The 140,356-nt window shown below is 53.0% G+C and overlaps 4 protein-coding genes and 1 long non-coding RNA gene across 12 annotated transcripts; 1 reads left to right on the top strand and 4 right to left on the bottom strand.

Moving 5' to 3' along the window:
* Positions 1–33,198: 33,198 nt before the first annotated feature.
* On the top strand, positions 33,199–50,955 carry GALNT5 (polypeptide N-acetylgalactosaminyltransferase 5). Its single transcript, XM_054830790.1, has 10 exons — positions 33,199–34,580; positions 38,689–38,855; positions 41,080–41,199; positions 41,646–41,781; positions 42,156–42,275; positions 42,760–42,877; positions 43,078–43,401; positions 46,582–46,662; positions 47,423–47,584; positions 48,524–50,955. Exons 1-10 carry the CDS (start codon positions 33,337–33,339, stop codon positions 48,662–48,664), a joined length of 2,613 nt encoding a protein of 870 aa, XP_054686765.1. The 5' UTR covers positions 33,199–33,336; the 3' UTR covers positions 48,665–50,955.
* Positions 50,956–53,779: 2,824 nt separating this feature from the next.
* ERMN (ermin) lies at positions 53,780–58,144 on the bottom strand. Its single transcript, XM_054829813.1, has 3 exons — positions 57,645–58,144; positions 57,228–57,314; positions 53,780–54,913 (listed from the first exon to the last, which is right to left on the bottom strand). The coding sequence occupies exons 1-3, from the start codon at positions 57,889–57,891 to the stop codon at positions 54,513–54,515; spliced, it is 735 nt and encodes a 244-aa protein (XP_054685788.1). The 5' UTR covers positions 57,892–58,144; the 3' UTR covers positions 53,780–54,512.
* Positions 58,145–67,050: 8,906 nt separating this feature from the next.
* CYTIP (cytohesin 1 interacting protein) lies at positions 67,051–88,436 on the bottom strand. Of its 3 annotated transcripts, XM_054829810.1 has the most exons (9): positions 78,512–78,832; positions 76,218–76,331; positions 75,226–75,275; positions 74,838–74,892; positions 72,030–72,132; positions 71,803–71,896; positions 71,258–71,327; positions 68,435–68,501; positions 67,051–67,900 (listed from the first exon to the last, which is right to left on the bottom strand). In XM_054829810.1, the coding sequence occupies exons 1-9, from the start codon at positions 78,674–78,676 to the stop codon at positions 67,428–67,430; spliced, it is 1,191 nt and encodes a 396-aa protein (XP_054685785.1). In that variant the 5' UTR covers positions 78,677–78,832; the 3' UTR covers positions 67,051–67,427. The 3 variants fall into 3 exon arrangements, with proteins under 3 accessions (XP_054685785.1, XP_054685787.1, XP_054685786.1); XM_054829812.1 differs by lacking the exons at positions 76,218–76,331; positions 78,512–78,832 and adding an exon at positions 87,876–88,436; XM_054829811.1 differs by lacking the exon at positions 76,218–76,331 and having other exon boundaries at positions 78,512–78,774.
* Positions 88,437–89,616: 1,180 nt separating this feature from the next.
* Positions 89,617–125,002, bottom strand: ACVR1C (activin A receptor type 1C). 6 transcript variants are annotated; one of them, XM_054829806.1, is made up of 11 exons: positions 124,863–124,980; positions 124,263–124,599; positions 122,622–124,173; positions 112,285–112,515; positions 100,823–101,068; positions 99,207–99,437; positions 98,811–98,978; positions 98,133–98,289; positions 97,387–97,511; positions 97,024–97,154; positions 89,617–96,697 (listed from the first exon to the last, which is right to left on the bottom strand). In XM_054829806.1, exons 4-11 carry the CDS (start codon positions 112,436–112,438, stop codon positions 96,572–96,574), a joined length of 1,338 nt encoding a protein of 445 aa, XP_054685781.1. In that variant the 5' UTR covers positions 112,439–112,515; positions 122,622–124,173; positions 124,263–124,599; positions 124,863–124,980; the 3' UTR covers positions 89,617–96,571. The 6 variants fall into 6 exon arrangements, with proteins under 6 accessions (XP_054685781.1, XP_054685782.1, XP_054685783.1 ...); XM_054829807.1 differs by lacking the exon at positions 124,263–124,599 and having other exon boundaries at positions 122,622–123,920; positions 124,863–124,992; XM_054829808.1 differs by lacking the exon at positions 124,263–124,599 and having other exon boundaries at positions 122,622–123,680; positions 124,863–124,982.
* Positions 120,787–122,628, bottom strand: LOC129207946 (uncharacterized). The gene is made up of 2 exons (XR_008577622.1): positions 122,388–122,628; positions 120,787–121,937 (listed from the first exon to the last, which is right to left on the bottom strand). It is a non-coding gene; the product is annotated as an uncharacterized LOC129207946 (long non-coding RNA).
* Positions 125,003–140,356: the final 15,354 nt, after the last annotated feature.

Below are 140,356 nucleotides of genomic sequence, written 5' to 3'. Positions count from 1 at the left end.
TGTTTAAGGACCAAGCTGCTATTTGCAGCACTTGCAGAACTGCAGCACACCACCTTCTGTGGACACCTGAGGATGCCTGGACTGCACCAGGTGGGGAAGAGGAGAAGTTGCCTCCAACCCATCCTGTTCCCAAACCCTCCCAAGGTCTGTGAGAAAGACCTCACCCCACTCCTCAGACATGGGTGATGTTTTTTGCACTTTTGATTCCTGCAGGACTGGCTTCCAACAAAGACACCTGGGCAAACCCTGTTATCACCAGGGCTTGATTCCTGACGGTGGCATAGCTCTTCCTGGTGCTGCGGCTCCCGACTGGCAGGCCTTCCACAGCAGCAGCAGATGGTGACCTGGAGCAGGGCTCCAGTTTGGTCTCACCTTCTCCTGTGCCTGGTCATCTTCATACACTACACCCTGCTGGTACTGCACTTGCTTCACAGGAGTGGAAGATGCCCTCTAACAAATACGGCCATGATGGCACGCTGGCAAGGTGGATTCATCTTCATATCTCTGCTGCGTGCGCGGTGTCTTGCTGTGCCTAGCACTCCCGGTACAACACGCACCGCTACAGTCTGAGCTGGAACATTTCTGAAGAGGCTGGCAGAGCCGCACAGCCTGCTCCCTCCTGGCAGCACGCTTTCTTGGACATGACCTCGTGCGACTGAAAAGACATTGCAGTAGGAACACCTCTCCCTTCTCTCCCGCTCATCATCAGCGCGTATGCAATACAACACAACAGTGACACATGCTCACAACGTAAGACAAGTGTCAGAAACAGCGAGCTCTGACTGCTCTGATGAACATGTAAAAATATCACCAAGAGCCACAGAGGAAAATGGACCAGAAATAAGAATACGTATTCTGAAATAGCACACCATCTGCTGCATAAAAGAATCTTATGCAACCACAGCCAACCCATTGGTACGTGGTGTGTGGAGACAGATCTCCCCTTCCCAAACTTCTTCTGCAGTCTATTCTTATGAACCTGGAGGGAAGCCACATCTCCTGCCAGAGCAGGAGACCCAGCAGAGGGTCCTCCCATACACGTTGCCTTCCTTCAGTTGAGCCCTGTTGTTCATCCGACAGCGACCACGCTGTCATCCCACCACAGCAGCGGCACGCAAACTATTGACTTAGTGGAGGTGAAACCCTGGCCCTGTCCAAATCCCAGGAAAAATCCCATTTATGAGGCTATGAGTTTGAGGGCGGTATGTAAAGCTGCACGTTGAGGGTTACACAGCTGCTGTGCTGACGGAACTGTTTTGCCTGTGATCACCCCGTTATTTTGTGACATTAGTTCATCCGATCCCTTCATGCTTGTATGTGCATTTAGTTCTCGCAACTTCAGGATCAGTTTTCTAAATATCTATATAAATGTATGCATAAATAGCTGTACTATCTATTTTGCCTGCTTAGTGCTTTAAGGACTCCAGACGTTGCTCTAAATGACTTGTCAGACACCTACGAAATATGCCTTAACATCATAGCTAGTTTGATGAGCTGCAGTTTGATAGCTCGCTTCTGATGAAAGCCCCCGCCACTGCAAATACAGGAAATTACAGTATTACAGAATGCGCAGCCCCTGCGTGGCTGTGCTGTAATTATACAACTTCTAACAATTAAGTGCTTACTGATTATGTGTTGAAAGGAAGCTGAACACCATCAGATCACATCATTGCTGATTTATTGAGTTATTATTGGCCACATCCTGAAGCTCTGACTGTCCTTCCTTGATCAAAACCCCTCATTTACCTGAACAAAGATGAAGAATTTTGCCCTGTAGTATTTCGGGCACTAGTGTGTAATCGCAAAACCTTTTCAAATGCTATTTATAATCCTGAAGCATATAGTTTTATGCTTGTTGAGTTTTATAAACAACTATTCTTCCTGCAAGGATAAAAATAAAGTCAACCAATGGCTTCTGCATTTAAGTCAGGTCACCGCAAAGTGCAATAGGCAGGATTTTAAAAGGTCTGGTTTTACAATTTATTGAAGATGAAAGAAAGACTCTTGAAAGCTTCCCAATATTGTGTGCGCTACAGTATGTTATGTATAAAATAAGGTCATATATGCGTTATCTTTCTGCTAGACATTAGGCATGAAATGAAACAAAGCTGACAAGCAGTTTGCATGTTTTGTGTTAATATCACGAACTTAATTCAGCCGCGAGAAGACGCTTTGCATAGCGCGTGTCATTGACAAAAAGGTACTAGACAATCGTAAAGAGAACAAGGTAAGTGATCTTCATCATTATTATTATTATTTATTCCATCTCTTCCCTTTTCCCCCATTAAGCATTTCATTTGGAAATTCACTGGGGAAAAAGAATGGGAGGAAACGCGTTCTGCTTTCCCATCTGAATATCCTTAAGTCACATATGTTATAATATATTTGCATTTTTAAATAAATACCCCTCACAAAAACAAATTAGAAATGGTTATTTATGTCTTATGAAGCTCTGTTACCCTGCAGGGCTGTCAAAAGGTCAACCATTGCCTCTAACTTTGCTGTGCACACAATGACCTGGAAGTACCATCGATAATGACCCTATGGCTGCAAGTCTTGAAGACTTAATCATCTGACATACAAGGAGCCCTACGGCGTTCGTACTTGGCATTTGCCTTATTGAAATGTACACAGACAATATGCATTTTAAACAATTCCAAGCTGCGTGCCTAAAATAGTCATCGGGCCACAGATCCCTTCCTGAAACAGGCTTCTCGCTATTTCAGCTCTCTCGCCTTGATGAGCAAGTCAGCTAACGAAACAATCTGATGCATCTGGAGCTAGAAACTAGCTGCATTTATTATTGGCATTTGCTCCATATTGCAAGGGAAAGTTATCATCTGCGTCATCTGGAACTTAATTACTATCTGCCACCAGCCAAATTTGATTTTAAGCCTCTCTTACAGAGAGTTCATAAAACACAACAACAAAAAGGAGGGGGAAATTCTGCATTAAAAAAGAAACCCATACAAAACTGAGTTCCCCTGCAAAAGCAGCTGCACCTGGAAGCCCTGCGTAGCTTTGGTGCTCGGTCAGCGGGGTCTGCCTGCTCCAGGTCTTAAAGTGGTCCAAAAAAGCCAATTGCTGCAAATCTTCCTTCGGTCTGGCAGAGCAAACCCAAACCTATAAGGAGGGAGATGACACCTCCCTTGAGCAGGAAAGCCAAAGTCAACGTTAACTATTGCGATCACGCAGTACGTTATTTAACGATCCCCTGCTTAAGAACACTTTTGCAAGACCACCATATGTTGCTGAGTGAAACAGGCCTAGCAGGAGCGATTTCTGAGGTACAGCCATCGGCGGGCTCTGCAGAGCAGATGCTCTCACCTTGAGCGTCTGCGGACACGCGGATCAGAAGCGCCTGCTCACCTGTTGCTGTGCTGCTCACGCTCCTTCCAGCTAATTAAAAGCTTCTCTTGCAGAAGTCAAAGCCCCAGAGAGGGACCCGCGGAGGTCTCAGGGTCATGGTGAACCTCTGGGTCCGGCAGTCGTCTGGTAACACCCGTACGATCCTCCTGAGACGGTGCCCTGTGCCGTCCAGCCCGGCGAGGGCGGGTGGTGCGGTGGGCAGGGATGGACGTTCCCCCCAAGGTCTGGCCGAGGGGCTGGGAACGGCCACGCACCGGCTCTGCCCGCTCCGCCGGAGAGAGGGGCTGCTCCAAGGGAGGATTTCTGAGGGGGCTGAGGATTTTGGGAGATTTGGGGGGATTTTTTTTTGAGCACTCGCTGCCGAGCGGGCAGAAGAGGCAGATGGTTTTGAGATGGCATCCAGCTGGTGATGGGTAGGTCGGACAAGGTGGGGTGTCACCACATCGCCTGGAGTGACCCCCATTGATGGGAGAAGCCCGTGCGAGGGCTGCGGGTACCTGTGGATCCCCCCAATGTGCTTCAGCAGCTCCGTAGGGGTTTGCTGCGTGTCCCACCCGGCGGTGCACACCGACATTTCACGTGGGCAATAAAGACCGTACCAAGGGCAGAAGCTGGAGGCGCCCAGGCCCCGGGGCGATGCCGGGGTGTTGCGGTGCCGGCAGCCAGACCCACCCCCAGCAGCCCCTGCCCGGACCCTCGGTCCCAACGCTGCCGCAGGAGAGCGTGGAGACGCGGTGGCTGCCTGGGACAAGAGGCGGCATACGTTGGTGGAGACGTAGCTGTTTTCTCTTGCGTGTTTACCCTCCTACGTATCTTCTCGGAGGCTTGAAGGAATTATGCTTGATACAGAAAAAAGAAAAAAAACTCAGAAAAAAAACCTTCCCTTTACTACCCACCCTTGAAAAATATGCCCAAGTGATGTCTCTTTCTGGTATTTCACATCGCTGGGAGTCAGGAAAACTAGCCCGTGCACTTTCCGTGTCTTCTGTTTTAATAAACTGCACATTAGTTTCATTCAGCAGCTCCAGCCTCTGGCTATCCGTTGCGCTGTATATTAGTTTTAAATACACATTGCTTGCAATAACACTGGAGCGGGAAGCTGTGCCTCAAGTTAAGAAATGGTTAGGATTGCTTTACATTTGCAGTCTCATTGAAAACATTTATTCAATCAAAGGGAAAAATAAATGTGGTCCCTCCGCTCTGTCAAGTATAAACTGTTATTGATCCCCTAAATGAAATTTGTCCATGCTGATCGATCAAACACATTATCTTTTTTCCCCAGTCTATTACCAGCAATTGGAAACTCTCAAGCATCAATAGCAGCTTGACCACACGCAACTGTAAATTTAGCCTATCGGCTCCCAAAATCTGAATTATTCCAGTCCCCCTCCTTTCTCTGCAAACAGCGGGATCTCTGCATTATGACTATATTTTTCCTGAGATGAAGGTTAGAAAAAGTTACATTTCATGAAGTGCTGGGAATCATTTGTGTCGTGTTAAACTCCCTCGGCGTGGTAATGGCCGTGTGACAGCGCGGGGACGGCACCAGCGCCCATCCAGGCTCTCCGGCGGGTCCTGGGGACGTGCCTGCACGCCAGCCCGCAGCTTCCCAGCTGGCCACGTCCACCGGCGCAAACCAATGGATTTTAGTGTCTCCTAGTATTTTGTTTTTGACAAAACCGACATTTATCATGAACACTCCCGGCGTATAAGCTGCCTTGCGTGTTCCCCGCTGCGGGCTGGCCCGATGACGCCAAGCCACAAGCCCGAGCGAGGCGTCCCTCTGCTCGGCAGCACCGCTGGCTCTCCTCATTCCCTAATTCATCGTGCCTTCCTGGGCGCTGCCCCGCTTCAGCACAGCCCTGGCCCCCGCTCAGTCCCGGCAGGATCTGGCCGTTCTGCCCCATCCCTGCCCTCGCGCCAGCCTCTTAGAGAGACGCGTCTGCGGAAAGAGAGGGGCAAGCGCAGCGCGTCCCGGCTGGAAACGCAGGCAGCACAGAGCGCACGCGGGGCTCTGATGGGTCGGCGTGTTACCCGCCGGTCCTCTCTGCTGTCCTCATCTTCACCAAGTAGCGAGAGCCCGGGGAGAGGGGAAGGGTTGCACATCCTGTTCTCGCTGTCGTGGAAATGCCGTGCCACGTGAACCTGGCTAATGAGGATGCTCCAGGGAGAGGACAGCGTACCGGGGTGCTGCGGGCGACCCGGCGCTTCCTGTGGGAGCAGGAGCGGGGGGTCCTGCGGGGTCTCCGCCTGCCCGAGGACACAGCCTAAGCGCGCCCTTGCAAACCCGCCCGCCTCACGGACACGCCGAGCGTGTCTGCTGTGAGCTCCCAGGGCTCAGCGCAGCACCGATCCTCAAAAAGAACTTAATTTCAGGTAGGCTGTGGAAAAAAAGGTAACGCTTGTCTCTTAATAGCCATCATGAGGGGCTTACTCTCCGCTGCTGCCAATAGCTCATATGTTTGTCTTCTGTCTTGCTGATAGGTAATAATTTTCCAAGCAAGCTTAGGGAGCAGTGACTCTTTATTAAAACTAATAAGGGAGGGAGTCACGGGTTTTTAAAAATCACTCAGGAAATTATTACTGACAACTCTTTCTTGCCTCGCTCCGTGGAAGGAAAGCAATGAGGAGTTAAGATGCCTTGCATGATGTCAGCTCGTGGGTCTGCTGCCACATACACTCAGGACACACAGGCTTTAGAATGCAACGTCTTGCAACGGCGGCTTACGCTGCAAATCAAACAGTCCTGAAACTTCACCTGGAGTAATAGAAGCTTCAAGTGTAAGTTGTTAGAAACGCCTAATTTTGGCTAAATGTGGCAGAAATTACATTTTAACTAACTGTGAAACATTTTGGGTGCTTTTCAGCGCCTGCTCAGGTACCGAAAATTCAAATCCCGAGAAAAAGTAGTGAAGGGCAGCACCGACCCCGTGAAGGAGGAAGAGCCAGGCACTGGCCTCGCTCACCGGCACGTCACCCCGGGGCTCCGCATGCAGGGTCCGTCCTCTGCCCCGGGGCGAGACAAGGGCAAAGCACAGCAAAGTAAAGCTGAGCCCTCTGCCCGGCTCAGCTGGGGCAAACCCTTCCCGGCCTGGCCCTGTCCTGTGCACCGCACAGGACAGATCCCGACGTCTGCAGCCCCGAGCCGTCAGCAGGCTCCTGGGTTTTAAGGGACCGTGATACAACATAGCCAGAGCTTTTCTGCAACCACACCAAAAACTTCCCCCATCCATATCAAGACTGTATCTCCTGTCTCACATCTCTCTCTAAAAAACCCCTTATCGTGGCATAGCACAGAATCAACCCCTTCCCTAGACGCACTGTTCTGACGGGTCATTGCCTGCACAGATCTGGACCATTTTTCATTCTGAATTAATCCAGCTTCCGCTTCCCGCTGCTGCTCTTCATGCCGCCTTCCCTTCCCGGAGCTGCGGAGCACAGCGGGTTCGCCTGGATTAATGAGACCAACTTTCTAAGCACCGTGCTTGAGGCAGGTCTGCTGCATCTCTGGTTACTCTCCCGGCTTTTCTGGACACTTCCCGACCTCTACATCTCCTTCCCGAGGAGCAGACAGCAGACCTGGATGCAGCATTCCTGGGAAGCTCCCGCGGGCCCTGCAGCGCTCCCTTCTCCCCTCCCGGCCGCTTCTCCTTCCCTTCTAGACACCCCGCGGTTTTCCCCCACCCTGGCTTTGGCACGGCATCGGAGCCTGCCAGCATATTGCCGCCAGCAAACTTGTTTGCCTCATTATTTAATATTTTCCATCGCTTTACCCACAGCATTTGTGGGGGTTGTGTGACACCCTTCCCCTCCCAAGCCCCAGCGTGGCATTTCCCCTGCCCCATCCCACCGGGCTGGCCAGGTCCGAGCCCCCTCCCGAGCCCCCGCTCCCCAGGTGGGAACCGCCACGCTGCGCACTCCTTTGGGGCGATATTGAGCCCAAAGTTTGCTGCTTCTGTTTCAGACCTCAAGAACACGCGCGCCCAAAGCCGTGTCCGTTTTGCAGCCACTCAAGCAGGTCTGATAGCAGCGATGACCTCTGCCCGTGCTCCAGCCGAGAATGTGATCCCGATGAAGTTACTTTTATCCATCACGCTTTTAACCTAATAAAAAGATGACGGGGGAAATGACATAAAGACCAGTTTCTTGGCAATATTGTTGCATTTCATACTATTACAACAATCTTCTGTGAAAAAAAGAACGTGACCATGTGTGGCCACATCCATTTCCGTCTTGAGAAACGCCGGCAGAAACGCTGCCTTATTGCCCCGCGGGAACTGCCGCGCCGCGGGGAGCGATCCTTCTCCCTGCCCGGCGGGGCTTTGCCTGCAGAGCAACTCCTGATATTCTCTGCCGTGGGGTTTTGCCCCTGTGCTGTTTTCACAGCTGGACTACCATGAAGATAGCGACATGACTCCTACTTCGTCACCCACAAAAAGGGAAAGGTAGAGTCATTTTTTCTGGAGAATTTTGCACTATTGCCGGTGGTGGTGGAACAGCAGGAGGTCAGAAACTGGCCGTGGCTGAGGCGCGGTGCAGGCATCACCGAGAAGCGGTGCCACCGGCCAGGGCCCCCGCCGGTGCCCCCTCCCAGCGCTGCCGCCACATGTGCAGAGCCCCCCGAGCCCCTCCTGCCCGCCGGACGTGGTGCGGGTGTGTGCGCTGCGGAGCCAGCGACCTGCCGGTGCCGTCGCGGTGTATGAGTAGCACCAGCCCCAGAATACTCGGAGAGTTTTGCATTAGTTTCCCACTCGTTCGCTGCCTGCCTCATGTGTGTAATTTCCAGGCCATGGGAACGTAAGTCCCGGGGCCAGAGCGAGTGTGGAAGGGGAGAGGTGGGGAGCGGGGCGAGCGCGGGGGTTTCCCACGCTGGGACCCTGCAGGCGGGGCGGGGGGAGCCGGGGTCCGGCGAGCAGAGGAGCAGGCAGAGGAGGGGTCCCACCACAGGCACCGGCTGCACGGACGGCGGTAACCCCGGCAATCCCTCTGCATTCATTTGATACCAAAACAAAGTCACTTTTTTTGCAAAGCAATCTGAGTTTTGAGGTTCAAAATTAACGGTGATTGAAAAATTGCAGTTTCTAAGTGTGAAATGATATAGGATTGGTGGGGAGGGTGGTTTCTGCCGCTCTCCCACAGGGCTCTGAGGGCGAAGGAACACGCTCTGCAGTCTGGGATGGGCACGGATATTTGGGATGGGACCCCCCGGCTGGGTTTGGTTCCAGGTAGGTTTGGGGGCACCTTGTAACAAAGCCCTCTGAGTCCTCAGGGTGGCCTGGGCTTCCACAAACACAACTAAAAGGAAAGCAGAACCCAGAGAACAAAGTGGCACAAAGCGCCCTTGGTGTGAGACCTGCCAGTGCCCTGTGGGCTGCACTGCAAGGAGGAAGGCTCCCCCGGTGATGGTGACCGCGGTCACAAGAGGGTCCCGAGCCCCGACCTGCCTCAGGGTGTGCGGCGTCACCGCCGTGACACGAGTTGCAGCAGGTCTCAGCCTGCCTCCCAGCGGGATGGCAATTGGCTGTGTTCTTAATTACCAAAGCCAAAGTGGCATCAACAGATAGAATAGAATAGAATAGAATAGAATAGAATAGAATAGAATAGAATAGAATAGAATAGAATAGAATAGAACAGAATAGAACAGAACAGAACAGAACAGAATAATAGAATCTAAGAAATAGAGTGAAAACTAAGAAATAGAATAGAACTAAGGACTCTTAGTCCTGAACTTAGACTTAAAACCGAAAAGTTAACTTTTAATATGTCTCTTTTTTCTTCCGGTTTGTCCATCTAGATAAACCCAACTGATTTAACTGTGCTCCGGTGCCTATTCTCCCATGACCCCTTTGGCTCTTGAACAAATCGTATCAAAATGTGGATGTTCTTCCCCAAAAAATCCCTTTTCTCCTTTACTTGCATTTTTTTGGCCGTGTGCCTATTCCATTTTCTGTGTGAGTGATAAATTCTCTCACTCTGACGAACCGGACGGGAAAAGCAATCCACTTTACGGGAGGCTTTCTGCTTCAGCAGCAGAGACGCCTCTGCATCCCCTGCCAGCGCTCGGCCCCAGCCGGCCGAGGGGGCGAAGGGCTGGCAGCGCCGCTGGCACCGGCAGGCTGACGGCAAAGCGCTCGCACGGCCCGTCAGGCCTTGAAATTTTATCGATTCTGTGGTCCTAGTCCATGGAGGAAATAGGTTTGATTTTTTTTTTTTTTTAATTTTAAGCGTGGAGAAATACGGAGCGCGCCACGAACTCCCGTAACGCTGCTGGTGTCACCGTGGACCACGCACTAACGGCGTGAGACACGCCAACTTTCTGTGTGCTCCTGCCTGCCCTTCCTCTGACACCTTGGGCACAGCAAAAGCCTCAGAGCATTGGAAAACAAAATGCACCCCAAAGAGACGGAGCTTTACCAGGCTCCCAGCATCTCCCAGTTCGATAAGTTATAATTACACAAGCTGATTTTTCTCTTTAATCATGGGGTGAGCTTTTAAAAGGAAAACAGCCAAGTCAGTCAGGTTCTCTATACGATATTTGCTGGTAGATAATTCAATTATTGTAGAAAATTATTTTAAACATTAAGATACACAAAGTTCAGTTTTTCCCCATTTCTGCTACTATCACAGAAGCTATTGATAAGATGTCTAAATTTATTGCAGAATAATTCTGCAGGAAAAGAGATAAAAGGTTCCTGAATAAAATATGAGGCAAGAGCTGTAAATTGTAGCAATGCATATCATTTCATTCAAATGTAGGAAGCAATTACCATCTGCTATACTCATCAGTTCCCTCCTTTATGACTTAATTATATGTTTAATGCTATCAGATCAAGGAAAGGGCACAATAGATGAATGAGTGAAAGAAATAGAAAAGATTCAGCAACAAGACAAAAGGCAGATGAAAAGTAACCCAAGAACAGAATTGATTTCATTTGTTGGGAGAGAAGTTAATTTAAATAGTATATTCTATCATCTCCTGTGCTGTGCTGAGATAATATAAATCATGTGTTTGTGAATTTGCTTCATACAATTTTAACAAAAGCATTCAAGTTTCTGAAAACCTAGGGTCTGCAGGTTTTGATTTATTTATGAAACGAGTAACATTTACAAAGAAAGAGCAGTGACTGACAACCAAAGCATTTAAATTATTATTAACAGTACTTTGCTGTACAAGTACGAGATGATAGAAGGAAAGCTGACGAGCTCTTCTTGCTCCCCTCCTATCTGGGTTCCAAGATCTGCCGAGATCACCTCCCGGCGGACGCGGCCTCAGCCGAAAGTGTGGGGTGGCGAAGGGACAGGGAGGATGCTCTGGGCTGGCAGCCCGGGGACCACTCGGCATCCCTCCGTGGGATGGAAGTCACCGTCCCACCACCCGCCCCGGGTTTGCTGGCTCTGGCCATGGCCTGGCAGGGCTGCCCATACCCTGCACCCTTGCACCCTGCACCCTGCATCCTGCACCCCTGCACCCTCCACCCTGCACCCTGCATCCTGCACCCCTGTATCCCTGCACGCTGCACCCTGCATCCTGCATCCCTGTATCCCTGCACCCTTGCACCCTGCATCCTGCACCCCTGCACCCTGCACCCTGCATCCCTGCCCCCTGCACCCTGCATCCTGCACCCCTGTATCCCTGCACGCTGCACCCTGCATCCTGTATCCCTGCACCCTGCACCCTGCATCCTGCACCTTGCACCCCACACCCTGCACCCCCAGCCCTGGAGCTGGCTGTGCCTGCTTCCCTCACAAGAACAAAAGTTGGAGAAGTGTCTGTCTGATATTACGGTCTGTGTCCGGCCTGTCCTTCCCTTCGAGCCGCTCCCCTGCGCCCTTGTGCTGTGCCACGGTCCCGCTTTCCTCAGTCCGAGAGAGATCGCACCCCTTACGTTAGCAGTGAAATAACAACTCACATGTTGCCGAAACCCGTAGCGCCAAATATTTTCCTACGTTTGAAGGTCCTGCTGCCTTAAAATATTTATCAGTTGTTTGACAACACACCTGCCTGCTAAATACTGGGTTTATATTGAGCAGGCTGTACACTCCCGTGCAGCCTGGCTCCAAACAGAGAGGTCCCTCCTCGGCCTCGGGGGGGCTGGCAGGGGTGGTGAGGCAAGCAGAGGTGAGCGGGGACCCTGCCGACACGGCCCAGGTCACACGTTCCCTCAGAAAACCAAAACTGCCTTTTCTTGACATTTAGAAAGGATAAGCGTTCGATTTAAACTAATCCACTTTAGCTAGCCCTTGTTTGTCGGGGATTGTTTTGACAAAACAGTGCAACACCCACCAAAACTCTGGGAAACCGGTGCAAAAGGGAGTAGCTGGCTGCGAGCCCACCCCGCCTGCCTTCGCTGGAGCATCCCGGGAAATGAGAACCAGGATTTGCGCCCAGGCTGCACGGGGAGGCAGTGGCCGGTGGTGAGCCCGCGGAGGCGCAGACCCAGACCTGCCGTTCCCAGCCGGGCGGCAGCTGGTGGAGCTGCCCAGGGCATCGGGAGCGGGGAACTGAGCGGCTGCAGGCAGTGATGCTCGGGAGGGAGCCTGATCTGTGCTGATGGGCTCGAGACAGCTCCGTGGCTTCCAGCTGCCGCAGGAGCCCTTTTGCTGAAGTGTGCACGGAGAACGAGCAGAGGAACTGAGACTCAACAGCTTTCCAGGGCAGCCCCGTCAGAGGGGCCGTAGCCACCCCCTGCGAGAGCGGTTTGGGACCGCTGAACCCAGCCAGGGACCTGTGTGACGTGGCAGGTGAGACAGGCGCTGCCCGCCCGGTTTCCCCGAGCCTGGGACAGAGAGCAGGAACAGCTCCACGGCCCCAGCGGGGCTCCCACGGGCGATGCCGGCCACGCGCCGTGCTCCACACTAGCCTCGAGGGCAGCAGTGCAGCTACCTGTCTGAAATGCATCGCCTCCGCGGAGCGCTCCGATGGAAAAGGCTACGGCACGGCCCCAGCGCACGGGCAGGCGTCCAGCGAGCGAGGGTGGTCCTCCTGCTCTGCGCCATCGGAAAGGCCACGGCCAGGCTGCGGTGACCGACGGAGCCATGGCATTTTGGGAAAGACGTGGGCAGGCAGAAAGGGGATCACAGCGGTGCGACGAGCCGTGGCGCAAGACGCCTGCCTGCACAGGGGAATCACCGCGGCGGCCGCACCGCGAGGGGCGACGGCGGGGCCGGGGGAGAGCGCAGCCTGCGCGGCGGCTGGGGCCGTGGCACACGCCGCACAACGGGCCAGTACGGGGGCTGCACCGCGGAAAATACTTTTGGACGGTGGGGAAGTCTGGCAGTGGAAGAGGCACGGCGGGGAGGAGGGAGCTGCCTTAGGTGGGACCCTGAAGAGCAGGTTAAACACATACCTGCCGAGAAGGAGACGGGGCCGCCCGGGGAGCAGGTGGTCTCTGGGGGTCCCACCAAGCCTGTCCGTCAGGGGCTGTGTGATACCCAGCCCCAGGGCAGGTACTGCCGGTCCACAGCGAGATCGGGGTTGTAACCTGAAAATCGCAGTCAGCAAATAACCACAAAGTCCTGCTTTCATTCCTAGCATCCAGAAAACTGGTCTTCGTTTTCAGACACCCAGTCGCTGGAGGCTTCCCACAGCTGACAGAGCAGCGGCCACAAAGACAAAGGCATTGCTTGCTGTGGATAACCAACTAGCAAATAAGAAACCCCAGAATAACCCTGGCAGCAAACATCCATAGTTCATCCCAGGGCTCAGACTTTCTTAACTCGCTTAGCTGTTTATTTTCTCCTTCCACTTTTCTTCCCTCCCCATCCCCTGGGGCTCCCGGCACGGTCAGTCATGGGACGGAGCTCAGGATGTCCGTACGGCACCGCGGACAAGCCAGGACCGCGCCGAGCTGTGGACAGTGGGGCTGGGACCTCCGAGCGGAGCCAAGCGGAGTCGCCATGAAGAGTCTCCACGTGATGTTGGAGATAAATCGTGAACTGAACCTGCTGCAGAGCCGAGGGCTGGGCCGGGGGAGCGGTGCCTGGAGCGGCAGTCGGGGTCCTGCGGCCACGCTGGCCGGCGGCACAGGGGCACCTCGTGCTCGGGGGTGGTGAAGGCGAGCTCCGGCTGCCTCTTCCGGGGCTAGCAGGGTTGCAAAGGGAAGAGGGGAACGCTGCTGCCATAACCACCGGCTGTACCTCCTCACCGCCGGCCCTGCCCTTGCCCAGCACGCCGGCCAGGCTCTGGGTGCCCCGGACGAGCTGCGGTGGGACGAGCACCTGCCACTCACACGTGTCCCCATCGCCCAGAGAGGCCACCACGTCCGCAGCGCACACGGGGAATAACAGGGCACCGGCACTCCGGGCGCTTCGCACGTGTTCTGCGGCCTGGCACGTTAACGTCAGCAGAAGCTGATTTCTTCACAAATCAGGTCTGTTGCCTTGCCCCAGCGCGGGGGCAGAGCCAGGGACTGTTTGAGATACTGAGAGGGGTGGGAACACGCAAACCCGTGGGAAAGCCGAGCCCAAGCCATCCCTGCTGCCTGGGTGAAGGCTGCGGCACGGATCCTGCCGGGAACGCCCGAGGTCAGCACACAGGTCTGATGCTCTCCCTGTGTGGCACTGCTCCTAATAGAAGAGAGGCCGCTCCCTGCCCTAACTTCATTTCCCGAATGGTTTTAAGGTGTAGCCCCATGTCGAGTCTATTGCGTTAATCTGTCCTTAATGGCGTTGCGCATGCAGCACTTCATTAAGCGCCTCCCGTTACCCGTGTGCTCTCACCGACGTGGATGGGTCTGAAAACTCGCCGTTGGTTTCAGTGGGAACTGCCTGGTCCTCTCCATGTGAAACGCAGCCTATTTTCCAGCAGCTATCGAAAGTGAAAATTAAGGCACAGGCTCTCCCTTCCCACGCTTCTCAGCGTTTACAGAGCTGGGCTGGGTTCAGCAGCGAGCTCGGTGCCGGAGGGGATGTGTGTGGCGGGGGGGTGGATTCTCGGGGGGCAGGAGCGAGGGGGTGAGCAGGGAGGGTGCAGGGCTAAGGGCGGTGGGGTGGCCTGGGCTGTCGTGGGGCCGGGGAAGCTGCGTGCGGCTCAGCCGCAGCCTCCGCCAGCCCATCCCCTCCCGGGGTTTGCTCTGCAGCCGCAGCCACGGCTCTCCATCGCGTCCAGCCCCACGGCTGGCACCCCCGGGGTCCCGCAGCCGAGCTCTGCGCTGGAGCAAGCGGGGGCTTGTGCAGCACCGCAACCTTCCCCACCGCACGTGTCCGCAGGGGAAAGTGATAATGGAATAATGCAATTTGCTTAAATATCACACGGTGGGGTTAGAACACAAAAAAGTATGTCACCTTTTAACGTACCTTCTGACGCTTTTAATTTCCCCTACTGGTTTCAGTAATGTGTGCAAGGCAATTATATTGCAGTCAGAAATTATGGGGTTGTAGGAAACAGAGCAGTACACCTTCTCAGAAGACCCAGGCAAAGCTGGAGTTAGAGACTAGCTAGGCAGCTGCAGAGGCAGCAACATCCCCACAGGCGGCACAGTCCTCGTCCCAGGAGCTAAACACCATGGGCACCGAGGATTACTTTAAAAGAGTAAAACAAATGAAGGTTTAGTACTTTTTACCTGAAGTCTGAATCCAGGTCACATTCAGATCGCAGCATCGGGCATCTTGCATGCTCGGATGGTATAGCTTGTTTGTCTACAAATGATTTTCTCACGGGCGTGCGTGAGGCACACCTTCTTCTAGTGGCTGATGGCACCATGAAGGCTTCGGTCAGCCACTGGACCCCTTCCTAAATCAAGATAAGTATCTGGTTTGAGGCCCCAAGCAGCACCGAATGTGCTGAGAAGCGATTGTGGCAGGTCAGCCAAGCGTGCCGGAGCTGGCGCTGCCGAGTGCCACCGCAGAGTGCCGGGGGAAATGCCCCGTCCTGCTCCGACGTGAGCGCGCAGTCAGCAGGGCGCTGGGCGCACGGAGCAGGCGGGGGGGGGCAACCCGCGGGGAGTCGCTGCCCACGGGGCGCGGGGAGCAGGCGGGAGCCTGGCAGCCCAGCAGCGTGCACCCGCGTGCCGCAGCCTTTACATGGCATGCCAAACGGGTACGAGGGGCCAAACCAAACCCGCACGGCCGGCTCCAGGGTCTCCGAGCACCGGCGGGCGCGGTGGCAGGTGCCGAGCACGGGGTCCGCAGGCAGCTGAGGGCTCCGCACCCTGACACTCTCAGCGGGTGCCAGCAGGACCCGGGACCAAGGCACCAAGAACGGCGGAGCATGAAATCCCAGCGGGGATGCTTTGGCTCCAGAGCCGGGTCAGACCCTGCGCAGCCGCAGGGAGGAGGTGGGACGCGGTGACGGGGTCTCAGTTTCGGACCATCCCCCTGCGCTGGCTGCTTTCCACCGCCGCGTTCCCACGGCACAGTGGGGTACTGACCGGGGGGTTTGCCCCGCTAAGGATGTGCACAGATACTGGGACAGCGGAGCTGCCCTGGGGCCACATCTTCATCACTTTGTGGACACACAGACACTGCCGCCTTTACACAGCCTGCCCCCACCAAGCGTGCGTGCGTGCAGATATGCGCTGGCAAGTCTACGAAGAAAGAACGCAGTTTTATACTAATTCCCTTAATTTATTCACATCAAATGTCAGTGCAGTGTCATATAAAAATCTTTAATGATTTTAAAACAAATGGTCCCTGAGGCAGGAAAATAGTTATAGTGCCATTTCTAAAATTAATTTAATTCCTGTGGAATAGAAATAAAAAAAAGTGCCTGCTCAGTTGCATATGCATTACAAATAGCATTAGAAAATATCTGAAGAGTCTTTTCAGCTGGAATCACGCAGGGTTCCCCAGCCTTTCTGCCAACCCTCCCGACACGCCAGTGCCGGGAGCACCTCGCCTTGCTCCCCTGCGCCTCGGCAGCGTGCGGAGGGCAGACCTCTGCCCGCCACCCCCCTCCCCGCGGCTCCCCGTGCCACAGAGAGCACCCGGATTAATTAGTACCTGTTATTTTCTTTACACAGTAGCAGAACCTATTTTTATTACATTTCTCAATGACTCATAATAGTGTATCTTCTCTGCCATATGCGCACAAGCTCAGGACAGCATTGCACCGATATTCTGGGCCTGGAATCCTTCCTCTCGCGAGCTCATGGGATGATCGTATACGGTCCCGCTTCGCTGCCCACCACCCCGCTCAGATGCTGTCATACCTACTCACCATATGGTACGTTGGTTTTACACTGGGACGCTGCTGGCAGCGGCTCCGACGGGCAGCCAGCACCGTCTTTGTGCCACCGGTTCCCCCCGTCCTTCTGGCAGGGGGGGGCACGCTGCCGTCGCGCCCCGCTCGGCGCTGCCCGGTGAGCCCGGCCGACTCCCGACGGAGGCGGCGCGGAGCTGGTGGAGGGCAGCCGAAAAGCCACTCGCCTCCCACGGCTCTGGGTGCGATGTGCCAAACTGCGGGAGACAGAAGCGGCGCGAGCATTGCTGAGCCTGGTGCCGGGCGGCCGCGGGGTCTGCCCGTACGTCCTCCAGACCGGCGAGCTGGGGACCCACAGACAGCCCAGCCGGCGGAGAGGGGCAGGGAAGGTCGTTCGTGTCAGAAACCACACGCTTTCCAGAGGAAACCAGGTCAATGGAGCGAAGATGAGCTTAAGCGCATGCTAAAATTAAACTCAGCCCAAGAAATCGGCAGCAAAAGCCAGTCCCTCCGGCGAGCTGCCACAGAACGGAGGTTTGGCCGGCTTTCGTGTGACAGCTCCACCCGACCAGCTGGGACCTCTGGGGACACAGCAATAAATTCAGTGTGAGCACCAAATGCTCAGGTCAGATCACCGCCTCCGACCCGAGTTTATCTCGGAAATCAAGCACTTTTATTTTAAAGATGATACTATGATATTGGTTTTTCATCTGCATTTTTACATCATTTGCTTACCCCACCGAGTCTGAATTTGTTGTCAGACCTCCTAAGTGCCCTGAATGGGATGAGTTTGGAGCCAATAATCCTCCACGCTGCCTATTTGTACAAATTTCCTAGTCTCTCCCCAGACTTCCAGGCCCTAAGTAATGATTTTCCCCTTCCCCCAGCCCTGAAACGAGTTACATATGCCTCCGTGGTCCCCCACCAAGGGCAAAGTAACTCTGATATTTCCAAAGTTTAAAGTGGTTGACTTTGCAACCTAAAAGAACTAATCTTCTGGCTTTTTTAACAGAAAGTGTCGTTTATCCTTGGCAGCCCAGCCCCTCTAAACTCAGAAGTTATCCTGCCTTGCTGCTGAGGAAGCTTTGTGGGTTTCCTCCACGGCTCCCACCGGGTCCCTGCCCTCAGCAAGGGGTTAGCAGGAAAGCCAGGCAGAGGAGAGGACGTCTCGCCAGATGCCTGCTGGAAGCCGAGAAGGGAGAGCATCGGGTGGTGCTGCAGAAGTTGGGAGCCCCTTGCCCCCGGGGCCGCAGGGCAGCTCTGTGTGCGGGCAGCAATTGCCCCCCCAGGGCAGACAGGTCCCTCCGGCACGGCACGGCACGGCACGGCACGGCACGGCACAGCCGGTCCTGCAGCAGCTGGGACACTGGTCTGCACCTTTTGTGCTGAAGTCGAAAAGGCATTTCCAGAATTTACAGACCAAGTTTTGGCCCGTGAACCACTGGAGAATGTACAGAAAAGGAGCATCCAGCAAGGAGCCCCGCACTGAGAGGGGCTGGCGGGAGGCTGCTGGTGCACCCACCTCCCGCTTCCCCGGCTGATGAGCCAGTCGGGATATCGGGACTCATATCTCAGCCTGAGTACGGAGAGGCTGGTGTGTTAGGGAAAGCAAAGGGAAGAGTTGGCCATAATCATTCTCAGCACCTCGAATGAAATGTGTCTGCCGTTTGTAAAGCAGTTTTGCTAAAAGGGTTTCTCGGGAGTTCTGGGGTACCTGTAAGCAAAGACATCGCTGGGATCTTGCTGTGTGGAGCTGGGATGCCACAAACGTGCAGTGCTTTCTTCCAGGTGCACAACAGACCCTTAGCCACACTGCCATCCCTGGGACACTGAAGCCTTCGTTGCGTGTCCTGCACGCACAGCTGCAGCATAAGACCACCTGCAAGTGCAGACTAATATTAAAAACATCAGCCTTTTTACGAAAAGGTGCCCGTGACGAATACATCGGACATTCGATCTGTAATTTCACCTTCTGAGTAAATCTCTGGGACGGCACAGGGCCAGCTTACGAGAAGGACAAGCCTCTTCCCCAGCCTTGTGGTCGCGGTCGTGCTCAGCCCTGCCTCGGGCCAGGAGAGGAGGCGGGTTGCTGGCTACGTGCTGTGCAAGCAGGCTGGCAGGAGCGGCGATGCTCACCCCTGCCGCCCATCCGCGCTGGCGTCAGCGCTGGTACCCAGGGGGAGCGCTGGGAGGGGCACAAAGGTGGGAGAGTTCCTGAAAACCGCCGGTGTGGATAATTAAAATAAAACCCAAACACATGAAATTATGTTCGGTGACTCAGTCCACACACTCCCACTCTCCTCCCACACGCCTTCTGATGCTCGGGGAGAAATTAAGCACTTTTTCATGCTTTGTACTTACGGCTTCACATTTTCTCTCTCCCTCTGCCCATCTGAGGCCACCTCCAGCGTGACGGCGGGTTTGCAAACCTGCCGGAGATGCCTTCAGCCGTCCTGGCTAACCTGAAACCCTTCTGGAGAGAAAACTCACAGCAGAGCAGCTGCGTTTTTAACATAATTATTTTACGTTACTTATGGTATTATTTAAAGTACCCAATAGGTATAGGCTTCTTTAGAAAAATTGAGAGATCATTTAATTACTGGGTTCAGGGTTCAGAGCAGAGCTGGAATTTATTGTGAATTATGCTCATTATGATTTTGATGGACTTCTGCGGAATAATTGTGCATTCATTTTTCAGCCTTTCTCCCGTCTGCGTGGTGGAAGTCGTTCACAAACCCCTCAGGTTTGTGCTGTCTGGGGCTGAGTTGTTGTTTGGTGGAGCTGTTCACCAGGAGCCTTCTCTTGGTTCTCCTGGAAAACCCAAGAAAATCACCCGCAGCGACGCGATGCCCGGATCCTCCGGCCGGCACGCAGAGCAGCCGTTCCCTCAGCCTTCAGCCTCCTCTGGGAGAGCACATGTGCTAAAGAGAAGAGAAAAAGAGAGAAAGGCTCTTAAATACTTCAGTTTAATTTCAATTCCACTAAACCAGTTACCATACAGGCAGTCTCTAGTACGGAGCTAACACTGTGTTTAAAGGAAAACACTTCCAAAGGCATAAAAGGGAGCTAGGTGCCTAAATCACATTCACTTTAATTAAGGAAAGTGATTAAGGAAGAGGTAAGCAAATCTCTTTAAATGTATATAAAAGATCTGCTGTCAACAATTCAGTGCCCTTATTTCCAGCACTGCTATGAAGTAAGCTAAACACTGTGACTTTGAATTTGCGGCTGCGCTCAAGCTGAGGTGCCAGGTTCTAATTATTAACAGATTCGATAGCATCCACATGACAGTAGATTACATTTCAAATGAAGATTTGACATCTTAATTTCAGCTGCGCCTTTAAATTTAGTCAGGTGGAAAACAGAGCAAATGACCATCTCCAAATACGTCGTTAAGCCATATGTTCTTAGCCTGACTCTCCTTTCCTTTTCGTTTAAAACCTGAGCTAAAATGCATGTGTGCTCCGAAAAAGCTCCGGTCCCAGCCGGCTGAGACGCTTGATTTCACCCAAGGCGCCCACTCTGCCCAGCCCCTTTTCACCAGATGGGAATTTCTGAACCTTCCGGAAGCCTGGGAGAGGACAGAGGCGTTTGAACCTGGCAGCACGTTTCCTACGGAGCCGGCAGCCGTGCATCTCCCACGCCACAAACTCTTCTGACTCCCGAAACTGCACCGTGGTATCTGCTTGTACTCCTTGCACTATGCCTTGCAGCACCTCTTGTACTCCAAGGTCTTTTCAAGCATTTTAATAAATGTTCCTCAGGGTCATCAGCTTCTTCCACGCTGGCCGACCTCCGTAGGGTGGGAATCATTCGTTAGACGTGAACGTCAGGGAGATTTGAACGAACAGCAGAAATCCTCTGCGTCCTGGACAGGTGATTGAGCCTTATTTCCAAAGCCACCAGTTCCATCTGCAGGATGTGCAGTTCAGGAAAATACTGGGGGATGAGGAGTCAGGGCGTGTGCGCCGGTGGTGCGTTAGCTGGCAACACGTGGAGGGCCAACGACAGATTTTGACGTTGTTCGGAAACAATCTATTGCGGCTCCACACACAGAGTCACACCCAGCTTTAGTGCTCAGATCTCTTAAAAGTAACTTTTGCAAAAACGGTCTGATCCACTTTAACCCAACCGCTGGAAAATGGCACCAGCCGTCACCTGGGAGAGCCCACAAATCCACCTCCTGCAGACTGGCAAAATGCAAATGAAATTATATTAGACAAATATAAATATCGCTGAACTTGGGACAAGTGAGAAGAAGAAAGTAGTGCCATTGCCACTCTGTTTAACATTTTTGGACAGATCAAGCTGAAATGTGGAGGCCCACCCAGCCCACGGCCGGGTACCGCGGTCTCAGCTCTAGCATTGCCCTTCCCAAACCCAGCGGGGCCGGCGCGGGGTCAGCTCAGTGCTCGGGGCGGTGGTGGGGAGGGGACGCTCCTGTGGGGAGTTTGGAGGGACCGACCTCTCACAGGGCGTGTGGCGGGTCCTCGCGTCCCCGGGCTGCGTGAGCCGTCATGTCCGAGGCGGAACGGGGCGGAAGCAGCTCCCACTCCAGCACAGCACCGCACGCCTCTGCAAAGGGACGGGGCACGGCACTGCGGCGCTTGTGGGTAAAACACGCGTGGAACAGCTCGCGCAGAGCGGAACGGGGCACAACAGCCCTCACACAGGTATTTAAGTGTCCGGCAGAAAGCAGACAGGCGATCGCGCCTCTGCTACAAACCCTTCTGGCACAGGTAATGAACCACGTGGAAATGTGTCCCACTCGGGGTTTGCAGAGCGCGGCTCACCTCGGCGCAGGCACTGCGCAATCCCGACACGCTGTCCCACGAGGAAGAGGCAGCAGGCGGTGAAACGGCTTCACTCGGCCTTTGTACAGGGGTTGTGGCCGGCGCCCTGCGGGCAGCAAGGGAGCAGGCAGGCGGCAGGCAGGCAGGCAGCAGGCAGGCAGCAGGCAGGCGGCAGGCAGGCCGCTCACACCGGGACCCCTGCCAGGAGCAGAGCCGTGCCGCAGCCCCTCGCTTTGCAGCAGCCCCTGGCAGCGGGTCCTGCCCCGTGGGGCGAATCCCCGCGGGGTGAATCCACGCCGCCCGCGGGAGGGGGCGACGCCAGAGTCTGGGGGGGGCCCTTTCGCCTCGGTATCCGCGTTAGTCACGGCGGGGCGGGGCCGCGGGTCCCTCGGCACCCCGGAGCCTGAAGGCCGGGGACAGCCCGCGCGCTGCCCGCGGCTCCGCGCGCCATCCGGCGGGAAAAGGCGCCACCCCGCGGCGGCGGCGAAACGCGTCTGGCGCCGGGCACCGACCGGCACCGACCGGCACCGGCACCAGCCAGCACCGACACCGGCACCGACCGGGACCGGCACCGGCACCGGCACCGACACCGGCACCGACCGGCACCGGCACCAGCCAGCACCGACACCGGCACCGACACCGGCACCGACCAGCACCGCGGGACCGGCACCGACCGGCACCGCCACCGGCACTGACCGCCACCGGCACCAACCACCACCGACACCGGCACCGACCGGCACCGGCATTGCTCCCGGCCCCCACTCGCTGAAACGCTCCTCGGTCTCCCCTTCACCAGCGGGGTGACCCCACCGCCCCGAGGCTGTGCAGCCCCTGCAGTCCCCCCCGAGGGACACCGGGTCGGTGCACGGCGTCGCTGGAAGAGAAGCGGTGTGGCCGCACGGGGCCGTACCCTTAGTCCACCCCACGGTGCCCAGGGGGGTCCCGGGCCGCAGGGAGCGTGGGGGGCTCGCGGGGTCCCGGGGGCAGCTGTCTGCAGGCAGCTCCTCACACCCCGACACGCCTGTTCAGGCACCGGCCCTTTCCGAGTGCGGAGGAAAACCTGTGGGGGTGGGTTTGCTTCACTTTCCCTAAACCCGCAGTTGTTTTTCCCCCGTGAGAGGGGGAGGCAGCCTGCCCTCGCACCCCGCTGCCTCCCCGTACCGTCCCAAAACATCCTCCTGCGTCACGTCCACAGCCTACAAAGCCAGACCTAGTCCTGACCAACCTCGGTGGAAGGGATCGGTTTCTCAGTTTATTATCACTACTATGATGAAGAACAACTTCAAAACATCAATTCCTGGTTATTTGCTTCTTCCTTTCTAAGCAGCAGGGTCGGCGGCAGCAGCCTGATGTGCCTGTTCATTCCTACTGGCACCGGTGTGTGATGGGGACGCTGGGGACTTGGGCACACCAGGAACAAGACCAGGAATTCATTTTTAAATAACCTATGGGCTTTTGAAATCACTTAGGAAACCATTTTGATTGGCAAGTCCAAGGAGAGTACATTACACATTACTGATTACTTTCCCTGGCTTGCAATAGATTACTGATTATTTTTACTTTCTTATGCATCATGCATGTGAATTGCTCAGCAAGACAATGACAGACTGCCTTATGGCCATCGTGCTGACTATCTTTACATGACATATCGTTTCACGGCCATCAAACTACCAAAACATCGTCACTCATTCTCAGGACAGGACTGTCAAGCACAATGACCGCCTGGTTACCCCGGATTTCATGGGAGGTTTTTTAGATTAATCCATTTCTGTGATCGCTCACGTTAAAATGTTACATAAGGAATATCCATTTGCTGCTATCAGTTGCTTTACCAATTACAGTGCTTTTTAAATATTAACATATTGCATGAGCAATTCAGGATACAGAGCACACACTGCCTGGTGTCTTCCAGGGGAGATGAAACTGATAACTCAAAGGGAAGAGTTCATTGCTGTCGGAGGAGCCGGGGTCACGTTCAGGCAGAGCAGCAGGTTGGGTACCCGTGCAGAGGCGCCCTGCCCTGCCCTGCCCTGCCCTGCCCTGCCCTGCCCTGCCCTGCCTGCAGCGCTCAGGACAGCATCCCCTCCCGGGGCAGGATGCTCACAGCGCGGGCAGCTCCAGTAACCGCGGGGCTCTGGTGTATCGTAGGGGGGGTTCAAACCTCTGCTCACCACCAGAGAGAGGGAAGTACTGAGGAGAAAACATCCAAATCATTTCAGTTTTGTTAACTAACCCTTTTGAACTCCCTGCTGGTTTTAATTTCTGCCAGCGTCCTAGCTGAAGGGATTAGCAAGATCAATGACCAAAACATTTCAAGAGCATTTCACAGAAATATCTATGGTAAAAAAATTACAAGTTCCTAAATAGTGACTTTGCCCTAGACAAGCGATGCTGTGCAGAGAGCAGGAGAAACCAGACTTACGCACCTACCTGCTTCAGACACGAACGGGGACCTGCTCCCGCCACGCCACGCCACAGGAGTTCTGACCAAACACGCACCCGCGTACTGAAGAACATGCCCCTCTTTTCTTAAAAGATTGTGTGCAGAAACTAATACAAGAACGGATTTGTTTTAATATATTTAGCCAGCAGCTTTAGTCCCCAAGCAGTAAAACATTATCCCTCAAAGAGAGATGGAGTAAGCTGGGACTCAGAAGGGAGGCTCTTACCTTTGATTTTACGTTGATAAAGATTGGCAACGCTACAAGCTTATTTCACCAGACCCGGGGCGATGGGCTGCACGTACTCGGGGAACAACCTGGCCTTTCGGTGGCCTTTCCACCTGCAGGAACTGCCCCAGACCGTACGTCCTGCCTTACTCACACGCCTCTGCAAGGTTCATCCCACGTCACTCGGATGCCGGGGCAAAAATCAAAGGGTGGGAGAAGAGTCTCTGCACACCAAAACTCCAGGTGCCCGGCTCGCTGGGAGGGGGAGCGGGCAGGAGAGCCCCCGCCGAGGCTCTCCGCATCACTTCAGGTGCCGCACAGGGAAGGAGCTGCAGGAGTGCCTCGGCGGGGGGAGCGTGCCTGCAGCCAGCCAGGCGTCCCCAAGCAGCGTGGGGAGAGATTTGTCTCAATTCCCGCTGGCGAAATAGGTCAGCCACGTCCCCGTCCCCTTGTATTTGCTGTTCACTAACATATGTGTGCCCGGTCCTGCCCGTGCAAACATTAGAGGAAAGTTGCCTTTGGTGCTAATGTCCAGTGTCACCAGCAAACAACGGTGTCCATGATTGCACACCTGTATCTCATTCTATAGAACCAGCACTTTTGATATCTTTATTAATGGTTTTAGCCTTTCAGGCAGGAGACAGAGAAAATAATGTGTAGCTGAGGTGAGCTGTCAAGTACCTCAAATATTAAATAATTATTTTGAACAGGCTTCGAACACCCTGCCCCATGAGCTGAGCACATACAGAAGTATATATTTACAAAAATCTGGGTCCGTCCATGCATTAATGCATTAATGAGGCTGAGAATGAAAGGTTGAACTCTCCTGCTAATGCATTCATGGCGGGGCCGCCATGCTCGGCACGCAGAAGGAGCAGCCGCCTCCAGCAAACGGCCGGGGTCTGCCCTGTGGGCAGGGCTGGGGTCCCCCCCTCCGCAGGGCTGCAAACACTGTTTGGGGGGTACACCCTGCGGATGGAGCGGGGGGGGAGTCGGAGAGCGGGATGTGCAGAGGGCAGCCGATGGCCGCGGGGACGGGCAGGGGGGTCCTGGCAAAGGGGGGTCCTGGCAAAGGGGGGAGGCTCCCCCCGGGACTCTGACCCGGCTGCTGGAGGGTTGGGGCAAGACTGGCTTTCCCTCGCCGTGGGCCAGGGTGGGAACAGCCCGGGAAAGTGTTGCAGTGGGTGGGACGGAGAGGTGGGGGGCAGGGCCCACCCCGTCCCCCGGAAGCTGTGCACATTTGCTAAAATTCAGTGAAGAGGAAAATAAAAAGATCAGAGTTCACGTGCACGTGTGCTTGTTGTTGCAATGTTGTTGCTTTTCTGAATTTCTTCCTTTAATAATTCTAAAAGTGATTTCTCTTATATTCTCTTGTATGAAGTACCCTATTTTGAAGTGATTCTAAGTGATGATTTTTTTCTGGAATTTTCTTGCAAATTTGGACACTTTTGATAATAATTTGAGCTTAAAGTTGCTGAAGTGTCAAAACCCTCCGCAGAAGCTTCCCTCCAGGACGCTGCTGGTCAGGACGAGGACAGGCTAGCCCTTCCGCAGTGGAAACAGGAGTCCGTTAGACCCTGGGTAACGCCTTAGCTTAGGGACCCTCCTATGGCGTTAGCCCAGCTCGACTGCAAGGACGCGGGGAAGTTACGTGCTTCCTATTTCTTTGGCTTTAGTCAGGTATAAAAGGAAAGAGCTCAGGAAGCTTAAACAAAACGCTGCTGTACATCTGTTTGCACCAGCGAAGTACTGTGTGAGCGTGTTTGGTGTCTGGGGCCTGCAGGAACAAAGTGTTGGGTGCATTAATGCCACACCTGGGAGCCCTCACTTATCCTCGCTCTGGCAGCAATCCCTATAACCTATTTATACGAATTTCTGCGTGGCGGGCGGTCAGTGAAGCTTTCTAGCTCAGAGCGTTCAGTAATGCAGGTACCTGCCCTGGCTGGTTCGTGGCTCAAGGCTTTCACTTCAAGTACCCCAGCAGAGCTGGGCACTGTCTGTCTAGCACTCGGCTTTGTTTTTATCTTCCAAACTTTCTTTCATGGCTCCTGGTCCAAAAAAAGGGAAATCTCAGGGCTGCATCGAGAAAAGGAAGGAATGCAGCAGTGTGCTACGGGCTGGACACAGAGGCTACAACCCCTTTCTGCTTTGGGACCACCGGGCATCGCAAAAGCCACTTTCACTTCACCGCAGCATCTCCGCTTCCCTCCGAACGCATCTCCTCCTGGCCGCATCTCCTCCTGGCCACATCTCCTCCTGGCCACATCTCCTCCTGGCCACATCTCCTCCTGGCCACATCTCCTCCTGGCCGCATCTCCTCCTGGCCGCGTCTCCTCCTGGCTGTGTCATCTCCTCCTGGCCACGCAGGAGCCCGTTGCAGAGCTGGAGTCGCTGCTTCTGAACCGCAGCCTCAGGACGTCACCCCCAGGGCTGCGCTGTCCGGGCCGGTGACTCTTGGGAGCGCTGTCTGTCGAGGCCAGTTTTTTCGGAGAGGCACAAAGGACACAAACGCCCTCGGCCATGGGTAGCACCACTGCTCTAGCAGGCGTCCCCGTCCTCCCGCGGAGCTGAGCTGGGCGTCCCCGTCCCCCGCTGCCCACAGCCTCGTCACTGTCCCCGACGCGGGGAACCAAACCCCTCGGGAGCTGCCGACCCCAGGCCCGTCCCTGCGTGGGGACACGTGTCCAGCACGGCGAGGCTGCCCAGGAAAGGTGCGGGAAACCACGCTCTCCAGGCCACGAGGAGGAGGAAGAGGAGGGTGGGGAGGTCCGGGGAGGGTGCAGCCAGCGGAGGACGTCCGGAGGGTCCCTGCACCCCGCGGGGAGTTGGGGTCCGGGGGGGATTCCCGCACCGTGGCGGCGGCTCCAAACATCCCAGCGCTTTGCCGACAACTTGACAAATTTAGTTTAACTATTTTGATGTAATAATGTAATTAGGTAAAAGGGTTCAGCAACCGATTGCGTTTCACTAATTTCAACCATCTGCTTCAACATTTGTTCTTATGTGTACCAGATTTCAGAGTGTCTTTGCTCTAATAGTAATTAATGAAACTGTTAATAAGCTACATATATCATATTATGCTGCAATAATTTATCAAAGGATAATGTTATGAGACAAATTATATATAACAATTATAGAAAATGGCTTACATTACTAAATGTTGCGCAGTGCTAACTAGTTTTTTTACTCTTCTCTTCTTAATGAATTCCCTAATTAATTTAATGCATACTTTATGCGTAATTTGAAATTTAAAAACATTGCTGGGTCAGGTTTTAACCATCCTCTTTTACATGCTGTCTGCTTCTACAAGACACATATTAGCAAAACATGACCTCTACGCAAATTACCGAGCCCCGCTGCTATTTCCATTCCCAATCCCGGTGATCCCATTCCCCGCTCCGGTGCTCCCCCTCGCGTGTGGGTACCCCGCCGCCCTCACCGGCATCCTCGCGCCCCTCGCCAGTCTCGGCGCACGTAACGGCAGCGTATTTCACGAGAGCCACAGTGAATCTAGGGCGCTATTTATAACAAAAAATAAACATAAATGGCTATTCTAATCTTTTGTTATGTAAGCAGCTCCATTTTGGGGAAGGCTGATCTCAATCATATTTTGTGCAAACAGCCATCTAAAAAAAGAGCTTTGCCGCCATCATCCACCGAAAATCACCCCGCCCCCAGAATAATGAGGTCAGCTTAAAAATCCGGAAACCTTTAAAAATAGAAACCTAAACTTTAGTTTCTTAATCTTGAGATTTTTAAGTGTCCAACACACAATTGCCTGATATTCCCCAGGTTTCTACATCTGCAGCTTTGCGGTTTTCCTGCAGAACACGACCATAAACTTTTCTTTCGAGGCCAAAGTTTCCATTCGCATCCGACTGCGTAATAACTGCTGTGCGTGGAGACGGCAGGAAAATCTCCTCATACCCCGGCATCCCAGATGAACTGCCAGGGCGCTCCAAGTGCGGTGTTTCCTGAGTTCCTACTGACTGAATTTCCATAGTAAGAGAAATAAGATATCCCACCGCGGAGGATAGGATACAGTTAGTAACTTACGGACCGGACTGTTCACGAAACGCACAGTGGAGGTGAAACTCCTCTCTCTGGCAGTTACATGAGAACCGAGTCTTAATTCAGGCTTTGAGGCTTATCTCTGATTTGCCAACATAGCGTAGGACACATCTGTGTTTATATAGTGCACATACCTACCGCTCCGTTGCATGAGCAACTTCTATCTGGGAAGGGATTTGATGGAAAACTGTCAGTCGTACCGAGGAGCAGGCTCTCAGCTCTGCGGGTGGCAGATGTTTGTTTCTGCAGCACAAACATTCGCTGGGGCACCGATAGTCGGCTCTGCCCCTCGCCGCAGGGCCAGCGTTTGCCCGGGCTCGCTTGGGACACCTGAGAGGTTCGGGTTTGGGGCTGCTGGGTGCTGCCCAGGGAGGCCAACACGCGCCGCGAGAGGCTGGCATGGCTTCGTGCTCGCCGAGGGCTGCGATGTCGAGACCTTCCGCAGTGCTGCGTGTAAATACGACCTCAGCTCTAACACCAAACGGACAAAAAATTCTTCCCAGCAGTAACAAATACCCGGTAAGTAGAATTAAGGTTTTATTTGGAAGGGACTGCGTTACTAGCAAGACTCCAGAGAGCGATCAAACGAGCCGTCGTGGCCGCGGTCGCAGGCTGCCCGGGCTGCGCCTGGCCAGTGCCTCCTGGGGAAGGACGGCCAACGTCCGTGTGTCCATCCTCGCAGCGCTGCCTGGAGCCACCCCCGGCCCCTGCCCAACGCCGCTCAGCAGCTGGCAAGGAAAGCAGCAGAAAACGAAGCAAAACAAGGAGCTCCGTGACCCGAGGACTGTGCGGTGAGGCTGCCTGGTGCCAGCATCCCCACCGCACAGGGCAAAGGTCTGGTGAAGCGCATCCTGCGGCCGAGCGCCGGTCACAGCCCGCCGTGCGGAGTCGCTGATGTCTAATACAGCAGTGGAGCGTTCTTTTCCTTCAGGGGGTGCTGAGCTGGGGCTTTCTTTCCCCTGCTCAAGTACTTAATGTTCTCAAGTCATGTATCTTTCTGCCAAATACAATTAAAGTTAATTAGCAGATTCAAAAGCCAGCAGGACCTCAGAGAGGACACAGAGATATTTATCATATCACTTAATATAATTAATATCTTATGGAACTTAATATCTTAATGAACAAATAGTTCACAAATAATTCACTACTATTCTAGTAGTTTATTAACATTTGGTAGGTATGGTTGTATTTCAGAAACAAAAACGTGATTTCGTAGCTGCGAACGTGTACGAAGGTACGACGTGGACCAGGCGGAAAGAGGCGGCGTGCCCAGAGAGCTGTAACCTTTGAGATGCCCGCGGTCCCGGGATGGAGGAGGGAAGGACCTGTCTCAGGGACCTGCCGAGCTCTCGGTGCCAGCTGGGCACAGCCCTGCGCACCAGAGTCAAGCACCTCGCCAGGAAAGCCGCGGCTGAGACCAGCGTTTCGCGGCAGAAGTCCTCTCCGAACTCCCGCCGGAGCCACGGCTGTCCCAGCTGGAGGGCAACAGACCTGAGCACGTTTTAACCACCTCGGTGCCCGCAGTGCACGGGGCATCCCGGGCCGCTAACCTGCAAGAGCCCCCGCAGAGGTTCTCTCTGCTCTCTTCTCCCCTCCTGTTTTTCCACCAGGACTTCCCAGTTTGTACCGTTTGCTGTCACTAAGGGTCATTTGCCAGATTTCGCCTGCACGCCGTGCCAGGCTGCAGAAAGCTTGGTGCTTTTGCGCTCAGGAGGGAAGCGAAGTTAGTGAAAAGTGAAATGAGGGAGATCTAAACCAGCGAGAGGGATTTCCCTTACAATAGCTTCTGTTACAGCGGGCAGCCCTCAAGCACTCAACGACGGAGCGGCGCGAGGCAAGCGGGCATCACGCTGCCAAAACCGCCCCTGCCCCAGGCGGGCCGCAGGGACACGGCTCAGCTCAGGCCCGGCACCACGGGGACGTCACCCCTCGGGGGTCGCCGCGCCGGCAGTCGCACCCCGGCAGGGCCGTTCCCCCAGCAAAACGTGGCCACGTGTCTGGCTGCAGTGACCGCAAGGAAAGGGATCCTGGTCTTTTGGCAGGTCACTACAAGTTAAATATCTGTTGTAGCATCACCTTTGCTATATTGGTAGGTTAAATTTCAAACACATTCACACAAATACATACACATATTTCTGAGTAAGATCATTAATTGTCAGGTCATTCCTTCTTCCGTTTGCATTCCTGCTTAAATATGTCTGCTTTGCTGCTGTCCCCTTCTATGCACAGAGCAGGTTTCTTTAAACAAATGTCTTTTTCAACACGATTTGCTTAATGCAGCGCCTGCGTCCATAGCCATGCCGGCTGCCCGTGAAGAGTACACTGTGGTGCTCTATGATGGAGAAGTAATTAAGCAACCAAGTAATTAAGATACAGCAGATCCCTTGTGGCAAGAGGAAGAGCTTGACGGCTTTTTGCACTACCCATTTGCACCACTTTCTGCTATTTTCAGCCAAAAGGGCCCGTGTATTCTGCGTGGTAGGATCAACCACACGCGTTTAATCTTGCCCTTTGTAGACCACTGTGTTGTCTCTGACTCTGCATGGTCTCTTATGCTCCAGAGAAGAAATACAATTTATCAAGCCAGCCAGGCTTTACCAAGAGCTCATTCCTTCACGACTTCTCCTTGGACAATATTTTTTCTACATTACTGAAATATTAGATGGAGACCCAGAGTGACTTATTATGACGTCACCTCATCTTCTGGGACACTTCTGGCTGGAAAAAACGTTGAGTTTTCATCTTCAAGTTAGCTTGCTTCCATGCTTTTCCATCTGACACTTCAGATTATTTTAATGATGGAGTAGCCTTGATTAAATTAATTCCTCCCTGCAAAAGCAGATGTCTTGTGTCAAGGAATATGTTCAACTATCTGGAACATTTGTACTTGCCAAGGAGGAGAGCCAAAGCGCAGCGTTAGCAGCGGGAATGCCTGACCATACCAAAACAGCAACGGCTTTGTCGTAACGCGTGAGCATGAAGCCAAAGCTCAGAGGAACGTCTGGGGTCTCTCTCCCTGCCCCGCGCAGGGCTGGGCCTTGCCGGTGATGGGTCCGGCCATGCGGAAAAAGGCTGGCTGGCCTTTCCCGTCTGCAGAGGAACGTGCTTCCCCGCAGCTCCTGGGGACCGAGGTCCCGGGGGCTCAGTGCCCGCCGGCATGCACCCCGGGTCCCCCCACACTGCTGCGGCTGCACCGTGCTGCACCCCGGGCTGGCTCCAGGGGGGTCGCACGGATCAAAGCCCACAGCGCAGCCCTCGGGTGCGGTGGCCGAGCCCCAGCAGCGGGGACCCCGGCCATACCAGGACGGTGTGCTGGAGCGAGCTCCTGAGCGCTCCCGTGGCTGGGCAAGACAGTCAGGAACAGAAAGGGAAAAAAAAAAAAAAGTGAAAAAACAGTGCCAGCGTGGTGCATGAACACACAGCCTGTGGTTTATCTTAAACCTTTATTTCTAAACCAAAGGTATGATTTCATTTAAGTTTAGTCTTGACTCCAAGCTTCCTTACTCTCAAACAGCTACTCATTTTTTTCCCTTTTAACATTTGTTTCGCAATCTTATCCTTCACTCTCACTGAAAGTCCTTAAGCATGCACCATCCACACACGCAAATCCTGCTGAAATCAGAACTGCCTGCCACGTCTGAGGGGAGTTTGCTCTACAAAGAAAAGCCTTGGAAAAACAACAGAATTGCCATTTCTTTTGTATTCTATCTTGCCATATAACCATAGGCTGGACTTTGAAATTAGTATTTTTTTAAAGTACAAATATAATTTTTCTTCTGCACTCATTTATTTTCCTTTTAATAGTCATATGCACTGCAGTGGGTTAGAGCCCTATATTTTAAAAAAACCTCCTTTGTGATCTGGGATACCGTGCATTGCTTTTAAATTTATTAATATCAGAGTTTAAGAGAGCTGCAAAATACTGACCAGCTCAGGCTTTTTCCTCTTTCACTTCAGTGCCCGTATCCTGAATTTTCACAACCGATGCCCACACATTACACCTGATCTTACAGCTCTTTAACCCGACTGTGTCTACAGGAGCAACGGATGCCGGACCGACTGTGCGACGTTGTCCCCACTCACGGGCTGCACGGCGTTCACTAACGGAGAGAAGCTGCTTGACGGCGACCCTGGCACGGGGAGCGGAGTCTCCTGGGCAGGGCAGTGGGCCCGTCCCGCTGGTGATGGGGTCTGTCCCCGCTGCAAGGCTCCTGGCAGCGGTGGGACGGAGAGCCTCCCCGAGCCGTGGTTTTGCTCAGCTGGTGCAATCCAGTCACGGGGGTCCCGTGTGACTGTCCCAGCATGAGGAGCCCACCGCGACTGACGCACCTTCACCCTGCGCAGAGCATCTCCCAAATATCCTAACCCCACACGGGCCATCCGACACGACCATGTCTGCTGGAACAGCTTCTGCTGACGATTCACTGCGTTTTACCCCGGCACAGCCTGCCACCCCGACACCAGGGGACCCCAGGGGACCCCAGGGGACACGGAGCCCCCAGCACCCCCCAAGCCCACCCCCCCCAGCCCAGCCCCCAGCCCACCCGCAGCACAGCCCACAGAGCCAGCCCACCCCCAGCACACACCCCCAGCACACCCCGCCACGTCCCACGCTGCGGTGCACGGCCGGCGTGGCAGGGGAGGTTCCCCGGCCGGTGTTGCCCCCCCCGTTGGCTCGGCCCGCCGAGGCCGCAGCGCTTCGCGTCCCGCGTGGGGCCGGCGCCGTGCAGCCGCGGGTGCCGTGCCCCGTCACTGGCGTGGGGCCGTGGAAAACATCCCCGTACCCTGCACAGAGCCTTAACCTCAGGCTGCTGCCACGACTGCCACGTACAGCGCTTACACGCACACCGCTCAGTTCCGTGCAATGACCCCTCTTGGCACCCGCATTCCCACCCGGGCCGGCCCGGCTGCCCCGCCACCCCCGGGACCTGCTGCACCCCCGGGACCTGCTGCACCCCCGAACGCAGACGCTCCGCGCCCTGTTCGCGCTGGAACAAGCCGTCTGAGCCGTTCCGCGTTTGCCGGCGGGCCGGCCCAGCGCGGGGCCGTGCACACACCGCCGGGGAGCGCAGCGCTGCGCCGCGGGTTAAAGCCGGGCGGCCGCGGAGGTGAGAGCCGGCCGGAGCTCGCCGGGCCGGGCCGGGCGGGTTTCCTCCGGTGTTGGGTTACAGCGTGGGCTCCCGGCGCTGGGTGGGGCGAGAGGAGCCCCGGCCCCGGCCCGCCTCTCCGCTTCCCTCCGGGCACGGCGTGCGGCGGCCCGGCTGCTCTCTCCGCCCGTCCGGGGCGGCCTCCGGGGATGAGCGGGCTGCGGCGGCTCTTCCGCGGCAGCGGGCGAGCGCTGGCGTTCGTCTTCGCCGCCTCCGTCGTCTGGCTGCTCCTCGACATGGCCGCGCTCCGCCTCTCCCTCGGCGACGCCGGCGGGCGGCTGCTGAAGGAGGCGGCGGGGCGCGGGCAGGAGCGGGCGCAGCTGTGGCGCGGCCCCGAGCCGCCGGCGGGCAGCAGCCGGCCCGACCCCGCCGGGCTCCGCCGCGGTGGGCGCAGGGACGGAGGGAGCCCGCCCGCCCGGGCAGCCCGGCCCGGCCCCCCCCGGCCGCCGAGCCCCCCGCAGCGGGGAGGGCGCGCAGAGGAGCGGCCCGCGGCTGCCCCGGGGGCTCGGCTGACCCCGCCGCCGAGGTCGGTTGTCAGCTTGAGGGGCGGTGCGGGGGCTGTAGCGGCGCCGGCAGCGAGCAAACCCCTGTCCGAGGCAGCGGAGGGGGTTGTAACCGACCCCGCTGGCAGCAGAGCTGGGCTGCAGGAGGCGTCGCCGTCCCGGGCAGGCGCCCCGCGGCCTCCCCACAAGCCCCCTTCCCCCGCCCCGCCGGCTCCCAGGCGCCCCGAGCCTGCACAGGGGGCTGGGGTTGGGGTGACGGTGGCGGAGGGACCCGGACACGCCAACGGGAGTCGGCAGCGACCTGCCGGCACACCGGGGAAAGCCAGTCCGCCATCCCGGGCAGCGGGGCTGGGAGCCCTGCCAGGGCAGGAGGAAACAAGAGTGGGAAAGAAAGAAACTTCCTCCGAACATCTCTTCATCCTTATTAGCAAAGAGGGGATAAAACCCGTCAGCCCAGCAGCCCCGCGTCTTGGATCCGACTTTGCGGGGAATATCACAAAGAGACAAGACAGCAGCAAAGAGCGGCAACTCGCTAACAAAAATGGTGACGGTGCCCGTACTGCGAACGCCATCACCGGGGCTGCAGCGCTGGATGGCCAGAGCCGGACGCTGGGTGCGACGCAAGGAGCAACTCACGGGGCGCCTGCCGCTGGCAAGGACGGGCAGGAGCAGGCAGGAGGCAGCCGCCCGGGAACGCACAGGGTCTTGTCCATGGATGCAACGCTTGCCCCGAGAGACCCCCAAGCTCCCGGCCAGTTTGGACACCCTGTTGCAGTCCCTGATGATAAACAAGAAGAAGCGAAAAGTAGATGGAAAGAAGGAAACTTTAACGTCTACCTCAGCGATTTGATCCCCATAGACCGAGCCATAGTGGACACCAGGCCTGCCGGGTAAGATCTGCTTCCCCTGCACAAATACCTGTGCCGCGCCCCTGGGAACCTGCCCAGTGGCTCCCGGGGAGGGCTGCTGGGCACAGCGAGGCCTTGGCTTAATGCATGGTAGCTGGGAGATGGCTTTTGCCTTTCCAGGTAAGAGCAGCTTGTTATTAAATGTTAAAACCGGGTACAATTTGCAGATTGTCTTAACGTGCTAAGCCCTGCTGTCCGAAGAGGCTGGGGCACACGAGGCAGGCAAAGGGGCTCAGGCCTCTCTGTGCCCTAAAACACTTCATCTGGTTCATCAGGTGCAGCGCTGCGTGCCGTTTGGTTTCAGCAATTGTGCATTTGGTTCCTGAGCACTCCTGCACCCCTTCAGTTTGTCTCGGCAGCAGAAGCCCTCCCTGCCCGGAGGTGCTCTCACACCTGCCAGCTGCCACTGCCCTTCCCTCAAGGCAGAGGCACCCCAAGGGCCTCCCCTGCCCGACTGGGGCTGGGGCTCCACAAGCCTCCGCAGGAGACAAGGCCATGCGCTGAGCGCTGACCTGACTAAAGAGGCACACACCAGCCTGCGGTCAGGGCGGTCCGGGGGACGCTCCCAGGAGCCATCCTTCGTGCGGACCTGTGGCACCGCTGCCCTTGTGCCGCAGGACACTGCGGTCGGTACCCGCTCCGCGGGGGCGGCTCGGGGGACTCGGATCTGTGGGCACAGGCGGGGAGGGACGCAGAGTTTTGATTTGGAAAGCTGTCCTTCAGTTACAGCTGTCCCAATGAAATGTGCAGCTGATTCTGCAAATCTCAGTACTGTGGGTCAAAAAAGACACTCCCTGCCTGTAGTCCCTGTAGAAAAGAAAGGGCAAGGTGTAGGCAGCGTCCTGCCGATGGAAGGGGTAAGGAGCTCGAGGGGCTCCCCCTCTCCTGAGCTGCTGTGCTTGCGCAGCTGCGGGGAGGGTCATGGCAAGGTGAACAGCAGGTTCATCTCGTACTCAGCTTTTCGCACTGCAGACGTCTCTCGGCCCCTTGGCAGGTTAGAGACCTCATGCAGAGACCCTCCCGCATCCCTCCTCCCACGCTGGCAGGCCACGGCTGCGGCAGGATGGGAGTCGTGCCATGATCTGTCCCCCATCCCACAGGACAGCGCACAGCCATTCCCACGGCGCTGTCGGTGCTCGAGGTGAGGCCCTGCACCTGACGGCATTGCTGCCTGGGCGTCATGGGGAACGCCTTGGCCAAACAGGGCACGTCCCTGACGGCACTGCCTGGGGACGTGTGCTGCCACACCGGACCACAGGGAGCTTCCCTGGGCGCTGCGGTGCTGGCAGGAGCCCGTACGGGCTTTGCCCTCAGCCCGTTGGCACGGCAGAATTTGGGCTGTAAGGGCCAGCTCCCAGCAACGGCTGTTGGCAGCTCTTGGAGATCAAACAGCATGTTTCCTTTTTGCTGGAGTCTTCAGGTCTCTCCCAGTTTAGGCTCTGTTTTTTCTTGTGAGCCTTGCTGGGTGCTGGACTTACCCACTGAAATCTGGCCAACAGGAAACTTGTCCTGTCGCAGCCTTCAGTCTGCCTATCCGCGTGCAACGCTTGCTGCTTTCTGAGCTTTGCTTGCCGTGCTGGTGCCGGGCACCGTGCCTCTGCGGAAATGTGTGCAGTCGCACCAAGGAGGAGGGAGATGCACAAGCCACACGGGTGTGGAGGGGGTGGCGGGGGGGCTTGCAGGGAGGCTCCCTGCAGAGCCCAGTCAGGAGCCCTGGACCCCATTTCAGCCCAGGACTGCAGCACCGGCAGTGAAGGTCTCTGCGTGCCTCTGACCCCTCCCCAGGCTACGGCCGTAGCTTCTCTGGGACTATCACATTATCCGGGTTTAGACAGGGACCCAGATTTCCTGGGATGGCAAAATCCACGTCACATGCTGCATGGCACGGTACGATCTGGGTTAGTTATCACCCGTGCCGGCTGGCGTGGGGAGGGACCTCGCTGCGCCTGCCAGCTGGGAGAGGACGGGGCTGGGCAGCCCTGCCACCCAGGTCTTCGGTGCCAGGCTCCTTCCGAACTCAGGGGCAGCAGATCTAAGGTGATGCCTTCCCAAAGCAACTTTAGCAACTTAAGAGCCTACATTTTGCTGACTTTCAGGGTGATGTCAACCGAACATACAGGCTGTGGGCTATTTTTGTTTAAAAGCCTGTTTGGGGTGGAATTTCAAAAGGATTTGACTTAACATTAGTTAATATATATTAAGTATTACATGTGCATATATTAAAAAATATATAAATATCTCTCCATGCAATGAAAGCTGTTGTGCTCGGCAGCTGTCTCCCGCTTTATCCACAGCCTCTGTCCCTCCTCCCCCCAGGAGCTGCCTCCTTGGGTTCGCTGTAGGAGCAACTACAAATTCATCTCTTTTTCTCCTGATTTTGCTCTCCTTTGCTGTTCTGTCTCCTTCTCGCAAGTGATGTCCCTGGCAGTTCAGCCCCTGCCTTCTCTCTGTCAACCCCGGGAGTCCTGCCAGCATGCCCAAACCAAGCCCGCACGCTGCAGAGGTCCCGTCACCGCAGGCCAACTCCGTTATGGTTTCCGACCGAACCATATCAAACAGCACATCCCCTCCTGGCTGCGCCAGCCCTGGCCGCTGCCCGAGGTGAACCAGGCTACAGAAGGAGAAGGAATGACATGTCCCAAGGATTGCGACAGAGAGTACCTCAGGTTATTTTCACTTATCCAGGGCACTTCTGATGAGCTGCGAAGCCCTGAGAAACCTCTGAGTTTTCTGCAAACCACCATGTGGTCTGAGCTGCGCAGTGCCCTGGCATCAGCGTCTGAGCCGGCACCAGCCAAACCCGAGGGCCCGTTCATCACGACAGAAGAACAAGAGGTCAATTTTCTGTACACTCCCATATACCTGTCCTTGTTCTCTGTCTGTTGTTGACAGCAGAGCGAACAGTGTTTTCATCGCTGAGAAACTCATCCGCAGACAGGCTGGTGCCTGTCCCGCCTGCAGGAGGTCTGCTCTGGAAGGACAAGAGAAGAAAACCTGCTCTCAGACTTCAGCCCATTGATGAGAGAAAGCAAGTCCCAGCAATTCGTGGGTATTCTGGGATAAGCCGTCCGGTCTCGGGGAGAGGAGTGCTGTGCCAGGCGTTCTGCAGGCCTGGAGATCCACGCAGAGACAGGAGAGCTGAGGGAGCCCCGCTCCCCAAGGCACGCAGCGAAGCGGTGCTTGAATTGCAAATGGGAGATGAGAAAAGCTGCTCATTGACCTTTTGTCCAAGCGCTGGAGACACAGGCCTGACCCAGCCGTTGCGTTTTTGGCTGTCACAGAACAGAGTGACAAACTCATAGAAACAGGAGGAATTTTATCGCTCCCTCGGATCCACCAATGTGTATCGCTGGCTGTTTGCAAGGGAAGCAGGCGCCGCTCAGAGCCCCTGCACGTGGGCTCAGGGCATGGCCGGCCGGGCCGGGGCGACCCTGGGGAGATGTGGGTGCTCAGGGAGCGGACCCGCCAGTACCATCGTACATGAAATTCGGATGCTTGAATGTTTTCCCGTCCTCCCCGGTCCCCTGAGTTAGGTGCAGAAGTTGGACTGGGCGAGTCTTCCTCGCTGTCTGCGTGTTTGACAAGTTGCTGTGCTGAGCGGCCATTTCCCTGCATTTTGAACACAATACTGATCCTTTTTTCCCAGCGAGGTTATCTCACACAGCCCGGGATCCCAAGCTCTGCGGGTGCTCAGAGCATTGCGGGAAGGCGCCCAGCGCATGGGGATCCTTTCCCCGCAGGAGTTCCCGGGGCCAGTGGTGCAGAGCTGGGACTGGGCTCGCTCCCTGGGGCCTTTGCACTGTTTGCTCACAGAAAGGAGATGTTATCACCTGGGGGAAGGGGGTTAAAAAGAGGTCCCTGGTAGGAAGGAGTGAGTGGATCCTGTCCCCATGGACTCTGGGGTGTGTGGGGAGCTCCCCCTGCTCACCCCTCTGCTCCCTGTCCCGACAAAATCCCATCGCAGGGAGTTGGCTCTGTATCTCATGTTGGCAATTCCCCCCCTCCCTGCATGTTTCCCAACAAACCCTAAGCCTGGAGATTTTCAGGAGTGCGACCGGCTGTCGCCTGTGAGCCCGTGTTGCCATTGCAGGTGCTCCGAGCAGCGGGTTCACGACGACCTCCCAACCACCACCATCATCATGTGCTTTGTGGATGAAGTATGGTCCACCCTCCTCCGCTCCATTCACAGCGTCCTCAGCAGATCTCCTCCGCACCTGATCGAAGAAGTCATTTTGGTGGACGACTTCAGCACTAAAAGTAGGTGAAGCTTCTTCTGCCTTTATGAGCCTATATATAACTTGAGGCCAAAATACAATTTGTTCTCTGTAATTCAATTCTGAACAGTAGAGAGAAATCACATTTTCTCCTTCCGATGTATTGCAGCGTATCCCCAGCCCACGCTGTTGTCTTTCCAGATGAGGGGGATCAGAGGCCAGATGGGCACTGGGGGTGGCTGTGGTGGATGGAGCTGCAGCTCTTGCCTAACACCCTGCCAGACTTTATCATTCACGTCTCTCCTATCCCCATCACTCACTCAAACAGCTGCTACCTTTACAGCTGTGCATTGCTGAGTTTACACTCGTGTGCTGCTTCGCACGTGTGCCAGAGGCTGGCAGAGGCACCGCGGTCCAGGAGCACCAGGGAGCTCGGTCCCACCTGACCCACACATCTTCAGCACGTCCCAGCTCGAGGGCTTGTGCGTTCATAAAGACATTGTCGCCCCTCTCTGTGCAGTTTCCAGATGAGTTCCCCCCTTGTTTTCAGTGCTGGCGGCAGGGGAGGAACAGTACGCACTTCCCAGGTCGCTCAGAGAACAGAGTAGTTGCAGTAAAAGCGGTGGTGAGCTGGGCATCTGGCGTGCACAGTGGCTTTGCGTGTGTATTCACAGGCATTTCAGATGATATCGAACCTCTGCTTTGTAGCGCTTTGGCTCTCTGCTGACTTCAGCCCTTAAAAATTTAGGAATGATGTAATTTTCCAACTGCTGGTTCTTCAGGGAAAGTGCTGTCTCAGACGAACCTCCGAGCTCATGCCACGCACACAAAGAGCCTGCAATGCAACAAGGCAGTAGGTGCAAAAAGGAGGAAAAAGGCTCGGTGTGCTAAGTTTTAAAATAATCATTAAAACATATTCATACCATTTCCCCTTAAAAGAATCTTTTCAAGTTTCCTCTTTACTTTCTCCCCATGACCTCCCTTTGTATCTGCTCGTTAGCCAGCGAACATCTGAACCGCTGGGTTTGCAGCCCAAACCCTGCCAGCGCGAGTGAATTACGGAAAGCTGTGCGCGGCATTGCTGTAATCCAAGCAGCAGCAGCAATAACCGACAGAAACGTGTCGGCAAACGTTTCACCTTTTGGAGCCTTTCAAAGCTTTTAACTGGCTTTTGAAATGCAAACAGTTGTTATATTCTCCTGAAGAAAACCAAAGGGCATCAAGCGATGCCCAGCAGTGAGGGAGGCTGGGGCCCTCCCCGCGGGCAGGACGAGGTAAGTGGGTGCCTGGCGCCAAAGGAAGCGTTTGGGGCAGCGGCAGCACCGCAGCAGAGGCTCCGGGCTCCTCTGCCAGAGGGGAGCCGCCTGCAAACAGGACCCCTCGGTGCTCGGGTCTCCCAAAGCATCTTTCTCACACCCTCTTTTTCCTCAGAGCTTCCCACCAGCTGCCCCCACAGCCACAGGAAACCATGACAAAAGTAACCTGAAAAGTAGTGATGCACCGCAGCAAACCCTCATGCAGTTTAAACCCGGGCGGAGTCTTTAAATGCGGTGCTTAATATCAAGAAATTTGTAGAGCACAAAAAAATATTTTTTTAGGCAAAGGAAAAAAAAATTACAACCAGATTTTAATTGCAATTATAGTACATTGAAGAGGAAAATTTAATTTTGGAGCCTTTGAACAATCGTTCGATACCTGGTTTGGATCATGAACTGCCTAAGTGAGGTGACTCCTGGCCTGTCACCAAAAGCCCTGCGCTTGCTGCTCTCCACTCTCCACGCCTCCTCGGTGCAACAAGTCGCTGTGCTCGCCCAGCACCGGGTACGGCTCTGCCTTTGCTGCGTCCGCCGGGTGTGTGCCGATGCGGAGCGGCGCCGCTGCGCAGGGAGCAGGAGATGACGCCACCAGCCGCGGCCCCGACCTGTGGGGCAGATGCAGGGCAGCCCTTGGCGAGCCCCCGGGACCAAGCAGCACACCCGTCACTGCGTGTCGCGAGGCTCGTCTCCAGCAGAGATTTTTAAACTCGGCAACTTCAGTCTAAACCTGCTGGCACTGATGCGGCAGGGAGTTTCACCGGAGAGCAGGCTCTGACCGCGACGCCGTGCACCAGAAGCCCTGCAGCTGTGCCCAGATGTTCGCGCCCCAGACCGCAGGACCCCTGGGGTGTGTCCTGGAGGTGCTTCCAGGGAAAATCTGCCCACAGCTTTTCACCCCCGGGAGCAGGCGTGAGGTGGGTAAGTCACCCGCTCTGCTTCTCCCCTCTGCAGAGTACCTCAAGGAGAAGCTGGACAAATACATGTCGCGGTTCCCAAAGGTGAAGATCCTCCATCTGAAGGAGAGGCATGGTCTAATACGGGCCCGGCTGGCGGGAGCGGAGATGGCCAAAGGTAGGACGAACGCCATTTTACAGCCCCGTCTGGGCCCCCCAGGGATGCCGATAAGCCCATCTCCAGCACTGAGTTTTAGTCCCTCCTAACGACCTAAGGCCATCCTTTCCGTATGCAAAGCACGAGGGTCTGACAAGGGGACGAGCTGCAGCTTGGCCGGCACCTCAGCACGGCAGTCGGGATCTCCGGCTGTGCCGTCCCGGCTCTGCGGCCCGTGCAGGCCAGGCTGTGCCGGCACCAAAACATCCATTTCTGCTAAGAGCCACCCTGCTTCGCTCTGCGATGGCCGAGCGGTGACAACATGCGCTGGGCTGCGGCGGGGAGGGTTTTGGGAGCCACGGAGGGTTGTGGCACCGTCGGCAGCACCCTGAGCCCATGGGGACGCCGGCCGGCGTGGGAGGGGGACAGGGCACCCGAGGCCTGATATTGCCCGGCCGCTGCCGCAGGCGCCGTCCTGACCTTCCTGGACTCGCACGTGGAGTGCAACGTGGGGTGGCTGGAGCCGCTGCTGGAGAGGGTCCGCCTGAGCCGGGCCAAGGTCGCCTGCCCCGTCATCGAGGTCATCAGCGACAAGGACATGAGGTAAGGCGGCTCGCGCCCTGGGAAACCCCAAGTCCCTGCCAGTGGCTTGAGCAAAACCTCTTACTGGGACCAGCACCGTGTTAACTGCAGCATGACGCAGGTCCAGACCTCCGGAGTGGCCCTCAGCAGCGTTCCGCGAGGGATGCGTAACTGCTGTACACCAGAAATGAACGTCAGTGGTGGACGTGGCCCCTTATTCATCACACATACCTTTTCCCTTTTTTAAGACTTTTAGTACATGAAGAGGATTCCTGATGAAATTTGTTAAAATCCTGTTTTAATTATGTACAGATATTCATCTTCGCTCATTAAGGGTGACATTTCAATCAGGACTGTGACTCAGAATTAGTCATCCTGATCTTTCCTCCGTTTAGTTACATGACCGTGGACAACTTTCAGCGTGGGATTTTTACTTGGCCAATGAATTTTGGATGGAGGCAGATTCCACAAGAGGTCATCGAGAAAAATAAAATCAAGGAAACCGATATAATAAGGTAAAAAAAAAAAGCAAATGTGAGAGCTTTGTGAACCAACCCGTTCCCTTGTTAATAATTTAGCCACAGAGGCTCCTTCGAGGCCAAATGTCCCTTTGCTCGTTAGGACAGCAGAGGCAACGGTACGCTGTGGGCAGTCACATCATCAGTGACGGGCAGAGCCCAGCCAGCCTTTCTCACCTCTTGCGGCACTGCTGGTGTTTCGCCGGTGCTGCCAGGGCTGAGGGAACGTACCCTTGTGTTTTTCTCTCCCATACCCCATTACGGCTTTCAGACTGGGTAAAGCCACCCAAATATCATCTATTTTAACGTTGCATCTCTCAGCCTGCAGTCAAGTGACGAATCGGGTGGTCCTCGCTGTCTCTGTAAGTGCAGGCTCAGGCACCGTCCCTGCAGCTTCTCCATGATTCCCTCGTCAAAGGGAGGGGAAAGGGACGGGCCCTTCCCGACCAGCTGACGTGCCGTGTGGCTTCTCTGTTCCCAGGTGCCCGGTCATGGCAGGTGGCCTGTTTTCCATCGACAAGAAGTATTTTTTTGAGCTGGGAATGTACGACCCAGGCCTGGATGTTTGGGGAGGTGAAAATATGGAGATTTCATTCAAGGTATGTCACGCTTACACACCTGCATCCCACCAGCCTGGCTGGGGTGCTTGGGGTTCAGCCAGGGTCTCCCCGGGCAGCCCCGTGCGGGAGACCCCGTCCCTCCCGGCAGTTTACTCACTTCTCTGCTCCTGTTCTGGCTTGCACAAAGCCAGCACCTGACATTTGTCCGTGTTTCTATCAAAGCAACCTCTGTTTCTCAGGTCTGGATGTGCGGGGGAGAGATTGAGATTGTTCCATGCTCCAGAGTTGGGCACATTTTCAGGAACGACAATCCTTATTCCTTCCCGAAAGATCGGGTGAGAACGGTGGAGAGGAACTTGGCCCGCGTTGCGGAGGTCTGGCTGGACGAGTACAAGGAGTTATTCTACGGCCACGCTTACCACTTAGTCTTGAAAAACTTGGATGTTGGCGACCTGACTCAACAAATCCAACTGCGAAAGAAGCTTCAGTGCAAAAGCTTCAGGTGGTACTTGGAGAACGTCTACCCGGACCTGGAAGCTCCCCTGGTTAAAGCCAGCGGGCTGGTACGTACCCGAATGACTTGGTATCCTTCATTTAAACGTGTTGCAGCGGCTGGCGAGGGACCTGGGACAGGGCAGCGTCCCAGTACGCTGTCTCGGAGTTGCTTCCCTGACATTTGGTAACCGTTTTGAAGGTTTAATGTGTCGCGGTGCTGTGGATTCCGCAGCGGTGTGGTAAAGAAGCGGGTCCCGGGTCCCGGAGACGGTTCCCGCGGAGGAGGCAGCGCAGCGTTCCCACGCCCGGCCCGTGCAAGCAGCGGCGCTGGGCCACGCGTGTGCGGGGCGGGAGGCCCGGCCAGCTCTGGCCACGCGTGTGCGGGGCGGGAGGCCCGGCCAGCTCTGGCCACGCTCTCCGGCCGCGGCGGGAGGGAGCAGCTCCTCTGGGGGCAGCGCGGGCAGGAGGGGCAGGCAGCAGGCGGGCAGGTTTGTACCGGTGCTCTGCCACCAGCAGAGCGCAGCACAAATCCGCTTTTCCTCGGCGCGCTGCCTGCAGCCGGGCGGGGCGGCAGCCGGGCCGCGTCCGGCCGTTTCTCCTGCGCAAAGCCCTTGGAGCACGGGTTGGGTTGTGTGCTCTGTCCTGCCTCCCCGCCGGCTGCCGGGGTGCGTGAGGAGCGTAACCGGTCGGGCTCCGTTTCTCCTCCGCCATCCCTCCAGGTCCGCGCCGGGGAACTCGTGGTGCTCTCTGGCACTGGGGCCTGCTGGTGCAGCTGCTCCGCGGTGCTCAGCGTCGCTTCACCAACAGGGCAAGGTGAATTAAATAAGAATAAAATGTGGGTTCTGAATTTGGCCCAGCCCTGAGCCTCAGCAGAGTATCAGCTGATACTTTGAAGGTTCAGAAAGCTCAGATACTCAACCCAGAAAAGATACTACATCGACCGCAACCTAGATACAATTGCAGTAACAAAAGTAAAATATCTGGTTTGTCAGAAAAACTACAGCGATGCCAGGAATGAAAACCAAAGGGTCTGCTGCTTTCCCCACCCGTCCCCATCTCCCAGGAGCCATGGCAGGAGCAGCACTTGCCAAGAGGAGGTGGCCAGGAGCCGGTGACCACAGGACTGGCACGGCCAGGGGAGCGAGAACAAGAACTGCCTGTCCCCTCCATCCCTGCCAAGGCACACGGCCTCCGGTTACTGCACCAGCCCTTCTGGGAGCCAGGGGAAAGCACAGCAACCATTTGGCCGTGTTTCAGGCTTGTCTGTGGACCAAGGGCATAACGTGAAGGTTCCCCGTCACGGGGATCCCTAGGGATCAAGTGCGGCTTTCTGCCAGCCGCAGCCGGTGCGTTACTTTTGTGACCGAGCGTGCAGGTGTGGGAGGGAAGCTCTGCAGAGAGCACGGGGAGTGACGCCGTGCTGCCTCTGGGTGACCTCTCGGCACTCGTGGAAAAGCTACAGGAAACTGCTGGTTTCGGGCACTTCAGCCCATTACGAGCGGTGCGTCTGTTCGGACGTGTCCGTGTGTCTCAGCGTGGCAGCAGCGGCCGGTCGCTGCTCAGAGCAGCTGCAAGCACACGAACCGAGGGAGGGCTGTCTGCTGGGGCAGCCGCTCCGAAACTGTTGTGGCTGAAAGCCTGCGTCCCTGCGTTGCCTTCTAGAAAGCACCGTTTGAATTGGACGGAAGGCTTCAGTGAAACATTGGCTTAAGTGACATTCTTTAAAAAGAATTAGCAGTAATAGTCTTGAGAACATAAAAAAATAGAAATTTCTTGAGAAATACTCACTTTTTCAGCTCTTTGGTTTCAGTCAGGGCAATAAAACTTAATGTCAAATTCAGTGCAAAGCAGTTAGACCATATGAGAGACCTCTGTTTCACCTGAACCAAAACCTCAGCTTTTCAGAGGTGTTTGGGAAAATTTTCAAGATATTGCCTTGCTTTGTCCTGATTTAGGCCACCTGAATCACTCTTTTATCTTCATTCTCAAAATTTAATAGGGCAGAAAATCTGTTTTTCAGCTAGCTCTGCAAATTCCAGCTGTGCTGAACACTGTCCAAAGTTACTTGAGAACTGTTTTCTGAATAGCCTATTTATTCACCGGGATTAATTCACAAGTTCTTCAGAAAGTTTGAAAGAGAAGGAATGACATTTGCAAGGAATCGGAGATGTGAGCAGCCCCGACTGACGCACCGCCGGGTTGTCTGAGGAGCCGGTGCCTGCAGACCGCGGCCGACCAAGCCCTCCGCAGCCATGAGTCCTGCAGCGTGGTGGGCTTCAGCCGGGAACCGGAGGGGACCGGCAGAGCTCAGTCCAGTGCTTTCAGCTTTCCAACGTAATCCCCCGTCCTGTGAACACGCCGTACGAATGGCGTTAAGGGGACGCTTCGTGCAGAGCACGGCCAGGCAGTGGGATGCCGGCTCACGGGTGAGGGACGGCCGGAGGGAGGAAGAGCAAAGAGAAGCCGAGCAAGGAGCAGAGCCTGGTGCTCCCTCGCAGCAAGCTGAGGGCTGACTACACGTGTATTAGTACAGTATAGTGCGCGTGTATACACGCTCAGAGAAGCAGCCGGCCTGCGCTACCCTGGGTGCAGCGCTCACTCGTCCTCTCTTTCTCCCCACCAGTGCGAGGCAATGGCAGTTCAGTTAAAAACAGCTTAGTGATGATGTTCCTGCCAGGGTTCCCCACTTTGGGGGACCGTGTCTGCATTTCCCCATTGATGAGGGGTACCAAGACAACCAACCTGGATGGAAAACAGGAAGAGTTAGCGCGGGGTGAGGCGCCCAACGCAGCACATATAGTGATGGAGTCATTCCCTGGGGCTGGCTGCAGGGTCCGTGGTGGGCTGCCAGAGCCCGGGGCCCCGTGCCCCCGCTGCTCGCCTCCTTCACTGTGTAACAATGGGAAGGGATTCTGCAGTTGTTACTGCTGGGAGCTGTTGTTTTTGGGATTTGCGGAACAGCAACATGAGCTATGTCCAAACCCCCAAAAAAGAACATGTCTCATCCAGCCTTGAAGGTTTCTGGAAAGGGCTAGTTTCAAGCTTCTCTCGGTAGAAAAACGTGTAACAGACCAGATGTGCATTTGCACACCCCTCCAAGGACTATGACACATCATCTCTGCTTTGCTCAGTTAAGTGGACAGTATTAATCAGTGTCCTGTGAATCCAGCAGGTTAACGGCACTGTAACAGCCTCTCCTCTTTCTTGGGAATTTATGTCTAAATTTGCATTTCGTTGCTATTTTCCAGCTTGTTAACATAGCCGCAGCGAGATGCATCACTGTGGAAAACACCACTCTAGCTTTTGAGGCGTGCGATGTTAACAACAAGGTAAGGATACCCTGCACACTCAGTACGTAATACTATTTTTAGTGCATGGCAGAGAGCTCCTGTACCTCCCCATGGTGACCTGCCCCTCCCCGGGAGCTAATGCAGTCCTTCCCACCGGGGGACACGCCAGACGATGCCTGGGAGCAGCGAGGGGCAGGAGTTGCCTGTTTGCAAAGCCTGTAGCCAAGCAACAGCCCCAGAACCAGCAAATTCAGCTGGAGTAGGAAAGTTTGATAAAGCCCTGAGCCTGCACATGAAAACAGGGAGAAACATTTTAAATACAAGCCTGTGTTTTGTGTGCTGCTGCAAAACATCCAGCTGCAGACTGTTGCTAGATGGGAAGCAGCCGCTGTGGACAACCTTTCCCCTCCTTTTAGGCAGTGTTTCTTGGGCAGTTCCCCGCTAATTGCTCGCTGCTCTGGCGCAGGCAGCATGTGGATCGGGGCCCGTCGCGTTTGGGGGTTTATCCATTTGCAGCCCAGTGCTGGGGTGCAGCCAGGCAGGTGGCAGGGCAGAGGAGCACCCAGCTACCGCATCTGGGCTGCCGCGGCAGCAGTCGCTCCCAGAGCCTGCGCCAGGGCTGTCCTGAGCTTTTGAGCTCTGCAGATCCATAGGAAAGGTCTTCCTATGGATCCCAGTCCTGGGTGAGGGCAGGAGGAAGGCGGCGAGAGCCTCTGCCGGCTGCTTGCCAGCCCCGAGCAGCCAGCCCTGCCGACGGAAGGTGAGCGGGATCACAGCTCTCCCCGGTCTCTCCCCACAGAACCAGAAGTTCAACTACACCTGGCTGAGGCTGATCCGGCACAGAGAGCTCTGCGTCGCCCCGGCCGGCGCTGCGGGGGCGCTGGGCCTGCGCCACTGCGAGGACAGGAGCCGCAGCCTGACGTGGCTGCACAGGTCGCTGGCCGCCTTCCAGCCGGAGCTGGTAAGTGAAGCGCTGGCGAGGGCGGCCCCAGCCACAGCCCGTGGTCCCTGGTTTGGGGTAGCGTGCCGGCGTGCAAACTGTGGGGCAGCTGCAGCCCGGCGCGGGGTGTGCCCCTTCCACCTTCACTGGGGCCAGCAGTTGGAAGTCTGAAGAGCAGCTCAGTGGCTGGTGAATGCTGACCGAAGGAATTACGATGCCTTACCTTCTGATGTCACAGTCATTGTGTCATATTAATGATGTGAAGTGCATTTACTACATGCACAAAGACTGAACTTTTGCCCAGACGACACTCTACGTGTCATTTCAGGAGCATTTCGTCTAGGTATTAACCACATGGTCATAGAAACGCCGCAGTGCTAGGCGGTGACACGAAGTGTCCCTCACCTTTGGCAGCACTTGCAGCGTCACCTTGCTGGCCACGTGGGTTAAGCAGGTAAAGCTGAGCAGATGTGAAGAGCAAAAGGATGGAGAACAGACTCTTCGTTCTTTCATAATCCAATTTACTGCCCCAGCATTTGAACTTCACTGCTGAATTACCTAACATGTTTTTCAGCACAGTGAATGTGCTTTGAGTTCATCAGCCGAGAAACTCAAAATTACTCAAATGCGTCTCCTGCCATACGTTCCCCTATATTGCAAATACCATCTGGAGTGATTTCCTTTGCATGGTAATTACCGTTCGGACAGCGAGGGAACTAATCTTCCCATTTCCAGTGAAGGAAAAGCCATGGAGCACAGAAGGTATGGCGTGATCCTGGCTTGGCGACAGGTGCAGGCTTTGGATCCCACCCAAAAGTCCCTGCAAAGAGATCTTGCCTGTTAGGGAAATGCAAAACAAAAGGGCACACCATAAAGAATCAAGCCTTCTCGGTGGAAAAATAGAGCTGCTGCTGTGTGAGTCCCACTACCTAAAGCCTTCTCTCTCTCTCGCCCCTGCAGACGGACCACATCGTCTCTGAGCACCTCCAGCCGCCCGCCTGCTTGGAAGTGGATCCCTCTCACAAAGCCCTGAGGGTAAATGCCTGTGACTCCGCAAATCCTTATCAAAAGTGGCAGTTTGGCAATTACTATGCAGACTGAAGGGAACACAGTGGAACCAGAAACGCTGTGTTTTCGTCTTGTGAATTCAGCAAGGACATCTGTGCGACTTGTGACAGCAATTACAAAACTGGAAGTTCATTTCCAAATGATAACTGAAATCCGTAATTTAAACCAGCATATTGAGAGATCAGAACACCAAGAGCAGCACATCTGGTTTAACGACGTCTGAAACAGGTAGGCGTGGTTTTCCCTCACTGTGGGAGACTGGCAAAAACTCAAATAATTTTCTGTATTATTAAATGGAAATATTTTTTGAAGTCTCCCATCCTACCATAAGCAAACCTTCATCAGTTCCCCCTGGACCACAGCATAAGCTACAGAAATACTTCCAGGGCTCTGTAGTCTGTAAACAGCAAATTGGGTTGCTTATTCTTCCAGAGAAAACGGAAGTTTTTTGACCAATGCATTAAAAAAAAATCCATCAGACATGCCTGTGCTGAGTCTGGCCGCAGGATCCTGCCCTGTGGGATCCGTTGCCTCTGACAGACGAGTACCAGGGTTCCATTAGGAATCGATTGCTTATTGAAAAAGCTTTCTTTTAACAACGAGAGGCAAATGTGGGTCGATAAGCTGCCCAGCAGAGGAGGTAAACTGGGGGCTGCAGAAGAAGCAACGGGCACACTCGCCTGCGCCCTGCAGACAGCGAGGACACGTGTGCCTCGCTGTGCTTGGAGGCGAGAGGGGCGCCGGGGAGGCAAACCGGGGGCTTACCCCTCTTCGTGCCAGCGGCACACACCAGCCGGGGAGCACCTCGCCCCAGGGCGGCCGGGCTGTCTCCACCCTGGGGCTGCCGGGGCCCCAGCCGCTTCCCTGAGCCCCCGTGGCTTTTTCGGGGCTCCCCCAGGACTCCTTGGCTCGGGGCAAGGAGTGCCGAGGCATTGGGTCGCGCTGGGGCCGGTGATGTTTGCTGCGGCCCCAAGCAGGGTGGCTCACCCTGCTCCTGCCAGGCCTTTCCCAAGGAAGCTTTCCCAGGCCAGGCAGCTCTCCCCAGCGCGGCGTCCCCCACCATGGGCAGAGGGAGGGCAGGGACCTCCGGCAGGACGTCTCACAGCCCAAACCTCTGGATGGGGGAAAACCCCACTGAACTCAGCGAGGGCTTCCGCTCAGAAAGGGCTGCAGAACACGTGCGTTTCACGGGAGCCCTCGCAGAGGTGAAACAGCATGACGAGACCCCATCCCCACACCCCAAAGTCCCTCTGACCTACCATCACAGGCACTAGTTCTCCTTACCGAGAAACGTTTTATCCCCAAAAGCTGTCACCACCTTTTGAAGGAACAGATTTGATAGAACAAATTCTGCAGTGACAGGACAGTTTGAGCCAGGATACGTAGCACCAGTGTGTCCCAGACGGGATTTCTTCCCCCGTTTCTGTTCGGAAGTTCCCGCAGCGGGAGGCTGCTCCCCGTACGGCTGCGGTGTCGCTGAGGAAGGCAGCGCTCCTCCTGCCCCCCCTGCCCCGCGCTGCGACAAGGGGCTTCTCCAGCACCAGCCTTTGGGGATACGTGGGGCTGGGCATCCCTCGTTCTCACGCCGCTGTTGACCACAGCCGAGCCTCCACCATCCCGTGTGCACAGAACACCTCCTGCCTCTGCTTTGATTTGTCAACAGCATAACGTTAACTCTCACGTGGCGGATCAATGCTGACAGCATCTGACCGGCCCAATCTGCCAAAATATTGACTGGCCCAACAGATTTTCCCGGCTGGCTCCTATTCCAACCGTCTTCCCGATTTTCTCTCCCTCCTTTAGCGCAGCTAGCCTGCAGTCACTATCAGAAAAATGACACAGATGTTGTTTGTGCAGTCATCTTTTATCAGGAGTGTGAATTTCATCAGATTCTGTTTGCTGACATTCAATCACTTGTCACCCAGTAGGCACCAAATGGTCCTATGTCACGGTCACGGCCCCTTGCCAGGCTTGACACTTGCACTGCGATTCCCGCTGCTGTAAATGCTCCCTTCCATCTTGGGATCTTTTGCTGAAAGACTGGAGCGTGCCTGGGGGGCTGCTGGCCGGGACTGCGGCCCTGCTGTGGCGGTGTCGCCGCTGTGGCGGTGTCGCCGCTGTGACGGTGTCGCCGCTGTGACGGTGTCGCTGCTGTTACGGTATTGCGAAGCGTTCAGACTGCACCACTTGGCCGAGTCTGCCAGACGCGAGAGCGGTTTCTTCCAGCAGACGTGGCAGTAGGGATCTCACTCCTCCCCAGCGAGCTGCCTGCTCCTTTGGCCCTCTCCACGCACGGCGCCTGGGCGTGCATCGCACCTCGGGGCACTAGGAGGTTTTGGGGCCGCGCAGGGTTTGTGAGTGTTAAGGGGGGGGGGGCACCCCGAGTTGGCAATGGGAAACAGGCACAGCCTTCCGAACGAGAACAAATGCCTCCTGAGCTGCGGCAGGAGAGGCACAGCGCGTCGTGCTGTGCTTCCATCAATGAGTACCCTGAATTAAAGTGGCCGCGGCTGGAGGCCCCATTTGGTTTGTTTAAAAAAAAAAAAAAAGCAGCTTAAAAAAAGGGAATAAATGATAATAGTCGAAGCTTCTTCCTCTGAGCCCTGTGTGTTAACTCTGTTCATGATGACCGACTCGGACCCTTCCTAGGGGCTCATCTGCCGAGTTAACTGCCAGGCTGAACCGCAAAACATCACCCCGGGAAGAACCTTTACGGCACCAGTTTCCCCTGATTTATGGCTGTGTTTTGGAGTCTCATGTAGTGCGCTAGTGGTGCAGGCAACAGCAATAGCTGGAGCTGGCTGCTGTGCCCCACAGCTGCTGCAGATGTTGTGGCAACTGGCAAGTTTCCGCCAAAGTGGTTTAATTCCCGTTTGAGTTCAGCGTTCAGTGCTGCTAGAAACAGCCCCCAAAGGTGAGCCAGCACCAGGCGGCAGTGTCCGGAGAGGGTGCAAAGGCGTCACGACCTCCGAAAGGGTCCACGCCTTACCTGCCAGCAGCCCTCATCTGGCTCCGAAAACGGAGAGCAATTATTTTCAGGCTAAGGCTGGGTCTGCAGTTACCGTGTCCTGGAGCTGCGTGTCCTTGTCAGCACCCCCACTGGCTTTTCTGCCTGAAAACGCCTCTGCTCCAAGGGGCAGATTTTCAGGTCTGTGGGTGCCCTTTCCCCTCGCGCGCCCCTGTGCACCCCCTGATTTCCGTACGGCACCCACCCACCCGGAGGGTTAGGCAGAGGCGGTGTGTTTGTAGGAAAGGCCCTCAGGCCCCTAGAGCATCCCAGGACTTTCAGTTTTAGTTGTCAGCTACCAAGGAAAGCAAGAGAGGGAGTTGCAGTTCGCAGCTGATCAAACACTGCTTTCCAAGGAAGTTAAAAAATTAGTCCAAGTTTCTTGAAAGTCTCGGCGAGAATCCACGCTGAGCTGGAGCCCGAGCCCACAGGCAGTACACCAAACACCTCATCCCTGCACTTGCCCAGAACCCCTGGGAACTGTGTTTTAACTGTCACCTAGGGTATAAGCCAAATGTTAAAACTTGCAGGCAGACATATGATAAAAGGAGAAAAAAAAAAAATAAAAAATCTGCCTTTTACTAAAGCGAGCAGGGGCCCCGGCCGGAACTCCGGCGTTCCGTCCCATCGCATGTCTGTGCTGCCCTGGGCTTTCCCTCGCGCAGCCCCAGCGTGGAGCCCGCAGCAGAGCCGGGTGTTCGCATCCCGCCTGGCCAGCCTCGGCGGCTTTTCCAGGGCCGGGCACGAGCACCCCCGTGTCCTGTGGACCCCAGCAGAAACCAGGGATGGGCAGAACCTCAGAACGCCTTAAAAACTCCAGCTTCTCAGCGACACGCGGACGTACTCGCTTTAGCCCTGATTTTTATTTCGTTTTGGGGTTTTGTTGTTTTCCTCCCCACTGCATTTTTTAATTGCAGCAAAGCAAATCTGTTGTTGACGTTCTGAGGTGCAGATGGGGCCGGACAGCGTGGCGGGGAGGCAGCGGCCGCCAGCCCCACCTCGGCAGGCGTGCAGATACTGGAAGCCGAGGCTGGTCAGTCCGGCGCAGCGCTCGGCCGCCCGCCGCCTCGGCGAGTCACCGACAGCGCAGGCAATGGTCACGTCTTTGAGAAATGTGCTGCTCTTACAGGAACCGCTGCGAGGGGAGCGATGGGGGGCAGCTGTCAGCCGGCAAACAAACCCGCAGTATAAGTTCACACAAGCAAACCTCTGAACTTCCACAAACCAAAGAGCGAATAAACAAGTGTGAATAGCACAATGAGGGCTGTGTCTGGTTTGTACAATACAGAATTGCCATTTATTATTTTCACATTGCCAATAAATAATTGCCTTTATGCAGAACAAAAAAAGTCAAAACGATACTCAGTGTTGCTGGAGATGTAAAACTAATCGTTAAAAAAGCGCTTATGGCTGAAGGAGGCCACTGCAGCTGAAGTCGGGGTCTAGCTTGGTTCTTACCTCCTCTCCCTTTGTCAGCTGCTCTCCGCTTTCCCAGATGCTGTCTCAGATGACATTTGCAAAGACTAGTCCCAACTCAAGACAAATCTGTCTGTGAAAAAGACTGCACTGTAGTTACACAAAGATTTTTTAAGACTGGAGAAAGTTTGTATTCAGGTGACACAAAAACAACTTATGCATAAAACTTGCCTGGCTTTGACAAAAAAGAAAAATCTTTAAAATTTTGCATCTAAACTTAGCATGAAAATTGAGAAGACACGTAAGAGAGTCTAAACTGTCGGCATTTGGAAAATGCAGGTTTCTGGTAGCAGCCATTTTTCCCGGGTGAGCACCGAAGCACACGCAGGCACGTGCCGTGCACCTCGCACCGTGTAAGCCGCTGCCCTGGGCTGGCGCAGACCCCAGCTGGGCCACTGTGGATGGCACCAGTCACCAGTACCATGTCCCCAAAGGCCCCCGGGCTGCTGGGGCTGGGCTCCGCAGCCGGCCACCACTGACGGCACTGCCCACGGCCGCGCGGGGAAGACGGTGGGGAAGAGGAGCTGCTTTGTCGCGGGCAGCGATTTGGGCTGGCTGCACCCGTGGTTGCACACTACCGTCCGGAACAGGCGGGCTGGAAGGCAGCGCTGCGTGCACCCGGCGGTGCCCACGGCGCAGACTGCGGCAGCAGGCGATGGCGTGTCTAAAGACGTCCACGCTGACACCTCTCACCCCAACGGGCAGAGGCCAGCGGATGGTACCAGCCCTGTCTGGTGCTGACTACAGTGGAATAAGGAATCCAGCTGTGGGGGTGCTGGGGTGGCGGGGGAACAGGGGCCTTGATGCCCTCCCATCTTTTTTAGTTGCTGCACATCAGCATCTACCCACAAATGCAAATATCCCTCCGTCCCACCAGCACGGTGGAAATGGACGGTGGCTGGCAGGAGGCGGCTGTCAGTGCTCCGTGAGATGCCAGCACGGATGGACAGCAAAACAGAGCACGCTGCGGTTGCAAACAGTCGTCTCTTTTATTATTCACGCTGCCCTGGCCAGTGCTACTGGAGCTGCTGCACTGCCAACTCATTACCAGCACGGCTGACGGCATGGATCACGTGTGTGTCGGCAGCTAGAGAAGCCCCAGCCAGTTCAAGACATCCTATTGTTTGAATATGGTTACAAAAGTTGGATAGAAAATAAGAGGATAAACTTTAAATCAAGTGGTATTATATTTAGCAAACTGATTATTTATTTTCCTCCACTATGGATGTCTCTGCCCGCTGTCAAAGCAAAGATGTTAAATTTTCACAGTGAATTATGAAATCATATACAAAAAGGAAAAAAGCAGTGACCTCACGTTGTGTGAAGAGACACGTCTTGGGGAAACAAAAAAGAAAAGACCAGAGTGAACGCTCGGCTCATTAAGCAATTCACCTCAGTTTATAAGTGCATCATGGATTCAAATTCATCGATTCGCTGTTTGGTGTTTCCTTTTCTAATCCTCCGGTAGGAGATTGTGTTGTATCTGGAATAGCTGTGTCTGGAGATATCATTTTTTTTCCCCAGGCTGGGCTGCTCCCCTGGTTTCTCTGCCTGGGAGTTGGAGCCCGGGCTGGTCGGGGGAGATGCCTCCTTGCTGCTGTCTTGCTGCTTTAGACAGGACGCCTCGCTGTTCTCCTTCTTGATTTCAATCACCTGAACTTCATCCTCTTCAGTGTCCTCCTCCTCCTCCTCCTCCTCCTCCTCCTCCTCAGCTGCGTTCCCTCTCCCATCGGCGCTGGCTTCAAGGGTCTCCACTGCCTCCGCGCCAGGGCTGGCCGCCGTCCCCTCGCTGCCCGGCCCTGCAGCAACACAGAGGGAGCGGGGATGAGGCCGGGCTCAGCACCCCCTTCCCGCCCCTCATGTAGCGTCGCTCCCCCAGAGCTCCCGTCCCCCAGGAGCTGCCTGGCGAGGGGCACCCCCGTCTGCAGGCTGAACGCCCGTGGCCTCGGCTGCCTGGGCCTGCTTCAGAAGGGCCCGGGAACGCTCACACCGCTGCGCAGGCCGCCCGCCCTGCAGGCTGTAATGCCCGGCCCTGCTGTGCCCCCTTCCCTCGGAGCCCGCCCCTCGGCCAAAGGGGAGGCCGTGAGGGGGAGCCCGGAGGAGGGACGAGCGGCACGGCCCGGCCCGGCCCCGCACCCCCGGCCCACGGACGCTGCCTCCCCGCACCACCGGGCCCTGCCGGGGGGCCCGGAGGGAGAGCGAGAGGGAGAGGAGGGAGAGAAAGGGAGAGGGGAAAAAGGGGGGCAAGGGAAAAGGGGGAAGAGAAAGAAAGACGGGAGAAAGGAAGGGAAGGGGGAAGAGAAGGGAAGGGATGGGTTCTGCAGCACCCAGCCGCCCCGGTGATACAGCGGGACCGGCACTGCCCCCCCCCCCCCCGGACTGGCACTGCCCCCCCCGGACTGGCACTGCCCCCCCTGGAACCGGCACTGCCCCCCCGGGACCCGGCACTGCCCCCCCCCGGGACCGGCACTGCCCCCCCGGGACTGGCACTGCCCCCCCTGGAACCGGCACTGCCCTCCCGGGACCCGGCACTGCACCCATCGAACCGGCACTGCCCCCCCCTGGAACCGGCACTGCCCCCCCTGGGACCGGCACTGCCCCCCCGGGACTGGCACTGCACCCATCGAACCGGCACTGCCCCCCCTGGGACCGGCACCGCCCCCCCCGGGACCCGGCACTGCCCCCCCCCGGGACCGGCACTGCCCCCCCGGGACTGGCACTGCACCCATCGAACCGGCACTGCCCCCCCCTGGAACCGGCACTGCCCCCCCGGGACCCGGCACTGCCCCCCCGGGACTGGCACTGCCCCCCCTGGAACCGGCACTGCCCCCCCGGGACCGTCCCTCCTCCGGGGGTGGCCCACCAGGCCGAGATGGTGATGGGCTGTTCGGCACGTTTCTGCTTTAAATGATGCTTTAGTGTCGCAAGGAATGGTCTATTCACCATTTTGCCTGTGGGGTCCTGAGTATTAATTAGAGTAAATTGGTTAGGTACTAAAAAGCTGCCTGCAATTTAGAGATAAAGTGCTTGTGGCTGGGGAGAGGGGGTGCGGGGGACTGGGCAGGATCGTTTAATAGGTTGTATCGTGCACTCATAAAGCAGCACAGCTGGAATATGGATGTCAGCTCCCAGTGGGAAAGCCTCCATCATGATTCACCTCCCCACAACCTATGCCGTTGCTATGAAATATTATTTTGCCCGTGACAAATGTTCGTATATTTTTTCCTTTTCTTAATGAAGGCAAAGTTCCTGTTTACAGGGCACGGCCCATACATCTCTTAGAGCTACGTTCAACCACGCTAACTTTGCCAGGACTGCGACAGCGACTCTGGGTTGTTAATCCGCTCTTCTCCGAGGAGGGGTTTCGTATTTATGTGGCAGCTGACATACAAAAAATACCAACTTACTGCGGCCAGGTGGAGGTGTAAATGACAGGAGGGGTCCAGCACAGCCTCCTTGTTGGAGGAGAGGCCGCATTTTGCACAGTATAATTACAGATGTTCACCTATGTGCATACACTCGATAGATGTTAATGTCCTGCCGGGGCCGGGCAGCAAGCGCCCCGCTGCAGCCCCACGCGTGGCAGGAGGCGGGTGTGAGGGCCAGCCGTGGCTCCGCCTGGTTTTTACCATTTTCACCTCGGAACGAGTAGAGAGACCCGGGGGCAGATGTTTAGGAGAGCAGACGATTTTCTGCTAGATACTTGGGCGCCAGGGGATGTTAGACACTTGGTGAACCAGGCAGGAAAAGAGTTTGGGGTTTGAGGCTGCACTTTTTTGACTTACACAGGGTATCCTCCGAGCTGCCCTGCGTGGAGCAGAAGATAAAGCATCTCCTGGCCTCACGAGGCTGTTGGAGACCTCCTGGTCGAAGACCCCGCGGTGCTTCGATACCCCGTGGTCATGGGGACATGCCAAGCCTCAGGAGGAGGGATACCAGCCGTGTTTAATAAGGTGCGGCAACGCTGCTGGCGCGAAATGAGTCACTGCTCTCCACAGTATAAGGGTCTGACCAAATTCAAAAAAAGTAATAACCACCCGTATGCCATTGCCTTTGAAGGCTACTCATTGCTATGCTCCGGGAAACCTGACGTCACATGGCATTTTCCGTTACCTTCCTCCGACTCCTGGCCGGCGGTCCCCGTGCCCTGGGTATCAGCTGGTCCCTGCTGTAGCATCCCATCGTTTTCCTCTCGCTTTTCTTTAGGAAACACAAAGCACAAGAAATGGACTGATGGAGCAGTTAGCGATGATGATTAGGGTTTAACAGTTGCAGATTGGCAGCAGCTTTTCAGAGCAGATATTAAAAAATTGCTTGTTTCTTTAGTCACATGCTCTTCATTGCATCCTGTGTAACTGCTAGTTAAAATTTGTCCCTAAACTGTGATTTAACTCTGAGTCATTGTTACAGCTACCATAGGTTAGGAATTTTGACTAACACCACACATAGTAGCTCCCGTTAATCATAAAGCTATACAAAAACAGAGCTTTTCTTTCCAAACACATAAAGAAAGGCAGCCTTGTACTTTACCTTCGCATTGCTTCTCTCCATCAAAATCCCCACGTACTATGTCCTCTGCCAACGAATTTCTATTTTCGTCCTGATTTCCTTCTGCAAGCGGAGCGTCAGGGCTCATTTCTGCATTGGCATAAGGAACCATCCCGACAGATTTTGCTATTTCATCAATGACACCGATGACCTGGAGCGGGCCCTTCTCCGGCGGTACGCTCCCGTTGCACTCGGGCATGCCGGACGCCACCAGGAATTCTTCTGTCATGCTTAGGGCCGTGCCGTGCCCGCCGACCGGGGCCGTGCACCTCCGGGGGCCCCGCTCCTGCACCCCGGGGTGGGGAGCGCTACACCTCACCCCTTTTCTTTTGTTCCCCTGCTGAGATGGTCAACGCACGTCTCCTCTCCCGTGGGCGCTGCAGCGGAGCAGGGTCCGTGGTCACACCGTCAGATGTGCCGAGGGTTTGCCAGCGGGCTCTGGCCACGGGGCGATCCAATCAGCACCTCACTTGTTGCTGAGGCTCGTCCCGTTGCCTAATTAAACGCACCATTTTAATTTACATAAACAAACAATCTGAAGCAAGGAAGCTTTTGTGCTGGCATGGAGAGCGGGTCTTTCAGCATGTCAGCCCCGCGGTAATAAACAGAGATTTTGTACTCCCGCACAATGGCTCTTTGTGCCTCCGCCTGGTCACAGGGACGGCGATTGTTCTGACCCCTAATCCCCGGAGGGTGACCACCTTCCCCAGCGCTGCGGCCACCTAACCCGCTTAACATTCCCCATCGGGTCTGCGTGCCGATAAACCTCGCCGTGCCGCTGGCCGGACAATGAGCGCATTCTGTGCTTGTCAGGGAACAACCCGCCGGGTGGAAGGGCACATGCCCCGCACACGGCGCAACGCCACGCTCCTCCGCCGCGCAGCCTTGGCCCAGCCACACGCGTTTTCAGGCAGGGCCGCGTCCCGGCAGACGCCGAGCATCTGCGATTACCCGCTAAGTGAAACGCGTCTCAAGGGCTCGGCCCTCAGGAGTCGAACCGGAAGGTGAAAACCAAAAGCACAAGCCAAAGTACCGTTTTGTGACGAGACGTGAAGCGAGGCGGAAGGTTCCCGAGGCCGAGCCGGCCAGGCGATGGGATGTGCTGCCTGCTGACGCCCCGGCCGGAGCCCCCCCGGCGCTTCCCTTCCGCACCCGCAGCACAACCCAAACCCCCTTTGCAGCAGCAGCTCCTGGCCCCAGCAGCGGAAACTCTTCAAAGGAACACGAAAGGGGCAAGGATGAGATTAGCACTTACATCATCAATTGTCAGCCGGACCTAAAGCCAGCAGGACGAGAGGGGAACGTTTTACGGAGGGACGCAGGAGGATCGCCCGAGCAGCACCACGGCATCTTTGGGCCGTAGCTGAACTCATTTCAACCCTGGTGCCCAAAGCCGGGTTTACGTAAGAGTGTAATCTCCTACTGTGAATGCCTTTTTGTACTTGTACAATACATTTTGGACATCTTTAGGATTTGGAAATCCTCTTGTCGAGTTCAGACCTTGGTTAGAAATGGACCCAAAACCTTTCCCCTGGTTTTGTTCATCTGTGAATTTGCATCCTTAAATCAACAACTGTTCATCATTGCTATGAAAATGACTTTGGTGTAATTGATTTATAAAATCGATCTTTTGCTGGAAAAATTTGTCCAAGAGAAATGGATGATGAGGTTTGAAAGCGAGTTGACGGCATCAGTGGTAGGTGCCCTCAGGAGGAGAGGCTGGGTGCCGGCACGGGCTGACGGCTGGAGAGGGGACGGTTACTTTCTATTCTTATCAAGCTATTTCCGTATCCCTCAGACAACCCAAAGGGCTCCGGCAGGCGATCTCCTGTTTGACAGGTCCTGTCCCCAGGGCTTCCCTTGGTGCGGAAACACCGCTGAAGAGGTTTCAGGGCTGGGACTTGCCTGAGCACCCCCGCTGTGCCGGGGGCTGGGGCTGTGCCGTTACCGTTACCGTACCTGAGAGAGCTGCGGGCGCCAGAGGCAGCGCCGACGCGGGGCACACGGGTCGCCATGCAGCCAGACGCCCACGCTGCCCATCACGCCTCGCTTCGCGCAGACCCCCGGGCAGGGCAGCGCAGCCGTGGGGATGTCCCGCACCGGCCACTCCGCCTCATCGCTGGCCCGGCAGCAGGCGCGAGGGCAGAGCGGGGACACGGCCGTTGCACAGGGCCAAGGGGCCAAGGGGCCACGGCCACCCCGGCATGGGCACCGCACCCCGCCTGGCGCAGCCAGCACAAATCCTGCACCGGGGCTTGAGCGTGGGGCAAACTGCCGGCCGGGCTTCCAATCTGAAATAGGTCGAAGCTGAAAGCACGGCCTTGGGCTTGACGGGGGGGGAGCCCTGCTGACCTGGGACCCACGCTGGCTCCCGCGGGGACAGGGACGGGGACACGTCCTGCCCCATCTCCCCAGGACCTGCCTGCCGGACTTGCAAAATGGTGTTAAAACACTTTCAGGTATTTCCTGGTGCCATCTATTGGTTACACAACCAGTTCTCGACAATTCACATTTTCCCACATGAGCGCTTTGTGGTCGAAGCACGATTTGCATGAATCTATTATAAATAATTTTCCGTGTGACCTTTTCAGCAGGAAGTTTCCATCCGAGCTATCCTTTGCTAAAACTTCAGAAATAGCACCTGGGATTTCAGAGATGTTGGGGCACAACAGGGATTTGAAAGTCGGTGAGATAAATCGTTAGAGCCACAGCAATTCCAATTCATTTCAGAAATAGGAAGAGGCTGCCGTGGCAGGGCGTTCGCAGGGTGTTCACAGGGTGTTCACAGGGCGTTCGCAGGGTGTTCACAGGGTGTTCGCAGGGTGTTCGCAGGGTGTTCGCAGGGTGTTCGCAGGGTGTTCGCAGGGTGTTCACAGGGTGTTCACAGGGTGTTCGCAGGGTGTTCGCAGGGTGTTCACAGGGTGTTCGCAGGGTGTTCGCAGGGTGTTCGCAGGGTGTTCACAGGGTGTTCACAGGGTGTTCGCAGGGTGTTCACAGGGTGTTCGCAGGGTGTTCACAGGGTGTTCGCAGGGTGTTCGCAGGGTGTTCGCAGGGTGTTTGCAGGGTGTTTGCGGGGTGTTTGCAGGGTGTTTGCGGGGTGTTCGCAGGGTGTTCGCAGGGTGTTCACAGGGTGTTCGCAGGGTGTTTGCAGGGTGTTCGCGGGGTGTTTGCAGGGTGTTTGCGGGGTGTTCGCAGGGTGTTTGCAGGGTGATTGCAGGGTGATTGCAGGGTGTTTGCAGGGTGATTGCAGGGTGTTTGCAGGGTGTTTGCAGGGTGATTGCAGGGTGATTGCAGGGTGATTGCAGAGCTCTGTAGGCTCCTCTGTCATTACCTCTCTGCTCCCCAGTTTCTGCTCCAATCACACATTTCCAGGAGCAGCTCGTGCAGGCACCTGGCTGCCCGGGGATGCACACACACCACGCACGGTCACCGGGGCGGCTCTAGAGCAGAAGCTGCACAACCCAGGGTAACCACGGGAGATGCAATGCCACCCAAAAGCCAGGGCAGGGTGACCGGCACGGTGGCACTGGAGACAAACGTTCCCGCAGCTGCGCACAGCTGGGAGAGGTTGCGTTTCACTTGAACACCCAGAGAAAAACTCCCGTGGACCATGCCACAAACTGCAATCAAGCATTTCCATTTTGTCAGCAAGACAAGTACCTCATGTTTATGAAAAAATGTTGCTTGAGATTCCTCTTCTACAGAAAATTTCCAAATTCTAACTTTCCACCCTGCGGAGGAATGAAAGGAAAGGCAGAAATACGTGATTCCCCCTGGCAGAGCTACGTCAGGCACCAGCCAGCCCAGCGCGTCCTCGGGGTCGGGATGCTGCTGCTGCTGCTGCTGCCGCCCCGATGCTCCCGCTCAGCGTGCTGGCTTCCCAGCAGCAGCTGCAGGAGGAGCAGCGTGTTTCCTCTGAAAAACAGGGATGCATCCAAAGGGATGCAGCAAGGGCACGCTAGTTACAAACCACGGGCACACGCGGAGTCGTTCAAGTTTTGACAGTGTTAAAATTGGCAGCTGCTGCTTTCTCCTGGCCAGCACTGCGTGAGGAGCCCGAAGGGATCGCTGATGAGGGGAGAGCAGCTCTCGGCTGCTTGGAGGCATGTGCGGACGCAGGTTGCTCTCCCCAGACCGTCCCCAGGAGCCAACGGGCCTCCTGTCCCCGTCCCCAGGTCGTCACGGTGCCCGAGAGCCTGGAAGCTGCTCGGATGCCCCAGCATCCCCAGCGGCATTTTGAAGCAGGCAGAGTTCGGAGCTGGACTAGGAAAAAGGAAAAAGTAGCTGCGGGTTCCTCCCACCGCAGGCAGCTATTTATAAACAGAGCTGGGCAAAACCACCTCTCAAGCCCAGGAAAACATTTCATTTGCACAAACCTGAGGTGGTCTGATTTCTGCCTCTTTAAAAAAAAAAAAAAAAAAAAAAAAGCCTGTACTGAAAGAGCCAAACTTTAGGGCAGCAATTCATGCTGCGGCTCTTCCCCGAGCAGAGCATCGCCAGAACAGCCCTGCTCTCTGCTCCCCCCGACACTGCCATCCGTGCTGGAGAAACTCCTGTCCTCGCCCACCCACGGGTGCCACCGGGGCATTCTCGGCTGTGCGGCCCGGCATTGCCATGGCAGCAACGCGGCATTGCCGTCCTCTGCCACAGGCCGCCAGCTTTGCATCAAGTTTGCAAGGCCTCAGCGCTGGGGCCGGCGGGACTGGCTCTGTCTGGGCTTCGCTGGCTTGGTCGCGCCGCAACGGTGATTTCTGTGACTGAGCTATGGGTGCCCACGGCGGGTTTGCTTTACTTTTGCGCATCCGTGCGTGGCACAATATACGCGTAAGGTGTGCTTCCCCTTTGCCTTGCAGTGGCAGGCAGGCCAGGCTCAGTCACGCACGGTAGCTGCGTTTCGTGATCTTCTTTCCAACGCTACGAAAGCTGGGTGCAACCAGCTGCTACAGATGAAAATTGTAAAACAGCTTTTTGAGAAAGGAAACATTGGGTCCGACAGCAGAAATCAGCAGAGCAGAACTGCAGACGTGAAGGCAGACATGCGGCCGTCCCTGAAAAGCGTGCAAAAAAGTCATCACTGAAGGGATAGCCACCTGCTCCGAGCACAACTAAAACCCAGGACACGCAGAAACACGGATCGGAGAGAGAAACGCAGGAACTGCTCACGTCTTTCAGCAGCTTCCAGGGCTGGACCTTCAGCCTGCAGGATAATACAGCCTTGAAGACAAAATGATTTTCCACTGGATCTGAAATGTTTCCAGCAGAAGCCACAACCTGTTTCATGGGTTTGTGGAAAAAACCCAGGCCACGAGAGCCCAGCAAGAAAACCTGGGAGACTGCAAAGGTCATAAAGAAGGAGAAGGCTGGTTAGAGAGCTGCGAGCCAGCGTGAACGAGGTGAATAGGTCTGGGGGGCAGCAGAAGAGGCACTTCGGGGCCCTTGGAAAACGCCGCCGCGATGCCCCGTGGTCAGTGCCGGAGCCGCAGGAAGCAGCGCGTTCAGCAGAGGGGCCGTGCCGGTGCCCAGGAGCAGCCCCGCGTCCCCGGCACCACCCCTGCCCCTTCGGCGCAGAGCCAGCGCTGCTAAAGCAGATCGGCTTTGCCAGCTCTTGCGCTGGAGATGCCTCAGCTCGCTGCGCTAAATCAAGCCGAATGACGTAGGACCCAAATATTCCCCTCGCCTCAAGTGGGTGTTCTGGGCGCTCGGTGCTAAGCCAGGGCTGAGTGCCGTGCCTGCGCCGTGCCTGCTGCTGATCCGGGGTCCTGCGTTCGGGGGCGTTGCCTAGATCTGGGCACTGGGCTCGACCCAGTTGAGCGGTTAAGAACCCATGCACGGTCAGGCTCGGTAGCAAACTAATTAAAGTTTTAAGTTTAAAAAGGAATTGCATTCTTTAGAGCAGGCACACTTCTTTCTGCAGGGATATCCCCCAGGGATAAGAGGAGAAAAGGTAATCCCTGGGCGGGTAGGAAATCAAACCCTCCACCCACGACCAGTGAGAGCATCCCCTCCGCTGAAGGTCTGGCACACCTTCCACGGCGTGGCTCAGAGCCTGGCCCGTGAACCACGCTGTCATCGCGCAGCGTTGCGCATCGCCCACCCTCCTCCTGCCCCGACTCCCGGGAGGATGAGCAGGGACTGTTCCAGATTGCTCTCCGCAAGGAGAAATGCTGTTTTAAAGGATTTTTCTTGTCTGTTTTGCTCTCCGAGCTATTTGTTTTGCTCTGTGGGCTCCGTGCTCCCCTCGGAAGGCTGGGGCACGCTGAGCTGGATGCCTGCTGCAGCAGCCCCGCTGAGCCCGCCAGTCGCCCACATCCTGTTTTTGATCGTGGCCGTGAATGTGTCATGTTGTCGTCTTGTAGCAACCAAAGTGTTCTCTCACCGCTGCAGGAAGAGCATCATTTATTTGGTCTTTTTTAAGGCCTTTTGGAAGCTTATTGGATGTCCAGGCTTGTTCAGCCTTTCCGCACTAAAAGCAAGCACTTTTCTCCCAAGGTATGTCAAATTAACTTTCCGTACCAAAAGAAATCACCGCTTTGTACCATAAAGCTGCACTAATTTCCACTAGAGACACGGTCTTAGGGAGCAGAGTTTACACAGTGTTTTAAATTTCCCCCTACAAAACAAGGCAGAGGGCCTGGGCCGTGACCGGGGCACCCCGTCCAGCCCCACCTCTGCCACTGCGGTCTCTGTAAACCAGCCGCAGTGAACCAAAAGGAGACGTGAATTCAGGGCTTGTTTCTAAGGAGCTGGCTGCGGAAAAGCGAAGCAGAACCCAGCCGGGCTGACACATTTTTATCGATCTCCGCAGCTCAGTCCGCCCGTGCTCTCCCGGGGGCAGAGCTCTGCCCTGGCTTGAGGCATGCACGGATTTTCACCCGCAGAAAGAGTCCGTAGCAGTGGTAGGCAAAGCTTCACCCTCCCGTCGGGGCCGGAATATTTTGTCTTCTGAGACAAATGCATGCAACTGTCATGGGTCCAAATACTCCTGGGCCAGGCAGCGAGATGCACGTTCCTGTGCCACGGGGCGCCCACCGCCACGGGCAGCAACGCCCAGAGCGAGCGGCAGGAAACATCCGCGTGCTCCTGCAGCGAGCAGCGATGGAGACGGCTCTTCCCTCGGCTGCCAGCCTGGCCCCTGGACCCAGGTGTCCTACCTGCAGCGTGTGACTGAGTTTAAGGTCCCTTTCTAAGTGCTGGAGCTGTTTGCTCTCTTTGGGGCACTACGACAACCTTCACCAGATTTTCTGGATATTGTGTCCCCAGTTGCTTTTGGACACCCAAGCCTTTAACTCCAGCTTGTCCAAACAGAAATAATCTCTACTTTTTTTTTTTTTTTCTGCTTTCAGCTGCTGCTATTGGCAAAGTAAAACTTGACCTTGAGACAGAAACTCACAGGCAAAAACCTTGATGTCTAGTGGCGAGCTCCAGAGCCCAGCCCAGCCTGGGCTGACGGATCGGCTTTGGCTCTGTGCAGGAGTCAGACCAAAATTCACCTCCAGGCCCAGGGGCTGGGGGATGAACCGATGGCAGAGGGGCTCAGGGCTGAACTGCAGGTGTTGGGTTCAGCAGCAAGGACAGAACATCATTCCCGCACATCAAAACCTCACGAGCTGCTCTCCCGACTGCCCTCCAGCTCTCCCAGAGACTTGCCGGATTACCATCCACTTAATCCTTTGGAGAGAAATTACCGACGCCACCACAGATTCTGCTGGCTTAGCAACGTTCATTAGCTAGAGGAGTATTGGGAACAGGTCGGTTTTATTTGGGGTTCATCTGGGAGGGAAGCTGTTGGGTTTAGCCTGAGGTTTCTGAAAAGACCAGGAAATCCTGCGCGGCAGTACCTGGCTGGTAAACAACCGCATGGTCTGCTCGGTCAAAGGACGAATGAGTCACACAAGGTATTTAAATTACATTTCAAATTCTTCCAATTGTATTTGAAAAACACAATTAGGTTGCTCGGGCTGAAGAAATAGCCTATTTCTGTGTTGCCTGAGAGGGAAATAAAACCTCTCTTTTTCTTCACATCTATGCCTGTATTTATTGAATCACTTCATATAAGCTATCAAGTTGATCTTATTGCCTGAAGTCTCTGCTCCTGAACGAAATCTGAACAGCTGATGATCTTCCTGCCTGACGAGCAGCGGGCACACCAGCGCGAGGGGCATCTCCTGGGGCCGCAGAGGGGCTGGCTCCCAGGCACAGCCCCCCTCTAAGAGGTCCCCAGGGTGCGACCGCCGCCGCCTCCAGGCACAGAACAATCCTGCTCGTCCCTGCAGGACAATCCTCTGCCTTTACTTCTCTCACCTGAGCTAGGTAGTTACATCATTGTAAGCAGATGAGTATTTTTTCAAATCTGGTAAAATTCCGGCCAGGCTACTTGAGTGCCGTGCCCTCCGGGGATGCGGGGAGACCCCCGCGCTCCAGCGACCCTTGCCCCGATGACGCCGTGCAGAAGACGTCCTTTCCAGCAAGGCCAGCAGGCACTGCAGGTAAGAGCTCCGCGACTCGGGCAGAGCCGCGCTGGGAAGCAGGAGATGCAGAGAGACCCGCCGCCCTTTGCTGGCTCCCCACCGCCTGCACCCCCGCAGCAGCTGCGGCCACCGGCCCCCTGCCTCCCTCCCAAACCACGCAGACCTGCGCCGCTCGCCCCTTTGCCCGGGGGAGCACTCTCTGTTTGCACCTCTGTCCAGCGCTGCTGGTGCTCTCCACCGCGCTGCTCCTGCACCGGACACACGGAGCTGCTTGGGGCAGCGAGTGCAACGGGCACCGGCTCGCTGGGCACCGGCGAAGAGCCCGGGGCTGCCTGCGTGCTCAGGAGGGTCCTTTCTACTCCACGTTCCCTGGAACAAGACAGGTTTGGCAGGATACGTGCTATCGGCTACTGGCAGAGATTGCAGCCGGTCAGCTCCCAACTGATACATCCGGCTACGCAGGCTTTACGTGACGGCTGCTAGGAGAAGCGAAAGCGATGGCAGCCAGCGTTTTTCTGTGTAAATCTATCGATGCTGTCAGCATGGCTGACCAGGGGCACCGATCCCTGCTTTGGAGACTGGGAAGCAGATGGTGGAGCTCACCCTTTTCCTGACACGCGTGCCGAGCGCCCGTGTCCTCAAGCGGCGGCCACGTCTCGGGGCAATGGCCCTGCACAGGCTGGCGCGGGCAGCCCCGCAGTGAAACGGCCGGCGCGGGTCCTGAGGGCCACGCACGTGCCGAGGGCGCTGGCAGGTGTGCTCCTGGCCCTCTCCAGCTCACCCACGTACAGCACCCGCCGCAAACCACGGGTAAATCTCTGCCCTTCACTTCAAAACGTTACTGCCTGGGGTCTCTCTCTGTTGTACGCTCTGGGCTCCATCCTCTCTCCAACGGAACTCTGTCGCTGGTTTTAGTAGAAGCACTTGCTTTATTAAAGACCTTTGGAAGACTATGACTTTGGAAACAGGCAATAAATAGCTATCAATTTTACATTCAATTAAAAAATGTTATTAACGCTAAAGAATGCTGAGGAAGTTCTGCAAAGGTTCTTCACATTTCAGAGTTACTCATTTTTCACGTTAATGAAGAGGTCCACGGTGCGCTCTGATTAAAAACTAAAACAATCAAAAAACCCAGAGCTTTTTAAATACTGTCAGCACGGTTGTTTGGAGGACTGCCCTGCAGCGCCACTGCGCCTCACCCACTGCGTGCTTCTGGGTGAGCTCTGCCCTCGGTCCCCGGCCACGCAGCAGTTCCACGTGCAGAGCCCCAGACATCAACACATGACGTGCGATGTCAGACACGACTTTCTTCCTCTTCCACCGCCCGGTGAAGGCCTGGAATGAATTTCAAAAAATGCCTTCGGACACTGGATCTCCTGCCTTTCCGCGGGAGGGTCCCAAAACTGCTGGTGCAGCCGCTTCCTTCCCAGAGCGGGGACATGGACCCGCTGCTGGCCAGGCTGATGCTGCGGTTCCTCCGCAGGGAGCACCTCCCGGCAGCACTGTCTCCGTCCCTGGGGAAGAAGCAGTCGTCATCCATGCTCGACTGGCGGCTCAGGCTCTCTGCAGCTGAATCCTCGAAGGCACTGCTCTGGTAGAAGCTGTCCTCGCTGTCCACGGTCATCGAGCTCAGCCGGCTGCGGGAGCTGCTCTCGCTGGAGAAGCGGGGCTTCATTGGAGAGAGGGGTCCCAGCGTGCTGCACCCGCCGAGCAAGCCGGACTCTTCCAGCTCCAGCGTGCCCAGCAGAGCGTTGTCGTTCACCTCCCCTGGAAGCAGAAGCCGAAGAGGAGCGTTATTTACCAGCATCAGCTCAAGGCCGGAGAGCAGGAGGGCTGCGCCAGGGTGGCCCAGGGGAACGTCGCACCCAGCATCTCAGAGCAGGGAGCAGCCCCTTTCCCTCCTGGGAAGCTGTTTCCTGGCTGTGGGGTGCTCTCTACCCCTGCCTTCCCCCACATGCAGAATCAAAGCTGCTCCCCAGGCAACCCAGAAAAAAAAACAAGCAACCAAAACACTCCCCTGATAAGTCCAAAATAAGAATGGAAAAAACCTTTGCAACCCACATCAACTCCTTTCCTAGAACTCATGAAAAGAGCCTTTGGTCTGCACTAGTCAAGCAGCGGCCAAATTCATTAGTCCCAGAAAAAAAAGCTTTCCCAGGGGCCAGCCCTGCAACTTCATTGCCAGGGGAAAAAGAAAGCAAACGAAAATCAGATTAAAGAATTGCTTTTTACTGATCAGAGAGCGTTTCCACAGAAGCACTCGGCAGTGCTGCGGTTTCCTACCCGGAAACAAGGACGTACCATGCAGCAAGCGCTGTTCCTGTAAGAGCAGAGATCGCAACTCCACCCATTTCTGCTGCAGAGTTTGCTGTGGAGGAGAAAGAGGGCTCTGTCACTCATACGCTTTTGTAGATGCATAAAACAGTTGTAAACACCGCATGCAGAAAGTACGGGTCACCTGCAGGAAGCACTCGTATGTCCCTCTTTTCACAGAGGGAATTTTCCCGGAGTTTAGCAAAGTTCTCCCAGAAAGCACAATCCTGATCATGTCCTGGGTGCTTCGGCCGAGGCACTGTACACGTGTGATGCCTGACGTCTAGAGAGCACGCAGCTTGCCTTCAGCTGCAAAGGCAGACACCGGCTCTCCCCGGCAGCCCACAGCCTGCCCTCCTCCAGCCCTCGGCGGCTCCGGAGCCCACCGACCGGCACCCCCTCCTCGTTCCTGGCTCTGGCAGCGCGGCGTGGGCACGGCGCAGCTAACCATCCCTGACCCTAAGTACAGAGCCTTACAGCCTCGACGTGCTACGTGCCAGACAACCGTGAGCAACAGTTTTCTTTCCCTCTGATGCAGGTCAGCTTTCGGTGTAAAAATAAACCATTGCACGGTTGATTCAAAAAAAAGAAAACCACAGCCAACGGGTGAACCTCTGCCTGGAGGCAGAGGCAATAGGCACTTCCCAGTAACCTGCCTGAACCCACGACAGGCAGGCGGACGGGCTGGCAAACCACGCGTTTGTACGCCCAGACTCACCAGACCGGGCAATCCTGGTATCGCGTTCATATTTGTTCTCTTTTCCACATTTTGGAAAAATCACTCAGAATATGAAAACCATGGCCCAGCTGCAGGGTGCGAGGCACCGGGATGCCCCGCGGGCAGCACCCGCACGGCAAGCCCCCAGCACCGCGCAGAGGCCCGGCAGCCCCCCAGCAGCGGGAGGAGGGGGCGGCACAGAGGGTCCCTCAATGTACTGTGCAGGAGCGAGTCACGGGGGCAGCGGGAAGGGAGCCTTGTCCCAGCTCTCTTCTCACCGAATCGCTTCCTAGGGAGGTGGACACGACCTGGCAGAGTGCTGGCACGTCGGGTCTGACGGCACAGGGCAGCGGGGCGCCTTCGCCAAACCAGCGGCACGGGGTGGCTCCGGCCGCCCCAGGTGCCATTCCTGCAGCACGGAAACTGGCTCACCTCTGCAACCCGCGTAACGACCGCTTGTAAGGAGAGCTACTCCAGAGAAGTTTGCTCCTATGGTCTCTACGTAGTGTCGAATAACATAATTTTTAGAAGTTTGTAATTCAGCTAACCCTAGGAAATTGTATGCAAGAGATGCTGGAGAGTTATCCAAAGATTTTCGTTATCCCTATCGAGACCCAGCCAGAAGAGCAACCACCTCCTAGTCCTGGTGCCTCCCATCTAATAAACCGTGGTAGCGTGGAGCTGTCAGCAGCCGATGCACGGAGCGGTGCCAGGACAGCCATTCCACCGGCACGGCAGTGGTGGGTGCAGAGGGGCGCGTGTCCCAGCTCAGTGCCTTGCCGCGGTGCTTTGCCGGGGCTGCGGTGCTTTGCCGGGGCCGCGGTGCTTTGCCGGGGCCGCTCTGCTGGCTGCGGCGCCCCGAGGGCAGGACACGACACGCTGGTGCGACCTCACACCCAGCCTGTGACTGTTGGCACTCGCGGGCACGGCACCGTCTCGCTGCAGTTACAGGGTGTGCAGCGACCAAGCGCACCCTTCGGTGAGGCACCGGTGACAGTTATAAACGGAATTAGTTTCTTTCCACTGCGGCCACACTGGTGTGAGAGCGCAGGGCCGGGCACACGCCCATATTTTCTCTGTAATGACAAAGCTGTGACACACGGTGACAAAGCTGTGGCTCGCACAGCCAGGCACTGCCCTCGGCACCCCCAGCCGCAGAGCAACCGGGGATGGGAGGGACTTTGCTTTTCCTCACCCCCCAGCCGCCACAGCTTCCGTTTACATCACCTACAGCATCGATGTCCTGCAGCAAAGTACAACGCCCTGTGCTCTGCTCTCATAAATGCAGCGCAAACCAAATGAAATAAACATTGGTTTAAAGACGTTAAATATGAAACATGGAATCGCCCCCATGGCAAGACTTATATTTTATGGGCAATGGCACACGTGGCAAACGCTGTCCCTGCTGCTCAGCTTTGGCAAGCCTAACCCATTTGGCATGAGTTTTATTCCACCCAGATTCATTTTAACACACATTTAAATTACCATGCTCCTGTGCAGAGGGTTTTGGCACAGAGCTGCCGTAAGGAAAAAGCCCTCGCTCAGGTCTACCAAGTCGCAGCTTTGGAAAGCCCCGGTCCTTGTGGCGCCTGCAGCACTGTGGCTACAGCGGGGCGAGCGGGGAGGCACACTGGGGTGCCGGCACCCAAAAACCAGCTCCCAGGCCGGCTGCTTCAGACTCAGCTGGGGGAACAGAAGTTTTGCAAGTCGGAGGTGCCATCAGCATGCCGGCCCTACTGAGCCTGAGCTCTCCTTGTGAAAGCCTGACTTCCCGTTTTGCTAAAAACAGATTACATTAAAATATGCCGTTCTGTCCGTAGAGGGGAGGGTTGCCTACCGGCTGGGCACAGCTGAGACAGAGGCAAATGGAAATATTTAGAGAGTTACAGAAATTATTGGGGGGGGAAATATTAAAAATATAGATACAGAAAACATGGCAGGGACCGCAGCCGGGGGTGCTGGCGCAGGGGACACGTGGGTGTCTGCCCCCTGCCAGGACACCCAGCCCCACAGACACCCACCTACCCCCATCAGCAGCAGATCCACGACAGCCCTCTGCGTTCAGCAATGGATTAACTAATTAATTATCTTACCTTCAGCAACTGCAGCTTGGTCTCGAGCTCCATTTTCCGCAGAAACGCGGCCCCGTTGACAGTCTCTAACCTGTAAAGAAGGGGTGATGCTGGCACCCAAGCGGGGAGGAGCACCGAGCGCTGCCGGGGCTGCCGCCGCGGTGGGCTGTGGCCGTGCCGGACCCCGCAGCTCACCGCAGCTCACCGCAGCTCACCGCAGCGCGCGGTGCCGCAGGGTCCTTGGGGAGCAGCCACACGCGGGGACAGGAGCACCCCCCCGGCTGACCCCTCTGCTCCACGGCCGTCTTCAGCAGCGGCGGTGCTGGTGCAAGACGAGCAAACACACGGCAGGGGCAGGAGAAAAGGGTCGGGGGCAACGCTGGGGCACCTCCCCAGAGCTCCTGGCTCCTCCCGACCCCCCACCTGCACTAAGAGGTGCAGAACCAACCCCGCGGGGCTTTCTGCCCCTGAGACGGCGCAGCGCTGCGGGGTGGCACGAGAGGCGTTCTTGGCTTCCAGCGGGAGAGACTATGAAGCTAAAACCCATTGGAAGGAGGGATGCCTACCTTAAATAGTTCCCTGAAGACTTTATCAAGTCTACTATTTGCTTGTGAGTAAAACCATCAGTGTTCACGCCGTTGATACTGGTGAGGATATCGCCTGTTAGAGATACACAGAGGCGAAAATGAGCATCTGCAGCACACGCGCGCCTTCCCCGTGCTCTACAATAAAAGTAACTGCGAGGCAAGCAAGATAAGGCCACTCACAGCAGGAATAACACATGAACAGTTACCAGTTTGAAGGCCAGAAAGATGGGCAGGACTTTCTTCCTGAATTTTGCAGACGCAAGTGTATATGTCCAGGGAGCAATCATTTTGGTACGGAAATCTAATAGTCTGTAAATACCAAAGCAGCAGTGTTACCGATATTAAAGCCATGAAAACAATTTAAAAATTCATAGTCTTTTTACACTTTTTTTTAAGTGAGAAGGCCATGATGAGCAGGGTATATTATCATACAAGTGAGAACACCAAAATGTTATAACCTAACAATTAGAAACTGCATTCTTATAATAGAGAACAGCAGACACCTGACGGATGCCTGTACACTGCTTTTGCAAAAAACAAGTTTTAAAGCAGGTTGGTTATTCATTATCAAAACCTCAGTAACTTCAGTCAAGAATATCCGCTAGCATGGATGCGATTGCTTTCTGGAAGGTATTTCGTGTTCCCAGCCACAGCATGGCAGGGCGTACCTCGGGCTTTCCAAGTGACTGACGCCTGCGCGTCGGGACTGCTGCCTGAAGCTGCCGGTGCTGCCACACAGAGCGGTTTGCAATGAGAGCTGAACCGCCAGAAGAGCTGAGCCTGCTTGTGCTCTTTTGGTCTCTTGAACTCATTATCCACACACGTCCCCACAGCCCCTAAAAAAGGGCTTTTTATTCTGGACTTATACATTTAAATAGACATTAAGTAATTCTAAGTATAAATCCGTCGTGTGATTATCGGTGCTGACATATTTAGAAAAATGCAAAAGTAGGCGATGCAACCTGACCAGATCTTGCAATGACAGGAAATGTCTTCTTAGTTACATGCAAATATCAGCATTTAGCCACATCTTCTCACCAAAATTTAAGACTGAAGCTGAAGTTCCTGAAAACCTCTGACAGCCACATCTAACCCAGATATAAGAAGTCATGTTAGATTCCCAAGTTCCTCAGTCAGCGTGGAACAAGTAGGGATGAAGACCGGGGTGAGTTCAGAGCTTATCTGGCCAAATCTCATCAACGCAGTGATTTCAGCCCTAGACCATCAGTAAAACTTTTGGCTGAACTAAGAGCGCCCAGTGAAACACGAGGGTCCTGGAGGACACGCCACTGCAGGTCACACTTGCCTTTTTTTTTTGACCTATTTCAGAGTGGCAGGTCTCACCTACCAACCTGAAAGACTGGGCCAGCTTGAGCGATACAAGCTGGACAAGCAGGATGGGGTTCGTCACACCTAACTGGAGCCACCTGGACAGAGGTGTCTCGACGTCCCCACCAGAGCCACCAGGAGATCTCCAGAGTGTGACTGATGGCCCCAAGAGAAGCACTTCTGACCAGGAGGGTGGACTTCCCTCTCCTGCACTTCCTTTTCATCACAGACTGCAGAAGATGGCTGGGCCATGGTGTTGGAGGGGACACCTAGTTTTTAGGTGGCTGCAGTGAGGGGAGAGATGTGCTACCAGAGCGCCTGCTCTGCAAACATCTATGTGTGTTGAGAGCCGCACGGCGTCCGTCTGGCCCCCAGGCTCCGGTCCACGAGTGGGAAGTCAGAGAAGAAGCAGTGACACACAAGAAGCTCTGGCATTCAGCCATCACTGCAGTTCTCGTGAGCTCCCTGCAGATGATAGACCTAGAGTTTCACATCATCTCATTTTGGTTTGCCTAAATTTAACCTGTAGTAATGAAATTACAGCTTCTAAATAATGGTTTGTGCTTAGACAGATGCTGCTTTTTCATAGCCTGGACCTTCTAGTGAAGTGCCCACACTGAAAATATGCCAAGAACAATTCTTTTTAATCAGAATGTCACACATAATGAAAAACTGCCCTGACAATTTATACAAAAGCCTAATAATTGACTCAATTATCCCCCCTTCTGAAAGCTCTCCACCGTTCACCAGCTGAACGCTTACCCGCTCAACAGTCATAGAACCAGAGCTGAAAAAGTTAAGCTTTTCCTAATACACTAATTTCACTGAAAATACTGTTTTCCCTTTGTGCACAGATACAGGTAAGTGCTTTGCAGTAACCCAAACAGAGGGGCGACGAGGGAGGGTCTCGCGGGCAGGGCTCACGAAACAGGCTCCTGCCTGCAGGTCCCACGGGCAGGCAGAGCTCTGCAGTGTTGCCCCCAAAACAACATCCGTTTATTCCTGGGATTATTTTTTTTATCTATAACCAGGGTTTTAGCAGGCCTACTGATCTAAGAGTTACCTTTCTCACAAAAATCTACAGAACAAAAATCTCCCATTAGCAGTACTCCTGTTAAGACTCTGGTTTTCCTGTTTGCTGACTTCTTGATTTCTGCATCCAACAGAATTTCTTCCTATACGATTTAGCCCCCAAAATGTCATGCTCAGCAGTTATTTATTCAACAACATACCAACACTGTACACTTACTTCAAAAATACATATGTCTTTATGTATGTTAAAGGAGGTTGTAAAATGCTAGTATAAGATATTTTTTGGAGAGAGAGCTTTTTGATCTCTTTTTTAATATGAAAATATTCTCATATACAATTCTCCCAAAAAATATTCGCCTATGGCAGTAAGAAGGCATTGCCATTGCCTCATATTTGGATTTGGATGAGATTTCTCCTACATACAATGCTCTGACTTGTGAGAAGGCCAAAAATTCTTATCTGTGACCTTCACTATGAAACAATCATTGGAAATGCATTCTATTTCTGTATCATTACTGTAAGCTCTTTCATGAGGACTTGACAGATACCTTTCTCTGCTCTATGCTCTCTTAACCTAATTTTGAGGCTATGACACTTAAGGGTTCACACCATATTTAATTTTTAAACGAATCAACTCGTCATTTAAGTCTTACCTGGATTTCAAACCCAAATGTCTCTTTATCTTCTTTTAATATAGCAACGAGGTGTCTGTAAGAAGAATACACAGAGTTCCACATGAACACCAGGGTGCCACGCTCCGAGCACTCTGTACGTCTCACCAAAAGGCTCGCGTCCCCGTCCTTGCCCCTCTCTGCGCGAGCAGGGTATCAGCACGCCTCCCCCCAGACGCAGCAGCAGCGGCGGTGCTGGCTCTTGCCCGACTCAAGCTAAATGTCACAATTTCACCTGCACGTCCCAGGGGCTGGGTACCGCGCTCTGCCTTGCACCGTTATCCCACCAGGGACGCTAAATGGGAAGATTCCCAGGACACACGTTTCAAGTAGAATAAGTAACAGTGATTATAGAAGAATATCTTCATACCTTTGTGGCCTGTAGGAGTCACCCAAGGAGCTGGATCTGGTTAAGGCAAGCTGCAGCCAGAAACAGGAGTGAAAAAGGGTCAGTATGTTCATGGTTCTTTGAGGCACATGGCTAAAATCAGCAGTTTAGAGAAAAACTAAAGCAGTGGGTGGCACCCCCCCACCAGCTTGCACCAACGCAGCCTCCCCCTCAGTCAGCTGAGAACTTAAACTCCCAGAACAAGTTAGGTCCAGGACGCAAGACAACTCATCATCACGTTCAAAGCCACCTTTTAGATGCTGACGGCGAGCTCAGCCAGGCACAGGCAGAGGCAGCAGCCACAGCGATGACCTCCAGGCGCGCTGCCCGCTCCCGGCAAAGCTGGGAAAAGGTGCTCCCCCCGCCCGAGGGGTCTCCCTCCCCGTGCCACCCCTCCACCCTACGGTTCCTTTCCAAGGAGCTAGAGAGTAATTTTGCACAGTAACAGGTCTGATGCCAGCGCCCATGGAGGACGTTTAACTGGCATTGCTGCAAGACAGGATATCAACTGCGACGCGTTCTGGTGTGAGGGATGGCATGAACCTGCAAGAGGCAGTTGTTGAAGGAGTTTCTATTTTCAGTGTGTTGGAAATTAAGCCCTGTAAAACTGGCTATATGTCACCTCTTTCATTTTTCCAAACCCTTTAAATATAAAATTGAGTTATTTCCAAGGTACTAAACACTACAGAGCAAAAAAACATGGGTGCTCTTAGCACATCATAATATTGTTTCAGTTCACCTCCAGAAAACAGTGAGGCATCCTCGCTGAGAGACGGTAATGCAGTACCCATTCCAACTTCATTTGAAAAAAATTGGCCACCCACTAGCGATCCAACCTTCCCTGCACTAAGGTAAAATTAAGAGCTGAGCTACCACCAGCCAATATAAAACGAAGCAACACAAGGCTTTTTTTTGCACCAGGGTGACAATTTGACACCTTCACAATTAGCTTTCAGAAATTCACAAACACCTACGTCCGAGGGAGAGGCAGGTCTGCAACGAGAAGTAACTTGGGTGGGAGATCCCTGCAGCAACACCAGGTGGAAGACCCTGCGGCAGGAAGGTGCTGTTCGGGGTGATAGAGGTTGCTGGTGAAAAGCATGAGAACAAGTGGAAAAATTCAGGTTGAATCCCAAGAAAAATGGTCTGGCGGGAGAAGTGCTTGGAGCAGGGAACTCCTCCCCAGGCTGCTGGAGGCATGATTTCTGAGGACAGTAGAAGTGGAAAAGACAAGAAAACCCCTGCAGCCGATAGTACATCAGAGACAGACTCCCACTGTCCTTCCAACGTCCACAATCCTCTCGTGTGCTTTTGTATGATTTAAAAAAACCCCATACATGGCAGCCTTGTGCTTTCAAATCAGAGAAGGCACATTCCTCCCTCGCTGCTCGCCTTGCTCTGTTGCGGTGTGCTGTGGGGAGCGAGGGGCCGTGGGTGGCGTGTGGCCGCCCCGTGCCACGGGCTGCGCCTGGGCTGCCCCGTCCTCGGCGTGCGCGGGCACTTGTGTTCTTGTGGCAGGACGAGGGGCTGACGGGCACACAGCACCGGGCATCTCTCCAACAGTGGGAACCCTTCAAGATGCTAAAACGGGTGAGGCTCCAAGATTTCGACGGCCAGGGATTGCTGTCATTCCCGTTAACGCTGTAACTATTATCTGTACAGCGCCCAAATCACGTCTCTGTTATGCTAACACCTCACCTTTCTTTTGGACCTTTCCCCTAGAGATCTCTGGGCATTTATAAACCTAACACCTATCAGAGAAGGCAGAAAGCACACATAAATTGAGGTGACTGCAGACAGTGGTCTCTGCAGTTTCTTACGGCAGCCGCCTAGCGTTTCTGAGCTGACGCGTGCATGGTCATGGCCACGAGCATCCACGATCGCTGCTTCAGGCTGGGGAGACCTGTGCCTGAAGAGCTCTCCGGAAAAAGCCAGGATCAATGTTAAACATCAATTCTTCCCATAAAAGTGACCCACGAATAAGGAATTACATTATCCCTGTTTGTAGACTTTAGTCACCATAACAGACTGTCTCAGGCTTCGGCAGTATAAAATGATGCCACGGTGTGCCACCGACAGAAACGCCCCTCTTTGTAACACGCGTCTGCCTGGGGAGAGGAGGGAGAGGAGGGAGAGGAGGGAGAGGAGGGAGAGGAGGAAGAGGCCGGTCACAGCGACCCGCACAGCAGGCGAAGAGCTGATGGCAGGCGTGCACCGGGGCGGCCGGGCGCTGCCGCACACAGAGTAACGTACGGTCTGTGCAGAGCATCCTCACGCCTGATGCCCGTGCTGTAATTCACCTTAGCAGACACGGTCACGTCCCGTTACCGCCGGCCTCCCCCTGCGCCGGCAGCGATGGCATCGCCACACAAAGGGCTGCTCCAGCGCAGCCGCGGGAGCTGGGTGCCGCAGCGGTCCCGAGATTAGCCTGGCTCCGGCTTTCCTTTATCTCCCCACACTCGTACGAGAAAAAGGATTAAGTGCGTTTCCGCTCCTGAACAAAGCAAAGCCTTAAGCGCGCAGATATTACGCACCAGTTTTCTGACAATACTTTCAGATTATAACGTGTCTCAAACAGTTTCTATTTAGGCTTCTTCATGCTAGACAAAGAGACCAAAGCTGGAATTGCTCAGCTGTCAATTTACAGCAACAGCAAGAGAGAGGTTTGTGGCAATTTGGTTGCAAACAGCAGAAATGGGCACAAACGTGCTGTTCGGTTCCGGGGGAAAAGCCCGGACGAGACTCAGCCCAACCAGCCCCAACACTTGTGGCAAAATGGGTGGAAATAACTCGTGGTAGGTGCTTTCTGTCAGCATTGCAGAACAAAGCACAGTCCAGCCAGGCCACTATACTGAAGTAAACACAAGTTTAAAGGAACACCCGGACAGCAAGAGCCTCTTTTGACTCGCAGCACTGCGGTAAATGGAGAAGAAACGCAGCCGGGGCAGGAGCTCGGCTGCAAAAGCACTCCATGCCCCCCAGCCCCCGCAGGCAGAACGCCCCTTTGCTCGCTCCTCTCCAGAGCTTCCCACGCTGCCGCTGTTGCACAGATTTCATTGCAATCCCAAAATCAGCTCATTGCAATCCCAAAATCAGCTAGGCTAAAGGTGCCCAGCAGTAATCCTTCGAGCACCCTGAAATCAGGAGCCGCGCGGCTCCGCAGGGAACCTGCGAGGTCGCTCGGGGAACGTCTGCAAATGCGGGCAGCGAGCGGCTCTCCGGGCAGAAAGAGCCGTCAGCATCCCGGAGCACGGCAGCCGTCCCGTACCTGCTTGCGCCCGCGGGGCAGCGTCCCCACCGTGCTGGCCAGGTGCTGGATCCTCCTGCTGTCCATCGGCAGAGCCTGCTCCTCTCCGGCGGCGCAGGCGAGGCCGGCACTGAAGCCTACGAAGTTGGCGTTATGGTTCTGCTGAATGAGCCTTCTCAGGGCCATGTCGGTGGAAGAGCATTTAAAACGGCATTGCTGAACGCTGCGGCATGGCTGAGGAAACTAAAATACGCTCACCCCTCCGAGCAATCAAAAAGTATGAGACCGGAAAGCAGCCACGTGACCTGTGGTTTAGGTGCATGCTACATAAATCTCTTCGCCAGGGCACTCGGTATGTGTTGTGCTCATAGGAGAGTTAAGAATTAGGCTTGGCAATTAAAAGAAATCTGCTTAATTTTTCCATTCCTGCACACAACAATTCTCACCGAACAGCTGCTTCTCTCTGTAATGATTTGTCCTTAAAGCACTGCTTGCTTCAGACACTTGCCTGAATTCCACTTGCTCATTCTTTCACTTGCTCGGCATCCCTCGCATCGCTCAGATTACCTTTTGGCAGAGACGGGCAAATAATGCTTTCTTTGGATCACGGCATCACTGCGCCTTCCAGGCACAGGGAGGCAAGAACTGAAGGCCACAGCCCGAGAGTAGGAGCTGAAAACACCGCAGAGCAAAGGCAGAGCAGCGGCCTCGGCTGAGCGTTTGCGTTTTGGGAGGGAGCGGTGACTTACCCAGCCAAGAGGGTTGGGAGCAAATGGCCACGTAAGTGCAGGGCCTGAAGGAAGGGACACGAGGGACGCCTTGGCAGAGCTGGGGCAGGCACGGTGCCAGGGAGAGCCTTGGCCGAGCGTCGTCCTTGCACCTTTGCTGGCTGGCTGGGCCGGAGGAAGATGGCGGGGGCTGTCTGTGGGCGAAGAGGAAGGCGGCCATGCTGTGCCCAGCCGGGCGCCACGCACCGAGCCCTCCCGGCCAGGTGGGGTGGTCACGATGGCCAGCAACACCCCAGGTGCCCTGCGGACCCTCCCAAGGCATCAGCTTTGCACGCCCGCCCGACACAGCAGGGTCCCTCCGGGGGAGCTGCACCATCAATCCACCCCGGGGAGAGCGATCCCAACCGGGATCTTGTGCCGGTCCTCACCGGCCGGAGCACAGACCGACCATGCAGCCAGCTGTCGCTCTAAAATCAAGTCCAAGGCTGGACATCCCAATGGGACTCATCTGAAATGCACTCGTTGTCAGATGAGATGGCTGGACAAATACTGGGGACGATGACTTTGTGAGGGAACCAGAGCTCATCACAATTAACCCTAGCTGGCACTGGAACCTTCGCCAGGGAAAAGCAGGGCTACCGCTCTCAAAACAGAGAAAATTTACAAGTTACATTCATTTTTCTCAGTGGAGACTTCTTATGCACCTTTACAAAGTATTGCTGCGCGTGCCTTGGACACCAGCTGGGACAGAAAGGGCGGGCAGGGGTGCAAGCAGCACGGGGCACGGGCAGGGCACATCGCCACGGGGCGAGGGCTGCTGGGTTCTGTCTCTGCTAACCTCGCGGGAGTTCAGCGGTCTGGTACGTGCTGTCACAAGGGTTGGATTCTGAGCTGCTCTGCCTTTTGTAATGGCTCTGCCTCCGTCAACGGCGGTGGAGGAGGCACAGGGAGGGGTGTCCAGCACCCACCGACGGAAAAGGTAATGGCTTTTAAGTAAGGGATTGCAAAAGAAGCAGCATAAGGTTTTAAAATTAATATCATTTTTAAAAAGAAACTTGTGTCTCCTCATGCCGGAAACAAGTCCATTTCTAGAATCATAGGATCGTTTTGGTTGGAAAAGGCCTTTTAGATCATCAACTGTTAACCCAGCACTGCCCAGCCCACCACTAAACCACGTCCCTGAGCACCACATCTACACGTCCTTTAAACACCTCCAGGGATGGTGACTCCACCACTTCCCTGGCAGCCTGTTCCAGGGCCTGACAACCCTTTTGGTGATTTTTGGACTGCAGAGCACTATAGATCACATCAGGATCTCAGCAGAAACTCAGGGTAAGTAAAACTACGAGCATGGTGGGATAGCCATTCAACTACAAGGTAAGTAAAATTTAACTCCTAGAACGGAGTGGTGAGGGGGAGGATTGCTTTTTTTGCAGGACTGATTTTAATCATATTTCTGACACAGCAAATTTATTTCCCTCCTACTACTTGCCCAGCCCCTTGCTGTGTCACGTCACCAGGGAGGAGCCGCCTTCCCTCTCGCTGCCCGCACCGCTGGCGAGCACGCGTCTGTCTGGTGACGGCACCGGCACGGGAGAGCCACCGGCTGCTCCTCCCGCAGCGCCAGGAACCACGTCTGTCCATCCTTCCAGGTGCTCTGCTGTGCCCTAAAGGACAACCGGGAGAACATGTTTCACACACATCTCAACACACCTGGACTAGTTGTTTGGTAAAGATCTCATTCACTTTTTTTTAATCTTGCCGTCAAGTAAAATTCCCAATAATTTTAGGAGCAAGGTGAAATATCCCATAAGAACAATAGGAAGCAGGATACTATGTGCCATTGAAAAATACTGCATCACTTCAGAAACAGTCAGTGGCGGAGAGGAAATCTGAAATCACTTGGAGAAGGAGTGGAGTCGCCCACATTTCCATGCCCCGGTAGAGACGCCTCATCCGGCCGCTGGCTGGAGTACTCCAGCTGCACCAGTCCGCCCTGGCGCAGTCCTCCTTCCAGGTCTGGGGGGGCTAGAAAACCCTCCCTGCGCGGGGCAGGCTGAGCTCCGCGCTGAAACCCGCCCCTTGAGAGCGTCCCACCGCCGCACCAAGCACACGGACCCATCTCACGGCGCGTGACCGGGCTCTTCCCTGCACGGGGGACAGCGCCCACCCGCACTGGGGTCTCCCATGGCACCCAGGAGTGCGTCCGGCCGCCCGCGGGGCTGTGAGCGCTGCTGGCAGCCAGGCACCGGCCGCAGCGGTGGCCAGGCAGGGCAGGCTGTCCTGCCAAGGGAGGCAAACGGAGGGAAAAGCAAGTGCCAGACTGGAAAAGAGATGGGAATAACTGAGCCTGGAAAATGCCTTCCCTTGCAAAGCAGGCGGATAGTTATGCCTGCTGTGGGATGAGTTTTCCATCCAATGAGAATTAAAGAATTTTTTCCACATTGTTGTCATCTCACAAGAGATTTTAAAGAAAAATGAAATCACAAATTTTCACCAAAAAGGAATTTTTGCAGCATTGGGCTGGCAGCAATCACCAGCAGTACGCTGCCGGGGGACCCTGCCGGGGAGCAGCTTCCCCACTGCAGGGGGAAACCAGCCACTCGCCGTCCCACGCAGCCACAGGATGGACCCCGGGGGCTCCTGCAGCCACCCCTCGCCTTCCTGGGTCGCCTTCCCGGGTCCCTTCAGCTGCGTGGGCGCACGTCACCCGGCTTTAGAAGTGGGGTTTTCTGTCAGCCCAGAAAGAGGAGGCTGCTGTCAGACCAACGCTTCCGCTGCCTGACACCCAACTTCTATTCTGACAAACGTCAGACAAAACCCAGATTTTGCAGGAGATATTGGTGATGTGGCAGGCAGGAAAACGGTAATTTCCACTTTTGAAGAAGTATTGGCAATGCTTTGGGATATAATAGTGCAAGGGGTTTGGTTTTACTGTTATGTGAAGGCAGTCCTGATGCCTTGCCCCAAACGGCCTGTATCTCGCCAGGAGCGAGCCTTCAGACGCAGTGGTGGTTGTGTGAAGGACGGTGTGTCTTCCTGGGGATCTTGAGGAACACCAGCCAAAGGCTGGGTTAGTGTTAATACAGATTATTTAGTAGAACCAATTTAAAATATAGCCACTGAAACATTTTTATATTGGGCAGATATCTGCAAAGAAAAAAATAACGTATTCTGGCCCAAGCTCAAGCTATTTCAGTCCGTAAGCGCTCTCAGTGCCACAGAAGTTCACATTTCCAGTTAACGATCCCTCTTTACACTAAACTGCTGCTAGTGTTACTGCACACGCGAGCTTCCCCGTGCTCTCCCCTCCTGGCCGGCGCAGGAAGGCGTTTGCCGGAGCAGAGGATCTCCCGGTGCCAGGAAGATGGTGGCACAGGGCTCCCCCCGCTGCGGGGCATCCGCTCCTTCCCTGGGATTGCTGAAGTGTTGGCACGTTCCCACCATAACCGTTCATCCCTCAAGAAACCAGCGCCTTGCAAGAGAGAAACGCTGTCAGAACACATCTGGCCCGCACACCTGGAGGAAGGTTTGTGGCTGAGGCGTGGAGTCCCTGCGGTGCCCATGCCTCTCCTGGCAGACGGACCAGGACAGACGTGTGTTGCATGTCACAGCAGCGCAGCGGGGACGGTTTTAGACATCTGTCCTTTGCCTCCGAGAAGTGGAATGAGACAGATCCCGGGGGAACCCCTCTGGGTTAAGGGGTGGCACTGACCCTGCTCACAGTTTTTGTCTCTCTCACCTCCTTCGTGGTGCTCGTTCGGGAAAAAAAGTTAAAAAAAGCAATGTGTGACAGAGGGAAAGCTCTGTCCTTTTTCCTGAGAACAGTAAGCTGTATCTCAGGGATGGCATCTGCTTACTTGCTAAAGCAAGCTGAGTAATGCAGGGACCACGGTGACTCAAAGCCTCTTCCCCTTTTCCTGCTCACAATCACCCCGCTAAGTGCCTTCGAAAACAAACAAAGTGCATTTCAGTTCCTCAGGCAACCCTCTTCTACGTTTCTGAAACTGAGTGACTCATCTCTGAACAAGCTGAGACGAGAAACAAATAAAATCTCCCATCAGAGCAAACAGCGGGACCTTGGTCCGAGCTGCCCCAGCAGCCCCACACCACCCTCCGCAGCAGCACCCACGGGCCAGGCGCTGCCCCGCGCCCCTCACGCGTCCCGTCCCTCACAGACATACCCAAAGCCGCATGCGGCCGAGCCGAAGGCAGAAGGGAACCACGAGTCAGGCCCCGCCGCCCACATGCGCCCAAGGAGATCACAAAGGATGCTCCGCTCCAGCCGCCTCCCCAACGCTGCGCTGGCTCTGCCTCGGGGCCAGGGCAACAGGCAGCCTCGTGTCCTCTCCAGGGGCAGGCGGGAGTCCGGGGTGGTGAAGGGGAAGTCGTTCACAACCCCCCGGAGAGGCAGAGCAGGAGCGTGCATCAGCACTGCTCTGGGTGCTGCCCACCACCGGTGCAGAGCCTCCGCGGCTCCGCAGCCCAGCCCAGCGCTAACCTCCCCAGCAAAGTGCGTGCAATGACATTCAGGTGCCAAGCAGCACTGCCAGATAATGTTTATCTTGCACTTTAAACCTCTCTAACACGCTGTTACTGTTGGCAGAGTAGCAATACGGCGCTATGAACACACCATCCTTTCATCTCTCTGGTTCTCCAACGTGCCCACAGCGCTGACGCATTCGGGGCAGACACCCGGCGCTGGTTCCTCCGTGCTGATGGCTGTCAGCCCAGGGAGGGCTGATGGGAGAGGGAAGAGCAGAGAAAACGCGCTGGCAGGGCTCTGCTTTTCTCCTTCCAGTTTCTGCAGAGGGACAGCAGAAAGTCCTCATCTTCCATCCTCAGACCCCAGAGAGCTGCTCCTTTGCTCCTCCATGGGGATCCAGCCCTTGGTCCATCCCCATCTCTGCCCCTCCAGTGCCAGAGCTCCCCATCTCTTTACAGGCACCCCAATTCCAAAATTATCTCCAGCGCTGCTGCCTGCAGAGGGACTCCCCGCCGCACATCAGAGGAGGTCCTGGCCCCCCTGGCACTTCCCGGGAGCAGCGCTGGTCCATAATGGAGCTCAGGCACTCCTGGCTCTGCTCATCCCCACTGCTCTGCAACAGCTCCGACTCGTGCCCTCAGCCCTGGATTCAGGGCTCAGCACCATCCTGAAGGACCACAACCCTGAAACACCTTTGGGATAACTCGTTCATGACAAGTAGCTGCTGTTTGATTGCAACATTATCTGTCAAATCAAGCTTGCTGCTTTCTCGGTGTCCTTCTCTCCATAGGTTGGGCTTGGCTTTCCCACGCATGGTCAGGCCCTGCGCTTCCTTGGAGACATTCAGGCTCTGCTCCATCCATTTCTCCTGTTCTTTGTACAGCTTCTTTGAACTACAAATCTCTAGCTGTTTTGAAAGGAAACCAAATCTGTTGTGACATTAAGGGACTGATTTTTGCATTAAAATAATTGGATGGACGACCACAGACTTAGAATGGATTTGCATTTAATGGAGAACTGGGTTCTTACGTGATCTTGCTGAAAAGGCAACATGAGGCTGTTCCTGTGATTTGGTCTAATCTGAATAACTTCATACACTGTGGTACAGACTCATTCTGTGATAGTGCTCAAACCCTCCTCCAGGATGTGATGAAATCTGCTGTGTGATTTCAAACAGTCTCTCTCCATATTCTTCGAATAAGGTTTTGTATTGTAGACAAACCACACGTGCTATTTTAAGTAGCTATTCCTTTGTGCTACCAACTTTTCCATTTGACAAGTAGTTGGTAAATGCTGCAATGACTCAGAATAACGGTTTGAGTACCCAAATGAGTGTCAACTCACACGTGTGTCAGCATAGCTGCTGATCTACACCCCGTGCTCTTCTCTGCTTTCCTAATCAAAACATAAATTTTTCAGAATACTAGGATATGAAGCATAGGGCTGATTTTGAAGAAGTCTTGAACAACAAGCCTCTTGCTGAGGGTTGGAATTGTCCTGAAAATTTAGATTCCTAACCTCTACATAACCTTAGTTTCTGGGATTTTATATTAGATTTTCAAACACTTGCAGAAGTGTAAGATAACGATCCCGAGCAATAATCTTGGTGACCCTTTTATAGCCAGTGAATTTCCAGCATCTCTCATTTAACTTCCCAATGAAATCAGAAAGGTGTTTTACAGTGAGCAGCAATCCAGAAACACGCCAAATATCTGTACAGTTGTTTTTAAACAAACACATACCAAGGACTCAGTAGTATGTTTAAAGAAAACAAATGTTGGAGGGGAAATAAAAATACTCTGACAACGCCCTCCCTTTTATCAGTGCGGTACAGAGCTGTGCGTGTTTCCGTAGAACACAGCCGAGCAGGTGTGTGTGCGTGTGTATAAACACTTACAGGGCGATTCTCTGCACATAGAAGAGGATGCAGAGATGAGCAGCTTGCGTGCAATTCCGCACAGAGCTGGGTGTCCTCCAGCACGGGCCGAAGAGCGGTGCCGATCCGTGGTAGGGAAGGACCCCGAAAGACAGGCGGCCGACGGCCCGCAGCCGCCTGGGCGTACCCCCAGGCCGTGGTCACCCCCGCACACCAGGATTTCACCGCAGCGGTGTCCTGTGCACCACGGGCAGGGGTGTCGGAAAGAACACCGGGTTGGCAATAGCGGGGACAAAATGTAGGTCGGCGTGTTTCATAGCACGAGTGTGGTGATAAAGGGGATTTCTGCTCCCTCGTACGGGGGTAAATTTGGGGCACACAGCCTAGCAGCTCCACCCCCTCTCAGGAGCAGGTAAAGGGCTCTCAGCTGCACCTACACGCAGCAGCAGATACAACTGCTTGTCCGGAGCGGAAGGTCCTCAGACGACTGCAGTACACCTGTGTTGTAGCATCCCATTTGTATTTGTCTCACTAAAAGATAATTTTCATCTGTGTCCGTCTTCAAAACAATCTCACAAGATTGAAAAGAAAATAAATTTTAGTACTACGTTTGCCCCCACCCTATGAAAACTCAGCCAAGTATCGATTTCTCTTTAAACGTCCCATAATTCTGCCGGTAGTGACGCCAGCTTACGGCGTTCCCTCCAGCAGCGCGGCTCTGTGAGCTGCGGCCTCTCGGCTCTCGCAGCCCTGAGGAGAAGAGAGGAACCGCGCCAATCCCCGCCGCCCCCGTGCCGTCGCCACCACAAACCGGGCAGGGTGGCCGTACGGGCCTGCGTCCCCGCACCCACTGCAGCGGTCCCCTCATCCACGGAAAGGCCCCAAACGTCAGCACACCGATTTTTGCCCCGTTTCACTGGAAATATGGTTCCAAACAGCAAAGGCCGGTGCTCCCGTGAGGGCGATGCTGTGACACAAGAGCGCTTCTCGTGAGGGCATCCCCTGGCTCCTGGGGGCACGCGGGGCTTGGGCACACATTGCCAGCGCTGAAGCAAATCCTTCAGGGAGTGGATAACCATCCCCTCTGGAGCGCAGAGAGCACCCATGCTCCCCTCAGATGCTCTACGGAAAGACCTAGCATGAAATAGGAGAATGGCGCATTTCTAGGATATATACCGGCTCTGGAACGTGGGTGTACTGAAGTATTATAAACATACTTAAACACAAAGTCTGTTGCAATTCTTTAGAAAGTAATTTGCAAAGAAAAAACTTTATAAAGATAACGCAAGGAAAAATCCCAGCTTCTTTCAGTCTCCTTTACATTTACTTTGAGCCCGGATTGTAGGCATATGCCAGATCCTGTATTCATGCTGGTATTAAGGACAGCAGTATCTAAAGTAGATTCTTTAATATTAAACTGACAGAACCTTAAAATAGAGTCCCTCGCTTTCAGCCTCCTCAGAAAGGCCAGCCCTCAACCTGCGAGGCAGGTTCATAAAATGGTGTCCTACCAGCCAGACTCTTGCAGCCTCAGGACACCTGGGCGCTGACAGAGTGCAATCACACGGATACCAAATAATTAAAAGGCAATCAAACACTTAATGAAAGAGGAAGGGATCCTGCTTCTACAGCATAATAATGCTGCAGCCAATCGACTAGAGATTGCTTATTTTTGCTATTTTCTCCTCTTTTTTGTTTTCTTTATGGACTACCCACACACTTCCTGGGCTCTCGTGAACTCACACACGTCTTGAATTCCCACAGTCCAGCAGGCCCAGGAAAGAGTTAATAAAATATTTGAAAGAAAATAAGATGCTACAGCTTTCCAAAATCCACAGTCATCTGCCAAGGGGATCGTGGCATTGCCCTAGCTGTGAAACAAGCTGTGATCGCCCAGGCAGTGACCGGGCGGGTGCTCGCAGATCCTGTGCAGATGTGCACTTCTCTGTGCGCACGCACACAAGCTCTTTATACTAAGTAGTGCACAGCCTAGAAAAGTTACAGAAATCTTTAAACTTTATAAACAACTTCCATTACAAAACAAAGCTTTCCGTACTGCATGTGAAGCTGCAGCAGTTTCTAGTCTGCCACTTCTAAGAATTCAGCTCACGACGTGACAAACAGAGACAGGAAACACCAGCTACAGAGCTGGGAGGGCAGTTGCACCCTTATGAATAAAAGAGCAGCGGTTCGTGTCTCAGCAAGGCTTTACATTTGAATTCATTGCTAACCAACTCTAAAACACACAGGAAATGGTGGGAGACTTTCCTAGGAGCAGAGCTCGTGCAAAGCTACCTGCTTCCGAGGCATCCATCCTCCTGAGATGCCTGCAGGGTTTCTGCCCACGCTCACGCGACCGGGGCAGAAGGAACGAGCGAGGAGTCACCATCTGCGGGACGTGAGCCTGGACCTGCAGGGACTCGTGAGCTGGCTCTTCTCCTGTGCTACCAGGTTTGTACCAAGGACTCCTGCGGAGCTCGTTTACCTGCACAGAAGAAAACGAAGAATTAGCCCTTTCTCTTTTAGACCCAAATCCTCCACAGAGCAGTTTCTCATGAACACCTCTCCCCACGTGAAAGCCCTTGGCATTTTGCTGACGTGCCAAGCCTGTCGCCGAGCTGGGATGCAGCGGACGGGGCACAGCACCCGCATACAAACGCGCCCATCTGGGTCACAGGGGCGAGCTGCTCCTCCTTCCACGCGTGCTGGAAACTGGAAATGAGGATCTCCGAGGAAGCAGGAATTTGTCATGCTGCTGGAAGTGCAGCCTTTTGCTTTCCCGGGCGATGGACACCCGCCCGGCGTGGCGCTGGCCAGGGGATGGCAGCCGACACTTGTGGACAAGCGACAGGCTGCTGCTCTCGGGCTGGGGACCCGCTCCAGAGCCAGCGCTTGCCTTTCAGCAACCAGAACCTGACTGCACAGCAGCATCAGCCCGGGCAATTAAAACTTCCTTCAACTGTGCAGTTACCAAAAAGTGAGAGCACGCTTATGATCCCACTGTCTGTTGCAGAAGGAGCAAACTCACAAGTAATTACCTAGAATACAATAGTCTTCTAAAGAAAAAAATAAAAGCCCGCAGTATCCTTCAAAAGCCATAGAAGTCTCGATACCCTTGGGTAGTAGCGTGGTGGATTTCATTTTGACATGCCTTAAATTCAAATAAAGCCTGACTTAAATCCCTAGGTTATGGTTGTGTCAGGGGGCTTTTCAAACAAGCAAAGACATCAGAATTGAAGTGTGTGAGGGGGTCTCACTCGGATTTACACCACTGGAAACCTAAATAGCTGGAAGAGTGGGATCCAGGGATTTGTGAAAGGGAGCTCAGCCAGAGTTGACACGGGCACAGGCGCAAGAACAACGTGCCAAGGCTGAGAGCGGGCTCTCCTCCCTGGGCGATGTGCAGACATCACCCCCCCCGTCTCTGGAAGCTGCTCTCCAGCACGGGGGAGAAGCTGCCGTTTCCCAGACAGGGAGGCACGAGGGTAGAAAGAACGCTCTGGTTCAGCACCGGTGCTCACTAGCTGTTAATCTCCTGCACTAGAATAAGGGTTTGTCGTAGCCAGAAGCAGAAGCTGGATGTTTCGTGCATCACCATGTCCGCTCTACGCCAGGAAGAGCACGTGCAAGGAGGAACAGCAAGGCAGAGCTCACACACCATCGCTGCACGCCGCCCTACCAGAACAGGAGTCGGGAAAGCATGCGGGATGCCCCTCCGGACAGGATTTATTGCCCATTTTGCAGTGCAGGGGCTGGGAGCAGTGATGGGAAGCTGAGGAAGCGGCGGCCAGCAGGAACTTGCCCTTTCCCAGTCTCGGCAAGAGCCGAGAGCCCCGTGCTGGGAGGCGGCGTCCCCTGCCCAGCACGCCTGTGACACAGCCGGGTGAGGGGCTGGGGGCACGCGCTGGAGAAAGAGCTTTGGTTCGCGTTTGAAACCTCCACTGACTACAAGGTACCCGAAACGGCCCTCAACCCTTTTCCCTCACAAAGTGAACGTAAAAAAATAAGAGTTCTACACTTCACGGGAACACAATGGCAGAGTGTGCTTAATTTATTAAAATCGCCACGTCTTTCCGAAAGTATACCGATATGTAAAATATGCATACAAAATACAACATTTAAACAAATTATTTACATCCAGGGCAGCTGCAATATCAAGCAATAACTTTAGCAGTAGTTTTAAAAATAACTTGCTGCAGTGTACGCTAGATTAGGTATTTCACAACACGAAGGTTGAACTTTAGCATTGTACTGCTACTCTAAGTTCTAAAACATTACAGTACTTCCAGGTAAAATATTAATGCTTCTTCAAAAAACAGACAAGTCAGAAACTGGTTTGTAGATTGACAAAGCACTACACGTTTCTCTTTGGGGACTGAAAACCACAGCAGATTCAGACACAAATGTAATAGCTACATTCAAAATACATTCAGTCTATTTATGCCAAAAATACATTCAGAGCCTTTGGTTACAATTTATTGCACATTTCTTATATTCTGTAGAAATATATAGTACCTCTTAATGCTTATTTTCCCGTACATTGATGAATTGTGCTGCCCGTTCAAACAGAACACGGATGCCTCTCCCTAAAAGCTGCACACGGATTGGGGTACCACAGCACGTAGGCGGGATCCCTGCCGCCCCGCCTGGCACCCCAGACGGGCAGCGTGCTGCCGAGGCACCAGTGCTCCCATCGGCAGCAGACCACTAACTCCGGTGCTGCTGCTGGTGGCACCCGCGCCTGGTGGCCAAGGACAGCTTTACACCACCGATACCAAAACGCAGTAGGAGTTTTTGAGCCATAACCTTTACCAACACGCACCACTGCACCAAAAGCCCGCGTGCACCTGTATCTGTAGACCTCAAACAACGCGACAGAGCGTCTTCCCACCCGTCCTCACGACAAATCCCACCACGCGGGTGGGAGCCCTGCAGAAGCACTACCTGCCGCAGACAGAAGTCCCGCTGCCAAACCTTCCCACGTCGCGCTGAGGCAGCTCGTAAGATACCGTTCTCAACAGCAATGAGAAACACAAAAACTTCCTTCCCGTTAGCAAGGATGTGCTGGGGACATCGTGAGCCCACCGGCGGTCACAGGAGACCCGGGCAGACAGGGACTGTGAGAAGATCCCGCTCTGTTCAATGTTACGACCTGGTGTAGTGTATTGGGTTTGCGTGGCAGGGTTTTGGTAGCGGGGGGGCTACAGGGGTGGCTTCTGTGAGAAGCTGCTAGAAGCTCCCCCTGTGTCTGACAGAGCCAATGCCAGCCGGCTCCAAGATGGACCCACCGCTGGCCAAGGCCAAGCCCATCAGCGCCTCTGTGATAACATAGTTAAGAAGAAGAAAAACACTTAGAGAGAGAGAGCTTTTGCAGCCGGAGAGAGGAGTGAGAAGATGTAAGAAACTCTGCAGACACCAAGGCCAGTGCAGAAGGAGGGGGAGGAGGAGCTCCAGGCACCGGAGCAGAGATCCCCCTGCAGCCCGTGGTGAAGGCCATGGTGAAGCAGGCTGTCCCCCTGCAGCCCATGGAGGAAGGATGAGGGGGTGTAGAGATTCCACCTGAAGCCCGTGGAGGACCCCACGCCGGAGCAGGTGGAGGCACCTGAAGGAGGCTGCGGCCCGTGGGAAGCCCACGCTGGAGCAAGTTCCTGGCCGGACCGGTGGACCCGTGAAGAGGGGAGCCCACGCCAGGGCAGGTTTGCTGGCAGGACTTGTGACCCCGTGGGGGGGACCCCACGCTGGAGCAGTTTGCTCCTGAAGGTCTGCACCCCGTGGGAGAGACTCACGTTGGAGCAGTTCATGAAGGACCGTCTCCCGTGAGAGGGACTCCATGCTGGAGCAGGGGAACGATGAGAGGAGTCCTCCCCCTGAGGATGAAGAGGCGGCAGAAACACCGTGAGATGAACTGACCGTAACCCCCACTCCCCGTCCCCCTGTGGGGGGGGAAGGTTGAAGCCGGGAGTGAAGTTGAGCCCGGGAAGATGGGAGGGGTGGGGAGAGGTGTTTTAAGAGTTGATTTCATTTCTCATTCCTCTACGCTGTTTTGCCCATGAGGATAATTAGTGAGTGATCTCTCCCTGTCCTTATCTCGACCCACCAGCCTTCCGTTACACCTTTTCTCCCCTGTCTAGTTAAGGAGGGGAGTGACAGAGTGGCTCTGGGGGGCACCTGGCCCCCAGGCAGGGCAACCCACCACATGTAGGGACTAGACATGTTTCTAAAGAAATTTATTTATAATTCCCAAATGCATTCCCCCCCAAAAAGTGACACAACAATGACTAAAATATTATAGGATTCATTATAGGATCCCATGAGGGAATGATCTTGGTTAAGTGCAAATTACGACAAAAATAGCAAAGTGCAAAAGAGATTACGGTTTGAATTTCTCATGGGCTATTTTGGGGGGGAGCAGTTCAGGAAACAAGGAAAAATTAGGTGCTAGACAAAATGTTAAGTAATTTTCTCTTTCAGTTCATATTCCATGCATTAAGTTTTAGGTGACTTTAAAAAACTACTAACTCCCCCAAACTAGAAGCATCAATTAGGAAAGGCTAAATACGGTGACTGGTCTTGAGCATCCTTGAGCTTGACAATTTCTACAAGCTGAAGAACTTGTGCTTTAAGAGAAGATGAGCAGGAACATCAGTAACCTCTCAAGAGACCTAAGCCTCCCTAAAACCACAAAGCGGTGTCTCAGTATAACCTCCATTCTTAAACTGGAACAGGACAAACCTACAGTGAGGGAAAAGGTCACTAAAACAAGGGAGGGTTTTGTCTGTTTGTTTTTAAAGGAGCGTACGGTTTACAAACGCCTGAGAGCCCAGTACAACAATTTCAGCCCCTTGGCTCAGTTAACTTTAAATCTAGTTTCCTAAAACGTACATTTACCTCTCAACAACAAAAGACAAAAGAAAACCAGTGCAAAAATATTGAGCTAAATGAAAAGTTCGGGCAAACAGACCGTAACGTCTCATGCCATGAGGTACGCAGAGGAAAGATGTGTCGTATTCCCGGGGCTGGAGCTGTGGCCCGAGGGGTGCAGCCGGGTCAGACCAGCCTCCGGCCACACAGAGCATCCCCCCACCCCGCACACCTCCCCAGCCCGGCACCAAAAGGGTCTTTTTCAAATTCCAGGGTTGATCAGTGATTATCAGAGACTCCAGGAGGGAAACTGAAAACCCATAGCCTAAAAATCCACCACCAGCTAAGACTGACCAAACAGACAGGAAAAAGCCAGTAACCAAGTGGCATTTACAACTAAGAAGTAGTTCCTGATGGTGGTCACGCTGGTGTCCGAGCAAGATTAAACTAAGAAAAGCGAGGGGAGCAGGCCGTACCCCAGGCCAGACCGCGGAGGAGCCGCAAAGGCACGCAGGCTTGTGCTGGTGAGCTCCCCCTGCACATCCTGCCCCACGTCAGGACACCACGGTGTAGACAGAAACCAGGCGTGCTGTGGCTCTAACAGCCACACGGGCCTCGCGAAGGCAGGGACCGCATTCATTTCAGCAGCCACGAGGCGCTCAGACCGGTCCCCGGTGCAGGGAGAGCGTCACGGAACGCGCGAGCAGCCACCAGCAGCGCAGCGGTACCCACGCTGCATCTGCAGCCAGGAGCAGGCAGCACCGTCCCTGGCCGTGGGTTCACTACCGTGTAACCCCGTAAACCTCCTCTAAACGTCTCCCAGCTCTGCCCCAAGAACAGGCCACCAAAGTGCCTTATGCCAAAAAGCACATTTTTTTAATTTCAGAGCACGACTTCAGTCTGGCATGGTTCCTGACCCAGAGGAGCTTCTGCACAGACACCAAATTCCTCCACTGGGCAATCCAACCCACAGGAAGAGTCATCAGATAGAATTCAAGGGCATAGATACTTTCAAACGATACTATAGATAAAAAGTGCATAGGACTGAATTTAAAATGGAAGAAAAATTCCTAGAGAGCATCCTGATCACTCTCCCTGTGAAGAAAGCCTCCGTTTTAGGCAAAAAAAAGAATGTGTTTCAAAAGTGGCCAAAGAGAAACTAACGGTGTCCCTTGGACATCTTGCATTTTGTACAACAACTGATCGAGTTTTCACTAATGAGCCTTAATGCATCAAGACCGCTGCAAACATCACGCACTTTGCTATCGAGATGGTGCCTTCACACCGCTCAGCAAACACCGTTCTTCCCTCCGCTGCCCCCTGAGCAATCCTGAACCTGCTCAACCACGAGCCATCCTGCTAACAGCAGCGGAGACCACATCTGCTGTCAGCGTAGGGCGGGTGCACCTGGGATGAAATGCCCCTTTCTTGTTCTAAAATTATTTCCTTCGGTTATTTCAGTGTTCTTTTAAACAGCTATTTCTGTTTTGTGATTTGGGACTGCGGCACGGGTGGGCAGTGCTGTGATTTGCGCACATGCAGAGCCGTTTCCAGAGCTGCTCACGGGTACCCCACGCCGGCAGGTCACCCTGCAAGACAGCTCTGTCACTTCGGTAGGCTTCACTCTTTGAAATGCTCTCCTCGTTGCTAATTGTTCTAAAGCTCTGGCTTTAGTACGTATTTTAACACACTATGGTTGTTCACAGACATTTGATTTTTTTTTTTTTTTTCTCCGTACAAGAGCTACCTGGGTCTGTAAGCGCCGGGAGCTCTGGAAAGACGGACCGTTTCCTTTTGGGCACCTTCCCAAGTGCTAAAGCGATTCTGAAAAGTTCATCTCACCTGCACAGCTGAAATACTTTTGAGGAAACAGCCCTAAATCAGCATACTATTTAAAACTACTTTTACTCCGCTACCATTGGTTGCAGAGACCTTATCCTGCAAATACAGCAAGAGCGGACTGCAATGGATAAAACGTTTCCTTTTCCCACCTAAAAAAAATAAATCTTGGTCGGTCCTTTTTAACATAAGGGTTTTTTTCAAGTTACGTTCTACAAGAACAAATGCTGGATCTTATGTTCGCAAATCTTTTGATGCTCAAGTCAGCATCGCACTTTGGATCACACAGTTGTAACGATTACCTCTCAAACAGCTTAGAACGTACGCAGCTGTTGAGCTCCCTGGTGTAGTTTATGCAGTCGAAGCACATAAGAATTAAATCTGTAAGATGACTTTGATTATATGTCAGAAAGCACACTGGAGAAAAATCTACTAGCAACCTAGTAGAAATATTCTTCACCATTCAGCTAACAGACCATGCAAAGATTTCATTATTTACCACAGCAGGAGTGACTAAAAGTTATGCAAACAGGTAAATTGCATTGCAGCCTATTTACGGCGCAATTAGCATCCATAAAGAGCCCATAATGTCCTGGAGTGCGCGTGTCAGGCTGAAACATGGAGCATTGATACTACTGACCATCCCACTCAGTACAAGTTTAACCCACTCTTCCATGCAAGAGCCCCAGTTCAAGAGGTTTCACGTCAAAGATGGATTTTAAATACCGTAATTAGCTAACAGCTTACTTCCACAGAGCTGCGTGTGCTACATCGAATTTTTGCAAAGCTTTGCTACTCTGGAGACATTTCTGGGCTTTATTTCCATGGTCCGCCTGGATTTAGAAACATTTAAAGAACCGTATTATTATGAAAGGTATAATTTTGGCTATTAAAAATATTAGACTACTATATTCAAACGTGTGGACCACAGAGTGGGACAGAATTCTCAAAATGCCAGAACGTCAGTGAATTTTGAAAAACCACCCTGCTTTTTACAGCATGCAGTACTGTGGAAATATGATTAGAGATGTTAACACTTTTCACCAACCTGGTGCTGTTACAGAAATCCATACGAAACCTCTGAACAGGCTGCATTGGCTTCGTGCAAGGACATCAGCACTTTAAATTTACATTTTAACGGGTCCCTAGGCCGCCACAGACGACAGCAAACAGTGATCCAGTCCTGAGCACGGGGACATGTGAAACTTGAATTTTAAGTGCCAAAAGCCAGGGTGGCAGAAAGCACGGTACCCTCCTGAAGTCACGGGCACTGCTCCAGCACACAGCCTCCGCGCCAGCTCCCCGCTCCTGAATGCCGCAGCGGGGGCTCCCGGTCACGTGGGCATCCCCAAATCCTCCGGCACAGCGAGGAGGGCTGCGCGGTGCCACACTGCGACGAGAAACAAACCTTTCTGCCAGGTTTCGACTGTTTTCCAAGAATTACTTTTGTTAAAGCTTCCCCTTCAAACATCAAAAGGCACTAAAAAAAAAAAATGTTACCAGTGACAGATTGGCAAGATGTTGTTTAAAAATATATACTTTCTCAGTTTAGGTGGAATTTCTCCCATTCCATCCCTATATATCTATCGGAAAAGTATTGCCTCTATTATTTTTCCTACTAACTGTTAAAAAGAAAAATTGTCCCTTGAACGATATATTCAATGAAAAAATAAACAGAGTAACATAACACCAAATCCTAACTATAATATTGTATATGAAATCAAGACAATAAAAATAAAAGTTAATAAAAACTGACTAGATGTTTTTGTTCACAATATACCTGCTTAGTGGCATTTTGCTTAGGTAATGATAAATATAGTATTTAAAAATGCATTTTACCGACAGTCCCTTTTCAGATTCCTGCGTAAAAATATGTAAAAAGCTGGATTAAGTTTGGTCTTTTACTTCGTTTGAGGATACAACATGTGGTTTCTCTCGCAAACAGGCTTTAACCAATACCAGCTATTTCCAACACGCTTGGGGTTTGACTGGGATAACAAGCGCAACAGCGAAAGGTATTTTTACACTGCCGTGGCGTTTGAAGCTCCGTTCTGCGATTAGCCTAGGGTCTAGTTTACTTTAGAAAACCAAAGCGAGTCATTGACTTGCTGCAGGAAACACGAACGCCGGGGCAGGAGCCGCCCCTTCCAGCGGCCAGACATGAAGCTGGATGCCGGTGCTCTGGGTTGGGCACCGAAATACTGAACCACGTGATCTGAGGTAGACCAAAAATAAAAATAATATCACATGTCAAAAGATGAGCAGAAGAATCCATTCCCCAGGGATCTCCGTCAGGCTTTGGAGTCCTCCTGCACACAGAGCTGTGAAATCGTCTTCTTCACGCGCAGCGCGGTCAGCCGCGCGGCACCGTTGGCGTACCAGCACTCGCGCATTATCCTGCCCATTACTCGCAGCGCCTGCACAGCAGAAATCAAAAGAGCAGGTCAGGAATAAAACCACCGCCTCCTGCTTTTAATTTTTTAAGTGCAATACTGGAAGATAAAGTACAGGTCTCTGAAAGGGTAATACAGCAGCAGCGTCACAAATTCAGACCTGTAGTCAAGAGAGTGCAGCACTTGGCGCAAAGACAGTTCTCTCTGTCGGTCTGGGAGCTGAAGCAGAGCTAGACATCTGCAACGCGTTTCAGTTCAGGAGAGGCTGGACATCGGGTTCCCTTTGTCTCACTGAGAAATCCTGTCTTAATTTAAATATGCTTTGTAATAAACTGGAAAACTGTTTTTACCTCACAGCTTTGCCACTGGTTTGGAATATTTGGTCTGAGCTTCTGCTCGCAAACTACCCTTCTCATATCTTCTATCGAAGGATCAGAAGGCACAACGTCATAGTAAGGCAACTGGTATTCCTCAGTGATCCCTAGGAAAGATTTATTGGGTAGATTACACAAAATCCAAAGTACCTGCCCCAGAATAAACAAATTGTTTTTACAGGCAATGAGAGAGAACAGAGGAACGCTTGGGGCCACCCTGAACAACTGCTCCACAGCACGCTTCTACCACCACGTACTGCCACGATAAATGAGAGTGCTTTTGTTTTATTTAAGATAAAAGCGGTCTGGACTGCAAAATGGAAAGGCCGGAAACCTCACCTCCAACGGAGCACCTTCGGGCGATCTCCCAGTACACCAGCCCAAGAGAGTACATGTCTGCACGCTTGAAGGACTCGAAGATGTTCATGTTCATCACATCATCAAGTATCTCAGGAGCCATGTACCTTTAAAGCACACAAAGGTCACTTTGCTAGAGGGGGTTCGTACAGAAGACTGCCGCCGCATGCCGGGAAGCAGCCGGTCCTACCGGGAAAAGGGAAACTCCTTTTGACAGCGATCCCGAGTGGGAGCAAGAGACTTGGCCTGGGTGCTGAACGCAACGCTGAGAAAGCCTGAGGCAAGGCTTTGTGCTGCGCAGAGCAAGCGCTTGCTGTGTGCTAAGCCACCTGGAACCCCGTCGACAGCCAGGGACGGGCTGCCGGTAGAAACCCAGCACGTGCTCCGTCAGAGGCGCTGGTCTGCAGCTCTGCTCCGCTGCTCACCTCGCCCTCGGCCGCCAACCGCCTCACGGCGCTGGGAGCGATGCCCTGGCTAGGCCCAGAAGGACGCGGGGCGACCGACGCGCCATGTCCACGCCGCAGAGCCGCGCTCCAGGTGGGGCGGTGAGCTCCATCCCAAGTCGGGCTGGCAACCGCCTCCCGCACCACCCAGCGTGAGGCCTGCCAGTGCTCGGCAGCCGCCAAAAGCAGAGGGGAAGTCACCGGTGGAGGAGAGGGCCGGGGGGCTGAGCGGAGCCGTCCCCACGGGGCGAACCAGGCCGGCAGCTGACAGCCGCCCTCACCCACCTCCTGGTCCCCACCCTGGGGTTCTGGGGAATGTCGATGGTGTTCAGCACCGAGTCGTGCTTCACCGCCAGGCCCAGGTCCGCGATGGCGCAGCTTTCGTTCCTCTTCACTAGGATGTTTTTAGATTTCAGATCTCGGTGCGCGATCGCTGGCTTGCCTGTTCACAGAAACAGAAAGCGCCGTCAATTTTGAAAGCAACAGTATGCATTTTAAAATAATGAGCAAGGAAGCAGCAACAGTTTTATGCAACTTCATTACTATACTCTGTAAAAAAATTTTGAAACCTATTTTGTACTAAGTAAGGCTCTACTAAGTGCCGTCAAATAAAAACAAAACTTGAGGGCATTTTTGTCCAATATCTCTATTTCAGGAATGAAACACAAAAAGAGAAACTCTAAGTTCAAGCTCTGAATTCATTCAGGAACTCCGTCGTGAGCACTCCCCTCTAGCACAGCTGCTCCACCGGCATCCACCACGTAAAGACGTGGAAGGAGGCGCAGACAGCGAAAGCAGGAGGATGATATTCCTATTCTGTTTATACTGTACTACATACGCTAATTACTGCGGTACAACAGTTTGCAAAACGCTTTACCGTACCACATCACCCATAAACGTTTTTGCAAATACCGCTGAAGCTCCCTAAAATACCCGAAGGACAACTGGGAGGGAAGCCCTTGCCTTGCGTGCCGACGATCTCCATGTGGAGGTGTGCCAGGCCGCTGGCCACCGATAGTGCCAGCTTCACCATGCCCTCCACCGTCACCGTGCCTCTGTTCAGGTAGTCGAACAGCGAGCCTTGCTCGTGGTACTCTGAGACGAGCCACAGCTGCGTCCACGTCCCGTTATCTACCCAGAAGAAGCAAGATTATTCAGCTTTATTAAAAAAACTAGCCAGGAAAAGGCTTCCCTGTTTTGTGGCCGGCTCAGGCACGCAAACGAACAAGTCTGCCGGCCGCCCCACCGGGAAGGAGCTCAGGAGAGCTGCAAGGTTCCAAGTGCCGTTTCAGATGGGAACGGGGGCAGCGAAAGCCATTCCAGGACAAGCGCCCGGGATTCACGCGACCAGCAGCGTACCCTTGTTGTCGGCAGCAATAAAGCCCAGGATGTTTTCGTGTCTCAGCATGACGGTCTGATAAATTTCTGCCTCCCGAAACCAGGACCGCTCGTCTCTGGAGGAGAAGATTTTCACAGCTACATCTTCCCCGCACCATTTTCCCCGCCAGACTTCGCCAAATCGGCCTTTTCCTACAATTTCCTGCAGGACAATAGTCCTCGCGATTGTTCTTTGCACAAGCAGAGGTAAACCTAGTGCAAAAAGGAGAGATGGGTATTTGTGAAATAGTTCAGCAGTGATCTTTAAAGCCCAAAGCTGGACATTTCCAGTGAGTTGTACTCATGACTTTGCTTTCATAGACTATGCGGGCCCAAACTAATAAAATAAATAAAAATTTTAAATAAATAGATAATTTTTAAAAAATTATCATAGTCATTTCATTTTGTTTTGCTAGCCATAAACCCCTGCCTCGTCTGATTGGATACTGTATTTGTTTGGGACTTAAAACAAAGAAATTTATTTATTTTGTTTACTTTTAAATCAAGACGACCTTGCTTTTAACAGAGCAAAATAATCAGCAAGAAAAAAATTACAGTTTGAAGGACAGCTTATTCAAATTTATTCAACCTTTCCTTCCGGTTTCCTTGTCAGAGCCCCCGCACCCCCTTCACACGGGCTGGTCCTGCTGCCCACAGCGCAGAAAACTCCCCGTTTGGCTGAAATGGGAACAAACTGGGGGTGCACATGGGGCTCAACCTGCCTCCACTGTGGGTCGGCACAAGTAACGCCCCGCTCTTAGCTCAGGGATGGCTACGAACAGGTACAACTTCAGGGTAAACAGGCCGAAGTCTGCTCGTTCTATCTGTGAAAAACCATCAGGGAAGTACCCTAAATTCATCCTGCCAGGCATGTAGTTCGTGGAAAATAAATTAAATTAAGCAGCATTTATAAATTTTTCATTTATAAATAAAAGTAAGCATGAATTACGTCTTTTTCAAGTAAATAAAAATTCTAGTGACAGAAAGCTGGGCTTTACACACCGACGTGCCACCAGCCTGACGAACCTGAATTTCAACAGCAACGGAGGCATCGCAGTAGATAGAGTATCAGAAATGGGAAATATATTTTAAAAGTTGGCGTTCTGCTCAAAACAAGAATTTGGAGTAACGTTATTTTGGCACCGCTATCAAAATGTCAGAAGTGGCATCCTGACTCATCAGTTAAATTCCGTACCTTTTATTATCAGTTACGCCACATCAGCCAGCAGTGTTTTGTTTCACACTTGAAACCGACTTCTGAATTAACATTTTGGACTCTTCCATTCAAACAAAGAATTGAACTTGCGTAATTTGACAGAAAAAGGGCAAACAAAGCCCTGTTGCCGCCGTAAGGCATGGCCAAGCGTATCGGCACAAAACCTCCCTTGACGTAAGACCCGTCACCGGTGTAAGAGCCTCTGAGGTCAGACCCCCACCTGCACCCTCTGCCCGGTGGCCGACTTTCATCGCCCTACAAGCAAGGTGGCACGTTTGCCTTTGGTTTAAGCATCAAGAACATTTGCTCCAAAAGTTGGCGGCGAAGGCACGGCAGCCACACCGAGGGCAGCGGGCAGGGCAGCTGGGCAGCCCCCACCTACCAGAGCCAGAGCCGGAGGTCGTCATGTCGTAGATGAGATCCTTCAGCGTCTTCCCGGAGTTCACCAGGTTGCACTCGGAGAGGGGCTCCTCCACGTTGGGTTGCTTCGCCCTGCGGCGGGCACAGCGCCGGGCCTGGCAGGTGCATGCCGCCAGCACCGCCGCAAGGGACAGGATGCAGACCGGCACCGCCACCGTCACCGCCAGCACCACGGGTCCTGCACTGGCTTTGCTGGATGACTCCGACGCTTTCAGAAGACACAAGGAGAGCGGGGTGGAGGGGAAAAGACAGTAAGTGATGGGGCTGCGGAGCAGATGACGTATTAAGAGTTAATGATCTCCAGAGTCATCCTGACCGGGACTGGCAGCAGCGAGACAGACCGCAGTTCTGAAAGTTACAGAGTCTTTGCCCCCCGCACCTTTCTGCGGGTACCTTGGGCTCAGGTCAGCACCGCGATCACCATGAACACCACCAGCAGTTCCTCAAGGAATCACCGGCAGAGACGTTCGGTGGTGCGTGGCTGGCCGGTAAGGTGCCGTACAGACCATTGCCGCGCCTGCCCCGGGACAGCCCCAGCAAAGCTCCTCGGACACGCTGACACGTCACCCTGCCCGCAGGGGCCTGGCCGGTCGTATCTCCACGTAGCTGGCATTAAACCCAGGCAGACAACAGCACAACGCATCCCAGCCGCCAGCTTCTCCGGCTGGTCCCACCCCACCGCTCAGCACCGTTCACGACAGCAGACACCTGAACAACACTTCCTTGTAACTGCAGTTCCAAAACCGCAGCAGGGACCCTACAGAGCACGCCGTTTTAATCTGTTCGTGTTGGCAAAATGCTGTTCATCCGCAGTTAGCCGATCCCCCGGCTCCCCGCGGCAGCGGGTGAAGAGACAGGGCCAGCAAGCTCACTGCGGAGCCCGACCGAGACGCCCGCCAGCACGCCCACCGCCCCGACTGGCGTTTGGTGCACGGTACCACGGGCGGCAGCTCCGTGCGCGGGTAATCGGCATACAGCGAGACACACCTCACCGGCTTTACACCCCGTGGGCACAGTGCCCTTCCCACACTTGACAGTTTTGCGTATAAATTTCTGAGCACACTGTCCCTGCTGAAAACAAATCCTTGGAAAAAAACGATTTCCTAATGCTTAACGCATACGGGAATACAAAGTTCTAGTAAACGAGGCGTTAAAAGGACTCCTAAGACAGACCACTTTCGGAACTTGTGTTCACAAAGCTGTATTTCACAAAGGTCAAGAAATGGGACTGTCCTAGATAGTGAATTTAAAACTATAGCGGTAAAAAACATATCAAGAAGCTATAGGAATACATTATTAAGGCGTTTACTTGCATATGCACACTAATCCCTTAATGCCCCCAAAATTGTAAATAAGCTTAAAACAAAACCAATCAACCAACACACCCCTCCCAAAAAATAAAACAAAACAGAAACACGACCCAAAACCCCTCAACGCTCAGAATCACGAGTACCAAACAGGGGGTCTAAGGGCCACGGAAGACCAAAGAGTGCAAAGCCACCCCTTAGCCACCGAGAGAAGAAAAAGCCCCCCTCTCCCTTTAGGCAAATGCTGAGCACTGTGTGCGCTGTAATGGGAATTTTGATGGTAGCAGAGACCTCAGGTTACTTCAGTGACTTCCTCCAGCCCACGTTACAGCAGAACTTCTTCCTCAGGGAGCCTGCCAAGCCACGCACCCCATGGCTCGGCAGTGCCAGGAGCAAAGGGAGCTGTGCAGAGTTCACCTGTTCCTTTTCCTTCTCTTCTTTACATTTTAGCACTATGTGCTTTAACTACGCGAGAAAAGAAAATAAATGGTGACAGCAGAAGGGCGTAACAGTGCGTCTATTCACAGCGCAGATTCAAGCCATTCCGAAAACAAAGGTGTTATGTCTTGCCCGCAGGCTTTTCCTTTAACAGACTTCAGCAGGACACTGGAGGGGTTACCGGGGAGATTTGCAGGCAGGATCCCTCCTTGCAGCTGCTGCCTGGTACCCGGCACACTGATTTCCCACGCCGTGTTTCACTACGCTTGCACCCACAGAGGCTTCCCCTGACGCAGGTATGAAGTGCAGTAGGGATGTATCCTCTGTCACATCGACTGCGGCATGGCGACAAACGGGCACGAGGTACTTACTATAAAATGTTCTTTCTGCCAACTGCTGAAAAACAGCGTAACATGCAATGAACACAAGATGAAACTTTATTGTTCTTCAGCCGGCGCAAACAGTACCAAAAGGAAAACATTCGGGAAGCTCTGAACGGCAAAAGCCGCACCAGTGGGAAGAGAGACTCGGACGGGCATCTTCGCAGACTGGCACACGAGCTCCGTGCCCTGAACCGGAGCAGCGATTTTCCCCGCTGTAGGAAAGCAGTCCTACAGGAAAATACGTGCTCCCAGCAGCGAGCGATCTTAAGCAGCTGCAGAGCCAGGGGTGCTGCACGTCGAACGCCCACAAGCCGTGGTCCCGGTGGGACATCCTTCCGCTGCGTCCCCTGCTCGTGCCTCAGCCTCGCCGTACGCCCACGTCCTCTTCTGCTGCGGAGCCGCTGCGCTTCGTCACCGCGCCGGCCGCTGCCGGGGCACAGCAGTCCCTTCTTGCGGCATACGATCCCTGCCGTCCTGTATCCCCCTCCCGATCCTTCCAGCGCCTCCCTCCTCTTCCCTCTTTCTTCACAGCTCCCTCCATTCCAGAGCGCCAGTCTTTCCAGAAGCAAACTTCTTAAAAATCTCCAGTTTTGTTCTCTTTTTCTGTACCTTCAAGCCTGTCTCCTTGCAGTTTGGATGTTACAGGTGGCAAACCTGTACAGGCAAAAAAAGAGTAAGTTACTGTTGGCTTTCTTTTTATCTTCTAATTATATGGATACCTGTGCATATACATAAAACTTTCCAGGATCTCCTGACACTGGGAAGCTGCTCTAGAGATACTTCAGTTAGGAGAAAAGCCAAGTTTGCTAAGGGCACGACGCATCAATTTGCTCGGCTTTTCCTAGCTGTTCCTGCACGCGTTGCACATCAGCTTGCTGCAGTGACGCCTCACCCTCTGATCAGGGAGGCGGCACAAGCCAGGACTGCAGACTAACGGAGCAACGGGGTGACGACGAGCACAAAGCATCGAGGCTTGGAGCAAGGTGAGTGGAGAAATGCGCATTTCCACAAGCGCTCTTTTCATTGCAGGACATGCTCCCGACTCACAAGATGAAGCTAAAACAAAGTCCCCATTTTTGAAGGGGTTTTAGGATTAAAGCCATATTACTGTACTGGGCACCTTGTCATGCGTTCTGCAAATCTAGGTTTGGTTCACGGCTGTGCCAACAGAATTAAGTGAGACAACGATGCAGTTTAGGCTTCTGGGGCATGACAATTTGTAACTTGCAGTGCACTGCTTGTACATTGTAAACCACCAAAATGGGTTTTACAGCAGAATTTTAAGGGGCTCATAAAAAATGCTCGGTACGCCTTTAAAAAAAGTAACAAACCCATTTGTTTGAATTTTAACAGAAGAGTGATCTGACACATTTTTACTGAAAATGTATATGAGGACAATTTGTATCACTGAAGAACCGCAGTGCGGGATTTGCGAGAGAACTGCATCAGAACTTAATTTTTAGAGGTATTTCCCTCCCGTGTGGCATTTCGGGCTCCGGGCAAGCAGCGGGGCAGGCTGGAGAAAGCGGCAGGTCTAGCAGGGACAGAGAGAGCGCAGCAGGCCAGCAAGCTCATTTCGACACGCTGGGGCCAGGAGCAGGAGAGAGCTTGGCTGGACGGGAGGACGGAGGAGGGGACACAGGCAGGACACCCACGGCCATGCTGGAGATGCAGAGCGAGATGTCAGAGCGGAGCAGAAGCAAAATTCAAAGACTCACATCCACTCAGGAGGGTGACACCCAGCATCAGGAGTACAAACAGACGCCAGCTTTATGACTTATGCAGTGACAGTTGCTCAGAATAAAATCAAGTTCAGTGATGCTTACAGGTCTCCTCTGAGATGCTGCTAAGTTGAGAGAGCTCAAGTGCAGAAGGCAAGTTAGCAGTGAGACTGGAAGCTGAGGTGTCCGGGCCAGTTTGCACGGGGTGTCCACCGAGTTCCTGGCAAACGAAGAGATCCTGACTGTCTAGAGAAGCTTCTTGGAAGGAGTCAACCGGAAACCTCCTTTGTCATCCTTTAGTCTACTGGCTGCACCAAAGAGTAAGTGCGGATCAAGGCTGGTGGCAACTACTCAAACCCCTTCCAGTTCTTCATAGAGCACACGCAGGAGACTTGAGAAGTACCAGCGCTGTGACTTCTGCTTTCAGTTGGTTGGAGGCCATCTTCAATGCTGAGCAGGGTGTCCTGCAGCCAGCACCGCAGCCGTGCCCAGTTCCGGGCTTGCACACCATGACCCCCGGGGCTTCCCCAGCACCAACCACGCACACAAGTGACAAGCAGCACAAGCGCAAAACACACGAGACGCAAGGTACAAACAGTAATTAAAGGCGACATCACCAAGTAAGTGTGGTAATGTTTACAGCAGTTGTGCAATGTCAAACTCTTTGGGAAATAAGAAAATCCCTCATGACTACCTAAAACCATCAAATCAACACCATTAATCACAACATTTTGCAATCTGATTTCAGATGTACTATTCAATGACTTACTAATCAAGAATAGAAGCTGAAGACATGTTGCCATGTACGAAACAAAAATAACACATCTGGCAGCATTTAGCAATTTCACAATACGGCATAGTTATATTCCAAGTCATGTAAACAAAAGAGTACTTTCAGACAACAACAAAAAAAGGAAGGATTTTTTTTCCTCCAATGGAAAAGACATTCTCACATACAACGTTTGCCGTGCTTTTGACATATAATGGGCACCTTAAGACTTCTAAAAGCCCCAATTATGCATGTTTAAGTCCCTAAGCTACTCGGGGGAAAAAAATTTGTATGGTTTCCAATGTAGTAAGAAAATATATTGCATCTAGTGGGGGGCTCTAGTCAGACATACAGAATACTTTTAAACAATTTTAGAAGTATACAATTTGGCCTAGAATCTAAAATTAAGTTTCTCCAGCTTCCACCATGACTACAGACCCCGTCACCCCTTTCAGAAATCAGCTGGGAAAGGTCTGCTTAAGGACCCAGAAGTTCAAGCAAACCCATCGGGGATACAGCTACGAGATAAAGGGACGCGTTATCTGGATTGCCATTTCCCCGCTCCCCTGCCTCCTCTGTATTCTTACCAATCCCTCCAGAGAACACGAGCCTGGGACGGCCAAGATGGACAAAAGTATGTGAAATATTTGGAGAATGAGACACCCACAGAGCAGCGATGACAGGCTGGAACTCTGCCCACAGGGGTTGTGTTGAGGAGAACCTCAGGAGATCGGTCCTACTGGGGGACTGGATTATCCCAGGAGCTGCACCGGCACGAAGAGGAAACAGGTTTGTGCATCTCGCGCAGCTCTTTCGGTCTCTGAGCAGCTCTGCACCACTACAGCCCAAGCTGACAGCCCGTGCTCTGGGTCACAGCCAGCTAACCTCCTGACAGCCAGAAGGAGAACGTCCCTCATTTAGAGGCTGATGTGTCCAGGCACCTCTCACGCTGGCCTACGCGGGTCCCAGCCATCGCACCTTCTGCAGGGCCCCCGGACCAGGCTCAGCAGGCTGGAAGGCACAAGGTCCAGATGGAGGTTGGTCACAAGCGGCTCTTCCCACTTTTTGTGAGCCCTGACCACCAGCCGAGGCTGTCCATGCCATAGCACACAAGTTCATTTCCTTCATTAAAAAAAAAAAAAAAAGAAACAACAACAAAACAAAAAACCCAAACCGGAAAGCAGCCAGCTAAATCAAGTCTGTGTAACTACTTTGCAGCAGAGTAGTAACACAAACTGTTAATGTTGGCCACTGAACCCTAGCAGTGGCTTTCAGAAACCATCAGTTAAGAGAAAACAAAACAGCCACACAGAAGAGAGAAACAAACATATAAAAATATTTCCCCTCCTCTTCTTTTTTTGTTTTTGCTCCATTCCTCACCCTCCCTGTTTTTATCCATCACTAACATTTTAGGAAAGTTAGTGAGAAGAACTGTGTCTTGTCTCTTCACCCATTGCCCAGACCTTCCTTCTAACTCTACTCTTGGACCGAGTCCGTGCTGGGAAAACGAAGTGAGACCTTTCCATCCTGTTCAGTAACAGACGAGGAACGCCAAAGAGCCAGGGGAGGGGAAGGCAGAGCCTTGCCCTGACCCCCACCCTGCAGCACAGCCTGTGTATCCCGGGCCCCTCAGACCTGGGAAGCTCTCAAGGTCCGTAAGCGACTGAAGAGATTTCCCTTGCAATTTATATTCAAACTGGGGTTTATTCAGAAAATTATTGGTTGAAGGCTGATTTTTCTCATTTTCTGCATTTATACGTACCTTACGAAAGTTTTGGTACTGCACTGTCTGACTTAACATATCCGTGTACACCATTCTCCTAAAAGGGCTTTAATGTCTTGAGGCATTTGCAAACAGGTAAATGAAGAGTAATTATTTGTTTATGCAAAACCTACAGATGATATTAAAAAAACCCGTCAAAATACGAGAATCTTGCCCAACAGTTAGTCTAAGCGGTACCATTCGTCTCCTCTGGCAATATGAATATACTCAAAGGATTTTTGTCTTAAGAATTCTATTATATTCCCCTTTCTTTCATCCCAGTGCGTGCCACCGTAGGTGACACGAGGGCCATTTGTGCCTTTGTACAGTTTGGGCAATAGGAATAAAGAAGAGAGCTGGCAAATTACTTATTATACAGTTTGCTAATCCTGCTATTAGCTTAATCTTGTTGCATAAAGCCTCCTTCCTCCTCTGACTCATTTTCCATTATGCAAATACAGAAAAGAAATCATACGCTTTTTATCTCAAGTTCTAGAGATGCTGCTGTGCCAGGTCACCCGAAACACAGCAGAGAGGAGACTGTTCTTGCTGTGTGCTGCTGCCTGTTGCTGGAATGACAGAGGTATTTTTGAAGGAAAAACCCTAAAACCAGAGAATTCTTTGCTGCGCTGAAGTTTCCCACCAACTCACGGCTGTCTGGCTGTGCACGCTGAACACATCCCCATGGTTTTGCTCAGAGAGGCTGACGTTCGCTTTAGCCAGCCTGTGACAAATTTGCAAACCCACCCGCACCCAATTTTCAGCATTCGTAAAGATGGAGACTTAATATCCAGCATCACTAGGTGTTTCGAGATCGAGAGCTTAGAACGAGTAGCAGCATGAACTTTTCTCCACACATCTACAGACACACGGACAAACGTAAAGTGTCTGAGCCTTCAGGCTCCGGTTCAGCAGCTGCGGAGTCGCTGCCTCCACCTAAGGACGTAACTGAAGCCAACATCAACTCTGCTGCTCTGGGGAAGGGATGGGAAACAAGTTCCCCAGCCTGCACTTACTCTTCTTTGGGCCAAATGCCACCCGCCACCATAACCAAAGGTGAGCATCGGGTTCTAAGAAGCTCCAGTAGTCCGCTCCAGGGCTGCAAGTAAAGGTCTGTCATCTGTCAACAGGCTTGTGAGCGGGGTGGGGGCAGAGAGCACGAGCGCTGTCTCCCAGATCTGAAATACGGTCTGAAAATCCTGAGAGAGAAAAGTCTACAACTGGAAGAGGTCTTCTAGATCTTATTAGCAACTCCTCAAAATAGTCTGTTACATGCTGAGATGCACAGAGGCAATTTCTCATACAGAGAGGGATTCACAGAAAGGTCCGTCGAGGAAGCGGCATGCAGGTGGTTTTCTGCAGCCCTGCTACCACATCCCACTGGCAGGGGAAGGTCACCTCAAGTCACCTGCTGGGGCAGAAAGCAGCCCAGTTAAAATACTAGAAACCTGGAAACAAGGTCAGAGTAACACAGAAAAACACGAATGACTGCAAACTAACCCTGCACTTTGAAACTCAGCACCTGTTAATGCAAAATACCGCGATGAAACCCCTGCCAACACGAAGTACACAAAAAGCAGATATCCGGGGTGAATCTGTCCTAGAAGATGAGTATTTTCAGACACCGTAAAAACGACGACTCCAAACAAGACCCACCTCTCCTTGTGCAAGGCTCTGCTGCTGAGGCACGCAATGCCATCTACAGTTCTACTGCAGAAATTCATGCGCAGGCAACCAAAATAAAGAAATTGCTTTCTGCCCCCCTCAGATCCTCACGCTGCCAGCCATTTGATTGTTTTCCAGTCACTCTTGATACAGTTACACCATAAGGCGCCAGTAACTACCACACACTCGCAGGTCGGCATGCCGAAGAGCTGAGGACAGGCTTGTGTCCCTGGCTGGGTGCAGCTGCAGGGACCAGGGGGTCTCATCGGGCAGGATGTGCACCACACCGGACCTTCCCAAGGCTTCTCCTCCTCCGGGAGGTTCAGTCCTGCCGCAAGGCAGGCTTTTCATATCCACATGCTCTGCTTTTAAACTACAATCTGCACAATGGCGGTGACAGATGATGGATAGATAGATAGATAGATAGATCTTCCATATCAAGCTGTCCGTACCATGTGTCACGCCACATGCATTATGACTCTGTTAAGAGAGGGTGGTGGGAGGTGGGCTGGCTTCAACAAGCACCTTGCCAAAGCGGGGATGTTTTAAAGACCAGAGAGCCCGCGGGCTAAGTTAGGCGCTGACACACAGACCCAGCGGCCGGCTTGGTTACCCACCACGGCTGGCAAGGGACATCCAAGACAGGACAAGCCGTACAATGGCACGCAGTGACGTGCCGGAGGAAGAGGTGACATCGCACACGGACCTCTGGCCAAGCAATCCCACCTGGGTCCAAGCACAGCAGGTCCCGGCTGTGTGAATCCTGGCTTCGCCTGTGCTCAGCGGTGGAAACAAAAACGTTCACAGCGCCAGTAAGGTAATGGACTAATTACTAAACCTAGAACGGCCTCCACGTTGTGTCAGACCAGTTTCAGAGCTGGTTACTTGCTGTGGTGCCTCCACTTCAAATTTCTTGCCCTCAGAGATGAACCCAAGATCTAGAATTGGATTTCCGAGTGCCATAGAAGACCAGAAGTGAAAGAAGAAAAATGCAAGCTGAGCAAAGAGTTGCCTAAAAACACGCTTTGGAAAGAGCAGTTTCCCAAGCACAGGAATGCACCCACGAAGGCAGCCGAGGTCACAGCGTTCAAACCGGCTTTCCCTGCGGCAGAGCCCAGGTACGCCTGCGGCTCGAAACGGAGAGCGCGGGTGCTGCAGAGACGGCCAGGACAGCCCGGGCTCTGCCGCCCAGCTCCCTCCCCGGCACGCTCAGCAACAACCCCCTACAAACCTTATTTTTGCTGGGGCCCACACGAAGCTTTCCTGCAATACGATTTATGTGAAGAAGGGCCATCAGAAAAGACCAGTGAACAAATAACATTGGTGCTGTTGTATTTCCAACTAACGTGAATCCCCCCTAATGTTTAGAGCAAAGGGCTCAAGCTAAAAATTAAGTAAGTAATTTTCTGTGGTACGGAAATATGAAACCAGAGGTTTTGCAACTGCCAGTTCAAGCGCTAGGACGACAGACATGCCTCCACTGCTCCCCTATAAATAGTGGTTTTCTCCCAAGATTCCCACATCTCAACTTGGAAAAAAACAAGCACGGTGTTTTACTTCTACATTTCTAGAGCATGACCACTATTAGTATCTCCCTTCTGTTGTCAACTGCAAGAAAAATACTTGAATAATCCTTATTCCTGCCCCACGCAACCGGTGGGATTGGGTTTTGGGGTACAGACCTCCCAGCTGCCAGGCTTCTACCCAGGCTGGCTCCTCCGGAGCGGCTGGTGGGAACAGACCTGGCTCTGGCAGCACCCAGCATCTGCCCGCCCGCGCCAGGAGACAACGGTCCCCGAGGCTCCCACAGCGGCTGCCCACGGTCTGTCCTCCCGTATCTTAGACAATGCGGCAAGTGCTTCCAGAAACAGCCTTTTAAATTCTGCTAAGTACTACACGATAGCAGCTTAAATGCAAGTTATAACTGCAAATTACGTATTAATTTTCATCTTTCTACCTGTAACATCTCTCACTGGTATAACTATACAAAAAAACTACCATCTGATAGTGTGTTTTGCAGCTTTTTCAAAAAAGGCTAGATTAACACAAATCTTGGAAAGAGTCGTCAAATAATTAAACCTAAAAATAGTATAAATATTTATTTTTAAAAAGCACCGAATCAACTTCATTACACAACTCTGAGTCTGGCAGACTCAAGCGCTGCACCAGCTGTGTAATACACAGAGCTCCTGGAAGTGCAAATCTTCTTCCTCCCTCTAACTGGGACCAGGAATCTTACGCTTTCTGGTCCCTGCTGGGCAGGAATCAATGATACCGCTCTAACACCCAACAAAAGCTGCCCTGCCAGCTGCTAAAATGAGCTGCAGAACCCCAAAGTTCAAGGCAGATTAACAAGATGGAACTAGATGGTCTTTAAGGTCCCTTCCAACCCAAACCATTCTATGATTCTATGATTGGTGAAAGGGCAGCAGCCAAAGACCTCTCCCAGCAACAACCTGGTGTCCTTTACCACTCCCACCACCAGCAGAAGACCCTAGGTGCCGTATGACCGCATCAAGAGAGGACACGTCTGCCTTGCTGAGCACAACGGGGCCGCCGCACCCCTTGCATCTAAGGCGCAGGCACGCCAACACCAGCGGCAGTCACCGCTCATCAACGCGGATCACGGCGACACGGCACTGGGTGACACAGACCAGCCAAGGACAACGAGGAGCGCGGCTCCATCGCGAGTCAAACCTCACCGCCAACCCAGACACTCGTCCGTCCAAAAACATGGGGTGCATTTCCCATAAGCAATTCACAGTCAGCACCTACAACTAACCACCGTCTTCCCAAACCTCTCTGGTCTGAATTCCTACCGGAGCCATCTAAAGCAGGTCTTCTCAATTGTGTGCAGAGATGCTTGAGACTGTAAAACTTCAGCCAGTGCAAGGTCGTCACTATGTCCTTGTGAACACCAGGTAACGGCCTCAGCTCCTCACAATTGCTAATTCACAGCTGCTACACATTGCTGACTTATGCCCCATGGAAAGCCCCCAGTACGGTACATCAGATACCACCTTCCTAACACCTAGGCTAATGCCAATTCAAATCACAGACTCCCTTGAGAAACTCCAGCCCATAAAATCTGTGAGGTTACAAGTCTGTTTCCTTCAGACACTTCATTTCTCTTTATGGTTAATGTCTCGTGGGATACCAAGGAATATCTTTAGGAGATGCAAGAAATTCCCATTTCCCCAAATAGAGTTGCAGTTTAGCCCTTCCTGTCTGAAGCAAGTTGGGGAAAAAATAGCTACTGTTTTACAGACAGCCTTTGAAATCCCCATGAGCTGGCTCCCATGGTCGCATCCTCTGCACGCTATTTCTGCCCTCTCACGCAAGCCTTTGAACAGCGGTTTTGCACTCGGATGGCACTTACCGATGGGCAGGCGGAGAGTGATGTTGTTGCAGAAGTCAGTGTAGCAGCACTCGGTCTTTGTGATGTTCTTGGAGCTGTGGCAGAAGACCTGCGCGTTCAGCTCCGGGAGGGAGACGCAGGACTTGATCACCTCCTCCCGCCCGTTGGTCAGCATGACAGAAGCCCAGCAGGCGCCCTCGGTCTGGCAGGTGAAGTTGGTGTGCTCGCACAGCTGGCACACGCACTTCAGACCTGAAAAAAGAGGTTTCCAGCTTTCGTGAGAAAACCCCGGGCAGGGAGACCCCCACGCCAGCCGTGCCAACTTGCGTTGCCAGTTGGCCAAGGCTAGCCGGTTCACCACGAGCGCCCGGCGGGAGCTCAGCGCAGGTCCCGTGCCGGGCTCCTGGGCTGCAGGAGGAAGCCGGTCCTGGGAGCCCCCCCAGAGCACAGGCCCCCAGCGCCCACAGACGACAAGTTTTTAAACCAGGTGGCCCTCAGTCCCAGGGAAGCGTATAGCGTCTATCGCTACAGAAGACTGACCACCCCCCAAAGGTGTTTCTGTGAAAGCCGCCTTTCGCCCCGGTGGGGAGACAGAGGTTCAGGTCTCCAGGTTCACGCTCTCAGCTCCCACGGACTCAAGACAACGCCTCTGGCAGCGCTCAGGACAAACACGTGGGCACGTGCTCCATTTCGGGATGCGTATTTAGTCACAGCCACATTCACTGCGTACTGAATTTTAAATACTACTGACAGCCGCTGTTTAGGTGGCTGTGCTGACGTCCCGAAACACGGGCACCCCCCACCTGTGCCAGCCACCCCCCGCGCTGGCAGAACACCCTTGCCAGAGCCCACTGGGTTGGAGCAACGAGCCCGAGGAATCGCCACAATGCAAAGTCCCAGCACGCACCACGCTACGCCCTACGGACAGACGTGGGCAGTAACTACGGACGTTTCCTGCCCCGGTCTTCTGAGATGAGGCACCTTGTTGAGGCGTGCTAAGAGCTGCCTGACTCCTCTTGGTGCAAAAGTCAGGTGACTTTAAAAACAAACTTTGCATGTTTTTAACCATATCTTTATGTTTTACGAAATCAAATAGAAACACATTTAATAACTACTACATTTTTCAGGCTTTATTGACTCTTCCTTGGAAGAAGAGAGGGAAACCAAAGCCAAATCATCTCAGTGGAACACCAGATGCCACCAATAAATTTTTTTGCCTTCCTTGTTTTCTTCACCTGCTTCATAGCAAACAATTTTTGCTGGCTTCATGCCAAGTTTAGGAACTCATACGAGCAGTGATACAATAACCAAGAGATCTTAACCTGGGGCTGGAAGCAATTTCTACAGGAAATGCTTCCTTAACTGCACTTTATATGATTGTTTCTGTAAAAATACCCTCATTTTAGAGTACAGAGACTTGATCTCTTCAACTTTTAACTCAAACAGTTCTTATCCCACCAGAGGGTCTCCAAAATGTGTTCTGTACACCTTCCCGGGTCAGTGATAACTCTGCAAGATTGAACACTGCTCTACTTATAGGAGCTAGGGTATTAAAAAAAAAAAACAAAACTAATTTTATCCATAAATCCATGCTGTTTCTTTGGAAAGGAGGGGGTGTCCCACACCTACGTCTGAGGAGGAAGACGCGATGACCGATGGCTGCGGCAGCACTCGCCATGTGGCAGGAGCAGCAGGGACTCATCTCAGAGTCTCCGGAGGAGCGGAGAAGTCCTGACAGACGTCAGCGCAAATCTGATTTCTGTTTCTGTGACACCATTTGTTTTCCTTACAACAATCTTTATCCTGCGCTACCCTTCTGAAATAACAGCTTGTAGTGTTTATCTTCGGCTCAGGCCCGCAACAAACTTCCTTGGCACCATATGTTCGTGTTTATCCTGGATGTGGGGTATGCTAGGAACCACATCACCGTCTGTCTGCTCCGGCGCTCTCGGTACAGGGAGTGAGCACAATCCATCACCCAGCAACGGAACAGGTGAATCTCGTCCTTAAAGACATTACCGTAGTCCTAGAAGAAATGCCAGGAGCAAGACTCATCAGATCCAAATAAATAAGAGATCTAGCAGGAGAAAAACAGACACGTCATCACCAATACTGCAAAATAAAAGCATTACTTGAGGAAATGAATATAAGATTGTCGCAAGTGTCTTCAGTGTTTCTGACACGTCATTATGCTGTGTTTTCTCCCCCTTCTCATGGTTTAAAAATAAAATGGGAAATGGTCTTTACGACATCATCCACAGTAGATAACTGACAGTTTTAACCGTATTCTGGTATTTTGCAGATTGCTTGAGAGAGGAGCTGATCAAAATTGCCACTGCAAGTCCTGAACAGCTCCAGGGTGTTCCTCGGAGCAGCGTGAGCACAGGCTGGGAAAAGGATGGCTAAGGGGCTCTGCAAGCCCACGTCGACCAAGCAAAGACAGTCACTATTTCCAGAAGGAAAGGGGCCTTGCACCACCGCGAGCGTATCTGTAACCAGAGCTGGCTGAAGTCACGCCGGAGGTGGTCTGATGGTCGGTGGGCTCGCTTGGCGGGGAAAGCAAGGCGTGCCACCACTTGGAGATCGGCATTTTCTACTGTTGTATTCGGAGACCATTTTACTTTGCTGGATGACCTTTTCTCTTTCAACATCACTGATGGCAAGATTGTAACCCCATTTTTTCCTGTTAGTTCTGAGTACGTTGCTCAAAACTGATTTGTCCAACCTACTGCCCACACCTGCATGTTCACAGACCTGTGGAAATCAGCCCAAGTCCCCATAGAGCTGTTTCTGTGAGAAGCCATTATGCAAAGAAGAACAAAAAGAAAAACATTTGGGTCAAAATTCTCAGTACAACCCAACCACATTATTATTGCTTCTGAAAGCATTTGGCCCCCAGATGACAAGCTGGGAGGAGCAGGGAAAGGAACACGTTGAACTCAATAGTTCCAGAGAATTTTCATGCCCACTGGAGACTAGAATGTCCTGGAGACCAAGATGGCTTGACAAGCATCCCCTCTGCTTCGAAAATGCTGAGCTCCCAGAAGTCATGTGAGACAGTGTGCTGGTTTTGACTGGGATAGAGTTAATTTTCTTCACGGTAGCTGGCACACAAACTTCTGATGGGAACACCAAGTTCAGTTTGGAAGAGGTGGAAGAGCACATGAGGAAAGACTTGTCCACGCCCAAAAACATTACATCCTAAAAAACTTTTTCATGTATATTTGTCCTACCACACTTAAACTGATGCCTTTTTTAATCATTCTTTTAAAAAAGGCTGAGAACTGCTGCCCCAGCAAGTACAAAGCCTTCAGCCTCTGCTTCTCAACCAGCTGCTTCCAGCTGCCCTATTGCGCTCTCACCCCGTCCCAGTTCCCGTCCCCCCATCGCTGGGCAGCTCCAGACCCCCACTGCCACCTCAGGAGTGCCCACAGCCCCCCTCACTGCATCCTCCGACCGACTCTGCTCCTCCCAAGGCGCCTCACACCCGACGTTCCTCCCACGCCACTACCCGCAGCCCCACGGACGCGTCCTCCCAGTCCACGCGTCTCCTCCTCCACCCTCTCCAGTTCCTGCCTCGCTCCCCTGCTCTCGGTCCCGCTTTCCTCCCCGTGGGGCTGCCAGCTGCAGCATCAGCCCCCCCAGCCCCATCAGACTCTTCCCCCATCTCTCGGCCCAGGCTTCGTCCTCTCCCTGCTCGGCAGCAGCGGCACCGAGCTGGCGGCACCGGGCAGAGGCTTCTCTGCTCTGCGTCACTTGCGACGGCCCTGCGCCAGCCGGCACCCCAGATCAGCTGCTCCAGCCAAGCTCCTAAACCGAGACAAACCTGGGCTGCCGGGCGGTGCGTGGCGGAAGGCGAACGGGCGATGCTGTGAGAGCCGGGAGCAGCACGCTGGTCGGCCAGCATGAACACTGGCACACGTCTCTGCTGCTAACGAGAGTCAAAGGGGTCCTACCGAGAGGTGAAATCTGCGCTCCCTCCCCCTTCAGCCTCGTATTTCAGATTTTCCTAGCGTCGCGTCTTTGGCCATTGCTCACCTGAGGTTAAACGCTGCCAAATTTCAAGCCCTTACAGAGGAAAAAAACCCCACCAAAAAACCAGAAATACAGTGCGACTGAATCTATTCAAAGACAAGATCGGAGTCTGAGCTGTGGGAACAGGAGACTCTCTCTTCCCAGAAGATTTACAGAGACCACTTTTAAATATAATTCTACAAAAGTAGAGGCCCGAGGTTCCCCAGCTATCTGCCTGTGCTACTGGCTAATTTCTCACATAGAAAAAAAGACAGAAAACGCAAATCAGATACAAATACTCGACCTTGTTTCCAAAAGCGTTTACGTACATCAAGAATCCTTTGTTAGAAGAGCAAAAAGATGATCTTAAAATATAACCATAAAAGGGCAACTTTCCTGCACCTGTGCTATTTCAGGTGCCTCACCTCGGTGGAGTCGGGAGAAGAGGAGCCCAGACCCCTGTGAACGTGCCTGGGGGAAGGTCCACGCCGCTGCTCCCAGTCCCACTGAACAGGGGGACGTGACAAACCCACCAGCTCTCACCCAGCATCACATCCCTGTTCTGCACCACGCGCGTAGCTCCTCACAGACGCCAATACAACCACTCGGACTGTGCCGAGCCTGTATCCCCATCGCCACTGACATCCTAGGGACACAGGACTCGCCAGAATTTGCAGCTTCTCCGTGCTGATCCACCAGGCACGTCTCATGCTGCTCCAGTTCATTCATGACAGCTTCCTCTACTATCCTTTTCTTTTTATCAAAAAAATTGTCCATATTCAGTTCTATCATCTGGCAATCTACAATCACTGGCAATGTATTTCAAGCTTTCACGTTACATATCTGCACAGTTTCTGCTCTAATTTGACTCCACTGCTGTCCCAGAGAAGCTGGCAAGACGCTCCCCTCGGTTCACAGACCAGAGGGATAACAGCACGACAACGGACGATCTTCCACGTCTCTCACTGCTCAAGCCAACGCCACCTTTGAACCACGCTTCCCCTCCCAAGTAGACATTCTATGGCATGAAGGAAGAGGAAGAATTTGCAAATATTGACTGAAATTCTGCAAGTCCCTACATGCAGCAAGAAACGCTTATTCCCTCCCTAGGAAAGGCGCGCGGCACTTCTCCAGCTCTGTTCCCAGGGACGGTCCTGGCAACGTTACCAGCGATGCACCGTCGCGGGGGAAAAGTCTGGACGTGGAAACCAGAGAAGTGGAATAAGGTGAATCAAAGCGAATCAAAGAGGCAGGAGGAAAACGTGCTCCCGAAGTTTCAGAATAAGGCACTCTTTAATCCAGTAACGAACATGACTACTTTATTTACTCAAGCACAACATCATTTCCCTTGAAACGTTGCATTCTCTGGTTGAGAAATTAGGAGAAAGTGAACAACCGGAATATGCCATGGCCTCAGAGAGCTATGTTAGGCATCCAAACTTGGTTACCAATGGTTACAGTTCTCTGAGCAAGTCATTCTCCAGCAGTCATTAACAAATCTGTCCTGAATCTCTGCAAAGCACCGCAGCCCCGCAGAGGCTGCACCCCCCAAGCCGAGCACGTTGTTGGGCTGCACGGCCCAAGGCAGGGCCGGGGGCAGAGCAGGAGAGGACGCACCGCGGGTCCCCGTCAGCAGGGACGGCAGAGACACGTGTCCCCACAGAGGCGTGCAGTCCTCTTGCCTTCCAGAGAGAAGCGTGGCACTTGGCAAGAGCCAAGGGAACCGCAGGAGAGACTACCAGCCAACCGAGGCGACTGGGAAGTTGATTCACCAATTGGCAGATACACAAGGAAAGCGACTTTTAGATACAGAGACCAGAAGGAAGAGGTGTTCCCTGGTTTTAGCATTTTAAGACATAAGTAGTTTTCAAGGATTTTTTTTCTGCTGCTGTTGCAATAGGAGTTGAGACTATATACCAATTTCTTGGACGAGACCCACTACGAATCAAGGAGAGATTGACTTGCTCTTCAGAGCAGAAAATAGCCTGCATGACTTACATAAAAAGTAACTTTTTTTTCTTTTTAGTTTTCAATGCAACCATAAAAAACCGCACAGGCAAACACACTGTGTAATTACCTTACGTAGCAGGAAGGACTGAACCAGCATCCGATTCACAACAAATCAACACAAACATGCACAACAGAAGCTTTTTTTTTTTTTTTTATGCTTCCATCCATTCTTCCTCAAGTGTCAGCTTCAAATACTTGAATCACTAGATAACTAAGGAACAAGAATGACACTAGATGTGAACAACAGATGGAAGAGTATGAGTTAAGACATCACCTTAACAAAACCAGCTAACGATTAAAACAAGTAGGTAGACATAATGCAACCTCAAGATTTAAATGGAAAGAATTGAGCATGTAATTGGCATAAGATGACTAATACTGTGCGACTAAAAGAATGAACTAAAAACTACGGGGAAAAAAAGCCCAGATTTACTATCTCTTACGAACCACACAAGGTTCTACATTTCAACACAGACTTTTTACTATACGGATTAACAAGGCATTAATCTTCCATTAAGTCATAATCCAGTGCTACCCACAATTGTTAGCAGTTTTGTCTTGTAACTACAGGGCAGTAGAGCATTTCAAAATTAAATTTGAAAGCGAGTATTTAAGTGGCCTTTCAGCAATTCCAAATTTGTCTTTAATCTTGATGGGAAGGAAGGCTGAATATCCGCAGCATTTCCACCCTCAATCATTCTGTACAGTCCGTCTGCATTGTGCACTTCTAGATATACTTTCATTTTGTTCCCAAATTAAGAGATTCAGGGCGTGCATGAGCACTGTGGGTTGCCTGTGTCCCCGGACCACCAGCCGACCTGTCCGCCTCGCTCTCCGGAGGGTGCTCGTGGCAAAAGCCTCACCGTTGTAAAAAGGGGGCTCAGAGGAGACCGTGGGAACTACAGACTGGCCATTCCCTGTGTCCGGTTGGTTGCTCATGATGGAGCCAGAACAAAGACCAGAGAGGTGCCGGTTCAGGCGCTGCAGGGTCGGTGTGGGTCTGGCACAGTCTCAGCAGATGTCCTCTGACCGAGCCTGCACGACTGCGGATAACTGACCACGGCAAAGAAACTTCGCTGCCGTGGGGCAGAGCTGCTTCAGCCTCAAGCAGAGGTCAGCCCGTTCGTCGGGCAGCAACTGGGATAAAAGGCAGGGGGGAACCATCAGCTTTCACAGCGAGAGGCCGTTCTCTGCGGCGGCGCGCAGAAACGCGTGTTGTGTGCTCCAGTGATCTGGAAAGGGGAATCGATAATAAAGCAGTAAGGTTTGCTGAGGATAGAAAAAGTAGAACTGACTTCAGATCATCGCAAAGGAATCTCGCCATGCTGAGGGATCGAGAGCCAGAGGAGAGTACAATCATACAGGAGAAAACCCAGCACCAGCTGCGGATGTGCAGGAACCAACCCGACGTCAGCCATCGCCACCGGGAAGAGGCGGCTGTGCCTTTCTGGGGAGCGCTGCGGGACCCCAGCTCAGCTCACGGAGCGGGACAAAGTCAGGAGAAACCAGGAGAGCCAACAGCCCGTTCTGCCGCCTGGGATCGGTTCCCGTCGCCCCGTCACAAGGGCACAGGAGAAGTGAAAGAGTTACGGGACAGACGGCACGGGGGACTGGGCAGTGACTCGGAAACTGGGCTCTTTCACGCAAAGGGGAAGATAGGGGGAGACATGAAAGTTTTATAAAGAAATCACAGGTCATATTGAGAAGACGAATGGGATCAGCTCCTCACCATACCAGCATCAACTGAGCAGGGAAATGGCAACAGAACCCAGAGAAATTATTTTTGTTGGAATAAGCTGTCAAAGGACATTTGCTAATCTCTCATTAGCTTCAAACAGGCAAGGTACCCTTTGAAAAGTTACGCTTTATGAAACTTAAGCTATGCAGCAAAGCACTACGCATGCAAGAATTTTGTGAAATACAGCCTATAGATAAAGCTGAGGAAGAATCCGCTGGTGTCAGTCTATAAGGTGCTGAAGGAGGATCCAGTCTGCGGACGAGAGTACAAAGTCCGTGGGGAGGCGGCTGCGATAAGCCGGTGCTGACAGCATTCACTGACCCGCAGTCTGAAATGGTTTGCATCAAAAAGAATCCCTAGCATGAAAGCTGAATACAGCCAACACCCGAAAACAGCCTGACAAGGTGGTTTACACTCAGGCAATCGCGCTGAGTGTCTTTGCTGCTGCTGCTGCCACACAGCTCCCCGCTAGCGAAACGCAGCCTGCCGCACAAAAGGTACGTACTACGGAAGAATGACGTTTGACTCGGAAGATAAAAATTTGAATGGTTTAGAGCTACTGTACTAAGACCACCAAAGTATTCCAAAACAAGACTTCGAAACCAAAAATATCCCCTTTTAATTAACTGTCGCTGGTTTTGCCCCAGTATATGTCAGACTGAGAATGTACCGCTGGAGAAGCGAGAGGGACGTGAGTTCTGCAAACACTGCTCTGATTACCTAGAATCAGCCGTCCCGGTAAACATGGAATCAAGAAAATATTGACTTTTTAATGTACTTTATTTATTTTTGCCACCACCAAACTTAAGATGAACCAAGAACAGAAAGATAAAGTGCCGACTGCGTGCTGGCAGTTGGACAAGACGATCGTTGCAGGCCCCTTCCAACTGAACTATTCTCTTCTATAAGAAAAACTTCACTTGCAAAGACCATTTATTCAGGGGAAAAAAGCATTCCGGAGGCTCCACCCAGCAGTGGAAGGCAGCCGGCTCCGAACGAGGGCTGGCACGGGCAGCCGCACAGCCACGGTTACATCCCTCGCTTCAGCACTAAGGCAGGGGCAGGATCCTCACACCGTGGGGACACCGGGACCGCGGCGTCGCTGAAAGCGCTCGGGACGGGACAGGACAGGATGTGCGCGAAAGCAACAAGAGCTGCCAGCCTCCCTCAGAGCGACCTGCCCAGATTCATCTACGCACGCCCAAAGTTGCCGGGGGCGGAGGGGCGTCCCCCCCCAGCAGGTATTCCCAGCATCTAAATCAGGCATCCAACTTGGGCTTCAGTCAGGACTTTGTTCTCTGCGCGACAACAAGAGACAATCCAGGATAATCCTGAGCCTAACAGCACTTGAGGTACAAGAGAGGAAATTGCATTTTTGAGCTGGGATGGAGTTATTAGCTAAGTATCTCTTCCCTATCATCTGCTCACTGCTCAACGCTTTCATGTCGGGCTTTTATTAATTACCAGGTTATCAGAACCTTCAGAGCAAGGCAGAAGCTGAATTTCTAGCCTGCAAAAATAAGCGTGGAAAAAGCCCTGAGCCTATCCCTCCCAGCACCTGATACAGAGAAGAATATGGTGATAAACTCCAGCTCTGAGGGGCTGCAGCACCACGTCCCAGACCCCTTTGTTCAGGGATTTTTGCTGAAAGCTCCGACACCTCAATGCCGTAACCCAGAACCGCAGACAGGCTGCGGCAAACGCTCCAACGCAACCCCGGGTGGATCGACAGGCACGTCCGACGGCTCGCTCCGTCCTGGGAGAGGGAGGGACGGCTGCGCTGCATCCCAGCGCGCGTGGACAGCGACCGTACCGCTCTCATTCCCGCGGTGCTCTCCAAAAGTGACAAGATACCCTGGGCGGATCGCAGCCGAGAATGATCATTTGGGAGCAATTGGTAAGGATCCAGAGCCTACTCCAAAAAAGCAGAATTAAATTACGCCCACTCACCCCACATACAGTTTTTATCTGTAGGAATTATAGGCAGACACCCTGGTAGCTCATGGAGTCAGGCCATTAAGTGCTCATAGTTCTCATCCACGTTGCTTCATTAAAGCCTTTTTATTATTAAAGCTTTTTACCAAAAGCTAGGAAAACAGAGCTTCAGTGACCCACAGAAATGAGAAGATAGCATCATACTGATAATTTGCTACCTAGCAGTGAATTAAACTGTTTAATGAAGTACAACTGCTTTGCTGCTGCAGTACTTCTTACCAAGGACATATTATTTTGGTGCTTGACAACACGGAGGCTTTTCAATATTACCAGTTAATAAGGACTACGCAAACAGAATTATTAAGCTGGAATGAAGATGCTCTTTGCACAATGTGGCTCTCTGGAGCTGTCAGCGACACACACTTACACGGACGTGCAGTGGCTGGGTCACGGCTTTGTGTGCGGGCAACGGCCACGGCCAGGCGTGTTACGTACCTCGGACTTTTACTCCAAGTTCACATTCTATAGGAAACACTGGAAAAAACACCGTGTGCTAAAAATTCGGACTTAAGATTCACAGGGCATTTTCAGCCACGGTTTATAACTCAATACAAGGATATTATACAATATGAAAAAGACAAGACGACAAAGTACTACTGACACAGCAAGAGTCCAGTTTTATGCTATTTTCATGCATTTTTCCTGATGCAGCAGTTTTCAATAGCAATCTATTTTTCTTCTCATTTTTGAACAGAAAGTTTATGTTATACCTGGCTGTGAGCGGCGGCTGCTCGTGTGTGTGCTCTCCACTCTGCCCTCACTACACGAGCCAGCGGTACTCCCCCCGTTACGGTGGAGATCCACACATGCCACCTCACCGCGCCTTGTTTTACCGTACAGGCAGGCATCTTTGCCGCGCATCAGAGAGAACTTAGGGCTTCTGTGGGCTGCTTTTTGGAGGATTAAAATGCGTTTAAGTGGGAAACAAACTCTCACAAACTTAGAATGCGTCTAAAGGCTCTCTTAAGAAATACAAAGCACAATTCAGCGGTGAGCGCTACGAGAGGCTCGCGTGCCACCATCACGTACAGCAACACGTTTCCTTACTGCAGTCCACACCCTCGGCTCCTGTTTCTTTAGAAACGTGCACAGTACTCTTTGCTCCCCTGAAGTAACGCCGTGAAGAGTATGGAAGAGTATGCAAAGCTTTTAATTCAACACAGACGAAGGTGACATAGAACAAAGGTGGTGGGGCCGGGGCGGGGGGAGAAGCAATTTTGAGAAGCCCACGTGAGGAGAACAGATAGGAAACAGTAGGACTGTTCACCACGTGGGCAGCAAAATACTTTTCCTCTTAATCCTATCAATATTCCTGAATACTGAGGCACAACAGAAGTTCCTCAGGAGACCTCCACTGCCCAGCACAGCATCTTCAAACTCGCGTGAGAGAGAACGGGGGGGGAAAGTTTACCAGAGCATGCTTAGTCGTGTATCTTGATCGGACAGGTTTGTGGTGGAGTATGACAGATGTAGCGTTGATTAGGCAGTCGCACAGCTAAATACTTGACACTAAACAGCAATCGAGACCTGAAGACCCTTTCTAGGTACGTGCAACTCCCCTTGGTGCCCCCTCTAAAGAGCCGCAAGGGTGAAGAGGACGTGTGCTCACCCTGGACCATACGCACGCACACCGTTCCTGATCCAGGCTCTGAAAAGAGAGCTGACGGGGTAAGAAAAAGAGAGGACAATGCTATTGCAACTTAAGAGAACAAAGCAACGCAAGACTGTTTTACATAAATGCAAATCAAAGCCGATGACGTGAGTTGGTGTATCGGTCTCCAGAGAGAACTGGTAATAGCCACAGCGTGGGTGATGCTTCAGTTCAAGCATACCGAGGAAAAGGAGAGTAGCACGGGGTTGCCTATTTCTGTGGTTCGCTTCCAAACTTAAATAGCAAAACCTAGACAAACAAGGAGAAGAGCTCAGAGAAATCAGGTTTTCCCCCCCTTGAAGGTAACAAGGATTTACCAGATGTACGATACTATACAGAAGTGCTCCGAGCATCAACAGCTGAGCTCTGCTACTCCTCCTTCTCCAACAGGAGGGATTGCAGGAGCACTTTGCCGTGGGAGTGGGCACAGTCCTTCCTTTCAGCTTGGGGCTGTGCCCACCCCTCGCTGCGAGAGCGTAACGAGCATCACACCGAGAAACTCCTGCGGTGAAAACACCCAGAGAACAGTAGATTGGAGTAAACCTAATAGAAAAATGTTAAACTGATCTAGTGTACAGCGCCTTACTTCACCTTAAAGATAGCCGCTGGTTCACGGAGTGTTATTTGAAAGCACAGGTTTAGTTCGTAGAGAAGAGATGGAGGAGAACGAGCGTTTCGTACCACCTGCCGTGCGGGAGAAGAACCCGCAGCCCCCAGCTCCGAGCCTGGGCCCCCCCCGCGGTGCGAGGGGCCCCGCCACGACCGCCCGGCTCGGCCCGAGCGGCTGCCTGCGAGCGGGGGGTGCGGGCCGAACCCCCGCCGGGATCTGCCGGGGTCGCCGATAAACCCCAACGGGTGTGGAACCGCAACGGCCGGCCGGGACCAGCTCCGCGCCGGGCAGTGCCCGTAAATCCCAGCTGACCTATTTCTGCCGTATACATGCTGATCATAATTAAATGCATTAAGCTCCTTAACCTCCCGAGAAACAACGCTGACCCCGGCCGGGCGGGCACAGCTGTCGGAGCGCCGGGCGTCCCGAGGAAAGGGGAGGGTGTGGGGGGTGAGGGGTGTCCGGGCGGGGGGTCCCGGGGCTCGGCGCCCCCACCCCCGCCCCGCGCGGTCCCGCATCCCGGATGGCGGCGGCGCGCAGGGCGCTCCCGGTGCCGCTCCCGCTCCCGCCGCCCGCCCTACCTGCGCACAGCGAGACGGCGGCGCCCAGCAGCGGCAGGGCCACCCGCAGCGCGGAGCTGGGCGCCCGCCACATGGCCGAGCACCGGCGGCGGGGCCGGGGCCGGGTCCTGCTGCTGCCGGGTCCCCGCCGCCGCCCGCAGCTGCCCGTGCCGCGCCGCCGCCGGCAGCTATAGCGGTGTGGGGAGGGGCCCCGCCCGGCTCCGCCCGCCCGCACTCACCTTCCCCGCCCGGGCAGGGCCCGCGGGACGGGGCGGGGGACGGGGACGGCGCCGGGGCCGCCCCGCTCGGGAGCCCCCGCAGCGCCCCGGCCCCTCCGCCCCTGCCCTGCCCTCCCCGCCGCGGGCTGCCGGCCCAGGCTCTGCCTCCCCCCCCCGAAGCGCCCTGAGCACCGGCCGGCACCCGAGAGCGGGGGGGGGGGGGGGGGGGGGCTTCGGGCCGAGCCCCGACCCGGCGGCGGGGGCAGGGAGAGCGGCACCGGGCTGTGCCGGGCCCTGGAGCCCCCCCCCCCCCTCTGCCGGCGGGTCCCGCTCCCGCAGCCGGGCTGAGCGAGGGGAGGGCGGCGGCCGCAGGTGGGCACCGGGTCGGAGCTCAGCTCGCCAGCCGCTACGGTTCATGGCTACACCCTCGGGCAGGTTTTCGCTGCAGATAGACATAGAACTAGCCCGAAATATGACTTCTCCTCCTGCTTTTCCAAATACCTGTCGGTGGGTTCTGGCACTTTTCCCGCGGGTGCTCCATCAGGCTATGCCAAGTTTTCCACATACGGCAAAATTATCCAGTGTTCTCAGCGTTTCTTCAATGCCTTGTTACGATCTGTTCCATACCGAGACCCTCCAAAACCCCACCATCTCCTTAGAGCCTGGATAGCGCAAGCATCCCAAAAGCTCTTACACACTACAAAGCACCACGACGGTTTTTAACGCTGTCGTGCCACTGTAACCCAGAAGCCTCAGTAGTACTTATGGGTATCACCATAAAAATCAACTAAATTTGAATCAAGATATAACCAAGTCCATTCTAAAAGTGTCAGAGGAGCAGACTATGTAGTCTAAATCAGGAAAGCGTTGCACATGCTCCATTTCTCTGTTTTAAGGTAAAAATACTAGCAAAAGCCCAGTTTCCCACACATTGTTAGGTGCATCTCTAGATTTTTATTGCTGCCATGAAATACTTTACTATTATTATGACATCTCTATTAAGCCTTCTAGACTTCCCTAGACAGTAATTTCCTAGCAGTAATTTCCAGGTTTTGAATACTGATGTTAGTGACATTTGTCAAATCAGCCTTTTGCAGCCTACCTTGTTCTACCTGGTGTTTCCAAATGCGCTGGCAGAGGTTCCATAATTGTATTAAAATGCCTGGGAAAAAAAAGAAATCATCACTGTCTGTTGATTTTATTCATGTAATTTTCCCGAAGTGTTTATTCAGGTTACAACACCGGTCATATTCACAAGGTCTTTACTAGCTCCTAATCCCAGATGTTTCCCCGCTGCAGGATCACGGCTCATCCTCCCTCCGACGCGCTCACAGCTGCTCCCATGCACCACTTGAGCTAGCGCGGTTCCAAAGGCCTTTTCCAAGGCAATTATAGTTAAGGAGTTTCAGCAAGGTCCTGGGATTTGGGAATTCAATGCATTCCAATGCTTTGCTGCCAACGTTAGAAAATTAATTTAGGACTCGGTTAAGAGTCTGATGCTGTGGAATGGAGACCCAAATAACCTGAATGAAAACTGGCCAAAAGGAAACGCGAAGTGCGTGGACGTGCTGACGGTCCCGCTCCGTCCCTCGGAGCTCGGGCACCACGGTGAGGCATCCCTACCGACTTGGCTTCCAGAGCCTTGGATCCTCCTGCATAACCTGCCTTTGAAAAATTAAGCAGATCTAACTAAATTCTTTTAAAATATCCCAGAGAAGGAGTGCTCAACTGTGTACAAATAAAATCGGCGATGGAAGCCTTTGCCTGGGAAGTGATAAAGCCGGGCTTGATCCCCCTGCAGCTGAAAACGCTATTCCGGCTCCCAGGGAAGAGCCCGGAGCAGCTGACGGCTGGCGCAGCCGAGGGCTCGCTGCTCTCTCCCGCGAGAGGTGCAGCCAAGGGAGGTGACTTCCAGGGAGTGAGAAAGGAGGAGAACGCCACACCACACGCAGCGACAGGAGTACGACTGCCTGCCGCAGCGGCTGCACGTGCGCTCGGACGCAGACCAAAGGGAAGTTACCTGGGGTCAGGGACGACGGCCCAGCACCCCCTTGTCCCCCGGCTGCAGAGACGCGTGGTCTTTTCTCTTCCCTTTCTCTCCTCCCGCTGTGCTGACCCGAAGGACGAGGGCTGCCAGCTTAAAATGATCCAGCAAACCAAACTCAGCACGGTGGGTTTTTTGCTTTGGCGTTGTGGGTTCATTCCGCAAATTTTATTACGTGTTGATCTCAGCTAATGCGCCCAAATTAATATTACTCGCTCTGTCCTTCCGCATTACTCTTTCACAAGCAAAAGTCATTTGACTAAATGTATTTAAAAAGAAAATTAATTAACCTATACCAAGATACAAATACAGCAAAGATGAAATCCAAATAGTCTAGGATTAAGTAGCAGTTAAATAAGAAAAAAATAAAAAAATAAAAAGCTGCTCTTATACAACCTTTTTTAATTGTCATCCAAATGTATCCAAGGAAGGTATTCAGAACTTCCATGTCACCTCATCATCAGTTAAATGCAATGGGAATTACTACAGCTTATCACAATTCAGTCCAACCTGTCGAGTATTTCACAGCAAACACTGTAGGTGTATGCAATATACTGAAATATAACACAGCAGCATATACTGGAGGGTGTCCCTGCCCATGGCAGGGGGCTGGAACTAGATGATCTTTTAGGTCCCTTCCAACCCAAACCATTCTGTGATTCTGTGATTAGATACGCTACTGCTTTATAAATAATGAGAGCAATTAGAAAATACATGCCAAGATCTAATTAAAAAAAAAAAAAAAAGAGGCAGGCAGGTTTGGGTGTCAAAGCAATAAAATAATAGAGGAAAAGTTTGCAACTCCCTCCCTTCTGAAAGCATAGAGTTAGTAACTGCTTCCTGACTGTTAAGCCGTATATCACTTCCACGTAGATCCTAGCTTGCTCGTGGGAATGCCGTGAGAGAATGTCAAAATCCTCCACCAACGTCTGGCTACTGCTCATCTTTCTGACAAAATTAGATAAACATAGCACTGTTCTGGGCAAATCCAGTTTTTCTTTCTTTCCTTTGAAGACTTAAAAATAATTTACTTTATTTGCTCGGTGCTACTAGAAAGTGTAAATATGTCTCATTCAGGCTCATCTCTGGTTCACAGCATGTAATTATTACTTCTGCTTTTTCTTTGATGGAAGACATAGAATTAGGAATTATGAAATTAAAGTAGTTAAGGTTATCCTTCAGTTTAAAAAAAAATCTGTAGAAGACATTTGCTCATATTTTACAGAAGTGATGAAGAAAACAGTACTTCTGGTGCTTGTCAAGAAGAATCAAAGTTTATAGAAAGACGTTTGCAGCACACATACTTGCAAAAAATAGTTCTTAATAAAACGTCACTTCTGTCTTTAAATATACGTTTCTGATTAAAAAATTATTAGCTATTTTAATAGCATCCTCAAAATGTACTTTTTATCTCACTACATAGAAGGGAAGAGCTTTTGTTCTACAATTTTCCATTTTCGTTACAAACGTTAAAAGGGCCCAGCAGGACGAACGTTCCGTACTTCCCCCCTTCCAGTGTAATAACGGAGCAGAGCCTCGTGATTTACTGTGTGCCCTTTCCCTGTACGGCACAGCCTTTGGAAAACCTGTTGCATAAACTTACTTTCAAGCAGGTGATGGGGCCAAACTCTTCTCTTCCCTAGCGATGGGACCGCTACGCTTGGCACCTGAATGCTGGAGAGGACTGATGAAATCTATAGAAACAGGTCCTCAGCGTGACCAGGCGTACCAGTGACGATAATTTCAGCTACATGTTTCAGTGCGACCCCGATGCTGCCGGCGTACGAGTTCACCGTGTTTGGAGACCTGTCCGATCGCCCACTGACGCTCTTGCACGCAGCGAGTGGGTGTACCGTGCACCAGACTCTTCGGGAGCAGCACGGCTCAGTCCACCCACGCGCCGGACGCCCTGGCAGCGCGCGGCACCGCCTGCACCCTGCTACGGTTCCCAGGAACGTCGTTAGAGCAGGTGACAGAACCACGCCAGCGCTAAAAGCCAAAGTCTCAACCGGAGACGGGGGAGCACGGCGAGCAAGGGGGCTTTGTCGCTGCAGCTGTGGGTAAACCAGGCTGTCCCTGAACTGTACGGACATCCTCGCTGCCGCCGGCTTCGGCTGGAATGGATTCGTTAAGCGACACTGGCGCACAAAGCCCAGGGAGCACCCGTGGCCAGCGGGACCCTGCCCCTCCTGCACCCCCCGCCCTGCCCCGGGCACCCAGCAGCCCCCGCCGGCTCCCACGGCCGTTCCTGGGCGGCTCGGCCACGTGCACGTGTTCCGTCCCATCCCAGGAGCGCGGCCCGGGAAGGGAGAAAGGGAACGCTAACTACCAACCCCCAGTTACTGCCGCCCTCCTCTTCCGTTCCTGGCCCGTTGTTGGCGGTCCGGGCTGCTCGCTTTGGTAATTTCTCTGAAGCGCAGCACACCGTGGAGGAGCATGCTCCATGTTCTCATCAGCAGTGCCGAAATCAGACTCCGTTTGTCCTAATTAGTTTGTCCTTAGTACACCACAGGTTTTATTAAGTGAAATTTGTGAATGTTAATGTTTTTTAGTTTGATTTTCAGAAAGGCAAAGTGCCTGACCTCGCGTTGAAGTCAATGGGAGCCAAGGTTATAAATAGCTAAAAACACTCGTCTTTGTTGTCGGTGGTACACAAATTACAGGATTTGTATCGGGCATAGATCGGAGATTTGGTGTCGTTAACCCTCGCACTTCCATCACACAGATACAGGGCAGCTGCTAAATCCTCTAAACAGGACAATGCAGAACCATGAATTTTGAAATGAAAGCTATGAAGAGCACAGTCTAATTTTCTGTTCCTGCCCCCTCATCCCCACCAGGTTTTTAGCTGCATCTACATTATTCCTTGAGTAATACAGATACTGAGGGCTTTTTCAAGCACTATTTTGCTCTACATCCTGGCTTTTGGGTTGGGGTGGTTTTTTTTCAGTATCTCCTTTCCTTCTCACATCCACTATCATAATTGCATTTTTTTCTTGAGAATCCAGAATATATTAACACTGAAATGATGAAACTCTCCCACAATAAGCCTGCTATTTTAATTATGTGTTGTAGCAACCTTAATCCCTTCCCTGCTATTCCTCCCTTCCCCACCGTCCCTATTAACATACGTGCATGAGTTTATCTTGTGGTTAAACAGACCTAGTCCAAGAAATGCTACCTACAATTAACATGGTATTAGATAAAAAAGTCTGATCAAATCTCTACTCCTTCCAAAAAAAATGAGGGCTGCTCTAGAATACATTGCCAAGCAGATGAATATATAACGAGCACCCTAGAAACTCAAAGAATAAAGTTCTTTTTTATGTATATTATTATTACATATAGATTATTTGCCACCAGTCAGTGGGTTTGGTTGTGGCACTCTTAGTCACAGAGATACGGGTACGAAGTGGCTTATTACTACAGAGTTACGGTACGTTATTCAGCTGCCAAGTTCCACATGACTTCTTTATAAATCTGATGGCAACCTCTATCAATAACTATTTCCTGTTTGGATCAAATCTAAGCAATAACATCAGGCTGAGATGATGCACAAGGATTACAAGATTGTTTTCCAACTACATCAACGAAGCAGTACCATTGCAGTTTGTTACTGATGAGGAACTACATGAGTAACTGGGTATCACACGACTATAAACCCCAGAACCTCCATTCTCAGAGTACCTTGGCCATGTGTGGAAGGGTTCCTCAGGCGTGCTGGGGGGTGCGAGTGCTGCCCTCTCCTTGTCCAGTGCCAGATTTTAAATCACAGATTGGTGGGGGTTGGAAGGGACCTCTAGAGATCATCTAGTCCAACCCCCTGCCAGAGCAGGATCGCCCAGAGCGGGTCGCACAGGATGGCGTCCAGTCCACTTTTACCCTTGGTTGCAATTCCTTCGTAGTCAGGCTGCAAGGGATCTCTGAGTTCCTACCCTGGACTCTTGCCATGCAGAGAGACGGTAGCCTGATGGAAATCACAGGGGACTGTTGGCGCCCAGCAAAGGACATCACGCTGGTGCGCGGTCTGTCACCACAGGAGCAGCAGCTGGTGGTGATGCAACGAGACAAGCGAAGAGCAGCAGAGCCGAAGGAAGAGCTGTACGTGCGTGGCAGTGCAGTAGTTCTGACTTCAGAAGTCCTGTCCGTAGCCAGGATAACCCTATCCTCCCAGTTATCTCACGGAAGAGTGAACATAGCACAACCCTCGAGCAGCACAAGCTTGCCCGAAGTTGAAGATGAATTGAATCCTCACCGCCTCCAGGCTTCCTATCTGCTATGACAGTTCTCATCCCAACTTTTTTTTCTTTCCCCCAGCAATCTCCTGTCTCCCATTCAATACAACAGTTTTAGGGTGAGGAGATTCACATAAAATTCTCTCTCACCTGAACAGACTCCATTCAGAACATTTCTACCTTCACGTCTTGACGAGACCTGGATGGGCAGATTTGCATCAGGAGCAGCAGACACAAGTGGACGATAACTAAAACCGAAATAATTTTGAACAGGAAGTGCTTGCATAAGAAATTCTACTTACAGTTAATTTATAACTTTTTGGCCTGAAAACAATATTTTTTTAAAAACCAAACATGCGACTAGCCCAGACGGGCCCCGCCAACACCCCTCCAAGGACAGAAGTGCATCCCACGATGGCACCCGTTACGCGCTGCTCTGCAGCGGGCTTTGCAGAAGGGGGGCGTGCGGGCAACTGTTTGAGAAGCCCCTTCCCTGGCTCCCCCTCTGCCCCTCGCGGTATTTCTGCTTGCGCAGAACCGGCTGAACGTTAATTGAGCGCTGCGTTTTCTTTCCAAGAGCCTCAGAGCGCTCACACGGTGGGGGTTATTGCTAACTACAGTCAAGGATGCAAAAAGTTGAAAATTTTGCCAAGGAAAACTGTTCACTAGAAATTATGTCTCATCTTCTATCATGATGCCAACTTCGTTCCAAGGTAACGTGTCTAACATCAGCGCTGTGGAACCCTGCACAAGAGACGGTAAATTACCTTTAATACACGGCTGACAAATTACATTACATAGATTTTTTTTTTTTTAATTATTTTGGGGGGGGGGGCAAACCAACCAATCTTTCTTTTTTTTGGTTGGAGTTATGACAGATGACTGAGGAAGCATTAAGGCAAGCAAGTTTCAGTGAAATATATATACTTACAATCTTGTTCCACTAAAGCGGAATTGAAGAGGATTTATCCACCTGAACGTACATCCACCAGTTTGAACAAGTAGGACGATACGTCGCATCTATCCAACCCCCCCAAGAGATTAGATTATACATGTTATTTTACACTATTTAGATATGTATATAGTTTGAAAACTCTGGTCTTATTCATATCGTGAACATTGGGAGTGAAGAAATACCATGACAAATTGATTCACTTGCTAATTAGTGCAGCTCATCCTAAGGGATTTCAAACCACTCCGTGAACAGCGGCCACCCGACCGTCAAAGGCTGGACACATCCCGTCAGCGTTTGGGGACTTAAGCCGAGGCGGCTTCGTTTTAGAAGAGGTTTGCTGAGCTCAGGACAAGATGCCAGACATCCAGTAACCGGCACTTCTGGCCCAAGTAAGATATCCTGGGTGGGACAGGAGGCCTAATCCTTGGGCAGATACGACGCGGAGGAGAACAGAGGGGTGGGAAAGTCCCCGCTAAAGCTGGCACCAGGCACGAGCCTGCCCCGCTCCTCTGGACAACATTTGTCCCACGGTTTCAAACAAACATTTCATCAATAAAAGACAAGTTTGAACACCAACAAGTTACCAGTTTGGAGACACAAGCCCTGTATATAAATATCCGACTCAGTGTCCCCTCGTCGTTTGGGATTACGTATGGGATTTCAGTTCTTCAAAGTGTTAGAGAATCCTGGTGGGGTGATGGGCTGACAGACTGATTAATTCAAATGACTGAAGACTTGTTTATGCAAAGCAATGGTGTAGAAACTTGCATGGCAAAGCTGGAGGAGTTTATTTGGGACCTCAATACACATCTATTAGAAAACAGAAATTTTAAGGCTTGTTGACACAAATCAATCCATATCACTTAGAATGTGGATATTGGCAGTATATTTAAATGTCTGGCAAGTTTTTCTGTCCCCCAACCCCCCATTTATATTTGCATTTATGAAAGAAAAGTAGCATGTCAGAGTACTAACCATCGTGCTCTATCATACCCATCAGGTCAAACGCTCTGTCCAGCTTTTCCATGCAGCACATGGCAACGTGGTCGGTGTTACCTATTTTAAACAAGGCCCATTTGCATGAGTTAATACTGATAATACTGTGTGTCTTCAAAACACACTTGAGACCTTTTGTTTCCATTTAGGCCATTAAAAACTAATTATCTGGGCACTTCAAATGCTATTATATTTTGTACTATGTGTCATCTGCGAAACTTGGAACAACGCATTTCAAATTGGCTGTCGGGTCTTCACCTCCTACTTCGATAGGTTTCATGCAAATAAATGTCATTATAACTATTATTGATACAGAATTACAAGCTGCTTACATTTTAAAATTGTTTAGAAACTGAGTTTAAAACCAAAAAAACCCACCCCAAACGACAGAGCCCATTCGTACTCTCTCAACGTTCTCTGTTGGTTTGCCTCCAGCCCTCAACCTCAGCCACTGTGCAGGAAGTTCCTTTTGTCTCCAACCTTCGGCAGGCCTTTGACACACCAAGCGCCAGTGAAAAACAAAAGGGATGGAGGAGAGTACAGGTTACTACAGTATGTAAGCAAGGCCATTACTAAAGCAAAAAAAATACACGTTTAAATGCCTTTTCACAAAGCTCATGCTCTGAACATTGGCCTTTTTTTGTCTTTCAAAGACGACCAACATTGCTTAACTCTACAGCCATGGATTTGGTGAACCGTTTGAGGTGCAGTAAGAGTAGCAAATACGACCTGCATTTAAATTTGAGTAATTTAAAAGCAGAATTCTCTGTGTTTATTGGTACAGAATAAGAACAAAAAGCAGCGAGTGCCCTCCCTCCTCCTGCCCCGTGCCGCGGTTGGGGTTTGCTGGTGCGGGTGGTAGAAGCAGCTCCTGCCGAAACCGTCCGAGCTGAGGCAGAAGTCTCCACGAACGGGCCGGGTGGAAACTGCCCGGCACTTCAGGAGCCACCAAGCAGCACAGTCGAGGGCAGAGCGCCAGCCACTCCCTCCCTCCTGGGTTCCTAGAGCATTCATGATTTGCAGGTTTGGGTCCCCAGTTATCCATGACCGCTGAGATTTCACCCTTTGTCTCCAATCTTCATCAGGCCTTTGACACACCAAATGCCAGTGAAAAAACAAAAGAGCGACCAAACGGGATGGAGGAAAAAACCCACCACACTTCAAGGCTACTGTGAGGCAAACGTGCTCCCAAGTTCGATGTTTGCATGGCATGGTTTGCAGCAGGACAGAAATAGCGTATCCTGGGGATTTAAGAGTCTTTGGAAATGGGTAACACCATAAAAACGTTTGCCAACTGGAAGTACTTCCAGGGTTGGCTGGAAAACAAGAATTTTGTGTTGTAATTTGTTTTGCTCCACATCAGGACAAAACTAAGACCTATTGAAATTTTGTGCAAGCAAAACAAAACAAAGTACATCGACATCCCAGAACAGCCAGCAGGTCAGTAGTTACCACGCACCTTGGTCCTCCACATCCCAGTTCAGCACCCTAACTACAGAGCTGTCCTGCGGTCTGCCTGCCTCCCACTGTGTTCATCCAGAAATGCTGCGAAACCTTCCAAAAATTGTCATCGGAATGATACATTTCTGCAAAAACATCATACTGTTGACCATGGCAAATAGAAAAAGAGTAAAAAAAATTCCCAAACTGTTCCAAGAACCATTTTACAACTCTTTAGTCACCACCCCCCCAACACTGCTTTCTACAGCTCTGAAATCTATTAAACAGTAGCCCATAAATCTATCAAAAAGCTCATATTGATCTGCCTTTTTGATGAAGAGGGTAATAATGGAACTTCTCGGAACATTTTAGCATCGTTCAGACATGAAAAGTGCCCGAGGAGTGAGCATTAGTGTAATTAAAAAGTTAATTCTCTAATGGGACTGCCTCCTCCGCTCCTTACCTCTGTTCTCGAGACGACTGGCAGCGTCCTCCTCCCTTGCCATCCCAGCGCCGACGGTGCCATCTCCTCCTCACCTGCTCTTGCTTTCCTCCTCCTCCTCCTCCCACAACGCTGCCGGTGCCGAGGCAGCAGTCGCTGCAGGGGAGATGGCAGCAGAGCCCGAGCAGGATGAAGCTGCCGACGCGGGCGCTTGGTCCTGGCTCCTCTTTGTTGCCTTCCGCAGCGTTAAGCGCGAAGCATAAACTAAGTCCAGGCCAACTTCTTAGCTTGTGCTCTGCTTTGTGCCCCGCCTAACGCACTACGGACGTGTCCTTCCGTCCGCTGACCCCCAGCGAGAAGCACAGGCAGCGACCACTGCTCGGAGGACCACCATTGCTGGAGATGTTCCCGAAATGGTGTCCTCCCCAGCCATTTCTATCCCGGTGTGGACAAGGCGGCACCATTTCAGTCCTCCCTTCGCTTCCTAACGCCAACGCTGGGCTTTGGGTCAGGCTGTCCTGCCCATCAGGGCTTGTGGAGCGTATTGTTATGGGGAGCTCCTGGTGTCCCATTTTGGAACCATCTCCTGGGCAGCCAGGTGAGAGGAGATTCACCAGGAACCGCGAAAGGAAAACCGAGCCGTCCGCTGGTGCCTGCTGGAAACAGCCAAAGGAACGGGGGGAGGAGAAGAGGAAAGGGCCGGGGCCCTTGCCCTAAAGGCTTCTATTTTCAGTCAGGATGCTTATAAACCGGAGCAGAAGACACTAAGAAAATTGAATTCTGTGAAGCTTCTTGGGCAATTTTTTAAAAAGGTGCTTGCAGAGAAAATACAATTTAAGATTATTTCATTTCAGTGAATGATTAGAAACAGTAAAATACTTTTTTTTTTTTTTTTTTTTACTGTTATCAATGTTCTTTCTCCTAATGAAGATGGGTAGTTGTGTATTTTAAATTCACACTCATTACAAGAGACTTGACACAGTAAATTTGTCAAGTCTTCGGTTTGCTTCCAGTCTAAGTCGAAAAGCGATCATTTGAGCTCTAGCCACAGTATCGATCCTTGCTACACAGTTCAGGCATCACGCTAAAGCATACGGTCAGTGCTTGAACGCCTGCCAGCAAACACTATTGCTTGTGTTCCACATTCCTTAAACAGCTCACGTGTATGACAAACATTAAACTATTTTTAACTGCAATAAAGATTGCAAGATCCACACACAGCAAATAATCAGAGAAGGATCAATGGGCAGACAAAAGGCATTACTGTTCACTCCTTATTTTGCAACTTCTTCGCACACCTGGTTATGGTAAGCTTTTCCTTGCTAGCAGTTCCACTGTTCTTATAAACTGCTCTCTAGACCTTCCAATTTCCTCCTTTTTAGCGCTCATATTAAAGGTATGTTCTCTTTATTGGAGGAAGACAACGTAATGAGATGGCTGGGTTTGCAAGTCTGTCTTCAGAATAAAGTTCCTGGCTGGCATCCAGCAGTTCACTATCCCCCACCTTCGGCAGGTACGGTGTTTTAAGGCTCCGGGTTTCCCAGGAGAACGCTCCACAAATGAAGAGGGATCTATGCCGCGAGTCTGTGTCGGCATGTGGAGCCCGACCAGCAGCTCGGCCCCCGAGTCCCACAGCCTGCGAGTTACCACCGCGGGTTGAAACACTCTTGCTGCAGTTAAGTGATTAAAAAAAAAAAAAATGGAAACCAGGTAAAATCCTCAAGTAACTCCCGGGGTTAGATCTTGATTTTTTCACCTCAACACTGTCGAGAGATGAAAATCGCAGCCTTACTCCACTAAGGCACTCCGCTATCTTGAAATCGGCAGAAAGAAGCAACCATGAAGTGCAGCGTGGACTGCAGAACGGACCCGAAAGCAGCGCAGCACCGTCACCAGCGCGCTCTGCCTCCTCCTCCCCCTCCTCGAGCACCGCCTGACCACAGCTCAGACTGCGCTCGCTCCTGCTACGTGCCTGAAAGCCACCAAAAAAACCAAGCAACAAACACCAAAACGCAACCAAAAACCCAAACCCTTAAAACTCTCCGAGATGCCTACAGGAAGAAGAAATAATACAGGTGTTGAAGCTGAACGCAGCATCAGCTTTTCATTTTCGGAAAGGAACAGATTTTAGCAGAGTAACAAACACGCGGAGTTGCTAAAACCGATGCCGGTATCTGAAAGCTGTTGATTTTAGGAGTTCAGAGCTGCTGCGACAGCGAAGCCCTCGGTCGCTGCACTGGGAAAGGTGGTCAGCGTTTTGGCGGGGACTGCAGTAGGAAAGACAAATTAGTAATTGTTGACGTTAGGTAATTTTTAAATGCATCTCCCATCAGCTGCTTCCCCAGTCACGCAGTTCACGCAGACGAAAGCGCCCAGGTACAAAGCCCTCGGCACGCACGAGAGGCGACCGCCCGGCAGGGAGGAGGATGGAGCGGCTTTTCCGGGACGCTCGCCCCTCTCCGCCCGGGAGCACGGCTCGTCCCAGCGCAGCAGCGGCCCCGTCCGCCTCCCGCCTGGTGTAACCTGCCTCGCGCCAGGGCCGGGGAAGCACAGCCCGTGGGGCTGCACCGCGCTGCCTGCCCGGCCAGGCTACGGAACGTTTTGGCCAGAAGGAGCAGAGGTAGCTGTTGGGTCTGTAAGTACGGAGAGCCCCGAGGAGCCGCGCCAGGCTGCAGGACAGGACAGGACCACCAGCTCCCGTGCTGCTCTGCCAGGGCTACGCCCCCAGGTTGAGGCGTTGCTGGGACAAACGCCACTGCGCGCAGAGCAACGTGGCGACGACTGTGGTGGAAAGGGGCGCACCTCGGGGTTTGGCGTTTCGTTGGGTTTGGTTGGTTTGGGTTTCGGGTTTTTTAATCCCAACAACTAAGTCTCCCAAGGCCGAGAGCTGGCAGGCACTTTGGCGTACCGTGTCACAGCCCACCATCCCCAGAGGACCACGCGCCTGCACCTCAAAGCGGCCTGGCCGGCACCGAACAGGTCGACCCAGTGAACAGATGTCCCAAACCCCTTGGAAGATCCCTGTTGCAGACTTCACACAGCTCTCCAGCACGCAGGATCCGGAGGTAGCGAGACGAGTCCGTAACCAGTGAGAAAGTGCACGTTGCACAGAGAAGGTCCCAGCTTCTCCTCCACGAGTACCAGAGGTCCCTCTTGCAGCCTCTTCCACTGTGATGGGCCGAGACGGATGCAAACCGTGTGCGGCTACGCTCTGCTTTTCCTGGCACGCTTTGGCTTGTGTGCTTGAACCAAGAAACCGTGCCGAGACCAGAAGCGTGGTGGGTTTTTCCTTCCCACTGGGCATAAAGCGAATGTGCTATTCCCAGGTGAGAGCATCTGTCACAGTAAATCATTAACTCTACATCTGATAAAATGCTTACTTTTCCCACACAAATCTTAGCTTTAAAATGTAAAAATGTGTTTGAGAAAGATTTAACGTCTATCTATATAAACAGAACAGCACCTGTAACATCTTTGTTTCCCTTCTCCAATGCCAACCACCACGCCAAGGCCGACCTTTTTGCACAGCACATATTTCACCCTGCAGGGAAGAGAATTCCTCCTTGTCCATCCTTATCAAAATAGTTTAATCCAGGTAAATAAAAAAATTCTGGAAGGCCTGATATGGGATTTCATGGAAAATTCCAGCACAGAAGGCGCCCAAGGAGGTTACAGACAAGTGGGAGGAAGCCTTCAGTGCCTTCCGTACAGCAGCACTACCACCAGTCGCCGGCCTCGGGCTGCTGTAGGCAGCTGCCCCCAGGACACCAGTCCAAGCGCAACATACTCCTAACGAGTAACGAACAAGCCTTCTGCATATGAAAAAGAGAAATCCAAACAAAAGCAGCAACCTGTCCCCCCCCCCCCAAAATCTCAAGAACCTCTGTGTTTTGCCTCGCCTTCCTCCTAGGTGGCCGTACCTATCAACGGGGTAGCGGAACCAGACAGACGGTGCTACTCGTGCGCCGATGTGCCATTTTATTTATTTTGTACGTGCAGGGCCTCCTCTTTGTAGGGCTCTGATATATGGCCAGGCACTGTTTGAACAGCCCGGATCCATATTGGCTGTGTGCAGTGCAAATCCGCCAGACACATGAATAATTCAACCAGGGAACTGCCTGTGCCATCTCCATAGTAATAAATGCAGCGACGGCCTTAATGCAGCAGATTATATATAAGTATTCCAAATCTCTTTAGAAGATTAGATTTTATGGGGGTACTAGAGGAACATTAACAAACACGCTGGAAAAATAGCGCGGGGGCGGGAGCGTTATCATCACCACACCACCGGGAAACCCCCCCACTGCCCAAGCCCTGACACCGTGAGGGGAAAAGCTGCAACAAGTTTTCTCCTGTGACTGCTTGGACATGAGGTTAAACACCACAGACAATCCTTCACTGGCTGTCACCGAGCTCCTCTTCCTCCACTCCCAGGTGCACCAGGCGGGCAGTTCAGAACGCCGCCACCTCCGCTGCGTTTTCAATGTGTGGACCCTGACTATCCCCAGTAGCAGCTGTACATTAGGAAAGCACAGTGCTGGGTGACTTCTCTCTAAGACAAGGGATAAGAAATTGCTAAGAAATTACTTCTTACGATTGTTTTCCACTGAATTTTCTTGATTAAGTTTGCCAATAGTCACCTAATTAAAAAAAAAATTAGTTAACATTTCAAACAGCTCAGTCAAAGCCTGGACCAAAAATACTTCATTAACATGAATGTGAATTTTGTTTAAAATAATGCCTGGATGTTTTGATATGCAAAAGGAAGCTCCTAGCAGCAGCACCAATAAAAATGAGCTTGTCTGCCAGGGCGATGAGTGCCTCGGAGTCCTGGCACCGGCCAGACTTCCTTACCCTGCCAGCACCTTGCTTGGATCATCTTCTCTACCTCACACGGGATAAATGGGCGATTACTGGATGGGGTGTTTTTCCGGTTATCCCTGCTGTATAGACAGGGAGAGCCCAGACTCCAGGTTTGACTCGTGCTCAAGTCCCTAGTGAAGCCCGTATCCAAACTCGGCAGAGGCCGGTGGTTCCCAGAGCCCGGCCCTGGAGAACCGTGCGCTCCCTTCCCGCAGGCCCCGCACCATCCCAGCTGGCCCCAGCACAGCCAACAGACCGGCACCCAGCGCTGCCGTTAGAAAACTCAGATCTTCACAGACAGCAGAGTGAACCACTACAGAGC

This window comes from Grus americana, chromosome 6 (assembly GCF_028858705.1).
Source record: "Grus americana isolate bGruAme1 chromosome 6, bGruAme1.mat, whole genome shotgun sequence".
In the NCBI taxonomy this organism is placed as follows: Eukaryota; Metazoa; Chordata; class Aves; order Gruiformes; family Gruidae; genus Grus; species Grus americana.
This window is presented reverse-complemented; position numbering and strand designations above follow the sequence as displayed.

Excerpts from the sequence above, each read along its gene's own strand:
- ERMN (XM_054829813.1), bottom strand. The coding sequence starts at position 57,891 with ATGACAGAAGAATTCCTGGTGGCGTCCGGCATGCCCGAGTGCAACGGG. Across the intron at positions 57,315-57,644 it reads TGGAGAGAAGCAATGCGAAG|AAAAGCGAGAGGAAAACGAT; the intron begins GTAAAGTACAAG and ends TGTTTCCTAAAG. Across the intron at positions 54,914-57,227 it reads CGGCCAGGAGTCGGAGGAAG|GGCCGGGCAGCGAGGGGACG; the intron begins GTAACGGAAAAT and ends GTGTTGCTGCAG.
- ACVR1C (XM_054829804.1), bottom strand. The coding sequence starts at position 124,935 with ATGTGGCGGGCGCCCAGCTCCGCGCTGCGGGTGGCCCTGCCGCTGCTG. Across the intron at positions 112,516-124,862 it reads CGCCGTCTCGCTGTGCGCAG|GTCTGAAGTGCGTGTGCCAG; the intron begins GTAGGGCGGGCG and ends CTCTTTTTTCAG. Across the intron at positions 98,979-99,206 it reads TATTGCTGCCGACAACAAGG|ATAACGGGACGTGGACGCAG; the intron begins GTACGCTGCTGG and ends TCTTCTGGGTAG.
- CYTIP (XM_054829810.1), bottom strand. The coding sequence starts at position 78,676 with ATGGCCCTGAGAAGGCTCATTCAGCAGAACCATAACGCCAACTTCGTA. Across the intron at positions 74,893-75,225 it reads GACTCCTACAGGCCACAAAG|ACACCTCGTTGCTATATTAA; the intron begins GTATGAAGATAT and ends TTCTTCTTACAG. Across the intron at positions 72,133-74,837 it reads CATTTGGGTTTGAAATCCAG|ACTATTAGATTTCCGTACCA; the intron begins GTAAGACTTAAA and ends TGGTATTTACAG.
- GALNT5 (XM_054830790.1), top strand. The coding sequence starts at position 33,337 with ATGAGCGGGCTGCGGCGGCTCTTCCGCGGCAGCGGGCGAGCGCTGGCG. Across the intron at positions 38,856-41,079 it reads GGACGACTTCAGCACTAAAA|AGTACCTCAAGGAGAAGCTG; the intron begins GTAGGTGAAGCT and ends TCCCCTCTGCAG. Across the intron at positions 41,782-42,155 it reads ATCAGCGACAAGGACATGAG|TTACATGACCGTGGACAACT; the intron begins GTAAGGCGGCTC and ends TCCTCCGTTTAG.